Source organism: Taudactylus pleione, unplaced genomic scaffold (assembly GCF_031769625.1).
Source record: "Taudactylus pleione unplaced genomic scaffold, aTauple2 ptg000156l, whole genome shotgun sequence".
NCBI lineage: Eukaryota > Metazoa > Chordata > Amphibia > Anura > Myobatrachidae > Taudactylus > Taudactylus pleione.
In genome coordinates, this window is record NW_028284558.1 from 23,601,422 (window position 1) to 23,745,600 (window position 144,179).

Sequence of the window (144,179 nt, forward strand, 5' to 3'; positions counted from 1 at the left end):
AACAGACTAAGAACAAAAAATGAATCAACTTCATCTTTCATGGCTCGCATTAATGAGTATTGAATATGATATACTGCGTGACCTGGATTTCAGAGATGTCATTGAAATATTTGCCTTTCAGAAAGTTCGGAAGCAAGCTGTTTTAGTTTAAAAAAATCGAAAGTATATAAGATTATTTATGTTGGTGCATTTTGTGATCTGTTGAATGTTTAAATGTGTCTGTTGTATTTGGGCCTGATTCAGAGCCACTCGCTATTTGCGGTCGTTCGTTTTCTAAAAAGGGGTGGCTATTCAAATGAACCGGTCGCACTTTGCGGTCTGTTCACGCCTCTAAGTCTGAACGAGCGAGCAAAACATGCGAGCGTAAATTTGAAAAATACGCCCCCTGGCCGCTCGCACCATACGTCATGTCCGCTATTTATTAGATTAATCGAGTACATCGAACAGCGTCTGAACTGCTCGCTATTCTAGTGGTTGGTTTTTTCAACCACTATTTTGCGAGCAGTTCTAAGTTAAAAAAAAACAAGTGACGTGGTCAATGACGCTGCTGGATTAATTATGCACTCCCTTAAAACGCCCGTTTTGACCTTTAAGCACGCCTGCGATCGGATCTCCACTCCCCGTTTTCAAGCACCTTCCCCTGTTACCACCCACATACGCCTCATTCTGTCACTCAAAATAGCAGGCATTCGCTATTTTGCGAGCACATGAAATTCGGCCGCACTGACTGGTTCGCGCATGCGTATAACGATCCGTCCGCATGCGCAGTTGGGCAAACATCGCTCGGAGCGAACGAGCTGCCGCTTACGAGTGGCCCTGAATCAGGCCCTTAGTTCTTTGTATTATACAGCATAGAGTGCAAAAAACTTATATGACAAAAAACGGCATTACATCTCTCCATAGGAATTGAGAAAATAAAGGTAAGCCTAAAGAGACAGATTCATGAAAATAAAGGTAATGTTGGTTGACGTATGTTATTTTGAAATTACCTTTTAGTGGCAGTGTTGCCCACAAATGATTTGCACTGGGGTCCTCACAAATCTTAATCTATTTGTAAGCCCCTGGGTAGGTATGACTCAGGGCTGTGTAATATTGCTTGTCATTTAACTCACCAAATGGCATTGCAATGCCTCCACATGAATCTGTCTCTTTAGGCTTACTGCCTAAAGCAATGGCATTTAGACTTCATGGTGGTGATTTGTGCTAGCCATCAAGAAGGCGATCAATGCCAGGAATGTCACCATGCAGGCCAGCACAGTAAGCCCAGGATCGCAGACCAGGGCCCCTCAAACTCATTACAGCACAACAGTGGGTGCACGGTGAGCACATAAGCCATCTGGCTCCCATACCTTTTGCATACTGCATCCATCGGTGATATGCCACTGGCACTTCACATTTTAGGTCTATACCATGTATAACCCTAATTTTTCCAAAAATATAAGCTTCAAATGTGGAAAAATGGGGACTAGCCAATGTGTTTTTTTTTTTTCAACATAATGGGCCCGATGAAGTTAATAACTAGTAAATAAGGTGCACATTGATCAAAAAATATATATATTCTCCCTTATGGAGAGTTTCAAGATCTAGATGCATCTATGGCACGTATTCAGTTACAGGCGAAAATTCGGCAAAGTTTCACCTGGCTGACTTTCCGCCTCATTCGCCTGTTTCAGAGGCACGTCCCCGCTTTTCACCTATTTTAATTCCAAAACATTCGAAAACGGAAGGCGGCGAATGCGGACCAGGTGGAAGGTAATGGAAGTGGAATGGTAGTGGAAATTAGTCTGTACCCCCAAAGAAATCAATATAGATGTGTACTAATAGCCCTAATATAACTATTTTGGGTACTTAAGTTGTGTAAATAGCTTGCTATTAACGTCTTTGTAAAAGTGGTGAAGAATAGCATAAAGCTGTATTTTTGGTGAAAATAAGTAGTCAGGTCAAATTTGGGGTACTTGGAAATGGGTGCTAGCATATTTTAATGTCTCTAAAGTGAACTTTTAAAAAACTTGAAAAATCTAACTGCTACTTTTTTTCACCTCCTATTCATTGGAGATACTTTTCCGCCTATTACAATGCATTCAGTTTCCGCTTAGGCGAAATTGTCCTGAAATTGAATATGGAGATACTTTGAAAACAGGCGAAAAGTCCAAATCGGCAAAAACTTTTCTCCAGACTGCACTTTTCGCATCTAATTAAATCCGGCCCAATGTCTGTAGCGTCTGTTGCCACTAGGGGTGAGCGGGTTCGGATTTCTGAAATCCGAACCCCCCCGAGCCCCCCCGATCCGAGTCCGATCCGAATCAGGCTCGACTTTTCCCGCCTGACTCGGATCTGAAATCGAGGCAAAACGTCATCATCCCGCCTTCCGAGTCTCGCGGGTTTTGGATCCTATATAAGGTACCCACGTCGGCGCCATTTTCTCACTCGGCTGTGGACAGTGAAGAGGGAGGGTGGGAGTTAGGGCTGTGTAGTGTAGTGTAGTGTAGTGCTGCTGTTGTCCACTACTTCAAAGTCCATAGGGGCTGGCTGTGTTGTGCTGTGCTGCTGTTGTTAATAGGGGCTGTGTCCACTACTTCAAAGTCCATAGGGGCTGGCTGGACTGTGTTGTGCAGTCAGTTCTCCATAGGGGCTGTGTCCACTCCAAAGTCCTGTGCAGTGTCCCAGTCCTAAAGGAGTGCTGCAGTGTTGTCCAGGGGGTGCTCTGTCCATCAGGGGTGCTCCCCCCAAGTGCTAAAAAAATAATATATTTTCTGTGTTTGTGAATTGTGTGCGCAGTAGCCGCACGTGCATCAACAAAGTAGTGCCAAGCGTGCGCCTGTGTCATAAGTAAAGGGCCGGCTGGCTTGACCGTTAAGGGTGCTGTAACCCCCGAAAGTACACTCCAGTCCAAACCAAAAAAAAAATTATTTTCTGTGTTTGTGAATTGTGTGCGCAGTAGCCGCACGTGCATCAACAAAGTAGTGCCAAGCGTGCGCCTGTGTCATAAGTAAAGGGCCGGCTGGCTTGACCGTTAAGGGTGCTGTAACCCCCGAAAGTACACTCCAGTCCAAACCAAAAAAAAAATTATTTTCTGTGTTTGTGAATTGTGTGCGCAGTAGCCGCACGTGCATCAACAAAGTAGTGCCAAGCGTGCGCCTGTGTCATAAGTAAAGGGCCGGCTGGCTTGACCGTTAAGGGTGCTGTAACCCCCGAAAGTACACTCCAGTCCAAACCAAAAAAAAAATTATTTTCTGTGTTTGTGAATTGTGTGCGCAGTAGCCGCACGTGCATCAACAAAGTAGTGCCAAGCGTGCGCCTGTGTCATAAGTAAAGGGCCGGCTGGCTTGACCGTTAAGGGTGCTGTAACCCCCGAAAGTACACTCCAGTCCAAACCAAAAAAAAAATTATTTTCTGTGTTTGTGAATTGTGTGCGCAGTAGCCGCACGTGCATCAACAAAGTAGTGCCAAGCGTGCGCCTGTGTCATAAGTAAAGGGCTGGCTGGCTTGACCGTTAAGGGTGCTGTAACCCCCGAAAGTACACTCCAGTCCAAACCAAAAAAAAAAATATTTTCTGTGTTTGTGAATTGTGTGCGCAGTAGCCGCACGTGCATCAACAAAGTAGTGCCAAGCGTGCGCCTGTGTCATAAGTAAAGGGCCGGCTGGCTTGACCGTTAAGGGTGCTGTAACCCCCGAAAGTACACTCCAGTCCAAACCAAAAAAAAAATTATTTTCTGTGTTTGTGAATTGTGTGCGCAGTAGCCGCACGTGCATCAACAAAGTAGTGCCAAGCGTGCGCCTGTGTCATAAGTAAAGGGCCGGCTGGCTTGACCGTTAAGGGTGCTGTAACCCCCGAAAGTACACTCCAGTCCAAACCAAAAAAAAAATTATTTTCTGTGTTTGTGAATTGTGTGCGCAGTAGCCGCACGTGCATCAACAAAGTAGTGCCAAGCGTGCGCCTGTGTCATAAGTAAAGGGCCGGCTGGCTTGACCGTTAAAGGGTGCTGTAACCCCCAAAGTACACTCCAGTCCAAACCAAAAAAAAAATTATTTTCTGTGTTTAGCCGCACGTATATATCAAATCGATATAACATAAATGGAGGACCAAACTTTCTCCGATAAAAATAAAATAGAGAAAGATCAAGAACCACTTCCTCCTAGTGCTGAAGCTGCTGCCATTGGTCATGACATAGACGATAACATGCCATCAACGTCGTCTGCCAAGGCCGATGCCCAATGTCATAGTAGAGGGCACATACAATCCCAAATGGCAAAGTTCAGGAAAATGACCTTGAAAAAGACATTTAAATCAGCTGAAGAGAAACGTAAACTTGCCAATATGCCATTTACGACACGGAGTGGCAAGGAACGGCTAAGGTCGATCCCTAGTATGTTCATGACTAGTGGTTCAGCTTCACATGACGATGGAAGCCCTCCTCCCACTAAAAAAATCAAAAGAGTTAAGCTGGCAAAAGCACAGCGAAGAACTGTGCTTTCTAAGAAGATATCACAAATCCCCAAGGAGAGTCCAAGTGTGGTGGTGGTTGCGATGCCTGACCTTCCCAGCACTGGACGGGAAGAGGTGGCTCTTTCCACCATTTGCACGCCCCCTGCAAGTGCTGAAAGGAGCACCCACAGTCCACTTGCTGATATGCAAATTGAAGATGTCACTGTTGAAGTACAACAGGATGAGGATACTGGTGTAGCTGGCGCTGAGGAGGAAGTTGGCGAGGAGGATTCTGATGGTGATGTGGTTTGTTTAAATCAGGCTCCGGGGGAGACAGTTGTTGTCCGTGGGATGAAAAAGCCCATCACGGTCATGCCTGGGCAGAAGACCAAACATTCCACCTCTTTGGTCTGGCAATATTTCTATCCAAATCCGGACAACAACTGTCTTGCCATATGTACCATATGTAAAGGTGAAATAAGTAGGGGTAGGGACGTCAACCACCTAGGAACATCCTCCCTTATATGGCACCTGTAGCGCATTCATAAAAAGTTACTGTCAAGTTCAGAAACTTTGGCTAAGACCGTAAGCAGTCCAGGGACACCTAAATCCCGTTGTCCTGTTGTATCCAAGCGCCTGCAAACCACACCGTCAACTCCCTCCTCGTCAATTTCCTCCTTAGTCAGGATCGGAAGTAGTCCTGCAGGCCATGTCACTGGCATGACTGACTCTCCTATCCGGGATTCCTCTGGAGGATCCTGCATTGCTATGCCTACTGCTGCCGCTGCTGCTGTTGCTGCTGCTGGGAGTCGTTCATCATCCCAGAGAGGAAGTAGGAACACCACTACTTTTACTAAACAATTGACCCTCCAACAGTCCTTAGCGAGGAGGATGAAGTACGACAGCAGTCATCCTGAAGCAAAACGTATAACTGAGGCCTTGACTGCTATGTTGGTGTTAGACGTGCGTCCGGTATCCGCCATTAGTGCAGTGGGATTTAGACAATTGATGGAGGTAGTGTGTCCCCGGTTCCAAATCCCGTCTAGATTCCACTTCACTAGGCAGGCGATACCGAGACTGTACAGAAACGTCAGAAAAAGTGTCCTCAGTGTCCTGAAAAATGCCGTTGTACACAATGTCCACTTAACCACGGACATGTGGACAAGTGGAACAGGGCAGACTAAGGACTATAAGACTGTGACAGCCCACTGGGTAGATGTATCACCTTACGCAGCAACAGCAGCAGCGTCACCAGTAGCAGCATCTCAGAAACGCCAGCTCGTTACAAGGCAGGCTACGCTGTGTATCACCGGTTTCAGTAAGAGGCACACCGCCGACAACCTCTTAGAGAAACTGAGGGAAATCATCGCCCAGTGGCTTACCCCACTTAGACTCTCCTGGGGATTTGTGATATCTGACAACGCCACCAATATTGTGCGGGCATTACATCTGGGCAAATTCCAGCACGTCCCATGTTTTGCTCACACAATAAACTTGGTGGTGCAGAATTTTCTGAAAAGTGACAGGGGCGTGCAGGAGACGCTTTGGGTGGCCCGAAAAATTTCTGGCCACTTTCGCCATTCAGCGACTGCGTGCCGAAGACTGGAGCGCCAGCAAACACTCTTGAACCTGCCCCGCCATCACCTGAAGCAAGAGGTTGTGACGCGGTGGAACTCAACCCTCTATATGCTTCAGAGGATGGAGGAGCAGCAAAAGGCCATACAAGCCTATACATCCACCTATGACATAGGCAAAGGAGGGGGTATGCACCTGACTCAAGCACAGTGGAGAATGATTTCCGTGTTGTGCAAGGTTCTCCAGCCCTTCGAACTTGCCACACGTGAAGTCAGTTCAGACACAGCCAGCTTGAGTCAGGTCATTCCCCTCATCAGGCTTTTGCAGAAGCAGCTGGAGAAAGTGAAGGAGGAGCTAAGACGGAGCGATTCCGCTCGGCATGTGGGACTTGTGGATGAAGCCCTTCATTCGCTTTGCCAGGATTCCAGGGTGGTCAATCTGTTGAAATCAGACCACTACATTTTGGCCACCGTGCTTGATCCTAGGTTTAAAGCCTATGTGGTGTCTCTCTTTCCGGCCGACACAAGCCTGCAGAGGTGCAAAGACCTGCTGGTGAACACACTGTCAGCTGAAGCGGAACGTGACACGTCAACGGCTCCTTCTTCATTTTCTCCCGCAACTGGGGCTGCCAGGAAAAAACTTAGGTATCCTAAGCAACCCGCTGGCGGTGATGCAGGGCAGGCAGGACCAAGTTTGGACATCTGGTCCGGACTGAAGGACCTGGCAACAATTTCTGACATGTCTACTGTCACTGCATATGATACTGTCACCATTGACAGAATGGTGGAGGATTACATCGGTGACAGCATCCAAGTAGGCATGTCAGACAGTCCATACCTGTACTGGCAGGAAAAAGAGGCAATTTGGAGGCCCCTGTACAAGCTGGCTCTATTTTACCTGAGTTGCCCCCCCTCCAGTGTGTACTCCGAAAGAGTGTTTAGTGCAGCCGGGAACCTTGTCAGCGAAAGGCGTAGGAGGTTGCTTCCACAGAATGTGGAGAAGATGATGTTCATCAAAATGAATTATCAGCTCTTCCAGGGAGACCAGCCTCCAGAAGGTACAGAGGGACCTGTGGTGGTGGATTCAAGTGGGGACGAGTTAATACTTTGTGAGGATGAGGATGTACACACTGAAGAGGGTGAGGAATCGGTGGATGAGGAGGATGAGGATGACATCTTGCCTCCGTAGAGCCAGTTTGTGCAGGGACACATTAATTGCCAGCTTGTTTTGTGGGGGCCCAAACGAACCAATCATTTCAGCCACAGTTGTGTGGCAGACCCTGGCGCTGAAATGATTGATTTGTTAAAGTGTGCATGTCCTGTTTATACAACATAAGGGTGGGTGGGAGGGCCCAAGGACAATTCCATCTTGCACTTCTTTTTTTTCTTTGCATTATGTACAGTTTGGGGCCTAGTTTTTCTAACTGCCATCCTGTCTGCCACTGCAGTGTCACTCCTAGATGGGTCACGTGTTTGTGCCGCCCACTCGTGTCGCTTAGCATAGTCATCCAGCTACCTCGGTGCAACCTTTTGGACATGAAAACACTATTGTGAGGTGTGAGGTGTTCAGAATAGACTGGAAATGAGTGGAAATTAAGGTTATTGAGGTTAATAATAGCATAGGAGCAGAGAAACCAACAAATTCTGTGATTTTAGCTGTTTTTATGCTTTTTAAAAAAAAAATACAGATCCAAAACACAAAACCCAGAACCCAAAACACGGAAGGGTGGTTTTGGCAAAACCAATCCAGATCCAAAACACGAAGAAAGATCCAGATCCAAAACCAAAACACAAAACACGAAAAGTGGCCGGTGCACACCCCTAGTTGCCACCCTATACTATATGCAAAAGATACCCCTCCAAAAATGTATTTTCCCTTATATCCAGATCTGCATACCTGCAGAGATGTGGGCAATCCCACACAAACACCCCGTCAGTCCCCAGTTCCACTTCTTCAACAGGAAGTGCAGATGTGATCGAAACTCTGCACTTCCCATACTTGCATGCTGTATGTGGAATATATATATATATATATATATATATATTAGGGGTGAGCGGGTTCGGATTTCTGAAATCAGAACCCCCCGATCCGAGGCCGATCCGAGTCAGGCTCGACTTTTCCCGCCTGACTCGGATCTGAAATCGAGGCAAAACGTCATCATCCCGCCTTCCGGGTCTCGTGGGTTTTGGATTCTATATAAGGTACCCGCGTCGGCGCCATTTTCTCACTCGGCTGTGGACAGTGAAGAGGGAGGGTGGGAGTTAGGGCTGGCTTGGCTGTGTAGTGTAGTGTAGTGCAGTGTAGTGTTGTGCTGCGCTGTGCTGCTGTTGTCCATAGGGGCTGTGTCCACTCCTCCAAAGTCCATAGGGGCTGGCTGCGTTGTGCTGAGCTGCTGTTGTCCATAGGGGCTGTGTCCACTCCTCCAAAGTCCATAGGGGCTGGCTGTGTTGTGCTGTGCTGCTGTTGTCCATAGGGGCTGTGTCCACTCCTACTAAGTCCATAGGGGCTGGCAGTGTTGTGCTGTGCTGCTGTTGTCCATAGGGGCTGTGTCCACTCCTCCAAAGTCCATAGGGGCTGGCTGTACTGTGTTGTGCAGTCAGTTGTCCATAGGGGCTGTGTCCACTCCAAAGTCCTGTGCAGTGTCCCAGTCCTAAAGGGGTGCTGTAGTGTTGTCCAGGGGTGCTCTGTCCATCAGGGGTGCTCCCCCCAAGTGCAAAAAAAAATAAATATTTTTTCAGTGTTTGTGAATTGTGTGCGCAGTAGCCGCACGTGCATCAACAAAGTAGCGCCAAGCGTGCGCCTGTGTCATAAGTAAAGGGCCGGCTGTCTTGACCGTTAAAGGGTGCTGTAACCCCCAAAGTGTACTCCAAACCAAATAAAAAAATATTTTCTGTGTTTGTGAATTGTGTGCACTGTGGCTGCACGTGCATCAACAAAGGAGCAGCGCCAAGCGTGCGCCTGTGTCCCATAAGTAAAGGGCCGGCTGGCTTGTCCGTTAAAGGGTGCTGTAACCCCCAAAGTGCACTCCAAAAAAAACAAAAAATTTTTTTTTGTGTGTTTGTGAATTGTGTGCGCAGTAGCCGCACGTGCATCAACAAAGTAGCGCCAAGCGTGCGCCTGTGTCATAGGTAAAGGATCGGCTGGCTTGACCATTAAAAGGTGCTGTAACCCCCAAAGTGCACTCCAAACCAAATACATTTTTTTTTCTGTGTTTGTGAATTGTGTGCACTGGCTGCACGTGCATCAACAAAGGAGCAGTGCCAAGCATGCGCCTGTGTCCCATAAGTAAAGGGCCGGCTGGCTTGTCCGTTAAAGGGTGGTGTAACCATCAAAGTGCGCTCCACAAAAAATAAAAAAAAAATCTCCTTTTTTTTCTGTCTTTGTGAATTGTGTGGGCTGTAGCTGCACCTGCATCCTCAAAGCAGCAGCGACAAGCATGCGTCTGTCTGTTAAAGGGTGGTGTAACTCCCAAAGTGCACTCCAACAAAAATAAAACATTTTCTTCTGTGTTTGTGAATTGTCTGCACTGTACGTGCATCCTCAGAGCAGCAGCGCCAAGCGTGCGTCTGTCTGTTCAAGGGTGGTGTAACCCCCAAAGTGCACGCCAACAAAAATAAAACATTTTCTTCTGTGTTTGTGAATTGTCTGCACTGTACGTGCATCCTCAAAGCAGCAGCGCCAAGCGTGCGTCTGTCTGTTAAAGGGTGGTGTAACCCCCAAAGTGCACTCCAACAAAAATAAAACATTTTCTTCTGTGTTTGTGAATTGTGTGCACTGTACATGCATCCTCAAAGCAGCCGAGCCAAGCGTGCGTCTGTCTGTTAAAGGGTGGTGTAACCCTCAAAGTGCGCTCCACAAAGAAAAAAAAAATATTTTTTTCTGTCTTTGTGAATTTTGTGGGCTATAGCCGCACCTGCATCCTCAAAGCAGCAACGCTGTTAAAGGATGGTGTAACCCTCAAAGTGCGCTCCACAAAGAATAAAAAATTCTTCTCTTTTTTTCTGTCTTTGTGAATTGTGTGCACTGTAGCTGCACATGCATCAACAAAGGAGCCGCGCCAAGCGTGCGCCTGTGTCCCATAAGTAAAGAGCCGGCTGGCTCATTTCTTAAAGGGTGGTGTAACCCACAAAGTGCACTAGTCTCCAACAAAAATAAAAAATTATTTTCTGTGTTTGTGTGCGCCTTAGCCGCACGTATATATCAATATAACATAAATGGAGGACCAAACTTTCTCCGATAAAAATAAAATGGGGAAAGATCAAGAACCACTTTCTCCTAGTGCTGAAGCTGCTGCCACTAGTCATGACATAGACGATAACATGCCATCAACGTCGTCTGCCAGGGCCGATGCCCAATGTCATAGTAGAGGGCACATACAATCCCAAATGACAAAGTTCAGGTAAATGACCTTAAAAAAAACATTTAAATCATCTGAGGAGAAATGTAAACTTGCCAATATGCCATTTATGACAAGGAGTGGCAAGGAACGGGTAAGGTCTTTCCCTATGTTCATGACTAGTGGTTCAGCTTCACATGACGATGAAAGCCCTCCTCCCGCTAAAAAAATCAAATCAGTTAAGCTGGCAAAAGCACAGCGAAGAACTGTGCGTTCTAAGAAGATATTACAAATCCCCAAGGAGAGTCCAAGTGTGGTGGCGGTTGCCTGACCTTCCTTGCACTAGACGGGAAGAGGTGGCTCTTTCCACCATTTGCACGCCCCCTGCAAGTGCTGAAAGGAGCACCTACAGTCCACTTGCTGATATGTAATTGAAGATGTCACTGTTGAAGTACAACAGGATGAGGATACTGGTGTAGCTGGCGCTGAGGAGGAAGTTGGCGAGGGGGATTCTGATAGTGATGTAGTTTGTTTAAATCAGGCTCCGGGGGAGACAGTTGTTGTCCGTGGGATGAAAAAGCCCATTACGGTCATGCCTGGGCAGAAGACCAAACATTCCACCTCTTTGGTCTGGCAACATTTCTATCCAAGTCCGGACAACAACTGTCTTGCCATATGTACCATATGTAAATGTGAAATAAGTAGGGGTAGGGACGTTAACCACCTAGGAACATCTTCCCTTACACGGCACCTGCAGCGCGTTCATAAAAAGTTACTGTCAAGTTCAGAAACTTTGGCTAAGACCGTTAGCAGTCCAGGGACACCTAAATCCCATTGTCCTGTTGTATCCAAGCGCCTGCAAACCACACCGTCAACTCCCTCCTCGTCAATTTCCTCCTTAGTCAGGATCAGAAGTAGTCCTGCAGGCCATGTCACTGGCATGACTGACTCTCCTATGCGGGATTCCTTCAGAGGATCCTGCATTGCTACGCCTACTGCTGCTGTTGCTGCTGCTGGGAGTCGTTCATCATCCCAGAGAGGAAGTAGGAACACCACTACTTTTACTAAACAATTGACCCTCCAACAGTCCTTAGCGAGGAGGATGAAGTACGACAGCAGTCATCCTGAAGCAAAACGTATAACTGAGGCCTTGACTGCTATGTTGGTGTTAGACGTGCGTCCAGTATCCGCCATTAGTGCAGTGGGATTTAGACAATTGATGGAGGTAGTGTGTCCCCGGTTCCAAATCCCGTCTAGATTCCACTTCACTAGGCAGGCGATACCGAGACTGTACAGAAACGTCAGAAAAAGTGTCCTCAGTGTCCTGAAAAATGCGGTTGTACCCAATGTCCACTTAACCACGGACATGTGGACAAGTGGAACAGGGCAGACTAAGGACTATATGACTGTGACAGCCCACTGGGTAGATGTATCACCTTATGCAGTAACAACAGCAGCGTCACCAGTAGCAGCATCTCAGAAACGCCAGCTCGTTCCAAGGCAGGCTACGCTGTGTATCACCGGTTTCAGTAAGAGGTACACCACCGACAACCTCTTAGAGAAACTGAGGGAAATCATCACCCAGTGGCTTACCCCACTTAGACTCTCCTGGGGATTTGTGATATCTGACAACGCCACCAATATTGTGCGGGTATTACATCTGGGCAAATTCCAGCATGTCCCATGTTTTGCTCACACAATAAACTTGGTGGTGCAGAATTTTCTGAAAAGCGATAGGGGCGTGCAGAAGATGCTTTGGGTGGCCCGAAAAATTTCTGGCCACTTTCGCCATTCAGCGAATTCGTGCCGAAGACTGGAGCGCCAGCAAACACTCTTGAACCTGCCCCGCCCCCACCTGGCGCTGAAATGATTGGTTTGCTAAAGTGTGCATGTCCTGTTTATACAACATAAGGGTGGGTGGGAGGGCCCAAGGACAATTCCATCTTGCACCTCTTTTTTTTCTTTGCATTATGTACTGTTTGGGGCCTAGTTTTTCAAACTGCCATCCTGTCTGCCACTGCAGTGTCACTCCTAGATGGGCCACGTGTTTGTGCTGCCCACTCGCATAGTCATCCAGCTACCTCGGTGCAACCTTTTGGACATAAAAACACTAGTGTGAGGTGTTCAGAATAGACTGGAACTGAGTGGAAATTAAGGTTATTGAGGTTAATAATAGCATAGGGGCAGAAAAACCCACACATTTTGTGATTTTAGCTGTTTTTATACTTTTTTTCAAAAAAATACAGATCCAAAACACAAAACCCAGAACCCAAAACACGGAAGGGTGGTTTTGGCAAAACCAATCCAGATCCAAAACACGAAGAAAGATCCAGGTCCAAAACCAAAACACGAAAAGTGGCCGGTGCACATCCCTAATATATATATATATATATATATGATAAGAGAAGAGTGCGCCATGGTGCAAAATAAATGTTGGATTTAATATAACATGATAATGTTAAAAACATGCATATGAGCAGTACCGCTCGTACCTTGTTGGTAACAGTGTGGGCTGGTTGCCACGTGGTGTAATAATATACTCCACCGGACATGAACTCCGACTGCCGTCCCGGGTTCTCACACCCTGCCGCTCAACACTGACTACAGGTGTCGGCTGGTCAGACCGCGTCCGTCCCCAGTAGGAAGCAGGAGATACCGGGAGTCAGTGTAGTTCACGTCAAGAAGCCCCGCCAAAACACATTTCCTCACAGACTTCGTCAGAGGGTTGGGCTTCATGACGTGACGTACTCTATACAAAGGTTGAACAATCCAATCACAGTGGAGGTGTGACTCCACACCCGTATATCCACTGATGTAGAGCTCATTATAATTTGCATATGCAAGTCTGATTCATACAGACTTTGTGCTTTTGCAGCACTGACATTAAAACAATTTATTAAGTGCCGATTTCTAGGCATCAAATGCTTATATAATGCAGATGAAATGTATGTCGGATTATACATAGACAAAACATGAATAATTCATACAATACACACATCAGAATAACAATATTATTAAAATGAAAAATATTTAAATAATTAAAATGACTGATCATAAAATATATCATGTTCCTATTATCCATTGCACTATTCCTATAATAGTTTTTGGAATGAGATGGATATGAAATTAATTTGGGTTTAATTGATTCCCTATTTGTGCAATATATCAGTATATAGAGGATTGACATTACAAATAATTGTACAACTTAGTCTCTCAAAAAAGGGGTAATTTTCACCCCCTCATTGAGACCATTTGATATTAAAGTAGTAAGCGCAAAAATCCAGTATGTTTCTCTCTTCAAGAGGTCCCTATCATGGTCTCCACCTTGATTTTTGACAATCATTTTTTCAAATCCTTTAAATTTCAAAACTTGAGGATTACTATTATGGTGTTCTTGAAAATGTCTTGGGAGGCTGCGATTTGTAATTTTATTTTTAATATTTTGCATGTGTTCGAGGATTCCACAGGGGCAGGTGACCATATATATTACAAACATGGAGTTGCAATTTATGAAACTTCTAATCATATGGTTTGTAGTAGAATTTTGTCCACAAAAAGTTTTAGCTCCTCGTTCCGCTAACTTACAGACCTTACAACTGCCACATGTATAAAAGCCTTTATATCTCCAAACGCATTTTTTATTCCGCCACTTGTTGGATAAATTGGATCTAGTTTACTCTTCGATACATATGACTTTATATTTTTTGCTCTTTTATACACCATGCTTGGCCCTTTAGGGAGATGTTCAGCAAGCACTGGATCCAATTTCAATATATGCCAGTTTTTTTTAAGAACTTTCTGAATGGCATTTGCCCCACTATTATAATTAGTCACAAAAGGGCAAAATAATTCTCCGTCTGATTTGTAAGCGGTCTTATCTTGATTTTTGTAAGTTAACAGATCTTTCTGATCTTTATCCCTAGCTGAATTAATGACATCTATTGGATACCCTCGTTCCAAAAATCTCTGGTTGTATATTTCGGATTGTTGGTCAAATTTCTGGAGAGAGCTACAATTTCTTCGTTTACGTGAAAATTGGGAAAACGGTATATTTTTTTCCACTTTTCAAAATGGCAACTAGAAAATTCCATATAACTCAGTCAACATTTTTAAAAAATATATAGGTTTCAATTTCTTTTGTTGTATCGAACTCCGTGGTATCAAATACTAAATCTAAAAATTCTATCTTCTTTTCACTATATGTATAAGTGAAAGTTAGATTGAAGGTGTTCACATTAATCTCTTTCATGAATGTATCGAACCCGGCTTTATCGCCGCTCCAAATAATTAATATATCGTCTATAAATCTTTTGAATAAAATAATAGAATCAACTCCCATTTTGTCAGTGATGGTTCTTTCCCACGCACCCATGTATAAATTTGCTAGGCTTGGTGCACAAATCGTGCCCATTGTCTTTATCATTCTTTAGTGTGTCAGAAACTGTTTAAAGAATGATAAAGACATCCCAGTAGAGCTGGTAGATTTTATTTGTGAATGTTTCGATTTTGTGTTAAAACACAATTATTTTACCTTTTTGGATGAATGGTTCTTGCAAACGTGCGGGACAGCAATGGGCTCGATTTGTGCACCAAGCCTAGCAAATTTATACATGGGTGCATGGGAAAGAACCATCACTGACAAAACGGAAGTATATTAACAGATTTCCAAAGACCCGGACTCCGGTCATTTAAAAGGAAGAGCTGCGGTCCCTTTTATAAAGACTCAGGACCTGGTGTCCAACAATACATGACTTTAGCAACTGGATTTATTTCAGGTGTGCTGTAGCCGGACTCAAGTGAGATTGAATATCTTTTCAACAGTGGGAGGCACATATAGAAACCTTTGTAATTCCTACTCTGTTCACCTGATTTGGATGTAATTACCCTCAAATTAAATCTGAAAGTCTGCAGCTAAAGCACATCTTGTTTGTTTCATTTCAAAGCCATTGTGGTGGTGATTAGAGGCCAAAATATGAAAATTCTGTCAATGTCCCAATATTTATGCACCTGACTGTATAATAAGGTAGCTTTCTAGTGACCAGTATACAATGTAGGGACAATAGTAGTGAGCAATATAGAATGTAGGGACCATTCTAGGCACTGATATGCAATATAGGGGACAGTCTAGTGACTGGTATAAAATGCAGAGACCATTTAAGGCGATGGAATGGTAAATAACTATTTATTAAAAACCTAATATGAGAATTTATAGGCCACAGTCAAGCAAGAGTTCAGCCCAACTAACAATGGCAGCAGCAGTGAAAGTATGAAATCCATGTTTTTACTCATTCACTGACTAGTTAGCTCCCTATGATCCTGGAATTGGGTCTGGCTCTTTAACAGAGTTATGTGCTTTGTCTTGTCGCACTGTCACACACGTAGCTGTACCTAGACATTTTTGTACCCTCGGAACCCTGTCCTTGAGAATTCTTCTTTAATTGCACCTAAAATATTTATTTTTCTAGCAAAAGGCAGGGGAAACTTTAGATGATTCAAACAGTGGCCAGTAACTGATATATAATATATAGAGAGCGTTGCAGTGACCTCTATTGTAATGCAGAGAAAATTACGGCAGCCGCCATATAAAGCAAGGAACATCATACTGACAGACATATAATGTAGAGAAATGTACGGTGACCACCATATAATGCAGAGAACATAACAGTGACAGCCATATAATGCAGATAATATTATGGTGACCACCATATAATGCGGAGATCATAACAATAGCCACAAGATAATGCAGAGAGCATTAAGTAACCGCCATATACTGCAGAGAGCATTACAGTGACCGCCATATAATGCAGAGAGCGTCGCAGTGATCGCCATATAATATGGAAAGCATTCCAGTGACCGCCATATAATACAGAGATATTGCAGTGACTATCATATAATACAAAAAGCATCACAGTGGGTGCCATATAATACGAAGAGCATTTCAGTGATCAACATATAATACAGTGAACACCGCAGTGACCACCATATTATGCAGAGAGCATTACAGTGACCGCCATATAATGCAGACAGCATTACAGTGACCGCCATATAATGCATAACCGCCGGATAATGTAGAGAGGTTTGCAGTTACTGCCAAATAATGCAGAGAGGTTCGCAGTGATCGCCAGATCAGATAGCATCGCAGTGACTGCCGTATAATGCAGAGGTTAACAGTGACCAACATAAAATGAATAGAACATTGCTATGACTGCTGAATAATGCAGAGAGGTTCACAGTGACCGCCAGATCAGGGAGCATCGCAGTGACTACAATATAATGCAGAGGGGTTCTCAGTGACAGCCAGATCAGGGAGCAGTGCAGTGATACGCCATATAATGCAGAGAGGTTTGCAGTGAAGGCCAGATCAGGGAGCATCACAGTGATGTGCCGTATAATGCAGAGGTTCGCAGTGACCACCAAATCATGGAGCGTTGCAGTGATGTGCCATATAATGCAGAGAGGTTTGCAGTGAAGGCCAGATCAGGGAGCATCACAGTGATGTGCCGTATAATGCAGAGGTTCGCAGTGACCACCAAATCATGGAGCATCGCAGTGATGTGCCATATAATTCAGAGAGGTTTGCAGTGAAGGCCAGATCAGGGAGCATCACAGTGATGTGCCGTATAATGCAGAGGTTCGCAGTGACCACCAATCATGGAGCGTCGCAGTGATGTGCCATATAATGCAGAGAGATTTGCAGTGATTGTCAGATCAGGGAGCATCACAGTGACGTGCCGTATAATGCAATCACCAGATAACGCAGAAATCGCTAGATAATGCAGAGACCAACAGCGACCCATGTAAAACACAGATATTATGAATATCCCCTAACACTCAATAATAATACACCCTATAAACACTCATTATTACACTACTCCTAGCACAGACTGTATTAAAACACCTCCCACCCCTACAGAAAACAAGAAAAAAAGCAAAAACACCTCTCTCCATTGCATAAGTATTCCATCCTTCCCCCCCCCCAAATATAATTTAAACATTTCACATCTCCATTGACACTCTGCCAGATAATGCAGAGAGGTTCGCAGTGACCGTCAGATCAGGGAGCATCACAGTGATGTGCCATATAATGCAGAGAGGTTCGCAGTGACCACCAGGTCAGGGAGCATCGCAGTGATGTGCCGTATAATGCAGAGAGGTTAACAGTGACCGCCAGGTCAGGGAGCATCGCAGTGGTGTGCCATATAATGCAGAGAGGTTCGCAGTGACCGCCAGATCAAGTAGCATCAGAGTGATGTGCCGTATAATGCAGGGAGGTTCGCAGTGACCGCCAGATGAAGGAGCATCGCAGTGATATGCCATATAATGCAGAGAGGTTCGCAGTGACCGCCAGATCAGGGAGCATCAGAGTGATGTGCTGTATAATGCAGAGAGGTTCACAGTGACCACCAGGTCAGGGAGCATCTCAGTACCAGCCACATAATGCAGAGAGGCTCGCAGTGACCACCAGGTCAGGGAGCATCGCAGTACCTGCCACATAATGCAGAGGGGTACGCAGTGACCGTCAGATCAGGGAGCATTGCAGTACCTGCCACATAATGCAGAGAGGCTCACAGTGACTACCAGATCAGGGAGCTTTGCAGTACCTGCCACATAATGCAGAGAGGCTCGCAGTGACTGCCAGATCAGGGAGCATTGCAGTACCTGCCACATAATGCAGAGAGGCTCACAGTGACCACCAGATCAGGGAGCATTGCAGTACCTGACACATAATGCAGAGAGGCTCGCAGTGACTGCCAGATCAGGAAGTGTGCAGGGATGTGCCACATAATGAAGAGAGGTTTGCAGTGATCAGGGAGCATCGCAGTACCTGCCACATAATGCAGAGGGGTACGCAGTGACCGTCAGATCAGGGAGCATTGCAGTACCTGCCACATAATGCAGAGAGGCTTGCAGTGACTGCCAGATCAGGGAGCATTGCAGTACCTGCCACATAATGCAGAGAGGCTCGCAGTGACTGCCAGATCAGGGAGCATTGCAGTACCTGCCACATAATGCAGAGAGGCTCGCAGTGACCACCAGATCAGGGAGCATCGCAGTACCTGCCACATAATGCAGAAAGGCTCGCAGTGACTGCCAGATCAGGAAGTGTGCAGGGATGTGCCACATAATGTGATCAGTGATCAGGGAGCATCGCAGTACCTGCCACATAATGCAGAGAGGCTTGTAGTGACTGCTAGATAAAGGAGCATCGCAGTACCTTCCACATAATGCAGAGAGGTTTGCAGTGACTGCTAGATCAGGGAGCATCGTAGAGGCTGCCAGATTATGCAAAGCATCGCAATAATCGCCAGATAATGCAGAGACCCATGTGGGCCTGATTCAGACCCGGTAGCAAGTGCTGAGCCTCGCAACCGGGTCGATGGTGGCCCACAGCACATGCGCATGATGGAGCCGGCTCCGTCGTGCGCATGTGCGAGACCCGGCTAGCGACGGGCAATCCGTCGCCCCGGGTCTCGCTCCAAAGGGGGCGAGCTGTCGATGTGGAGTGACAGCTCGCCCCCTTTGGTGGGCGGGCCGGGGGGGTGGTTGCCCAAACGGAGGCATTCCCATAAGAACGCCTGCCGTTTGGGGGTGGCCCCACTGACATCACTCTGTTAGAGCCGAAATCTCTCTGGGGCTTGCGGCCACAAGACCCTACTACAAGGGTCTCGTCGCAAGCCCGATGGTCGCGATGGTCTTGACCATCGCGACCATCATCATGGCCACTCGCTATAGCTGTGGGTGGTCACCCACAGCTATGCGAGCGGCTGGGAGGCCGCACAAACAAAAACAAAAAAAAGCCTTGATTCAGAGCGAGAGCTCTTTCAGAGCGTCCGGCTCTGAATCAGGGCCTGTGGACCTCATTCAGAGTCGGTCGTAAGCGGTCGCTCGGTCGTACCCAGCGATGTTCGCAAAACAGGGCATGCGTAAGTTTCGCAATGCGCGTGTGCAAACTAGCTGTTGCGATCGGAAATTTCTCTCTCCTTCACCTTAGCCAGGTCGTTAGTTTGAGTGACAGGATGAGGCGTTTGTGGGTGGTAACAGGGGAAGGTGCTTGTGAACGGTGGAGTGGAGATCCGAATGCAGGCATGCCTGACTATGCAAACGGCGTTTTATGGTAGTGCATAATTAACTAAGTAGTGTCATGGCATATGTGACATGGGAGGTTTTACACTGACTTGATCGTAGTGCTTAAGAGAGGGTATGGTCAACCTTAAGCTCTACGGCCAGCTCCGATGGTTCCCGATGGTCTCGATTAATCCTTATATGCCCGGAGATGACGTGTATTGCGAACGAGAAGGGGGCGTATATTTAATCTTACGGCCGCATCCTCCCCTCGCTCGTCCAGCTAACGATCCCATCTTAACGACGCAACTTGCAAGCGCTTCATTTGCATATCCAGCCCCTTTTACCTTACGACCGAGCGGCCGCAACGACCGACTCTGAATGAGTTCCAGTGTCCCTTACAACTTACAAGACCAACCTCAGTATTATATCTAACCAAACCTTGATCACCCAAGCATTTATCTTAACTTGTAGAAACATGTAATTTAATTTCCTTTTACCCAAGTTAATGCACTCTAAGTAGACCACCACCAAAGCAGGCCTCCCACAAAAGTATATACGCTGCAAAAATCAGACACAGGAAACCATACCTGCGCAGTTCCAGCCCCTAACCATTATATGGACAGACCACCCAGGAAGGTGAAGTGGTGACACTCAGCTCCCCGCGGGACACTTTGTTGGACACCTCCACCGCTGCAGCTGTGCCGGCCCCGGAGAAGAGGAATGGATGCCACGCACATGCACGCAGCATCCATACAGTGCAGGAAGAGAGCTGGGAGCAGCCCAGCTACTGACATAGTGCTGGGCTCGTCCCCAGCCTGACGTTAATGTGAGGCATGCCATACGGCCACGCCCTCAAATAACATCATTTATGGGGCGTGGTCTATGGTAATTAGGTCACACCCAAGGTAAGGGGCGCATGAGTCCCATCCTGTACAGGGTGCAGCTCCCCCCTGGAGCCGGCCCTGGCAGTAGTGGTGCCCCTTATGCAGTCCGCACAGTTGTAGTGTCCCATATGCAGAGCCCATGGTAGTGGTGCCCCTTATGCAGTGCCCCCAGGAGTTATGCCCCTTATGCAGTAGTGCCCTCAGTGGTAATGCCCCCATTATTTGTGAGCCCCATTAGTAGTACCCCAGTAGTAAAGCCCCCTATAGTAGTGCCCTCAGTAGTAGTGTTCCTGTAGTAGTGCCACCAGTAGTAATGCCCCCTGCAGTAGTGCCACCAGTAGTAATTTTCCCTGTAGTAGTGCCCTCAGTAATAGTGCCCCCAGTAGTAGTGCCCCCAGTAGTAATGCCCCCTAGTGCCCCCAGTAATAATGCCCCCTGTAGTATTGCCCCCTGTAGTAAAGCCCACAGTAGTAGTGTCCCCAGTAATAATGGCCCTAGCCAATGCCCCCTAGTGCCCCCAGTAGTAATGCCCCTAGTAGTAGTGCCCCCAGTAGTAATGCCCCCTGTAGTAATGCCCCAATAGTAGTGCCCCTTACACACAAAAAAACAGTAACACACAATACCAGTAACCAGTAACACACAATACTTACTGTAAGTCCACACCCATCCGACTGGCAGCTACATGGAACTATGAGGGAGAGACATCATGACAAAATCTCAGCGGGCGCCCGGGAAACTCCCTGCGGTGCAGTGCTGACAGGCTGGGTTAGGTGGGCTGGAGGAGGCGGAACTGGTTCCGTCTCCAACTAGAACTGATGAAACGCAGTTCCACCACGTTACGGCCCACTTTAATCTCTGTTTAAAACTAATTCCTGTACATTTAAAGGCACAGCCCATCTTTTCTAGTACACTTTGAGTAGTGTTTTAATGCGTCTGGGATGTGAATAAGATGCAAAATGTAAAGAAAAACAATGCACTATACCTCTCAGAGCGGCTCAATTGCATTGTGCGTCTCACATCAAATGGCGTATTGTTGCGCGGTGTATGAGGATACATCTGTACCTCCCATACATTGCCCAGGAACGCCCTGATACCGTGCCTCTGGATCTATACTGTGACTCTGTATGAACAAAATGAAGGCGCATGCGTCCTAAGATGCAGCATTGGATTTTCTGCGCTACAATGGCCCATATAAATGACCCTTACTCAAATTGTCCCTCGTAGCTCCGTGGCCAAGACCAGAATGTCTACATCGGAAGGTGCAGACCCTGGCCCACAAAACAGGGGCGGTATACCTCAGTTTTTTAGGTCCCGGTTGCCACCCCCTCTCCATTCCCCAAATGCAGCAGCCTGTCAATCATGCTGCAGCTTGGGGGAACTGCCAACGCTCTTGCAGAGGGAAACCTGCACATGCGCAGATCTCTCACTATCAGAGTAGAACCATTGGGTGTGCGTACTACTCTGAATTAGCACTTTGCCAATAATAATTTGAATAGTCTATCAACTCCTACCTCAGTGATGTTTATACATACAGTAGGGCTGGATTTACTAAGATGAAAAATGCAGTAAAACCGCATTTCCCATACGTACTAAGCCCGGGAATGCTTCATCCCGGTGGATAACTCCATCTTCAATTGGATCTCTCCCAGCTCCCCTGCGGCACATGCGCAGAAGGACTCCAGAGGGACTGCTGGGTGTTAAACCCGAAATCCCTCTAACTGAGGCTATAGCAAAGGACAGCTCTTATCAGGAAAGCTATCCTTTGCAATTTAAATCGCATTTCTAATACTACTTTTATACCGAAATTCCGGGTGTGACCCGGAGGTTGGAACATGGTTCCAATCAAGATCAGACCCGGAATTTCCTCGGCGCCGACCCAGGATATTCCTGAGTTGGCACAACTCACACTGGAACCGGGTCTGCAGAGACCTGGCTTTTCCGGCATTGAAGTGGACGCTTGGAGATGACATAATCTCCAAGCACCACTGAAGCCGGCTAATCGGCAGGCATGCGGCACAATCCAGATCACAGTGACCCTGATCGCGCCATTTACACTGCAGGGTTTCACGGGTTATTCCCGTGTTAAACCCTGCATATTACCTTTTCCCTTTCACACCAAGGAGCTACCCGGGTAAACCCTGCAATAACCCAGGTTTTAGCTCTGGTGTAAAAGGGGTATGAGTATATTATGGGGTAATTAACCCCGGTTTGTACCCAATAAGAGACGGGATGTACCGAATCACGGATTCGATGCTTAGGACATCCTGCCCACAGTTGTTTGATGCATTCTCGTGAATGTTGGATCAGCCCATAAAATGGCCTCCTCCCCTGAGCATAGCTCCAAGATCAATGTGCAAAAATGTTTTTGCACAAGTACATAGTGAAAGTAACGAGTTTCATGCGCTAAAAAAAAGCAACAACAGCTTTGTAAAAGTATCTGGTAAACGTTCTCTGCGGTCTTTTGAAAAAGTGAAATTTGATCCTGTTTTAATAGTGTGTGTTTTTCATACATTTTCCTGCTCTCACAGCTGTTGGTAAAACAAAACAGATTTAAAGGAATATAAAAGAGTATAAAAAAAGGGGAATAAAATGATTTTATTTTGTTTCACAATGCATTATAATACTTTACTGAGATCACACACACAATACACGCCAGCTTTATAGGCTGTTGTGTGCTACATGAAACCAGAAGTATCACATGATCTCTCTTAATTGCGCACTGTAGCAGAGTCATAGATCTGGGAGTATAGGCAGCGAGGGATCATTGTGTTATGTTATATACCTCATCTATTCATTCTCTGCAATTAAAGACATAGCTGGGTTTCCTGGAGGTTTAACAAAGTTTCTCAGTGACAATTAGAGAATAAGTAGATAATTGTATCTTGCCACTTGACTCTCATACAGGAGATTATTGTCCTGAACTAATGTGGGACCCTCATTTGTCCTCCATCTGCCCTTGGTGATGTCATTCATTACTTCTTAATTTGTTTCAATTACATCTTTAGTTCCTCACTCTTTTTCCCCCCAAGAAGATCAGATACAGATGACACGATGGCAACATACAATCTGACTATTTGAAGTTTAATTGCTTAAAGCATTTTGGAGATTTGCGCACATTACAGATGCAACGACTCATTTCCTAAAATCATCATATAAAATTCAGAATACGAAAACACTTTCAGAACACATAGGAAGAAAGGAATATACAGTATGTGGGCTAGATTCATAGTCTTCTAGATTATGCAACTCTCACACCAAATCTATGCCTAATTCATATGCCTGTCATCCATCCAACACAGTGTATTGGGGCATATTTATAAAGTATTGTGAATGGGTCCCGATAATTATAATTTTTATCATCACTAATCGTGGCAATAAGAAATTAAAGATCGCCAACATTAAGATTAATTGCATCCTGGGACAGGTTCTCCAACAGGAGCTTCTCCCTGCGATGTGTAAGAAGTAAAGTGACCGCTAATTTCATTACTTTACTTCCAGGTTTGGACGATAGCCATGCTACTATGCGATCCCTCTCCTGGAACGATTAGCATTATGTAGCGTAGCCCATAAGCTGCAATGGCTAACTCCATCTGGATATGGCATTAGCCACTGAGGCCAAGATACGGATTGTTTTGTATTCCAGAGCTTGGTAAATTTGACCATTTAGAAGCCCCCATAAAAACCAATGGGGCCTGCTTTTGTGATTAAAAACAGAGGACCACAGCAGATAAATTCAATATATGCTACGGTCCTATGTACATGCATCCTGGGTATGCTTAATATTTGCAGGTAGCCCCTAACAAATCAGAGTTTTCTTTTTGGAGGGGGGTTATCTTGCAGGTTTTTATAAATATGTCCCTCTGAGTTTTAATCAAGACAAGATGAACAATTGTCCACCCCACGGTATTTTGCGTTATTCCCTCTCTTCATTCTTTATTGCCAAGAGTATCCATGATCATTTTACACTAGTAATTACAAATAATTGCTTTTCTTTTTATAGTGGCAAGAATACAAATACCGTACATACAGTGGTTACCTAGTTGCACAGTTATACTGTACAGAGAGAGGCAGAATGACACCCCAGGTGTGACAGTTGTGGCTTCATTCACAATGGGGGAGATAAATCCTTACTGACCTCAGAAATGCCAATCAATTAAATTCCCTGGTTTAATCCCCCCAATAATGTCCTTATTTCAGTAACTAATTTTAGGTACATTTACTATTTCTATCAAGAAAGGAATCCAATTATTTATTATTTTTAATTACTATAGTAAATTTGCCCTCTTCTCCTCGCGTCATAAGGAATTTCGCACCTTACCTACCCTCACAGTAGAGATCCCACATTCTACGTTCATCCGTTCGATAATCAACAGGGCTGTGGTCATGAGGTCGACACTCACTATGTGCCTGATTCAGAGTTGTACGCAAACCAGATGGTTTGTATACAACTGAGATGTTTAATGACCAGCACAGGCGCAGGATCCTGTGCATGTGCTGATCACTGACTGCAATGACGGTCACATTCCCCGCTGAACCACATCATGATTGACATGCTGCGGCCATTTGGGGGCGGGGACAGGGGAGCGCTGCTTGTGTTCCCAGAAAATGAAAAGCGACAAGAACATATAAATAAGTGGGTTTATTCCACCAAGGGGCGCCAAATCTTTTTTAGATTACCAAAAAAAGTAAGCTCCAGCTGGCCCTGGATATAGGTGACATTGTCAAGTGCCAATCAAAGCTGGCCAGTTCACTGGAAGGAGCAGAGAAGAGCTCTCAAAGATGGAAGAAGAAAGCTGCCCGCCAGAATTAGTTACCAATTATATAGTGCACACATATTCCGCAGTGCTTTTAAAGAGAATATTTTGCCATTCTCAGTCCCTGCCCAGTGGAGCTTACAATCTATATTCCCTACCACATTTACAGTACACACACATACACACTAGGTTTCATTTTTTGGGGGGGAGTCAATTTACCTACCAGCATATTTTTGGAGCATGGGAGAAAACCATAGTACCTAGAGGAAACCGGGTACTCTGGTTTCCTTCCGTGCTCCAAAAATATATTGGTAGGTTATATATAAAAATAAAATTAATGTATTTATATTAATCATCATTATGTATGTTAATTGTTTTTAGGTTTAGCAAGTCTGATTTTTCCTAAAATCGTTAACTTTAGGAAAAATCAACAAGACTTGCTCTGGTACCCCGGCGGCACCCCCCTGAGGACTAATTAAGCAATTGGAAGTTTCCAATTAGCTTAATTAGTCCTTAATTACTCACCTTCCGCAGCACTGTCGTCTTCCTCCAGCACCAGGACCTGGTCTCCTGCAGCAGCTGTGAGTAATGTCAGTGTGTGTGTGTATGAGTGTTGTGTGTGTGTGAGTGACCCCAGGTTTGTGTGTCCCCCTCTCTGTAATGGGCGCGGGGAGAACTACAAGTCCCAGCAACCCTTGCTCCTCCCACCAGTTCCCAGAGACACCCAGCAGCCCCCTCCCCAGTGACAAGATGGAGGGGAGGCCACCAGGAGCCGTGGAGACCACCAGAGACCCCCAGGCAGGTAAGTGTATTTTTTATTACTTTATGCGGCATGGGAGCTGAAAACCCTGCACCGCTTTTTTTATTGGATACTTCTGGGTATCTGGAGCATGCAAAATTGGCGCAAGGTTTTTTACCTCGCTAAACTTCATGCCCAATCGGATATGCCCTTATGACTTGAAACATGTCGATTTAGGAGCATGTTTAAAGTTATAATGCCTGCAATTTTCCTAAGTCAGGATCCCGGCGCCGACTTTCTTGTGTCGACATAGTGACTACAGACATCCAGACTGCATCCCATATATTTAATAACATATAGGGATCAAATACGCTTATATTATTATTATTATTATTATTATTATTATTATTATTATTAATATATGTTGTAATCTATATGTGAGAATTGTAATTAAAATATTGTTTACAGAAGGGCGTCTGGCCACCAGTGGCTTCAACATATTATTCCCATTATCAGTTTATTCATTTTGTTTGCGTACCAGCTAATGACAGTTATGCTTTGCTTCTTTCTGTAAGGCAGATGTTTATACTCTAGTCTGATTGTATTGCTATTTCTTAATTATGATGATGTATTTTTTTATCTGTGATTATTCTGGTATTGACATCATTTCTATCTCTTTGAAATGAAAATAAATAAAATGATTATAAGGACTATTATGTAAATATGTTTTAAAGTTTAAATTGTAGTATGTGATGTCATTTTAGTTTATCGCACATTTATTTTTTTGCTCTCTCTAGACCCCCAAACCTTGTGCATTTTTGAAAAGCATCAAGAATAAAACAATACCTTATAACAATACATGCATTTATTTATTTCATAAAATACACAAAAATAATAAATATAGACAATATTATAAAACAATAACAGATGATGAAATGAATTGGAAGCAGAACAGATACGATGAAATTACTTTAATCTCATGTAAATTGTGGATGGGAAAGTGTCTAAACACATTCATAGATTTGTTGTGCTTCTTGAGGTGTTGGCGAACACAATGCATGATCAGGTTGTAATGCTTATCACCAGTGTCACACTCACCCACCTGCTAAGAGGTGCAAGGCTTTCATGAAATTGTTTGATTATAACGCATTGTTGCTTAGTTACAGTCTTCCTGTTTCTATGGCTGTGATGTCGAACGACTTCTGTTATCAAATAATGATTAGCAACGTTCTAACCTCAAGGTGCTCAGTGCAATGGAGGGTGGAGCATGTCACAAATTAGTAAACTGTTTGCCTGAGCAGGTTCCTGCAGAGGAATCGTGTGCTCTGTGATTTATTCATCAATTTTACATATACGTGTGACGGAAAACATGAGCAATTGCCATGCATGTTTTGTTCTTCAACAGATTACCTTTGAATCCATCCCTTTGTCTGTACCATCTACTTTAAAATCTTCAGGTGCATTCGGGTTAAGATAAAAAGTTATGTGGTTTAAGAAAACATGGGCTGTCAAAGCTGTTTATTTGGTATGGTTTTTATTTTTGAAATCCCTTAGTGGCTAACTCTGTTGTACGCCTCACTGACCAGACCAGTGTTTACAATTTTGTCAAGCATCATGATGTAAACTTGAAAAAAAAAAAAAAACATTTTATATAATTTTAAATGTGATATTTGAATGTGATAAAGAGGGCTTATATTATTCTAACAATGGATTTGATATCAAACAAATATTTTAATTTAATATATAAATTAAAATGACTTGTTTAGTATCGGGAGCATGCAAAATTGGCTCAAGGTTTTTTACCTCGCTAAACTTCGTGCCCAATCGGATATGCCCTTAGGACTTGAAACATGTCGATTTAGGAGCATGTTTAAAGTTATAATGCCTGCAATTTTCCTAAGTCAGGATCCCGGCGCCGACTTTCTTGTGTCGACATAGTGACTACAGACATCCAGACTGCATCCCATATATTTAATAACATATAGGAATCAAATACGCTTATATTATTATTATTATTATTATTATTATTATTATTATTATTATTATTATTATTATTATTATTAATATATGTTGTAATCTATATGTGAGAATTGTAATTAAAATATTCTTTATAGAAGGGCGTCTGGCCACATATTGACATTGCATTATTAACATTATTGATTTTAAATGAAGATAGTTTTAAATACAGGCTTGTTTTGGAGCATTATGTCATCTTTAAGATCATTTTAACAGTTACATTATGTTAGATTTTCTTTTATGAATCCAGCCTTGTTTGCTGTTTTGTAACTAGAGATGTTTTATTTACTATATCATGTTAGTCAATTCTGCCAAAGGCTGTGTAGGATTAGGAGCCAGAAGCAAGTAAACTTTTAGAGACCAAATCTAGGATTCTGCTTGTTATTCAACCACACACTATGGCTTGTTTGTTTGTTTGTTTAATGAATATTTGGGCCTATCTAAAACCTAGGGATTTCATCAACTGAATGTTAATCTTCATTTCACTGTGATTCATTTCACTGGACACAACAAAAAAAAGTAATAAATAAGTAAATATTTTATCATTCGGGAAATTTGGGCATTATTTCAGTATGGAAATTAGTGTTTCCTGCTTAATTTCAGCATGCAGATTAGGCTTTGGTCCAAGATTCAGTATTCGGCGTAATCCCACAATATAAATTCAGTGCATCACTCTCAAAGATGCCGCTCACCTCATGGATAGTACAGTATGAACTCACAAGTCTGAGAGGACCCACTGAATATCCCCAACACAGAGAAGATAGAGGATGGTGTCTCCAGATCAGGGAGGAAATTGAGCAGATATACAGATCCATTCACAAACATTCCATAGCTAGCATTTTGCATCATTGTTGTGATATTAAATGTGGGGGATAAAGTCAGATAAGACAGTGTGGGCCAATGTAATCCAATGGGTGTGGTATGATTTGTTGACAGTTATCATGATGACATTCATCAGGTGAGAATGTCGACATGGTCGAACTGTCATCATGCAGCACGTCAACACGTTCGAACTGTCAACAGTGACCATGTCATGGATTAAAGCCAATCGTTTATGTAAAAATTTTTGTGGTCACACTTTCTCTTGCACCCCACAGGCATTTCAGATGGTACCGTGGATTAAAGGCAGCACATTACATCTCCTCCTCTGTGCAGTGTAGGAGCTGTGAAGTCTTTTGCTATAAAGCACAGCCCCTGTGGATACTGCGCCTTTCAAATGTATATAAAACAGAAACCGAACCGGCACTCTTAGGTCTAAATCCCTCACTGTACCCTGGTGCCTTCCTGGAGATCAATACACATACACATAAGCCATTCCTAGAACAGACTTGAGGCGGCACTCGGGGATTTTCATAGAAATACTTAGTTCAGTGGTTCCCAAACTTTCTTGAATCACGGCGCCCTAGTGTATCAGCATTGTTTTCATGGCACCCCTAAGTTTAACTTTGTTATTGATAAATTCAGAAACAAGTGAAGTAAAGTAGTAAAGTGAAGTAAATTGTGCTTAAATGTCATCCTTAGATTCAGTTATATTGTGGGGGACAGGTTTGAGCTTTTGTTTGCCCACATATTGACATTGCATTGACCATAAACAAGTTGATTTGGTGCTGGACCACCAACCTGTGGCACCCCTGCAAGTGTCCCGAGGCACCCCAGGGTACCACGGCACACAGTTTTGGAACCACTGACTTAGTTTATAATCACCGACGTTTCAGGTACTTTGACAAAAGAACCGGTGGGCACTGAAACGTCGGTGATTATAAATTAAGTATTTCTATGAAAATCCCAGGGTGCCGCCTCAAGTCTGTTCTAGGACCGGCTTCTGTGTGTATTTATAAAATAGTAAGGAAAGAAAATGGCGGCACTCAGCATCTAAATGCAAATTCAGTAAATTTCAATCCAATGAATTTGCATATAGACGCCGAGTGCCGCCATCTTCTTTACTATTACACATGACCACAGGGTCTATGGAACCTTGTACCTTCTTTTTCTTCACGTGAGTGCCGAAACTATTGTGGCTTTTTATACATCATCATCCAGAGTGCCAAGCAACAAAATTTGTATATATACATACATATAATATACAGTATATTTATTTATTATCAACCTGTTTGCGAGTCTCTGATATGCTTCACAAACAGATATATATTCAACTCTGCATTAGCCCCTGTATGTCAACTTTTGTGCAGCAAGAAAAGTGTAATACAGATGTGCCCAGCTATAACGTGGCTTCACAGCATTATCTCATGCCACGCATGGCGCGCCACACACCACGCCATGAGTCGCGCCACAAAGAAAGTTTAGTAATGAAAAAAGTCATTACGTGTAATACAACTTTTTGTCCACCAGATGTCACTTTTCCTAAACTACATAGCGCATGCGTGTGATTTCCAATGTACCGTACGGTATGTTCTGTATCACCGCCCGATGATTGGTTGACAGAAGCGGTGATTCGGTACACTATACAGCATTACAGCGTTTTCCACATGGAATCAGGAATGTACGGTATAATAAAGCGGTAGAAGAATGTCTAATAAAGTTTGAAATAATTAAGCTCTGTATTACCCACTGATTGTGCGGTTGAAATCATACTGTACTTGCGGGAATGTAAATACTGTCGGCACTGTCCCAGACTTAGACATTGTAGAGGTTTCATTACTTTACAAACTACAGAACTCTAGTAATGGGTGAAGCGTGTGGCTTAAAAATCTAATGCCTAATCTCACTGCTTCTACCCTCTTCTTGTTCCGTGGGTTCGAGACCTTGAAAATATGTTTTTTTTAATTATTTTTAAAATCTTCACTTAAAATATTCAGTATTCAATACAGTAAATGTGGAGCGCATGCCCAGTGCTTCGGGAGTCAAACAGCGAAAATTGGATTTTTATTACTGTACATATAGTACTGTATCTTAGAACGCAAACTTGCGTCAATGCCGGCGCTGACCCAGACGTGGACATTATAGTGATTTTTTATGACCATCAAGTGGTAATGGGCTCTGTTAAAGAGAGTGGTCTCTGTATTACAAACTGACTGTGCGTTTAAACTGCAAACTTGCGTCAATGTCAGCGCATGCCCAGTGGACGGGTTGCAATGACAATGGAATGTGTGCTGCATGTCCAGTGGAGCCAAGCCATAAACCAAGTAGCGCTATGCCATGGCGCATGCCCAGTTGTCTGTATTGCTACAGTACTGTTGAATTTTCACACTTGAGACATTCTGCACTGTCCAAGACTTACAGTATACACAATAGTAATTTCATGACTTCAGAAAGTGCTACAGTAGTGGGCTTTGTTTGGAGGGAAGTCTCTGTATTACAAACGGACTGTGCTCTAGAGCGCAAACTTGCGTCAATGTTAATGCTGTCCCAGACTTGGAAACTTTAGTGATTTAATGAGTTCAGTAACTGATAGTTGACTCTGTTTGAGAGAGAGGTCCCTGCATTACAAACTGACTCTGCGTCAAAATTGCATCAATGTCTGCACAGTTGGCGCTGTGGTGACTTATAGCCAGTTCTGAGGGGTTACGGTACAAATAGGATCTCTGGCGCGTGCCCAGTGGCGGGGTTGCAATGCATTACCAGTGGTGCTGCGCCATAGCCATACCCTTGTAGCGCTATGCCATGGCGTACAGTATGGAAGATCATACAGTAGCGGGTCATGATTCACACACAGTGAAAGTGGGATCTCCGTATTACACACTGACTGTATAATAATAATATTAAAAATAAAAAGTGTAACCTTGACTGTCTAATAATAATAAAAAATTTTTTTTAAAAAGTTTAACCTTACAGGTTTCGAATCCGGAACCGGGTTGTACAGACGTCTGCAATATAGAAGTTCGATTTCTTACCTCTACGCTACAGAAGCCTGAGTACTTCATTGTATGGTACTGTAGATGTCACATAAAGTACTGTAGAGGACAGATGCAATTCTTACTAGGAGAGACTTGTGAGCAAAGGGTTAGGTGATCCGTCTTGCTTACACTTCTCTCCTTCTGTTCGAGACCTTGATAATTTTTTTTTTTTTTAAATGTTCACTATAGTACTGTAGTTCAGTATTGTTATCCAACCCTTACAAAACTCAATATATTATACTGTATGTACTGTAGATGTGCCCAGCTACAGTACTGTAGTTTGTTGCTCCATACGGTATGCCATACTGTATACCGCATTGCTAGTTGCGCGCTACACTGTGGCGTATTGAGTCTCATAGCACTGCGCATGCCCAGTTGTCTGTATTATAGTAAGTACAATACTGTCTGCACTATCCCGGACTTACGGTAGACATTGTAGTGATTCCATGACTCTAGGAACTACAGTACAGTAGATGCAGTAGTCTAGGGGGCTAATGCCTAGCCCTACTGCATCTACCATTTTCTTGTCCCGCTGGTTCGAGACCTTTAAAATATATTCTGTATACGCTAATTTTATTTTGTTTTAAATCTTCACTAATACATTATCCAGAAATTCTGGTATTTCTATGCCACAGTACTTTATGACAAAAAAGTGTAACCTTGACTGTGTAATAATAATAAAAAATAAAAAGTGTAACCTTTCAAGTTTCGAACCCGCAAAAGGGTTGTACAAGCGACGTAATATATTGGTTTGATTATTTACCATTACTCTACAGCCGCCTGCAATACCAAGGTTGCACCTGGCTTGAGTGTGTCCTACAATACTGTACGTCATCGTATCTCAGGCGCATGCCCAGATCCATACCCATGTAGCGCTTTTTTTTTTTTATTCTTTGCTACTTTTGTTCAGTATTGTTATCCAACCCTTACTAAACTCAGTACATTTTATATATTAGGGTTTAAATCAACTAAGATGGGAGTTATATTAAGAAGTGATGTTGCCCATAGCAACCAATCAGATTCCAGGTATTATCTTCTAGAAGGTGCTACTGTAGATAAATGAGAAGTAGAATCTGATTGGTTGCTATGGGCAACATACAGTAACGTAACTTGTACCCCTACATGTTTAACTTTTTCCCCCCAATTTTTTTTCTTCCGCCCCATGTGCTGTAATAAATAATATGTTGTTGCATCATGTGACATGTATTATTTCTATAATTAACAGTATTGCTGCCATTGAAAATCAGACAGCTGAATGAGAATCAGCTGATACACTATATGTTGATCCTGTGGCTCAGGCAGGGCCATAGAGAGTGCAGCCGGGCACGGGTATTGTAGGGGGAGTGGCCTAATTGTGGAGGCATGGCCACGATCCTTTTTAAAATAATAAGAAAAAATAGAATAAGTGGCACCTCTGCATAGCCAGGGGCAGCTCCGGGGGTATGCAGTCAGGAAGCCGGCGGACGTAATCCCGACGGCCGGCTTCCCGGCTGCTTTATCCCGGCGAGGGTTAAATGACAGGCATCTAAATCTAGACGCCTGTCATTTTATCGACGCCGGGAGATCGGCGCCCGGCATCCCGATAAGGGGGGGAGCTGACCCGAGCCTCTGTCGGGCCTCTCCAACAAGCCTGGGTAATTAGTAACTGATCCACCATATCAGCGTCGCTGGGCTCAGGGTGAATGAAAGAAACAGATTCACTTTTCAATATGTCCACACACTTGGATAACATTTGCTATTGCAGGGCTTGTGCTAAGTTACTGTGTTATTTTCTAGGACACATGGGAAAAAGTTAGAACTAAATACATTAATCTACAAGCCATATTTTCCATAATTATTATTAATAACTTTATTGTTTTGAATCTTCATTTCTATAGCACCACTATGAGCATTTTACAGTCGGATGAGCCAATCAGTTTGTTATTGGAATGTTACTGTAGTTAATTTAAGAAAACTATGGTTTAGAAATGGTGGGATTGGCTGATCTTTATGCCATGCTATTAATGCTGTCCACAAGGATAGTACATGGCATAATCAGTAATGTGATATATAAAAAAAACTATAAAGTGCATCTTAATTTTACTAAAGTAAAAGATGCAATAGGAAAGATCTTCCTGCAAGGGTGACATCTTATCACATATAAGCACCAGAGGTGATGCCACTAGTCACACTCTCTCAAGAATTTTGCTCCACTTTTATAATAATGTGCAGTTTGAGGTCTTTCTCTGAATATGCTATGACTCATGGTAGGGAGGATGAGTACAGATTACCCAGGACTGTTGGCTATATCCCTGGAGCATTGACTCAGTATGTAAGATGGGTCCCGGTATTCGTTATGAGTGGTCATGCCCCTATACAGTTGGCCAAGGCCCTAGTACCGGAGCTGATAAACTATTGGCAGCCCTGGTTCCTGGAAATGTCGTGTTCCATTTGTGGCTCCAAATGTTCTACCAGCTGGGATGCTTGTGGTTTAGCAAAAAAACACACTCCAGGTGGATTTGTCCATTACTTAAATTAGAAGGCTTTCTGATGCTGGGACAAGTACATATACATGTAACAATTATATGCAGCTTATCTCTAGTAGGACATAGTGGGACATGAGGATTAGTACATGTACAAATCACATTTTTACACTGACAGGATGACCTCCCAGTTGTATTTTTGTGTGTTTAAGGTAAATGACTTCCAGTTTGCTGGTTCCAGTCACTTTCAGAACTATTTAACCTCTCTCTCAACTCTTGGCAATACATCATAGTGTTTGGAAATCCATGCGCCCTTGAAACCGTTTTCCTTTGCTGACCTTGTACCCAGTCAGATTTCTACAATATATGAATATCAGTCCTAGATAGTTGCCTTACACTCATTTCAGAGACTTGTTAACATTTAGGACATAAATTAAATATATTGTGTTCATTCTTAACCTAGACTGTGATTAATTTACATGTTATTGACCACCCAAGGGGTTACTTTTTATAACTGTGCGGGATTTGTAATAGCAAAACATATAGAAAGTTTGAAATGAAAGAACCAAAATGCACATCTAATGAAATAATTTTTGCAATCAACTTTGCAATTTCAGATGCATTGAAATATTCATTTTATTTAAATATTGAATTTGTCCTCAGATTCATCTAAAACCAAAATCTAGAAATACTTAGTAAGTTCCAGTTAAAAATGACATACTTTGTATTCGTCATTGCTGTAGAAAAATTAATTACTGTAGATGACTGATGCCTCCTCTGTGTATCATTCAACCATGGGCCAGATTCAGATCCGCACGCAAATGGCAATGTTTACGCAGATTGAGTTATTGTTAGCTATTGCGCACGCATGAAAGCCAAACTGCGCATGTGCAGCGATTGTATTGTGATTACGCTCGGCCAGAGAATTCACTCACAAAATGAGTGACAGGTAGTCAGCATTTGGGAGAGGTAACGCGGGGTGGCTAGGCAAACCCAGGCATGTCGGGACTGTTTAAACTGCGTATCATGGGCGTGCATAAATTAGCCATTGCGATTTCCTTCGCAGCAGAATAGCTCTTGGCGTATTAGGAAGCAGCAATGTTTGAGACAGGTCAGACTTACTCAGAAGATGCGTGGCTCCTCATATGCATTGATACAGAGCCGTAACTAGACTTTTTGGTGCCCTGTGCCAGAGAGAACATTGGCGCCCCCCCCCTTCATTTTTTAAATAGGGACATAACATAGTACACCTGAAAAAGGGCCATGGCTTTATGGGGAAGGGCCAGGGAAGAGATAGGGGTACTTCTGGGACAGCCAAGAGATGCTGGGGATAAAAGAAGAGGAAGCTACAAGTAAGAATAATAATAAACAGGAAAATTGACAGGCCCAAGTGGGTATCCCTATGCTCCAGTAAGCTTTGTAGACATAGTTTCGCTATAGCGATCCGTGAGAGATCGCAGCTGCAATGGCATTTTATTGTGGATCTGATAAGGCCCCATGTTCTGTGAGGGGGCTATCTGCATGCCTTGTTTTCATGTGCGAGCAGAGAGTGCCAAGGAGGGTTCCTTTGAATCCCTCTCATGCTAAACTCTGTAGCTCATAGCATGGTGTTAGCTATCAGAGTCAAGCTGGGCAAATTTAGCAATTATAAGGCTGCGATCAAAAATGGGGGATCCAAATATATTCCACAGCACTAACACATATATACTTTACATACATATGGGACCTATTTATCAAAGAATACTTGCGAGTTATCACTCATTTTTGGTGGAATACCCACAAATGTTAATTGTTAATTGTTGATTGTATATACGAGGGACAGCAGCAGATATGAGTTACAATCTAGGAATCTTTAATATTTCTGGGTAATTTCCCCTATGTATGTAAGGTACATATGTGTTAATGCTGTGGAATATTTTAGATCTTTGTAAATAAGGATATCTAAAATATTGGTGAATAAATAGATTGGATCTTTATATGCTGGTTTGAGCAACATTGTAATATATTAGAAAAAAACCAATCACATTATATGGGACTTGAAAATATCAGATGAAAAAACTGATAATATACTATACATACTTATGTATTGTATAATAGAACACATGTAATGTAAGCTAAAATATTTTTGTCTTTATCAGCAACGACTGCTACTGGTATATTTACTAAAGTGCAGGTTTTTAGAAGTGAAGATGTTGCCCATAGCTACCAATCAGAATCTAGCTATTGTCTTTTAGAAGGTGCTAGATAAATGTTAAGTAGGATCTGATTGGTTGCTACGGGCAACATCTCCACTTCTAATAACCTGCACTTTAGTAAATATACCCCTAGATTTATAACTACAAAAAGTCCTTGTCTGATTAACATGACCATTTCCTTTTAAGGAAACACATTTAGTAACCGACGCTATTTAAACAGAAATTGATTTGATATTTTTTCATGTATCCAGTTTTTTATTTCTTTTTAAGGTGAAATACGTTGTCAGTTCTGAGCGAGCTGCAATGCACTGAAATCTATTTTATCACATGGTCTGACCTGATGTAACCTGTGCTAATGTAACACACATGTCTCGTAAAATCTTCCCTCAAACTTCATGACAGTTGAAAAACATGAGAGATGAAATGCGCTGAGACCTCTAGTAATACTCTTTTATTTTGTTTGTTTTAGTCACAACTTTTATATTGTTAAGGAAGTGGATTTAGCTCAAGGAAAACAAACATTGCTATGTGAATTACGGTAACAATATTTTAGCATTTTATTTTTGGATTGTCCACACTCATAATGATTTATTGTGACTGAAGTCGTGCAGTTTCCATCCAGAATATCTGGATTATGTAATGAAAAGCTCTCTGGGATCAGTAAAGTACTAATGCTTCTTAAAGCAGGGGCCGCAATCCAGTTACTGTGGGACTACACATTCCAGGATGCCCTGCCAAAATTTTCCCATCAGGGCATGCTGGTATGTGTAGTTCAACAGCAGCTGGAGGGCCGCTCATTTGCCCACCCCTGTAAGCATACCAGTTACATAAATACAGTGGAAGCTGCAATTTTGTAGCCCACCGGCCTGATTCAGAGATTTATGCAATACCGATACTTTCACATATCGAGTGATAGTTTGCAAAAGCGCATGTGTGAAAGCCACACCATAATAAGAATGCACCCTATTGGCTTTCTGCCTCAGGCTGCAGTGATGTCACAAGCTCCTAGTCAGGGGCGTTTCTAAAGAGGAGGGGGCCCGTGTGCAGTCTCTGTCACAGTCTATAGCGCATGTGTAGGTCACCGAGAAAATGGCCACGGTGGCCATTTTCCAGCCATTTTTGCAGCACAGACACCGGCACCGGCGTGGGACTCCGGAGACATAAATATAATGTGGGTCCTGCATGTGTGCCGTGAGGGCCCCCCCTGGACCCAGGGGCCCGTGTGCCCCGCACACCCTTTACCCATATAATACGCCCCTGCTCCTAATGAATTGATAGGGCACATTTAGTTCAGTCTAAAATAATGCTTCCCCAGGTCTAATTCGACCTCATTTAACATTTTTTATTAAAATAACTGGTTTTTGCAACACTGGTACACTGATCTCACTGGTACCCTGAGCAACTGTGTACAATATACTGCCACAATAGGCGGGTAAGTCAGACTTGCTATGAAAACAGCGCTTTCAGTTTTATGCTTCCACCTGATTTTGTCACTAAAACACAGTAGATTGCAGGAACACGTCATTTAAGTTTGGGTCCAGACATTTTATAACATTGGAATTGCTTGAAAGTGAGGTTAATATGACCTTGAGTTTTTCATCTACTGTGATCTGTTCAAAGGTAAAATGCAGATGTTTGATTTAGACATATTATGAATAAGTCCGATACCCATTTGGGAGATGTTGAGTGCATTCAGATGGTCAGTTAGTAAGCCAGAAAAGTAATTACAGAAGAAACCCATGTTTTAAACGACGCTCAGTAAGTTAGATTTTAAATATTAAGTGTGATTAAGGTGCCCTAACCAGGACTTTAGATGGGCTTAGCCATTATGCAGGGCTAAACCTGGTCTAATAGGGTGCGATGACCGTGATAATTAATGGGCACCCAGAACAATTGAATTGCAACACTTGGTGCCCATTAATTTATTGATGCCCACAAAACAATTGAATTGCCCCATAGGCTTTTATGCACTGCACCATCCCTTCCATCCAAGTCTACTCCATGCTCAGCATTATACATAACATCTTTCGGCAAAGGAACAGAACAGACTTGCTTAACATTTTTAGTTACCCAGGGGCAGAACTATGGGAGACAATGGAGGCACCTGCCGCCGGACTCCAGCTCTGCAGGGTCACCTCCTCCATTGTCCACAACATATTCACCCCACTTAGGGTTATAATTTTGTACATGGAGTGTACTGTCATGGCCGCCCAATACATGGCATACCTTCCCGGCACCTGAGACGCCACTATACACTAGCGGAGAGCTCCATGTCAGACCATCAGCTGCTGCCTTTGTCAATCTATAGCCTGTGCATGCGAATTGCTACATTACAGTGTCAGCGACTGTGACGGGAGGCACCAAATTATAACTTGCCTCTGTGCGTCTCGGATGAACTTACGCCATTGTAGTTACCTATATACACATTATATTGATACTAAAGTGTGGGTCCCTTGAGTTGGTAAATCTGTGGTTTGTTACATATTTCATCTTCATATATGTACATTTGGGCTCTTTTTCTGTGTGCTTTGGTTAATAAAAAAAAACAAAAAACTTTAATTCCCACTTATTCTACTATTTAAAAAGGGATTTTAATGACATTCTGGCCTGTTCCAAATAGTTCCATCTTTTAGCCAAAGGCTGTAACTAGGCGGTGATGCCATCCAGGACTCAAGACCAAGGGTGCAATACCATTGCTGCCCCAAAGGCAACTGTAGTTGAATTGTTGTCTTCATGACCTCATGACATAACATGTGCGGGAGGAAGGGGGGGGGGCTTGAGTGAGTATTACTGCCCTGTTATTCCACAATGCCACTGAACACCCCAAAATGTAACTACAACAGAACTTGGTAAGCAGTTATTATTAAATAGCATTGTATGTACAGAAACAATCTGGAATAGATTGATAGTTTCAGGTAGGACTGAAGCTGTAGATTAATACTTAACTGTATATTGTGTTTACCGAGTCGTAGAGGGCTTGTAAGCTGCACCCAGCTTCCAAAAGTCTGTACACACTTTCCATGTCATCAAAACTTTCATGTCTGATTGAAAATGTACTTTTTCCATAATTACGTTACTGAGCGCTGTTTTAAAAAACCACTTATATCCACAGGAATTTTTCTTTGCTCCTTAAGACTTCGGAAGCTTAGACATAAAATACGCTATATATCTAGCTGTACTCAGAACAGACACATTTTATGTTATCTGATGGAATTTACTGAGACAAGAAGCATAACTTTGAGATCTACGGGAAAACTTAGCCAGGGTAATCATTTAATGTTTCCAGAAAGTGTCATATTAAAACGACCGACAAAATGTGACAAATTAATGCAATTTGCTACATTGAGTAGCATATTTGCCATATAAATGTCTTATTTTTTGTTCACATAAGATGTAGAATAGAGAGTATATTTATCAGGTGACTGAATTTAAGTTGATACTTCATTTAAATATATTTTCTCCCCAGTAAAAGAGACATTGAAAAGAATCGGGCATGCATCAGCTTCTTATACAACTAGTAATAAAATTTGGTGGTCCTTGGAGTTACAGATTTTGCCACAGTCTCAGCACTCATCACCAGGTTTATGATGATCCTATGTCTATAATAATATATTGTGCTCGCTCGTCAAAGTTCACTCATAAGAGATTTATCATGTCACAGACATTTCTCTATAGTCAGTGCAAGCTTTATTTGTCCCTGTGCCAACCAAAGAAATAGGAAATATTAAAAGAGAAATATCATTACTTGTAAGGGATATTCCAGCTTAACATATATTTTATTGTTATAAACATGATCTGTAAATTGTCTAGCAGTGGTTTTTGGGGCACACAAGAGGCTGGTTAGTAATACTTCATAATTCACTGAGTACAGTAGATGGCACTTGCATTTCTCATTGTTTTCTTGGGCTCCCAACTTATTAATGGAAGTCAGAACTGGGTGTGTGAGACTATGATCTACATTTTGCCATGTTGCATTCGAGGTGGTGATTCACCTGATCCAGATGACCTGAGCTGTGAAGAGAACCAAACCTTCACATGTCTCCCAATGACGTCTTGAACCGCACACCTAATAGATAAAACAGGGGGGTGGGCTTGCACACACTCCCTGCTTGGGAGTGTATGGCTAGAATAACAGGAATGTAGCAGCACAGCACACATCAATGTTCTTGTGCTGATTTGTTTCTATCTCACAGCAGCTAACTGGAATCTCTGTAGCAGTGAAGAGTTCCCCCATGCACACCTATCTCACACAAGTGCGTGGGCAGTTCACAGCAGCCATTACAACACCTAGGTAAATCTCAGGGGCACAGCCAGGGGCGACAAGAGGGGGGTTGGAGTGGGTACTAATTACCCGGACTTGTTGAAGGGCCCCTGCGGGGAGTCGGGTCCACCGCCACCCCCCTCCCTCTTACCTGGGCTGCAGTGGGAGTCCAAGGAGACTGCTTACTGCTGCTGAGCAGCAGTCTCCTCTCCTTTGCCTGTGGGGGGGAGCAATCAGTTTGATCACACACACCCCTTCAATTTGCACTGGGCTGAGGGGGTAACAGCACCCCCCCTCCCCAGCATGCAATGCTGGTTTGTGACAAATAGGTTTTTTTTTCTAAGGGGTTGTGGCCATGCCTCCCACAATTAGGCCATGATTAGGCCCATTAGCAATGGGGCCGGTGCTGGCTCTTCACGGCCCTGGGCACAGCCAGACACTTCTTACCATAGCCACTTTAATATCATAACAATTTTAATTGTTTATATTAGAGTTCAGCTAAATAATTCAGCAGAGTTGGACATCCTACATATTTCACTGATCCAGAACCAGTGAAATACTGTATGTAGAACACCTGTGTACACAAAGATGAAATGTGTTGGGTTTGTGAGGACTTATTGATGGTAGCACTATGAGACTTGGACTACAGACCTTGTGAACCTGTTCTGCTCCCAGATGTGAAACAAGCTGCATTCCATGGGTGGCCATGTCATCTTGGCTTAATATCTTATGCAAATGCAAGAAATTGTTCGACTAATGCAGGGGTTCGTGCATGTGCCAACGGAAACCCATGTCGTCCATTGCAACCATCATCATGAGTATCTGCTCTTACACCAGCTCCAGGCTAGGTTCAAGAGATATGTCAGAAACAGGCCTTCCTACTCCATACACACGCCACAGAGCTTTTGATACACTCCCATGAATCCCCCATGGCACTCACACAAGTCAGGGTGGTTATGCATGATCACATTGTCAACACCCAGCTCCCGACCACAAAAATGCCCTATTTCACGGAGACAGATCCAGCCAAGAATAGGCTGGACATAGCCAAAAATTTGCAAATTAGCCTCTGCATATGCACTGTACGCAAAAACTCGCCATTTGCGTTGGTGCTAAGAGATCCATCTGAATAATTCCCCTTTGTCTTTTACTGTGCAATAAACATACAAGTCTTGATATTTTACGCTATGTATGTTAAATCTTAGTGATGTCTGGAGCTTAATCAATTAGACCATCTGTCTTCTAATCTGTGATTGTCAACATTTATGGATAAATCCATTATGTGGCTCAGATAAGCCATATTAGTGTGGGGCTAACACTTATATTTTTTAATTTTGACAATGGGTGTGATTACAATATTATTGCACTAGAAAGCGCCACTCTTTTTTGTTTTTTTCTAGATTAACCTTGTTACGGGAAGGCATTTTGAGTTGGGACTACTACTCCTACAGTTTGGAGAAGGGTGCACTTGTAAGAGGGGAAGTGGCATCAGTGAGGTGTAATCCCTCTGTCATGCAAGTGTAGCCTTGTGGCCTACCCGATGTTCGCCCTCTCACCTTCAGGCTGTGTGTAGTGGACAGTCCTGGTAGCAGGCTGGACTTGGACATGAAGGAGGAGGTTGATGAAGAATGACAATGAGTGAATACCATTCCATGCAAACCCAACTGACACACCTACCAAACCGAAACCAAGAATAGGGAAATCGGGTTTATGTGGAAATAATCACTGACACTTTTGGCTATAGGTCCTGAGCTTCGCCTCCAGGAAAACTCAGAAAAAGGGAAGACAGAAAAGAGAGACAGACAGACACAGAGGTTCTCACAGGTGGCACTCTTGAACATTGTCCCGCTCAATCCCTCACAGGCTGCCTTGTAGGGCCCTATCCTATTCTATGGTGTCAGAATACTACACACTTATCTACATCAACAACGGCCCCCAACTTACTGGCCTAACTAACTAACTAACAAACTATGGAGCTCATTCAGACCCGCTCGCAAGATGCGATCGCTCGCTGGCAAAAAGGGGCCGGATATTTAAATTAAGCGCTCGCACTGCGTTGCGTAAGGACGCCCACTATGTTCTAGCGAGCTACGGCAAAGAAATGTCTGAAGACGCCCCCTTGCCACTCGCAACACACGTCATCTCCGGGAAATGTAGGATTAATCAGGACCATCTCGAGCCATCGGAGCTGCTCGCAGTCCTTGGGATTGCCTTAGCCTGCCGCAAGCACAGCGATCAGCGCTGGCTGAAATACATGCAGGTGATGTGTACAATGACGCTACATTGCTAATTATGCACGCCCTTTAAATGGCGTTTTGGCGGCCAGACACGCCTGCGTCAGCACATCCACTCCCCCGTTCACAAGCACCTTCCCCTGTTACCACCCACAAACGGCACTATCTGTCACTCAAAGCAGCGACCTGATAGTGGCTTACGAGCTACAAAAATCAGTTTGCAACGAATGCGTTCACTGCAAATTAAATGCATGTGGAGATGGGCGAAAATCGCTCAGAGCGAACGATCGCGCCTTAGCGAGCGGTTCTGAATCAGGTCCTATGTGTGTAGTGCAACTGAACCTACGGTATACAATCTGTTATTACAACTATACCCTGCACAGTTACAATAATCACAGCAATGACACTTACACAGTTCAAAAGCAAACACAGATAACAAACCTACTGCATGTACTGTTACTTCAAATCCTGCTATCCAGAGTGGCCAGCTTCTCTTCTAACTGGAGGGAAAACAGGCTTTTACAGTGGGGGCCAGACAGCCCTCCACTTCCAATGAAACATAGCCTGGGCGTAATACCCAGGCTCACCAGTAAGGTACTATGCAAATAACTTGGCCTGATGCCCAGATCTACTAATGAGGGCACTATTTTTTTTTTATATCCTGGGCTTAATGCCCAGGCTATTACCAGTGGCCACCTAACTTATACAAACAGTGCCTGCCTAGCGTATACAAATGGTGACCTTGGCCTAATGCCCAAGGTCACTCACTATGGCTCAGGCCTTGAGCCTGTCTCATTAATAAAGAGTGACCTGGGCCTAATACCCAGGGTCACTGACAGGGGTTTAGGCTGTTGGCCTGCCTACTTATAGTAGCAGTGTTGTGGGCCCAATGCACAGGGACACTCTCAGTTGGCTCAGACCTAGCACCTGCCTACTCAGTGGCACAGATCTGAGGCCTAACTACTCCCCACGGGCTTAGTGCCCGACCCTGGTCTAGTATCAGCTTTACTTTCAGCTCTGGGATTAAACATGATCACAATAGACCATTTGCTCCCAAATACAAGAAAAAAGGCAAGAATGGTTGATGGACAATCAAATGGATTTCACCAATTCTGCAGGATTTTAAGACCCACCAATCACAGTGCCCCTATTTGAAAAAGGCACAGTGAGGGCTCACCATGGTGTCAATCCAAGATAGGTGCGGTTAGCCAATTGCAACTAGCTGCGCCATCGTCCTGCCCAATGGATTATTATTAGCCAGTGTGAGTCGGTGGCTGGCAGTTCGAAATGCTACTGATTAAAGAGGAAGCCAGAAGTGGCAAGGAAGGCAGTGGAAGTCTTTAACTAACAGAGGCCATTAAGCGCTATAAACAGGCCGCTACCAAGGTGATGATCAAAGAGCCAACGTCCGTCAGAAGTGACGTCGGTGAAGACACCGGAAGTCCTGTCGCAACAGTGGCCAGTGCAAAAGAGCTAATTGTTGCTACTGCTCATCAGGTAAAGACTACAGGAAGCCAGGAGGTGGCAGGAGTTGTCCTATCTCCAGCGAAAGTGAAGCAGTAGGCGTGGCTGAACCAGGTTTAGTATCAAACACTAGGCCTGTGTTACTGGAGGTGGGCATTAGGTCCAGGAGGCTTAATGGGCATTAGGCCCTATAGGATTGCATAAGTCCCATGGTTACTCAGACAATAGGCTCAAGCCACAGAAGGCATTAGGTCCTGTAGAATATTGTTATGATCCCCACTGGCTAGGCAGGCACAAGGCTGAGGCAGCAAAAGGGCACTAGCCCTGCTGTGTTATTGTTCCAAGCCTCATTGGTTAGGATGCAGTAGGCTAAGGTGGTCTGGGCATTCGGCCCTAAAGATTATTATTGTTGGCCCAGTGGTTAGATAGGCATTGCTGGGAAGGTTCCTATTATTAGGTAACTAAGTCATTGCATCTCCCAAAGTCAGGTCTCCATGATTGTTTTTCCCCGGGTCAGCTTTAGCTAGGGCCCTGATGTGTGAATGAGTAGTCAGGCTGTTGTGGGTGACACACACTAGGAAAGAGTTAAGCCTATGACATAGATCACCAAGATCAGAGTCACCCGTCCATCGAAGTGGCAAGAGTACATCTGGTAAGTGTAATCTGTGTATTGTGTGTTATTCCCACTACCCTTCCCCTTCAGGCATTTTCGTTCAAGTTGCACTCCATTTCTTGCCACTGAGGTGTAACTTTGCATATGATGACCACCTAGTGATCCTAATCGAGGTCATCCAGGTTTAGCTTGTGTTTCTTTTGCAGGGTCTGTAAGCTGGGTTATCATCTTCACAATCTGCATCTAACCTGCACTCCACAACCATCGGCCTGAAGATAAGAGTGAGTGGCGGAGGTAAGTGCCTGACTACACCTGCACCGCAGCAGGCTTTCTCTACATACAGCCACCCCTCACATTTGAATTACTGTTGTCGTCCAAATTTCCAGTGTTTGGAAGCGAATTGTCGATTATCATTTGCCCCCATACATTACCAGTGTTTCATTCCAACCAGCTAACTAGTTGGATGGTTGGAAAGATAATATTTAGGTCTATGGTCGGTTTCAGGGGCCTGGATCACTCTAATCTGTTTTATGTGTATGGTTTTGCTTACAAATGGACTGGGCAGGGGGACCCAACCAAGTATCTTACCTAGTGCCCCTTGGGGTATTCATCAGTCAGTTATCCGGATATGAAGTCTGATAAATTCTTGCACGTATTCCACGATTACCCCTTGTAATACCCTTTATTTTTATTATTTTTATTATTATAAACTCAGTACTTCAGTTGCAGTAGAGTAGTATGGGCCTGATTCAGGTTGGATTGCAATGCTGCATTCGTACAAAGCAGGCCGATGTTTGCAATCTGCGCATGTGTATAAGACGAAGTGTGCGTGTGCGAACCAGGTGCTGCAATCGGGAATGCGATCGCAGGCAGTACGCAGATCCACCACTCAGTGATGGACAGGAAGTGCCGTTTGTGGGTGGTGACTGGGGGATGGTTGTGGGAACGCAGGCGTGTCAGTGCATTGGAATGCCATTGCAGGGGCGTGCATAAATTATTCACAGGGAACCCATACGCAGCCTGAGTACTCACTGCGTGCAGGAAGTTTAGCAACTTCTGCGGCAGGGTCATGTCAACCACAAGTGTGCGTGCAGCTCCGATGTTACTCAATGTTACCGATGATTTCGCATACTTGCACATTAGTACGGATGTGAGAAGAGGGTAAGGGGACGGCATTATGCATTCATTAGCATATTTTCGCAGTGGCCGGCTGCATGCGTACTCAGCATTGCGATCCAACCTGAATCAGGCCCTGTGTTCTTTCTGCACAGACTCTATTACAGAGCGTATCCCAGTGATGTAAACTAAAGGTTGTGAAGCAGTGTCTGGTGGGACAATTTCAATTTAATTTAATATTTTAGTGTCATATATCATAACCACAAATGCAAATGAAAGTCAGTGAAATGACATCAATTAATGTGTTCATAGCTCAGCATGAAGCAAAACACCTTTCAAAGCTTTGAACACAGACCAGCTTGTGCTATTTTCTAAATAAGCGTCAGTTGTTTGTTGTTAAGATTTCTTTAGTTGACTGCCAAATTGATTTATCCTTGGCTGCTATAAACCCATGTGGTGGTCGCAGAAAAAAAAATTAAACCAGAAAGTCTTTGTAGATGTAGACAAGTTGATTCTTCCCTGTAACCGACATTCCCTTTGCATATAGTGTATGCTATTATAAATATAATACACATGAGAAAGATTTAAAACGACTACAAGAAAACCTGATTGGCCTGAGACATCAAAATATACTTGTGGTCAAGGGTGTGTCTATATTCTACGGCTTAGTGACATTTTAAAACTCTTTTTCTGCCGAATGTGTGTTTTTTTTTTTGTTTTTTTTTATAGAATATCTCTAAACAAACTGTTTTATACGATCTTTACTAAAACAGCTGGTCACCAGCTACAAAATGCACATATAACCATGATATCGAAGGAATGACTGAACCAAGCCAAGTTGTTTGGCTCAGTTTTTACAATTATACCTGATGAAGAAATTAAACAACAGCACCCAAGATAGCCACTAAATGCCCTCATTTTCCGTCATCTGCGGCAAAGTAAAGTAAATTGAGGATGGTTGAACATTAGAAGTTATTTAGTAGTTGTGTAATTTGTGGAGCTCTCAAAGTGTAATGATCGAGCCATAAGTACACAACGCTCTAAAGCGGCATTCCGGAACTTATATTAATTGTACAATTTAATTGTAAAATGGGAGTAAAAGTGAGTTTTTTGTTGCAGCTAGCGTACAATAAAATAGATAAGGAGACACGTAAAATATAGACTCTTTCAGAGCTCAGTGGTAAGGTTGGTTCAGGCTGTCTGTGCAGAACTTTGCGTATTTTCTCCCCTCTACTATTCTAAACACAATCCTAATTTGCACCAGATTCAGTATACTTTCTGGTGGCTGTTTCCTCCACTGTCACCAGCCACTTTGCAGTAGAAGATGGTGTACTTTCATTTACATTATATGGGGGTTTGTCTATGTGTTTGGAGTTTTCACATGTACTAGTTGTGCTGCTACCTCAGTCCCTTAATTATTTGTATATACTTGTACATAAATTCATTGAATATTTGGTCATTGATAAAATGTTCTAATGATCATATAATGTTTAAAAATTGTGTGACAATTATTTATTGTGAATTTATTGTAATTATTATATAATATATTATATTTTTTGTAAATATTATATAATTATTTATTGGAGGGGCAATAGCCTGAGTCTCTTCCTAGGGAGCAGAGAAACCTTGCACTGGCCCTGACTAACATTTCCTTGTAGTGTTATATCATTAAGACGACAACAATTTTAGGCACGGTTTCAAAATTTCCTAGGACAAACATGCAAATAATCCTCTGTAATTCTTCCTTGAAAGTCAATATTTGCATGATACTGACCAGTGTAAGATCACTGTTGGACTAGGCGGGTATGAAAGGCCCAACAGGGAATGTAATGGTAGCAGCCCGTTTCAGCAGCCTCCCAGGGTAGGAGTGTGTCTAGCCACCAATGGCCGTATCATTAGCTACAAGAGAAGCATGGCCAGTCACTAGAGGATCAGCCCACTGAGGACTTGGCTTATACAGTAGTGTAGCTTAATAACAAAAAATGTACCTTGTTTCCAGGTACAAATAGGATTTTTGTGCTTTGATAATCTGTCTTAGTGCTGTAGATATGAATCTCTGTTAGTTTCTTAAAACTCCTTTAACTAATGTGCTAATGGGGTTTAAGCTTGATGAATGGGAACCCTACTATATCAAAAATGTACTATTCACTTGCTCAACAAAAATATAAAAATCAGAAGGTTTTGTGCTGCAAGTTGGAAAAGGTTGAGAATCACTACTTTAGACGCTCCTGGCAGGCACCCTGCAGTATGTCAGGTGATCTGGAGCATCCTCATTACGCTCCAATCAGCTCTGCAGTAACTTGTGCTGCCGCCCCCGCACCCTCCATGTGACGTAATGACATCAATAGCCCTGTTGGTTAAGTAAAATAAAGGTGTGATTTAGTGTGTTAAGGGCAAAGCTATTACTGGACTGGGTTCATCGCCCAAAGCGCCATAGCCTGAATGGCGAAGCACTGCACCCTGCCTGAACACTACTTTAGAGGCGCACACGACCAGGGCCGGATCGAGACACACGTTTTGTCAGTACCGTCGCCCAAGGTCATCCGAACCACAACCCATCTGGCTCTGGAAAAACCCGCCGTACACTCACTCGCTGGCATTATTGGTATACACTCAGGGGGAGGGGGAGGGAAGGGGTGATAGGGCGGAACAGGACGGTGCTGAGAAACCTAGCTCTAGCCCTGACTGGGTTGTGGCTTATTTTATCAGAATTATTTATTTTTAAAAGTTGGAAAATATATATGTCCACTACAAGTTCTTAAAAAAGTGTTTTTCTTTATTATTTTTATCATTATTTTTATGCTTTATTTATGTCGCCACAAAGCATCCATTGCAGAGTACAGTGAAATTACATAAACAAACCAAAATAATAAAATAAGTCCAAACAGATAGTACGGGATGGGGGGGAGGAGGGGATCAAACAGTAACATTTCTATGTAACGGACTTACAAATACTAACAATAGCCGGCATACAGACAGGATCAGAGCTACTGAATGATTGAGGGGGGGGAGGGGTATAATGGTGCAAGAGTGTAGGGTGAGACACAAGTGGGTGAGGGGTCCATGAGAGCTTACAGTCTAGGATTCATTCTATCAGTACCATATTATGTCTACTGGCATAGTAAAAATACATGAGGTTTCACATCATGAAGCATAATGGGGCATATTTAATAATGATATACTGTGACCCATAGCAATCAATGCGATTTTTCCTGCCCCTGACCTAGTGGCCCCCGATCCTCTTGGATCTTTTCCAATATGTCTTGCCCTGCACCCCCTCTCTAATGGTATCCCTCTAAGCCCCCCCCCCAATATGTCTGCGACAGTCTTCCCTCTGTGCCCTGGAACTCCCACTCAAGACACCCTCTAACTTGGAACCCACTATTCCGTCTCCTGACACCCTCCTCCTTCACTTTTAAAAAAGCCAAAATAACCTCCAATTTATACTTCAATTTTTAATGTTTCTATAGTACATACCGTAGGAGTGGAGTGTGCTCCTGCGCTGTCTCCTTTCCTTTTCTGCAGCATTCACACTGGGCACTAGGACCCTGAATCAGCAGGGAAGTGCGACCTCTGACCTGAGACTGTACTGAGCATGTGCAGCTGCATCCATCTTCACTGTGTAGAGGTGAAAAAATGTGCTGCACACGGGTGCAGTGCTTAGCTCTCAGGGGTGAGACCTGTGTTGCCTGCTTTTGACCCCTGCTGTCCTGGCTGTGTGTATGCTGTGCATCACTGTTGCCACTGTGTTGACTCCTGCATCATCCGCTGTTGCTCTGTTGCCTGTTGTTTGCCAGTGAGCCCAGCATCCTGGTTGAAGATTCTCTGTGTTGCCTGTGCAGCCCTGTAGTTATCATCCCAGGGTGCCACACATAGGTTATATTAATATTATTTAATTAAAAATACCAATATGAAAAAAACATACAAAATGGAAATAACAAATATTGAATTCCCCCCCAAATAAACACAGAAAACAGGAAACCCTAATGATGAATATAATGCAGAACACATGTGCAGGTTGTTGTAAGTACTTGCCCGGTTCTCAGGAAACTGAGCACACCCAAACTTCAGGGATCAGAGGGGATCCTTGACACAGCTTGGATCTCCCAGCATCCCTTTTCGAGGCAAAACCTCGACATCCTGCAGTCAGATCTCGAGGTTTTGCCTCGAGCGGCCATTTTTCATAGTCCCATTGCAGTCTATGGGCTTGCCGCTGATTGGCTGAGAGAGCTGTCTGCCACAGCTCTTAGCCAAGAAGCACTTGCCCAAAGACTTCAATGGGCACAGGAAGAGGCGGAAAGATGCCACCCATCCCTCTGCACTGACACCGCTGCCCCTCGCTGCCAACACCGCCTGCACCCTCGCTGCTGACACTGCCTGCAGCCTGCACTGAGGACATTGCCAGCACCCTGCACTGCTGACCCCATACTGAGGACACCATCAACACCCTCACACAGCTGGTACCCACACACTGCCAAAACCCAGCACTGCCGACACTGCCAGCACCCTTGCTATGAGGACACCGCCGGCACCCACGCACTGAGGACACCGCAGGCACCCCTACACTTCCAGCACCCCCGCACTGAGGTCACTGCTGGCACTACTGCTCTGCCAACACCGCTGGCACCCTGCACTGAGTACACTTCCGTCCCTGTTACTGAGGACACCGTTAGCACCCCCACACTGCTGACACTGCTGGCACCACCGCACTGCCACCACCGCCAGCACCCCCACATTGAGGACACTGCTGGCACCCCTGCACTGCCAACACTGCTGGCACCCACGCACTGAGGACACCGTTGGCACCCCCGCTCTGCCGACATCGCTGGCATCCTGCACTGAGGACACTGCCCCTCACGTACTGAGGACACTGGGTCTGATTCAGACCCGCTCGCGAGCGCTGAGCACTCGCAAGTGGGTCGATGGTGGCCCAGTGCGCATGCGCACGACGGAGCTGGCTCCGTCGTGCGCATGCGCGAGACCCGGATAGCGACGGGCAAGCCGTCGCTCCGGGTCTCGTACCAAAGGGGGCGTGCTGTCGATGTTGAGTGACAGCACTCCCTCTTTGGTTGGCGGGCCGGGGGCGTGGCTGTCCAGACATAGGCGCCCCTATGGGAACGCCTACCGTCTGGGGCCGGCCCCACTGACATCGCAAGTGATGTCAGTGGGAGTGCTTTTGGCTCTGGTAGAGCCGAAAGCACTCTAGGGCTTGCGGCAAAGAGACCCTACCACAAGGGTCTCGTCAGAAGCCCGATGGTCGCGATGGTCTTGACCATCGCGACCATCTTCCTGGCCGCTCGCTATAGCTGTGGGTGGTCACCCACAGCTATGCGAGCGGCCGGGAGGCCGCTCTAAAAAAACAGAAGGCCAGCCCTGATTCAGAGCTAGCGCTCTGTCTGAGCGTCCGGCTCTGAATCAGGCCCACTGTCAGCACCCCACACTGCCGACACTGCCGGCACCCCCGCACTGAGGACACCGCTGGCACCCCCGCACTCTGAACACAGCCAGCACCCCCTCACTGAGGACACTACTGGCACTCCCGCACTGAAGATACTGCTGGCACCCCCACTCTGCTGACACTGCCGACACTCCCACACTGGGGAAACCACAGACACCCCCACACTGCCGACACCACCAGCCCCCGTGCACTGAGAAAGCCAATAGCCTGAGTCTCTTCCTAGGAAGCAGAGAAACCTTGCACTGGCCCTGACTAACATTTCCCTTGTAGTGTTATATCATTAAGACGACAACAATTTTAGGCATGGTTTCAAAATTTCCTAGGACAAACATGCAAATAATCCTCTGTAATTCTTCCTTGAAAGTCAATATTTGCATGATACTGACCAGTGTAAGATCACTGTTGGACTAGGCGGGTATGAAAGGCCCAACAGGGAATGTAATGGTAGCAGCCCGTTTCAGCAGCCTCCCAGGGTAGGAGTGTGTCTAGCCACCAATGGCCGTATCATTAGCTGCAAGAGAAGCATGGCCAGTCACTAGAGGATCAGCCCACTGAGGACTTGGCTTATACAGTAGTGTAGCTTAATAACAAAAAATGTACCTTGTTTCCAGGTACAAATAGGATTTTTGTGCTTTGATAATCTGTCTTAGTGCTGTAGATATGAATCTCTGTTAGTTTCTTAAAACTCCTTTAACTAATGTGCTAATGGGGTTTAAGCTTGATGAATGGGAACCCTACTATATCAAAAATGTACTATTCACTTGCTCAACAAAAATATTAAAATCAGAAGGTTTTGTGCTGCAAGTTGGAAAAGGTTGAGAATCACTACTTTAGACGCTCCTGGCAGGCACCCTGCAGTATGTCAGGTGATCTGGAGCATCCTCATTACGCTCCAATCAGCTCTGCAGTAACTTGTGCTGCCGCCCCCGCACCCTCCATGTGACGTAATGACATCAATAGCCCTGTTGGTTAAGTAAAATAAAGGTGTGATTTAGTGTGTTAAGGGCAAAGCTATTACTGGACTGGGTTCATCGCCCAAAGCGCCATAGCCTGAATGGCGAAGCACTGCACCCTGCCTGAACACTACTTTAGAGGCGCACACGACCAGGGCCGGATCGAGACACACGTTTTGTCAGTACCGTCGCCCAAGGTCATCCGAACCAGAACCCATCTGGCTCTGGAAAAACCCGCCGTACACTCACTCGCTGGCATTATTGGTATACACTCAGGGGGAGGGGGAGGGGGAGGGAAGGGGTGATAGGGCGGAACAGGACGGTGCTGAGAAACCTAGCTCTAGCCCTGACTGGGTTGTGGCTTATTTTATCAGAATTATTTATTTTTAAAAGTTGGAAAATATATATGTCCACTACAAGTTCTTAAAAAAGTGTTTTTCTTTATTATTTTTATCATTATTTTTATGCTTTATTTATGTCGCCACAAAGCATCCATTGCAGAGTACAGTGAAATTACATAAACAAACCAAAATAATAAAATAAGTCCAAACAGATAGTACGGGATGGGGGGGAGGAGGGGATCAAACAGTAACATTTCTATGTAACGGACTTACAAATACTAACAATAGCCGGCATACAGACAGGATCAGAGCTACTGAATGATTGAGGGGGGGGGAGGGGTATAATGGTGCAAGAGTGTAGGGTGAGACACAAGTGGGTGAGGGGTCCATGAGAGCTTACAGTCTAGGATTCATTCTATCAGTACCATATTATGTCTACTGGCATAGTAAAAATACATGAGGTTTCACATCATGAAGCATAATGGGGCATATTTAATAATGATATACTGTGACCCATAGCAATCAATGCGATTTTTCCTGCCCCTGACCTAGTGGCCCCCGATCCTCTTGGATCTTTTCCAATATGTCTTGCCCTGCACCCCCTCTCTAATGGTATCCCTCTAAGCCCCCCCCCAATATGTCTGCGACAGTCTTCCCTCTGTGCCCTGGAACTCCCACTCAAGACACCCTCTAACTTGGAACCCACTATTCCGTCTCCTGACACCCTCCTCCTTCACTTTTAAAAAAGCCAAAATAACCTCCAATTTATACTTCAATTTTTAATGTTTCTATAGTACATACCATAGGAGTGGAGTGTGCTCCTGCGCTGTCTCCTTTCCTTTTCTGCAGCATTCACACTGGGCACTAGGACCCTGAATCAGCAGGGAAGTGCGACCTCTGACCTGAGACTGTACTGAGCATGTGCAGCTGCATCCATCTTCACTGTGTAGAGGTGAAAAAATGTGCTGCACACGGGTGCAGTGCTTAGCTCTCAGGGGTGAGACCTGTGTTGCCTGCTTTTGACCCCTGCTGTCCTGGCTGTGTGTATGCTGTGCATCACTGTTGCCACTGTGTTGACTCCTGCATCATCCGCTGTTGCTCTGTTGCCTGTTGTTTGCCAGTGAGCCCAGCATCCTGGTTGAAGATTCTCTGTGTTGCCTGTGCAGCCCTGTAGTTATCATCCCAGGGTGCCACACATAGGTTATATTAATATTATTTAATTAAAAATACCAATATGAAAAAAACATACAAAATGGAAATAATAAATATTGAATTCCCCCCCAAATAAACACAGAAAACAGGAAACCCTAATGATGAATATAATGCAGAACACATGTGCAGGTTGTAAGTACTTGCCCGGTTCTCAGGAAACCGAGCACACCCAAACGTCAGGGATCAGAGGGGATCATTGACACAGCTTGGATCTCCCAGCATCCCTTTTCGAGGCAAAACCTCGACATCCTGCAGTCAGATCTCGAGGTTTTGCCTCGAGCGGCCATTTTTCATAGTCCCATTGCAGTCTATGGGCTTGCCGCTGATTGGCTGAGAGAGCTGTCTGCCACAGCTCTTAGCCAAGAAGCACTTGCCCAAAGACTTCAATGGGCACAGGAAGAGGCGGAAAGATGCCACCCATCCCTCTGCACTGACACCGCTGCCCCTCGCTGCCAACACCGCCTGCACCCTCGCTGCTGACACTGCCTGCAGCCTGCACTGAGGACATTGCCAGCACCCTGCACTGCTGACCCCATACTGAGGACACCATCAACACCCTCACACAGCTGGTACCCACACACTGCCAAAACCCAGCACTGCCGACACTGCCAGCACCCTTGCTATGAGGACACCGCCGGCACCCACGCACTGAGGACACCGCAGGCACCCCTACACTTCCAGCACCCCCGCACTGAGGACACTGCTGGCACTACCGCTCTGCCAACACCGCTGGCACCCTGCACTGAGTACACTTCCGTCCCTGTTACTGAGGACACCGTTAGCACCCCCACACTGCTGACACTGCTGGCACCACCGCACTGCCACCACCGCCAGCACCCCCACATTGAGGACACTGCTGGCACCCCTGCACTGCCAACACTGCTGGCACCCACGCACTGAGGACACCGTTGGCACCCCCGCTCTGCCGACATCGCTGGCATCCTGCACTGAGGACACTGCCCCTCACGTACTGAGGACACTGGGTCTGATTCAGACCCGCTCGCGAGCGCTGAGCACTCGCAAGTGGGTCGATGGTGGCCCAGTGCGCATGCGCACGACGGAGCTGGCTCCGTCGTGCGCATGCGCGAGACCCGGATAGCGACGGGCAAGCCGTCGCTCCGGGTCTCGTACCAAAGGGGGCGTGCTGTCGATGTTGAGTGACAGCACTCCCCCTTTGGTTGGCGGGCCGGGGGCGTGGCTGTCCAGACATAGGCGCCCCTATGGGAACGCCTACCGTCTGGGGCCGGCCCCACTGACATCGCAAGTGATGTCAGTGGGAGTGCTTTTGGCTCTGGTAGAGCCGAAAGCACTCTAGGGCTTGCGGCAAAGAGACCCTACCACAAGGGTCTCGTCAGAAGCCCGATGGTCGCGATGGTCTTGACCATCGCGACCATCTTCCTGGCCGCTCGCTATAGCTGTGGGTGGTCACCCACAGCTATGCGAGCGGCCGGGAGGCCGCTCTAAAAAAACAGAAGGCCAGCCCTGATTCAGAGCTAGCGCTCTGTCTGAGCGTCCGGCTCTGAATCAGGCCCACTGTCAGCACCCCACACTGCCGACACTGCCGGCACCCCCGCACTGAGGACACCGCTGGCACCCCCGCACTCTGAACACAACCAGCACCCCCTCACTGAGGACACTACTGGCACTCCCGCACTGAAGATACTGCTGGCATCCCCACTCTGCTGACACTGCCGACACTCCCACACTGGGGAAACCACAGACACCCCCACACTGCCGACACCACCAGCCCCCGTGCACTGAGAAAGCCACTGGCAGACACTGCCGGCATCCCCACACTGCCGACAACGCTGTCACAGTAAGTGCACTATTGGTTTATCCAACCCACACGGTATCCGCCCTGCACTGTATCAGGCCTGCACTGTGTCCGACCTGCAATGTATCCAACCCACACTGTATGCGACCTGCACTGTATCCAACCCACAGTGTATACCGCACTGTATCCAACCCACACTGTATCCTGCACTCTATCCAACCCGCACTGTATCCAACACTATATCCGACTGATGAATACTGTCCCCATACTAGTGTATTGGGACAGCGGGCCATTCCGCGAGAGGAATCTGTGATATCTCCTGCTTTACCTTCTTGATGAATGGCCCGATAACTTAATTTTTACAACTACAGGTGAAAATTTGTTTTTTCACCTGCTTTTGTGAAAATTAAGTGATGTTGAATAGGCCCCTGTATCCCGCACTGTATCTGGCCTGCACTGTATCCAACCCACACTGTATGCCGCACTGCATCCCACACTGTATCCGGCCTGCACTGTATCCAATCCAAACAGTATACCGCACTGTGGGCCTGATTCAGAGCCGGTCGCTCTGACAGAGCGCTCGCTCTGAATCAGGGCCGGTCTTTTTTTTTTTTAGAACGTCCTCCTGGCCACTCGCATAGCTGTGGGTGACCACCCGCAGCTATAGCGAGCGGCCAGGAAGATGGTCGCGATGGTCAAGACCATCGCGACCATCGGGCTTGTGACGAGACCCTTGTGGTTGGGTCTCGTTGCCGCAAGCACCAGAGAGATTTCGGCTCAAACAGAGCCGAAATCTCTCCCACTGACATCACTCGTGATGTCAGTGGGACCGGCCCCAAACGGAGGCGTTCACATGTTAACGCCACCGTTTGGGCAGCCACTCCCCCGGCCCGCCCACCAATGGTGGCGTGCTGTCACTCAACATCGACAGCATGCCCCCTTTGGTACGAGACCCGGAGCGACGGATTGCCCGTCGCTATCCGGGTCTCACGCATGCGCACGACGGAGCTGCCTCCGTTGTGCGCATGCGCTCTGGGCCACCATCGACCCGGCTGCGAGCGCTCAGCGCTTGCGACCGGGTATGAATCAGGCCCTGTATCCAGCCTGCACTGTATCCAACCCACACTGTATCCCGCACTGTATCCCACACTGTATCCGGCCTGCACTGTATCCAACCCAAACAGTATACCGCACTGTATCCAGCCTGGACTGTATCCAACCCACACTGTATCCCGCACTGTATCCGGCCTGCACTGTATCCGGCCTGCACTGTATCCCGCACTGTATCCGACCTGCACTGTATCCAACCCACACTGTATATCGCACTGTATCCAGCCTGCACTGTATCCCGTACTGTATCCAACTGACACTGTATACCGCATTATTGTATCCCGCACTATATCAAACCCGCACTGTATCCAACCAACACTGTATCCTGCACTGTTTCTGACCCGCAGGTACGGAACGCTGTTTTTATGGTTGGGGAGATTTGGGGAACTGCTCAACAAAAAGGCTGATTGAACGGGGCTTTACATGGGCACAGAGTGCCAGTCATCAGTGGCCCAGCATCCCCAGGAGGGAAATACAGATTGGGCACTGAGAATAGGCATGTGCTGGGGGCATGTGCACTTGTGTAGGGGGCATTCATGTCTACTGTTGCTATTTACACATGATTTAGGACTTTTTTTGCTTGCTGTTTGTTAACTACGACTACTTGTTTTAAGCAAGGACATTCCACCCACGATTTTTAGTAAATTTCGGTGTTTTATTGTTTTCTATTGATCGTACTTGCGAGTTAGTTTGATTGGTTATTGCTAAAACATTACTAATTTGTAAAACATATGTAAACAGAAATAACTGCCGTGTGTTTTGTGCTGCTGCTCTGTTGGTTGCTTAGTTTTGGCCTATGTTGGTGAACAATATTGTGAGCTGTGAAGTGGTCATTGAGGTTAATAATACTGTAGGAAGAAAAAAAGGCCCAAATTATGTGATCTTTGCTATTTTTAGCAATTTTTTAAGAAAATAAAGATCCAAAACCAAAAGGGCTGTTTTGCAAAACCAAATCCAGATCCAAAACCTCGAAGGAGATATAGACACCAAAACATGTGGGTCGGTGCACATCCCTAGTTGTAAGTATAGGTCCGTGTTTTACAGTAAATGCAGTCTAATAATGTCTAAATAATGAAATTCACCTACAGTAACGAAGGGTAATGAGTCATCAAAATTGTTGATGGTTTAAAAAAAAACACAATTGTGCAACTCTTCCCCCCATGTACGATGGGGTGGAATTTTCAGACAGGCAGCAGTTTGGGTGCATCACTGTGGTTCACGATTACACACACCTGTTCAGCTTACAGATTTTGCAAGAGAGAAAAGGGAAGCTGCAGATTATTTCTCTCCTGTACGCAAAGCAAAAAACCACATTTGTTTTAACAGCTAACAGCTATCTATAACCTTTCCCTATTACATAATTTAATGCAACGTTTTTGAAGAACGTGGGTAGAACTGACCTTCTGTCATTAAACTGTAGGTAAGACCAAATTTACATACTGTGTGCTGCTATACAGTATGGATGGTCATGAACTACATTTGTGTAATTAGTACTACTCCAAGCATTGTGTAAGATAATTAGTAATTAGGAAGTCTGGCAGAGAACTGCAGTGCAATAATATATATATATATATTTTTATATCTTACAAGATCTGAAACGAATAATTAAACCATGTTTACCTATTGTGTAGGTTATTCTACACACTGTAAAAAAAATAAATCTCGATTGAAGTTCTCCAAATTCTTTATAATGAACACAAAATTTGTCAAAAGGTGTTGTTTGCATTATGTGTCAGGAGACTTTATTACAGCGTTTTCATTTTAGGTATAATGAGGCACTTGTGCTTTAGTGTCATAGTCCGTGAGTCATGCAGCTATTAAAAATAAAGGGTGAATTTGTGGAATAGAAAAAACACATTTTTGATAAAATCATGCATGTAGTTGTGTGGCTTATGCTGTGAAAGTGGATGGTTTCTATCTGTATTAGGCTCCATCCATGCCGTGTTTTTTGATATTGTAAGGTTGAGCTGCTATAAGTTGTTTGTAGAGAAGATCTAATATCAATTAAAAGTAGCTCCCCGAATGTCTGTGGGTCGTTATAGCACCAGGCATAGGGTCTGCCACTAGAAATATTGAGTACAGGGAAAAAGAGGGTGTGTGACCACAATGCCTGCACTAGGCCACACCACATTAGTAAATTCTGGTCCACATCCATAGTGTTGTATCATTGAAAGGGGCATGGTTACACCTTGTTGGGAGCATGGTGGTGCCTCTATAGCAGGTATGGTGAATCTGCAATGCAAAGTTTGAATGTGCAATTACAACATGTTTGCCTACTTTTTTTTTCTCCTCTCTGGGAGAAGCCCGGGGAGGAGAAACAGGTGGGTTGAGACGGGGCGGGGCCTGACGGTTTCCATCATTAAGCCACGACCCCTTAATTTGCGCAAATTTACATACGGGCGGGGATAAATGACTCAATTCACGAAGAATCGTGTCATTAAGCTACGCCCCCTACATGGGGACCTGCGATCACCGCGGAAATTCTAGGAAGTGGGCAGAATGCAGAAGAAATGCCTACTCTACCAGGGGTGCGGGGGGTAACCTGAAAAATCGGGAGCCTCCAGCGACTTCCGGGGGAGTAGGCATGTATGAATTACAGTAGTTCAAAATAAGACATTAAACCAGTGGTTCCCAAACTTTTTGAATCATGGCACCCTAGAGTATCAGTATTTTTCCAAGGCACCCCTGGGGCAAAAGTTTCTTATTGAGAAATTCAGCAAAAATTAAATTAAATTAATTGTGCTTATATCTCACCCTTAGGGTCAGTTATGTGGTGGTTGACAGGGTTGCACTTCGTTTTGTCCACATATTTTTTAATTGGCAGCCATTAGCATTGGTTTTGCCTATTACACTGACTAAAACTCATCACCAACCTGTGGCATCCCTGCAAGTGCCCTGAGGCACCCCAGTGTGCCATGGCGCCCAGTTTGGGAACCACTGCATTAAACTATAAAATCTTGTTGTTTGAGTTTAAAGGGTCTATTCATCATCACTTAAATTTCTGCAAAAGCAAGTTAAAATTAACAAGAAAAAGAATGAAATGAATAGAACTGCATCACCAAATTACACTTCAGTGTTTTACAGAGATAAATAAATGGATATAAATGAATTAATGAATTAATGAAACACACTTAGGGGTATATTTACTAAAGTGCGGGTTTTTAGAAGTGGGGATGTTGCCCATAGCAACCAGATTCTACGTAACATTTAGCTGGCACCTTATAGAAGATAATAGATAGACATCTCCGCTTCTAAAATCCTGCACTTTACTAAATATACTTCTTAAAATCTTGGGACGATTTGAAGTTAACCTTAGATTCTAGAAAGATATATACCGTATCTCTCTCATGCTGTTCAAATTCAGGAGATCATCTGAAATCCTTTGAAACTAGAAAATGTATAGAAAGGAACAGCTCAAAACATATACAGTATGTGGGGAAAAAATATATACAGTTCCATAGGGTATTTTAAAAGGTCATGACATTTATTGACATGAAATATAAAATATAAAAATAGATATTGTATAATGCAAATGCATATCAATAAAATAAACTCATGGATATAACCAGTGAATGTACGGACCCGGCCTACAGAAATGGTAAATGTCCCAGGGGCCTATTCATCATCGATAAATGGCCCGGTAACCATGCGGGAACACTAGTTTCCGCATATTTTATTTATCAGGCCATTCATCATCAGGGGTCCCAAATGGACCACCTAATATTCAGCAAACTTCGAAAACTGGAGTTTGCTTGCGACAACAAGCGCCATCTTCAGAATACTGTGTTTTTGGAATCGAACCCGCAGTCAATCCGCAGCTGGTTTTGGCGGGTTCTAAATGAACACAAACCGGCACTTAGTAAATTTAGGCTATTTAGCCCTGCATGTGAATGCTCTGTTACCATTTAGTTATGCAGTTTCAGCCACATCAGATGTGATTGTGTTGCTTACAGCTCTGCATTTCCCATAGATGAGTACGCTTGGCTCCAGAGATTGCGCAGTTAAAAGATCCATCTGCAAAACTGAATTGAACTCAACTCTGCGTTAGTCTCAATATATCTGGGAGAAAAATACATTTCATCCTTCAGGACTTTGGGGTCTAAAAGGTTTTTTAAGGGAAAAATATCTAGGTCACAAAATATTGTGTTAGAGATAGTGCTGTATTAATAGTAAGGTCATCTCTCCCTCTTTCCTAAATTAAATGGAACAGATTGTTGATAAGAATAGACGAGGACTTAGGTTAATTACCAGCTCTTCCATATTTCTCAGCATTTCCTGATTTAGAGCCTCCCACGTACCTCTTTAAATCCCTGGAATCTGACAGATCCTTCCCAACCCTCTGGATGTCTGGAAATATTCAGAAGGCTATTGAATCCGGATGGATTCAAAGGTATCAACTAGTTTATTTTTATAATATGGAGAGAGTGCTACGTGCCAGCATATCATTATATAGCTATAGCTGACTAGGAAAATGCTTGAAATGCAGGAGACAAAGGTGGACTCGTTTATATTTAGTGTGTTTTATTAAAGGAATGACTGTATCAGTCAGTTTTGTATTATGTCAGTTGCACAGATTATGATTGGTCACTTTCTAATGATTACGGGGCCTATTTATTAACATTATTTTTACTAAAATAAAGTGAAAAGGTTTTTTTTCACAACCATTTCAAATTATTTTTGTATCACATAAATTTACTAATGGTCAATTGGAGTAGAATTCGTAAAATTCTACTCCAAACTAGAGATGTGCGCCGACCCCCGTGTTTTGGTTTTGGATCTGGATCTCCCCTGGTTTTGGATCTGACTTTTTGGGCTTTGTAAAAAAATTGCCAGCAGTGTGGGGGTGCTGACCAGAGCCGTAACTAGACTTTTTGATGCCCTGTGCCGGAAAGAGCATTGGCGTCCCCCTCATTTTTCAAAGGGACATAATGCACCCAAAAAATGGCCATGGCTTCATAGGGAAAGGCCAGGGAAGAGATAGGTGAGGCCAGGAGATGCTGGGGATGAAATAAGAGGAAGCTGCAAGCAAGAATGATAATAAACAGAAATTTGACAGGCCCAAACAGCGCCCCCTGACCTGTGGTGCCCTGTGCGAAGGCACCGGCCGCACTACCCTAGCTACGGCCCTGGTGCTGACGGTGTCCTTGGTACAAGGGGCGGCATTGTCCTCAGTGGTGTCGGCAGAGCGGGGGTGCCAGCAGTGTCCTCAGTGCATGGGTGCCGGCAGTGTGAAGGTGCCGGCAGTGTCCTCAGTGCGGAGGTGCTGGCGGTTTCGGCAGTGCATGGGTGTCAGCGGTGTCCTCAGTGTGGGGGTGCCGGCAGTGGGGGGGTGCCAGCGGTGTACTCAGTGCATGGGTGCCGGCAGTGTTGGCAGTGCGAGGGTGCTGGCGGTATCCTCAGAGAGAACGATTTCGTGCTGGCAGTGTCGGCAGCGGGGGGCAGCAGAGTCAGTGCAGGGGATGGGTGGTATCTATCTTCCATTTTGCCCATTGAAGTCTATTGGCAAGCGCTTATTGGCGAGAGCCATGATAGTTGGCTCTCTCAGCTAATAAGCATTAAACCCATTGAATTCAATGGGACTTTGTAAAATGGGTGCTCGAGATAAAACCTCGAGATCCGACAGCGAGATCTCGAGGTATTGCCTCAAATAAGGATCCGAGGTAGGACCGGAGATCCAAGCTGTGCCTCGGATCCCCGAAGTTCGGGTGGGCTCAGTTCCCTGAGAACTGGGCCCGCTCATCTCTATATAGAAGTGTGTCTTCACAGAACAAAAGTGCCTGATTTTCCCTGTATAGTTTTTGTAAATAAAAAACATATTTACTCAAATAGGGTACAAAGAGTGAGTACTATGGGACCTATTCTGAGCAGTGATGTGCGCCAGTGACCAGTGCAGTAAGGTAAATGGCTGGGGAGGCACTGGCTAGTATCAGAGCCAGACTTACAGATACATATACTGTATGAACCCGAGGGTACATGTGGGCATTATACAAAGGTGCAGCAGTATATAGTGCTGGAAATTTGGTGAGTTTTGATCAGGGATGTGTGGAAAAGATAGATAGGGGAGGCAGTGCCTCATCTGCCATACACTTTTTGCTCCAGAGTTTAGACCAGTGGCAGATCTTGTCTAGGGGCTACGAGGCTGCAGCCCCCCCCCCCAGTAAAATCCTTTACTGTTCAGTGGGCCAGTGCAGTCCATGACTGCACTGGCTTCACTATGATTAGAGGTGTCTTCCTATTGGAAGTGCCACCTGCCAGTCACGCTGAAGACAGGCATCCAGGGGGAGGTGTCTCCTCCCCCTGCGACTGCCAGTCCAGGCAGCGATCAGCAGAGAGCGGATTCCAGTGGCAGCCGCTGCTCTGCCTTTCGGGCAGCATTACAGGACTTCTCGGGGCTGCAAACAATGCAGTCCCAAGAAGCTGGTGTTAGGCTAATGCGCATGTGCAGGTCCCGACGCCTGCCAGACTCATTGAGCAGGCGCCGGGACCCAGGCCAGCAGCAGCAGCGGTACCCCCCTCAGGTAAGAGGGCAGGAGCCGCTGCTGGTTTTGACTAGAAAAATGAATAGAATAATACAAAGAAGATATTTATAATATTTTCTGTACATTTTTCTTTTAATTTTTATAGTCAAAACTGGAGTATACCTAAGTATGACAGGAAAGGCTCTGCCTCACCTGCCTCACCTGCCCCACCTCACCGCACATCACTGATGTGCGCCGACCCCCGTGTTTTGGTTTTGGATCTGGATTCATCTTCGTGTTCTGGTTCTGGATTTGCGAATTCACCCTCACGTGTTTTGGTTTTGTTTTGGTTTGGATATGTATTTAAAAAAAAAAAAAAAAAAAAAAACCCAGCTAAAATGATGTAATTTTGACCTGTTAGCATGCAATCCAAATCTGAGTCCGGTATTTAAATCCGAGTTATGAACTGCAGGAAGATCCGAACCAGGACTCGGTTCGACTAGGTACCCCAAAGTGATTCTTAAATTCGGTTGTTGTTTGTTCTCTGAGAACTGGACTCTAACATCTCTAATTCTGTGTCACATGCAATGATTTTTTGCAACTGCGCATGCTCAAAAATTTCTGAAAACTCCTTCAGTGTCTGCACAAAGGTGCTGTAGCGATCGGGTCAGAAAGTATCAAAAATGTGGAAGAAAAGTTATGGTTGTTCCTGAGCAGTGACTGGGAGGTGGCTAGAAGTGCACAGAAGAATGGTCCATTCAGTGGGAGTGTTATGGGAGTGTCGTAGGTGTGTCAATGCCAGCCGCAGACATAGGAGGCCATGGTTAGACTAAGAAACTGCACCTGCCATAGGGCTGGTGCAAGTTTCGGTGAAACGACCTATGGTGACATATAAGGATGCACCAATCATTGCACAGGTGCTAAAAGTGGGCGTCTTAGTCCTTGGACACAAGTGATGGAGTCTGTAGCGGCATTTACATAAACTCGCAGACGGGCAACCATAAATAGATGCCGCTGTGTGCACTTTTGCGTGTCACTCAGAACCAGGTCCTATGGGATCTATTTACTAAACCTTGGATGGATATAAAGTGAACAGAGTTAAAGTACCAACCAACCAGCTCCTATCATTTTTCTAACACAGCATGTGACATGGCAGTTAGGAGCTGATTGCTGGTATTTTATCTCTGTTCACTTCATCTCCATCCAAGGCTTAGCAAAATGACCCCTCTGTGTCCTGATGCAGAGTTGAACGCAGAGTTGAACGCAAGTCAGCCATAATTGCTAAGTTCTGCAGTAGGTGCATGGAACTAGATGCTGACATTCAATGGCAAGCAAGTGTTGTATGCATCTTTGCAACAAGGCCGCTCTTCTCCAGGACATGGGCTCCGAAATGTGCTGGTTCTGGCATTTTGGAGCCAGCTGGGCTACAATCCATGTGTGGCTACCCAGCTGCGTATGCGCAACCCGAAAACAAAGCGATGGACATCTGGATCTCCTCTAGCCCAATGAAAATGGATTGTGAGTTCCCTCTTCAGTAGGACTGCTCCAATGAAGGTAATCGGTTAGAGTCACCTGAAGATGGCATTAGCCAACACAGACAAGATCCAAAAAGCTATCCCAGATCTTGTTAAACCCCATTCCCATAGAAAACTATGGTGGCGTCTGTTCGGGGTGCTGACAGCCAGAAAGCAGGGTATAGTTCTGATTTCTTCTGCTTTCTAGCATGTTGCATTCAAGTGACACTAAATTCTGCCCTTAAACATGCGGCAAGAGCAGTTTCTGTATATTTTAAGTGCAGAATTTCTTGAAAAATAAACCCTACAATCTCTTTATTATTCCGAATAATTTTTATAATTTCTTAGTGCTTTCCTGGTAATAATCCTCGCATAATGCAGTAGTCTGGTACTATTATGTAGTGACAAGGAGGACTTGATTCCTAATTGAGGGCAAGAATAATGTAGGCCAGTAGGTGTCCGACGACACAATAAATTTATACATACAGTAGCATGCGCAAAGATATAATTACACTCATCCATAATATCCAAGAGAGTTATGGAACAATGAATCACATAATGGACTCCAAGAGAGTCTGGCGATTTCATTAAGTCAGAGCCAGTCAGAAAATCAGTGGATGGAACCCAACATGATGACCTGATTTGTTTCCATATGATCTTTCTTCTGAGCCATCTTTGCAACATCACTCTGCAACGGATGGGGCATTATGCTGCAAGTCATGTTTACCCCTAACTTCACAGAACTATTGCATATAGCCCAGAGGGATGGTATGAAGAGTCGGCAACTATGCATAAAACTATGTTTAGCCTATATATTCAACAGCCTATATATTCAACAGTGTCAGTCACAAATGAGCAGATCTAGTCTGTGAAATTGCCATACTTTTAATGATGTCATCAAAGAGAACTAAAGAGCTTCACCAATATGACCTTAGAAAACACTGATGTTTCTGTCACATGACTGCAGGAAGATTATGTCATCACTGTAGAACAAGAAGGTCTGTCAATGTGACTCAGGTATAGTGTTATCATAGGTGTGCTCTAAAGGCTGGTTATCCACTGACTTTAAATGACCACCATTGATACTGAAAGTGAAACATACAGTCAGCACTTACACCTGCATCAGGGAAGTCGGTGGAGGACCCTTTATTATATTGTCCATAGGTTCAGTAAATTCCATTAAACGGTGTAGGTGACTAGCCACAAGCAGATGTGGGTACGTTCCCCTCCCAAAGCTTGGTTTTGTTTTATGTGTTATAACGATACTGGATTTGAACCTCTATACAATCCTGCCTATACCTTCTAATAACCTGCCTATACCTTCTAATATCCTGCCTATAAACCTCTAAGGTTGACGCTATTTGCGTTCGCAGTCATACATTAAATAAAGACTATAGACCTTGAACCTGTGTTTCCAAAGCACAAAGTATTATTCAAGTAAAAGTACAGTCAGTTACATGCTATGATCTAAGTACAATTTAGTGCAAAGAAATTATACAGACCCAAGTACAGTTATACATACGCATGCGCTCTGGACCAGATACTGGCATCAGCAGAAAACCTCCGTCATTCAGCATTCAGCAAGAAGACTTCCGACTGGGGTCACAACACACACATTTATACCCTCACAGAAACAGACAACATAAAAGAGAGGCTTGTTGCTGATGCCATTGGTTCCCAAGGGGGATGCATCTGTTACAGAGCATTTAACAGGTTGATTCAAATAGACACAGTCCAGCCTCCGACAGCTGGTTGCCTTGCCTCATGCAAATCTAAACAGTTGGTCATATAATGTACATTTCGGTGCTTTAAGTCTCTGCGGTCCATAAGTTGCGAATGCATGTTGAGATCTTCACACCGATGATACCGGGAAGCTGTTGAGAGGGTGCAGATCAGTATAATACCAAGCACGGCATACTTATCATGTATTAAACCTGAGCTACTAAATAACCTTTATTTCACAGCAATTATAATAAATGAACAAACTTGAATCTTATACTTTAAAGCTTATGGAACCTTGTATGTAAATATGTAATGTGTAAGTATGTGGGGTTTGATAGAAAGACGCTAGTTAACTTGGGGCAGATGCATGCGCATGAGGCTCATAAACAGCGTTTTCATACAGGATCTTATGCATTCACTAAAGTGCGACTAGTTTATGTGTGTATGAGGAATGGTGAAAGATGTAATCACATGATGCTAATAGTAACATCGCCATATGTAATTAAGTGTGAGTTTAGCTAAAATGGCACTGGGCGGCCATTCTCAAAATGGCGTCTTGCATTGTCATTTTGAAGATGGCGTTTTGCGGCCAGTCGCAAGATGGCGCCATTACGATCTAATTTTAAGCTGATCTTGTCTCAGCCAGTTATCCAGCTTCGACAGTCCACCCTTTGATAGCGAACAACATGCTATCACAATCTGATTTTAAAAATTAATTTAGGCTTACATTTATATATTACTTAATGTTATTATGGGATTACACAAGGTGGTTCTTAATCCATCAATAATGTATCTCTGATTGGGGACATAAAACTACTATTATACGCACACCACAGATCTTGGAAGATCATGGGGGTGATGTGGGGATGCATCAATCCTATAAAGGCAGTCTTGAAGTGAAATTGAGACTTTACATTATCTGAGGGGTTTCTAAAGTAACATTTCAATAATACATTCTATGCACGTCTAAATATAATACATTAGATGATGATATTTCCTAGTTCAGGGTTGTAATGCAGTTCTATATTTACCTCAGTATTCATATTGTCATTACTGGCCACCATCATAATTTTGTTCTTTCGTTTTACTCTATTTTTACATTTTCCACACTTCAACACAATAGGAACACACCGGACACATAGGCCAGTTATTATGATGACAATCAGTATAAGGATCAAGAATTTGCCTATGCTGGCGATCACTTACTGGACCCATTCCCCTAGGCTGAGAACCGTTTCACTGGGTTCAACCATGAGACCCATCCTTCTATCTTCTCCCCTACTTCAGCCACTGAAGCATTATGGTTCTTACGAAACTCCCATTTTAGCTGCAAAATTTCGTCCATCTTCCAGTCTATCATCTCTTTGGGGTCGCTGGTATCATTGGTGACATAGGTGCAACACTTTACTCCAAATTGGGTGGCCAAAGTTATGCAATACCCTCCAGTAACAGCAGTTAAATAATTTAACACTAGTCTGTGTTGCACCAGTTCTTTCTTGTACGCTTGCAATTCTCTACCTGTATACCTGAATGTGTCAAAATACATCTCGGTGATATTATCTCAGTTTAGCAAGTTCCAGAATATATCTAAAATTTAATGTACCCCGAGTGATTCTGGTGGGATCCAGTGCGACTAAAACTTGGAAGCCAGTTGTCTCACTAATTAATTGAGTGGCTTTATGCACGTCACCAGGTATCATATTTCATTTGATCTGTGTTCATACTGCGTGTGAAGATATGGTGATGGTGTGTTTTTATGGATACCAAGCATTTCAACATGCGTGAGGGTCATAACTTCTGGGACTACTCTTCCCAGGTAACACAAACCTTCGGAACTCGAGGAGAGCCACTTATACGCCTTTCTTCCACATATAAAATACACATTATAGGGGAGAACATAAGGAATAGTATGCATCATTATCATTAAACACATCTCCCTTGCAAACAATCCTATCTCAGGGTCTTCCATCTGGTACATGCAAGTCTCTGGTTGTATTATTTTAGCACAATAACCATCTGGTACCTTACCAATAATTTCTTTGGTGGAACTCAATGTATACTGGTACCTAAAATGTCTCCCACTAGATTTAATTGAGCGTAACAGATCATGGTTTATGGACTCATTATCAGCTTTCTGTGAGAAGGTCATCGTCTGATTATTCCCCATCACTTCCCAACTCCCGGCTTTATTGGGTTGGTTATGTTTAAACACAAAAGTGATCTATCTACTTGGAATTGATAGAGTTTGAAATGAGGTGGTTTGGATGAGAGGAATTTTCCATCCAATGTTTTCCCTTTTTGCAATTCTAAAATTTCTGTGATATTCAGCGGAAATGGCACCAACCCTACGTTATGCTGTCCCTGTGGCACATGTGAACACACCCAGCAATCAGTTTGATTTAATCCTTTGCCTACCATGCTATGATAATCCTCTAAAGGATACCCACCCCAGTACGGGTTATATTTAGGCTGGCACCGTTGAATACAGTTCTCATCAACTAGGGACCCACAAAGCTCACAAATACAGGAATCTTCAGATAAGCCTCCACACCGTCCCCGAATATCCGGAATTACAGCTCTCTTAACAATAACAGTACTAAGATTGGTCAGACACTCCCCTGATTGGCATTGTACTCCTCCTGACTCCACTCCATCAGCACTGCCATCAGCTCCCATCTCCTCAATTGGCCCCCCGTCACAGAAACTGGATATCCCAGAACCAACCAGAATGGTGAAAACTCTGGAAAAGAATCTGAAAATTAACACAGCAGGCCAGTCCATTGTCATAACAAAGACCTGCAAATTTCTTTTAGTTCAGGTATCTCACTACAACCTTTTCAATCCTCCCGGAAAGCTCGCGATAGACAGGTCCACGTTATCAGCCTTGTCTCCGACTTGTTTCTCCACTGGTTGATTGACCTTTTTGCAGTGAGTGGAATAGACCCAGGTATATCTCTCAGCCACCTTCAAAGATGTAGTTCTTGTCAGCAGCACCTGGTACAGACCTTCCCACCGATCTGTCAAGCAACCTTAACGCAAGAAATTTCTGATCATAACGTATTCTCCAGGTTCAACATCATGACAGTTAGTTTCAGGCATATCATTGGACAACAAATTCAGTTTCTGCTGCTGTTGTTTTAACTGCTTACTCATTGATATAAGATACTTTACAGTTACCTCGTTGTTACCCTTCAAGTCTTCCTGTGGACTTATAATCAAATGAGGTTGTCTGCCAAACAGTATTTCAAAGGGGGACAGATTTAGAGAGGATCTAGGAGTGGTCCTTATACTATGCAGAACCAATGGTAACGCTTCTGGCCATCCTAGTCCAGTCTCTGCCATGATTTTACTTAACTTATTTTTAATAGTCCCGTTCATCCTCTCTACCTTGGCACTGGCTTGCGGTCGGTAGGGGGTGTGAAGTCGGCTATTAATACCCATCAGCTTACACATATTTTGAAAAACATCACCTGTGAAATGAGTACTCCTGTCACTCTCGATGATTTTAGGGATACCTTATCTGCATACAAATTCCTGAACTATTTTCTTGGCAGTAAACGCAGCAGTATTAGTGGCTGCTGGGTAGGCCTCAACCCAGTTGGAAAATACATCAGTGCACACCAATACATACTTAAGATTCCTGCAGGGTGGTAATTGGATGAAATTAATTTGTATTACCTGGAAAGGTCCATCAGTCAGTGGAATGTGGGATGGTTTGGTAGGGATCGCTTTCCCTATGTTCTTCCTCAAGCAGGTCAGACAGGAAATTGCTCTCTTTTCTGCTTGGGAAGAAAAACCTGGTGCACACCAGTATGCCCTCACCAATTTACACATACCTTGCTTTCCCAGATGACTCAGACCATGCGCTGCCTCAGCCAGGCTGGGGTAATATGCTTTGGGGGCTACTGGCTTACCTTGTCCGTCCCTCCAGAGCCCGGAGGACTCTTGCCCACATCCCTTGGACTTCCAGATGGATTTTTCCTGGATTGAACACAAATTTTGCATCTCAATTAATTTCAGCATATCAATTGTTTGAAAAGACATAGGGGGTCATTCAGACCCACTCGCAAGTGGCAGTACGCTCGCAAGTGGGTCAATGTTCCCCACTGCGCATGCGCACGACAGAGGGAGCTCCATCGTGCGCATGTGTGAGACCCGGACTGCGACAGCCAAGCTGTCGTTCCGGGTCTCGCACCAAAGGGGGCGTGCTGCCCATGGGAACGCCTACCGTCTGAAGCCGGCCCCACTGACATCACTCGTGATGTCAGTGGGAGTGATTTTGGCTCTGATAGAGCCAAAATCACTCCACGGCTTGTGGCTGGGAAACCCTACCGCAGGGTTTCCCTCGCAAGTCCGATGGTCGCGATGGTTAAGACCATCGCGACCATCTTTTTGGATGCTCGTATATGCTGTGGGTGGTCACCCACAGCTATTAGAGCGTCCAGGAGGACGCTCCATTTTAATGGAGGAGGGCCCTGATTCAGAGTGAGCGCTCTGGTCAGAGCATCCGGTTCTGAATCAGGGCCATAATTTGTTCAGATGGAGAAAACATTTTTAACCCTGCTGCCCATTTTGCAGCTTCATCGGCTCTGTTGTTGCCCTGTGACACCTGATCATCATCACATGTATGGGCTTTACATTTAATTACTGCCACTGTTTTGGGCAGTACAATTGCTTTTAATAATTGTTTTATGTGTCTGGAGTGTGCAACTGGTGTGCCTGCTACTGTCATAAAATTTCTCAGACCCACAGAGCCCAAAATCGTGCACCACCCCGAACGCATACCTAGAGTCAGTGTAAATGTTAGCAGACTTGCCTGCTGCCAGTTCACACACTCTTGTTAGTGCTACTAACTCTGCCACCTGGGCTGAGTGAGGAGGACCAAGAGGTTCAGCTTCTATGATGTCTGTGTCATTTACGACAGCATAACCTGTACATAATTCACCTGTGTCTGTTTGTCTATGAGAACTCCCATCCGTGTAAAAAGTCGCATCTACATTCTCTAAAGGTGTGTCACGTATGTCAGGTCTAGCAGTAAAGGTCTGATTCAGATATTCCATGCAATCGTGTGCATCATTATGTCCGCTGAACTCACCTCCCACCAGCAACTCGTCTCCCTCCACCTTTTGTACATCATGTTGTACATATGGTAAATACGTTGCTGGATTCAGCGTGCTGCAACGTTTAACAGTGATGTATGCAGGTGCAATTAGAGCTAGTTCCCATTTGGTAAACCTAGCTGAAGAAACATGTCTGGTTTGGGCAGAGTTCAGCAGAGCAGATACAGCGTGGGGAGTGTAGACAATCATATAATGGCCCAATACTACGTCCTCACTTTTACTCACAAATAGAGCAGTACCTGCTACACTTCTCAAACAGGTGGGGAGTGATCTTGCCACAGTGTCCAGATGGGCACTGTAGTATGCTACGGGCCTACTGGCATCACCATGTTTTTGTGTGAGGACACCTGCAGCACAACCATCAGCTTCCGTACAATACAAATCAAAAGGTTTTTCATAATCAGGTATTCCCAATGCAGGTGCTTTTGTCTGACTATCCTTAAGATTAAGGAAAGCCTGCTCTGATTCTTCTGTGTGTATGACACGATCAGGCTTTGAGGAAGAGACTAAGTCTTGTAAAGGCAAGGCCAAAATAGAAAAACCTGGAATCCACATTCTACAGTATCCACACATTCCCAAGAAGGTACGAATTTGCTGCTGGTTCTGCGGCAGTGTCATGTTCTGTATGGCCTCAATTCTGTCATTTGTGAGATGTCGTGTCCCAAATATTTTACTCTGGATTGGCACGGCTGTAGTTTGTCCTTAGCAACCTTGTGTCCTGTTGGCGAGAGTTGAAGCAACAAAAGTTTAGTATCATTCAAACATGACATAATTGAATCAGAACATAGCAATAAATCATCCACATATTGAATTAGAACAGATCCATTGGCAGGTTGAAAAGATTTTAAACAGTCGTGCAATGCCTGGGAGAAGATACTGGGGCTGTCTATGAAACCTTGGGGCAACTGTGTCCATGTATATTGTACATCTCTGTATGTGAATAAATACTGACAGTCAGGGTGGAGAGGCACAGAGAAGAAAGCAGAACAGAGGTCAATCACAGTGAAATGGGTTGCATTTGGTGGGATCTGCATTAGAATGACAGCTGGATTTGGCACTACGGGGAATTGGCTCTGTACTACCTTATTAACACCTCTAAGGTCTTGTACTAGCCTATAACCCCTCCCACCACTCTTCTTCACCGGAAAGATGGGACTGTTGGCTACACTAGCTGTACGAACTAAAATTCCCTGTTGCAATAATCGCTCAATTATTGGAAAAATCCCTAATTCTACCTCCTGTTTTAGTGGGTACTGGGGAATTTTTGGAGCTTGCCTACCGCCTTTTAAATTTACCATTATGGGGCTTACGTTTGCCATTAATCCAGTGTCCTGTCCATCCTTAGTCCAAAGGGAATCTGGAATTTGGGACAACATTTGATCTACCTGAGATGGATTTTCATTTAAACTGGTAGAGTGATACATTATCCTTTGGGGAGTGTCCAACATATCCCGCACCTCATTCGTAACTCTCTCTGGGATATCTAGAAATACACCATCAGGGGTGCAATATATGACACATCCCATCTTACATAACAGATCTCTACCCAGCAGGTTAGTAGGAGCCGCTGCAGCCAGAAGGAAAGAATGCCTGGTATGCAATGGCCCGATAGTAACCTCTCTGGACTTTGTTAAAGGATAATGTTGCACTTTACCTGTTACATCCATTGTTGTTGGTACTGTCTCGTTGGTCACCTGTAAATTAACGGGAGATTTTATCACTGACCTGATCGCCCCTGTGTCTACAAGAAAAGGATATTTTAGTACCAGCTACATCAACCATCATGACCGGTTCTTCCCTAGTACTTCCCGTTAACCTGACTACAGGTATGACCTGACCCCTAGCGTTGGCTACCATTCTCCAATAAAGCATTAACGGCCACAATTGGAGCTAGTGCCAGTTGGACATTTGCTGGTCTCTGTGCATATCGTTTATGGGGATAGCCAGGTTCTCTGGTTTGGGGGTCCTACCCTTTTTGCCGGACAGTTTCTATTTAAATGTCCTGTTTGTTTACAATTAAAACATGCTCGTGGATCAGATGAAGACACAGGTTGTTGTGAGATTTGAGCAGGGGCAAAAGGTGGTGGATATGGGTAGGGATATGGAGGATATGGGTATTGTGGGGGGCATGAAGTTTGTTTGTATGGGACCTGTGGTTGTGTAGGGTATGTGGGATAGAGCTGTGTTTGCTGTTGTGTGGGATTAGTGAGGGCGTATAACTGTTCAGGTGTAAGTGTGTGTGTGGGTGCAAGTGTGTCTGCTGGCTGTGATGTTACCGTCATTCCTTCCAGAGCTTGGATACTGACAGCCATTAGTTTTTCGCTCTGGGTCTCTCTCTTCTTTGAGATGTTTTTATCATGTTCTATGGCAGATTCTATGAGGGTATCTATTGTGACTCCCCTCCAGCCAGGCTGTGAGGTCTGAACCTGGGTCTTTAGGTTCTCTTTAAGACCATCCATGAGTATGGTGACTATTATTCCCCTGTGGTGAGTGCTATCTTTAATATCCTCTAACCCAGTGTACTGGGTGATAGCCTGCAGAGTCTGGTCGCAATAATCTTCTACAGATTCACTCTCCTGCTTTATGGTGAAAATTTTGTTCCAGTTAACAACTACTGGAAAATATATACCCAATTGAGTTACAATGCGGGAAAAGTTACCTTGGTTTACTTGGTCTGTTAAGGGAACGTCACCATCCAATACACAATCCGTGATAAATTTTGTCACATCGATATTGCGTGGTAGACAGGACCTTAACACCACTCGCCAATCTTTATTAGTTGGCTCATGAGAACTACCCAAATTCCTCAAAAACCTTTGACATTTGGCTAGTTCCTTTTTGGGATCGGGGAAATCATTTATGATGGAATTTAGTTCTGCTCTTGTAAAAGGACAATGCATTACCACTTCCCTCGTGGGCACTACACCATTCGCATCTGCATTTCCATTCTGAACAGTTATTGTCCGAATGGGATGCAGACCGGCAGCGTTGCTACCTTTGACCTTGTTACCTGGCTGGGGGTTTAATCTGTTGCTGCTACGTATGGTATTAACAACTTCCTCTACGGGTGCAGAGGGTGTTAGCACTTCCCTTGCTGTTACCGATGGAGATGGCGGCACCACTCATGATTGTTGTGGTGCAGCATCTATCATTTGTACAGCATGGGAAATGGCAGACATTACAATAGGCTCATCATCCACATCATGAACATTTTCTTTATGGTTGCTTATTTTGCGGCTCGCACGCATTGCAATCCAGCTCTGCGGGTGTATTTTCTGGCAATGCGTTTGCGACGCTAGTTTGTGTCACTTGCACATTTTTAATCCACGCATCCCCTTCATGCTGCCACAATTTTAAACATTCATAATATTTTACCTTTTTACCTCGAGACCGTATCAGACTTATGTGGTCCCGGACATTATTCAATACATCTTTATCAAAACTACCAATTCTGGGAAATGGTCTAGCACTCTTCATCGTTATCTTAAACCATACATCACAATACCTTATTGCATAAGTACCGTACTTTGTATGCATAATACAACGGGCCGATCCAAGCGGCGCTTCCATTAGCAGCACATCATTGTCTAACATCTCTATTGTTTGCGTGGCTCCCATCTTGAGACAACTCCTACGTTTTTCAATAAAGATTTAAACTGGTGAAAGACAGTCAAGATACTTTCACTTACCTGCGGACGCCTTTGAAAAAGGGTGTGTCCACCAAACCTTCAGAAGGACCTCTAGATGCCTTCAGTCATCTATGGGAGGAAGATGCTCGCATACAATAAAACCCTTTTTGACTACGTTTCAATTGCTAGGGGGCAGCAAAGTACCCTTTTTGTTCCAGTTGATTTCGTCCACCCTCTCACCAGCTTACAATCACAATCTAACCAAGATTATGCGGTTCAATTATAATGTTCAAATAAGCCTAACAGATCACACACATTGATTACTGAACACTATAATCACGCTGGGAGCCGAACCCTAACAAAAATAACAAACCATACACCTGCTCTGTGTAAAAGTAAATGGTATGGTGCTACCGAGTCACTAGGCCACCTTCCTGCTCCTAGCACTTAAGGATAATACGATACCCTTAACATTTAGGTACCGAGTTACGCCCTAAACAAACACTCACAGTTACACACATTTTTCCTGCACAGAAAAATACACGTTAACCCAGTTATTGGCAACAATTGAAAAATGTAAACCTCAACGGCTTTGTTTAAACACGTGGCAGCACAACCGGAAATACGTATACGCTATTGTGCGACTAGTTGCATACACAATAATGCGACTACTACACAACCGTATGACTTACCCTTAGCTGCATCTTTACCGTGCGCGCAAAACTGCGACTCAGCCATGTGCGCAATACTGTGGTGCCCCCTTTTTAACGTAAAATACTATCAACAAAGGAAAACAAACTTTTTCCTCTCTTGTCCCTGGATTCTAGTCAGCGTACCTTGATTCACACGATAACGGATAGCGATCTCTCAGCACCGAGTGGTTGCAGGGAAAACTGCGTGTGGCCACTATCCACCGTTTGGTGAGATATCGATAACCGTATTTTATCGTGTGAGCAGGTAAGTGACCTCACACTACGAGCCCAGAACTAACAATACTGGATTTGAACCTCTATACACTCCTGCATATACCTTCTAATAACCTGCCTATACCTTCTAATATCTTGCCTATAAACCTCTAAGGTTGACGCTATTTGCGTACGCAGTCATACATTAAATAAAGACTATAGACCTTGAACCTGTGTTTCCAAAGCACAAAGTATTATTCAAGTAAAAGTACAGTCAGTTACATGCTATGATCTAAGTACAATTTAGCGCAAAGAAATTATATAGACCCAAGTACAGTTATACATACGCATACGCTCTGGACCAGATACTGGCATCAGCAAGAAACCTCCGTCAATCAGCATTCAGCAAGAAGACTTCCGACTGGGGTCACAACACACACATTTATACCCTCACAGAAACAGACAACATAAAAGAGAGGCTTGTCGCTGATGCCATTGGTTCCCAAGGGGGATGCATCTGTTACAGAGCATTTAACAGGTTGATTCAAATAGACACAGTCCAGCCTCCGACAGCTGGTTGCCTCTGTTTCCCGCCTCATGCAAATCTAAACAGTTGGTCATATAATGTACATTTCGGTGCTTTAAGTCTCTGCGGTCCATAAGTTGCGAATGCATGTTGAGATCTTCACACCGATGATACCGGGAAGCTGTTGAGAGGGTGCAGATCAGTATAATACCAAGCACGGCATACTTATCATGTATTAAACCTGAGCTACTAAATAACCTTTATTTCACAGCAATTATAATAAATGAACAAACTTGAATCTTATACTTTAAGCTTATGGAACCTTGTATGTAAATGTGTAATGTGTAAGTATGTGGGGTTTGATAGAACAATGCTAGTTAACTTGGGGCAGATGCGTGCGCATGAGGCTCATAAACAGCGTTTTCATACAGGATCTTATGCATTCGCTAATGTGCGACTAGTTTATGTGTGTATGAGGAATGGTGAAAGATGTAATCGCAGGATGCTAATAGTAACATCGCCATATGTACTTAAGTGTGAGTTTAGCTAAAATGGCGCTGGGCGGCCATTCTCAAAATGGCGTCTTGCGATCTCATTTTGAAGATGGCGTTTTGCAGCCAGTCGCAAGATGGCGTCATTACGATCTAATTTTAAGCTGATCTTGTCTCAGCCAATTATCCAGCTTCGACAGTTATAACGCCAGTGGGTAACCATCTGAAAAAGTTAAATGGTGGAACCCTGAGCAAATTGTATTCACTTTTTAACTCTTCAGTGAGCTCCATTCTCAGTATTTACTGTATGTATTTGTAATATGATCAATAATTAATAATGTACTATTTGTCAGTGAGAAAACTTTCTTTTCTTCATTAGTGTTAAAATATGGACGCTCCGCATATGGTTTAATTTGATATTATTACACGTTTTGCATGTAATTTAGACAAATGGCATGCAAAAAAGAATGTCTCAGATCTTATTGACAGAGGATTATAATTAATGATAAATGCTAATGGTGGTACTGGACTGGAGGTATCATTAATCCAGCTCACTGGAGCCAGCCTCTGTCCAGGACTTGCTATAACTGTCACTGACTTTGCTTTAATTACTTAACTGCTTTAAGGCTCACCCCCAGTTCAACTCACTAGTAGCTATTTTCCAGTAATGCAAATTACATCACTATATATATATATATATATATATATATATATATATTAGAGAGAGAGATGATATGCATACATATGTATATACAGGGTGGTCCATAAGTGTGGAGACACCCTTATAAAAAGTAAATGAGTAAAGAAATATTAATCCAGTGTCTACATATATTATATGGGAGTGGGGGAAAACTTTTTAGGGTATATCACTAGTATGGCGGCCATCTTGAAGTTGGCCATCCTGGGTGCAACTCTGATTTTTTAAATTGGAAAGTAGTCATGTGACATATGAAACATATGCAGAATTTCATTAGAAAAGCAATGGTTTCCTTCGTTTTAACGTACGTAACTTTATTCATTCTCAAGTTTTAACGTAAAGTTTATAGGATATGTTCGAAGTGCTGTCCACCATGTTGCAGTGTTAAGGCTATTCCCTTTTCCCATACCTGATGAACCTTGACCAACATATCTGGCTGAATCTGAGAACAAGCATCAACAATTTGTTGTTGCAGATGATAATGATCTTGCATCTTCACAGTATAAAAACGTTCTTTCAGCTAACCCAACAGAAAGAAATCCAACAGAGTTAAATATGGGGATCTCGGTGGCCACTGGACTGGATCTCTATAGCCAATCCATCTTTGGGGAAACTGCACATTCTATTCTATAGATACAATTCTTCCTCTTCTTCAAACTCACTATTGTGTTTTAAATCATTTTGAGGAATATTTAAAATTCAGAAACATTACATTGTCATCAATTTTAGCTACCATAACATGATACGGATTATAAGGCCTGATTCAGCATGAATCGTAATTGCAACCACGTACGCAGATCGGTTGATGGTGCATACTGTGCATGCGTATGCACCGCATGTGCACGTGCGCAGGTTAGCATTGTGATCGCACTGTGATCACGCACCCAGACAGAAAGCCATTGCAGATGGTGGGACGGGACGTCAGCGTTTGGGGGTGGTGACGGGGGAGTGGTCGGAAAAACGCAGCTGTGTCTGTCCATTTGAACGCCGTTACATGGATGTGCATACATTAACCACTGCATGCGCGAACTAGCCATTGCGATTGGGGCAGTGATCGCAGAGACTATGCAGACCCATCGCAGAGTGAGATGAGACTGGCAATTTCTGATACAGGTCAGACCTACTGTAGTTCTGCATGAGGGACCGATGTTACTCGAAGATACCGATCAGAGCCGTAACTAGACTTTTTGGTGCCCTGTGCCACAAAGAGCATTGGCGCCCCTCATTTTTCAAAGGGACATAATGCACCCAAAAAAGGGTCATTGCCTCATGGGGAAGGGCCAGGGAAGAGATAGGGGAGGCAAGGAGATGCTGGGGATGAAATAAGAGGAATCTACAAGCAAGAATGAAAATAAACAGAAATCTGACAGCCCAAACAGCGCCCCCTGACCTGTGGTGCCCTGCACGATGGCACCGGCCGCACTACCCTAGCTACGACCCTTATACCGATGTATAAGCAGGACTGTGAGGTATTACGGATATGAGAAAGAGGTACAGTAGTGGGCATCTCTATGCTGGCCTAGCGGTTGTAAATATTAGCATATTTTCATAGCAGAACTGCGTGTGTAATCACAGCTGCGATCACAATAGCGATCCGTAGTGAATCAGGTCCGTAGTGCACTAAAGTCCACCTAAAACGATGCAACATATGTTATACTTAGATGTGCCTGATGTACCTGATCAGTCACCAGTGGTATTTTAAAAATGGTGCCAACCAACTGTGTTATTTTATTATGTTTTTTTATTTATTTATGAAGAGCCAACATGTTTTAAGGGTTATACAATGTAAGCAGCTAGGTCTTAATCAAAGTATTGTACTTGTTACACAGTGGTTGAAGTGGAAATGTAGAAGTGACGGCACTGTATGTATTATACAGTTTGTAATGTAACTGAGGGCCTGATACAGACCCGCTCGTGAGCGCTGAGTGCTCACAAGCGGGTCAATGTTGGCCCAGTGCACATGCGCACTACGTAGGCTGCTCCGTCGTGCGCATGCGCGAGACCCAGATAGCGACGGGCAAGCCATCGCTCCGGGTCTTGCGATAAAGGGGGTGTGCTGTCGATGTTGAGTGACAGCACGCCTCCTTTGGTGGGCAGGCGGGGGGCGTAGCTGCCCAGACGGAGGCGTGCCCATGGGAACGCCTACCGTCTCGGGCCAGCCCCACTGACATCACAAGTGAAGAACAAGAAGTCCACTGGGACTTGCGGCAACGAGACCCTACCACAAGGGTCTCGTCGCAAGTCCGATGGTCGTTATGGTCTTGACCATCGCGACCATCATCCTGGCTGCTCACACTAGCTGTGTGTTGTCACCCACAACTATGCGAGCAGCCAGGAGGCTGCTCTAAAAATAGAATAGGCGGGCACTGATTCAGAGCGAGCGCTCTGAAAGAGCGTCCAGCTCTGAATCAGGCCCTGAATACCTAGCTCTGGAAGCTTTATGGATTTTATAGGTTAAATCATTTTTGCCTTTTAATATTATTTAATAAAACAAACAATATTTGAAGAGGTGAGTGGATGAAGGTAATATGTAACAAATTTCTGAAAAAATACTTTTTTTAATGGATGTGGTATGACCTAGGGATCATAGTAACATTAGGCCTGATTCAGCAAGGAATGCAGTTGCTAATACGCATGCAATCGGCCGATTGCTGCATACTGTGCATGCATCGCAGTGCGCGTGCGCGAACTGGCCATTGTGATTGGAGCTGTGATCGCAGCGACTATGCAGACCCATAACAGAGTGATTGACAGGAAGTGCCGTTTGTGGGTGGTAACAGGGGGGTGGACAGCCAACGCAGGCGTGCCAGTGCATTTGAACGCTGTTGCAGAGGCATGCATAAATTAACCACTGTGATGCCCTATGCAGCCTGAGGCCTGATAGCGTGTGCTGAAGTTAGCAATTTCTGAGTAAGGTCAAGGCTTGTGCAAGTGTGCGTCAGGATGCGATGGTACTCTATTGTACTGATGGCATTCGCATCTGCATTCCTTGCTGAATCAGTCCCTATGCTATTTAAAAATTTTGGTAGTCCATTTACTGATTTATTTTGTGGAGGATGTAGTTATCCGGACAGCGTAATCCCGGCAAGGGATTTAACATAGGTGTCGAAATATCGACGCCAATGTTAATCCCGATGCCGGAACACTGAGGACGCCACCCTAAGCGAAGGTAAGTCCAGGGCGCCCTTAGCGTTAGCCGTGGGGGGGGGAGGGTTAGGAATAGGGACTCTAGCAGGGTTAGGTTTGGGAGGGAGATTAGGTCTAGACACCCCTGAGGGGAGGGTTAGGGTTAGGCACTCCCAGGGAGATACTAGGGTTAGGCACTCCCCCAGGAGGGTTAGGTTTAGGGAGCGGTACAAGGGGGCTAGGGCAGGCACCCCCAGGGGGAGGTTAGGGTTAGGCACTAGGGGGGAGGTTAGGATTAAGCACCACTAAGGGAGGGTTAGGGTTAGGGGGGACAGGGGAGGGTTAGGGTACTTACCTGCCCCAGTCAGGATCTTCATCCATCGGGCTTCCGCTGTCGGGATTTGAACCCTTTGAAGTTTAGCTGCCGGTATTTCAAACCATTAAAGAGCTATGTCCAGTTCATGCCAAATGTCAAACTTTTCTTTAGCTGTAACGTAACATAAGACATTCATCATCTTGCCTCTTCATTTAATAAAACACAAAACTACAAATACAAAGTGATAGGACTATATGTGCTTTTGGATTTTACTAAATAGTGTTAAAAGTATCTAAAATTAAGGCAACCTGTCCTCCTATTGCCTAACCCTTCCCCCTAGTGCCTAACCCTAACCCTTCCCCTTATTGCCTAGCCCTAACCCCACCTAGTGCCTAACCCTAACCCCCCCAGTGTCTAACCCTAACCTTTCCCCCTATTGCCTAACCGTAACCCTCCCCCTAGTGCCTAACCCTCTCCCTAGTGCATAATTCTAACCCTTCCCCCTAGTGCCTAACCCTTCCCCTATTGCCTAACCCTTTCCCTTATTACATAACACTAACCCTCCACCTAGTGCCTAACACTAACCATTCCCCCTATTGACCAACCCTTCCCCTAGTGCCAAACCCTATCCCTTTTCCTGATTGCCTAACCCTCCCCCTAGTGCCTAACCCTCCCCCTAGTGCCTAACCCTTCCCCCTAGTGGCTAACCTTGACCCTACCACTAGTGCCTATTCCTAACCCTTTCCTTAACTTAAGTCACTTATGCTCAAGTATGGCTATCCCCAAAACCTGGACTGTTAGTGTGCCTTGAGGACCGTGGTTGGGAACCCCTGCCCTAGAGCCTAACCCTTCCCCCTATTGCCTAATCCTTTTCCCTATTGCCTAACCCTAACCCCCCCTAGTGCCTAACCCTAACCATTCCCCCTTTTGACCAACCCTTCCCCTTGTGCCAAACCCTATCCCTTTCCCCAATTGCCTAACCATCCCCCTAGTGCCTAACACTAACCCTTCCCACTAGTGGCTACCACTAACCCTCCCCTAGTGCCTATCCCTCTTTCCCCTAGTGGCTAACCGCAACCCTCCCCCTAGTGCCTAGCCCTCTTGCCCCTAGTGGCTAACCCTCCCCTTAGTGCATAACACTAGCCCTTCCCCCTAGTGGCTAACACTAACCCTCTCCCTAGTGCCTAACTCTAACCTTTCCCCCGATAGCCTAACCCTCCACTTAGTATTCCCTAACCCTTCCCCCTAGTGGCTAACCCTAACCCTCCCCATAGTGCCTATCCCTAACCCTTCCCATGAACACCATACCCTAACCATTCCCCGAGTGCCTAATTCTTCTCCCTAGTGGCTAACTCTAACCCTTTCCCCTAGTGGCTAACCCTAACCCTTCTCCCTAGTGGCTAACTTTAACCCTTACCCCTATTGCTTAACCCTAGTGCCTAACCCTTCCCCCTAGTGGCTATCCCTCCCCCCTAGTGGCTAACCTTTCCCCCTAGCGGCTAACCCTCCCCTCCACTTAGCCTAACTTTAACCCTCTGCTGATAGTATGTGCAGAATGTTGACATTTCACATGTTGACAATGAACATGTCAACATCCTGCAAATGGCGACATGTACAATGTCAACATCATAACAATCGACATTGGGGTGATTACCTTATGTATGTTGATATTGTAAATGGCTATATCCTTCTCTCCCATGTCACAAACACACAGGGCACAATCAGAAACATAGGTAGACAGGTACACATATGGGACACACAGACACATGTGACACATAGACAGGCACAGACACACACATGGGACAAACTGACACAAACAGAAACACATAGAAGAGAGACAGATTTGCAGCCAGTATTCAGAAACATGGCTCCATCAGTAAAGTATATGTATATGTATATGTAATTATGTACAGTATATGACTGCAGCATATTAGTAAAACACAACTTACACTGTTTCTCTATTACTAAGTTATAACATTTTCTTGAGATCAACATGCACTGACACCTATGTAAATAAATCAGCCACTGTGGTTTCAGTATTGAAGTCAGATTTGATTGGGCTCGATTTAATTCAACGCAAATTGAATAGCGCCGGGAGGGAGCTCCCTGAGCTTTTCAATTCAGCGCACTTATATGTCGGTGACTGCCCATTCTTGCGCCTTAAACATGGTGTTTAGTCTGAAGAACCGGCATTCTCCGACTTACGAGCCCAGTGCAATGCTGTTTCTGCCGTGCTAAGGCCAGAAAACGGCATTGGGCCAGCAGTTTTGTCGGATTTCTGCTTGCACCCCAGGCGGGGTGCAAGAAGAAATCCTTCAGTCAGGCTTAACAGCGCGCTGAATTGAATAGCTCCGGGATTTCCTTCCCCGCACAATTTCATTCACGTTTGAATTGAGCCCATAGTGACAATTGACCACTGAGTGGTGAGCTAGGGAGAGAGAGAGAGAGAAAGAGAAAGTAGCAAGTACTGTATATTATACCAGCTCTTTTCTCCTGAGATGACCTATATTACTATTCCATTGCTGAGATATACTAGCTCTCTTTGGCATATATTTACTTAAGTGAGAGTTTTTAGAAGTGGAGATGTTGCCCAAAGCAATCAATCAGATTCTAGTTATTATATTCTAGAAGGTGCTAGATAAATGTTATGTAGAATCTGATTGGTTGCTGTGGGCAACATCTCAATTTCTAAAAACTCTCACTTTAGTAAATATACCACACTGAGTGTAGGCATAAATGCTATTTTGTGAAGTCATGTACAGTACTTATTTTAACATGACATCTCCACTTCTAGGAGAACCACAAGATGATTCAAGATGGCAAATGAATCAATGAATGCAAAGTTTGCACTTTTTGATGGTCAGATCATGGCATTCTTTGCTTAATGCTGGCCAGGTGCACTCAAGCACCGTATTGCGAAGTCAAAGGTAAAAATGAGAGGGGTGTCTCTGTGTCATAGAGGAGGCACGGCTGAAAAGTGCTAAACTGTTCTTTATCCTTCTCTAATCCCCTTCCTATCTCTTTACTATGCCACATGGACCTGCTACTGGAGAGGTCATGGCAATGCCAATAAGGGTGCTTGGCACAACTTGGAGGATTGCCTATTACTGCATAGCACTAGGCAGACCCTTATCCCTATCCAGTGGGCTTCATACCACCTTTTAAATGTGGCAGGTGCAGCAGAGATTGGACATACATCTCAAACAGCCCACCAATTGGGACAATGCAATCTCAATAGTGACAGTGGGACAGAGTACTCAAGTAGGAACTGTCCAGCTGAAATTGTAATGGTTGGAAGGCGTATTAATGTGAGGCCGGGATGGACCGCAGATATGGGAGCTGGGTGATGCAATTTTAACATCAGCGCATACAACAAATACATGCTGCCCAGCCTTAGCACCAGTCATGGAAGTGATATCACTGTTCTGGGCAAGAAATAAGATAAGAAAGAAGTCCAGACCAAAAGAGAAGGATGCAGACCAGACAAGAAGGAGAGTCCACCAAAATAAAATGCAACAGGAGTAGCCCTCACAGGCAGAAGAGGCAGCCCTATCTGCAGAGTTAGTCTCAAGGGCAGATAGGAGGGCATCAAGGAGACTTATCTACCTTTCCAGGCATCCTCCGAATATTCTGGGAGAGTAGGCAAAGAAAGTCTAGCTTTTCAGGCACGGCTCATAAGATCAGAAATGGGACCTCTTATGAGTATGTGTAGGCATGGAGCTTGTGCAGTCAGCCCCACCCCTTGCAGTTTCATGGGGAAGCCTTCATCGGAGAGCTCCACTGTTGGCTACTTCCGGTGATAGTCAACGATATCCACTGCTGGTGATAGCTCTAAAAAAAATTAAATACTTCTAGGGCTCTTATTGCTAAATATGCTCCTAACATCATAACTCCCTACTGGCTCAATTTCAGTGATCCAGCACCGATTTAATGTTCTATCCCTCCTTACCAATCAGGACTGCATTGTCCAGATCAGTGAGGCAGTTGTGGAGGTAAGTCCCTTGCACCATTAATGTGCCGTGAACATGCATTCAAATGCGTCAAGGGATTGTCCAGTGCATCAAAATCACAGTGCACGATGCTCACGTAAAGTATACACTATTAACCTTTGCAATAATTGTGACATAGTTCAGTTTTTGTTTTTCAAACAATACACAGTTTCGACCAGTGCTACATTGTCACATTGAAACAATATGTTCTCAAGCAGCTACTCTGCAATGCTGCTTGACTCAATTCCAACTTGAAGTACTTATAAAATGTAAATCACTACAACAATGTTAAATCATTCTATATACTGCTCTTGGTGATTTGAAATAAGTGAAGCTGTTCAAGTTTTTTTTACGTGTCCTTGAATTTACAAATGGTCGTGGTCCTGAGCATGTGCAGAGATTAAAATTTATTCAAGCTCAACAAATATATCATTATTCATCTTTTGGCTGTAAAAGTGATGGCGGGTACATTGAATTTTGATATCTGACCTGATTTAAAATGTTAAAAATGTCCTATATTTTATAATTTCTTTAGATATCAGTGGATTTTAATTCTAAACTTCTTCAGAATAATCTATTGTTTGCTCTGTCTTTATATTTACATGAAAACTGATAAGTGCTATATTAAGTGATACTAAGGTGACAATTTTTTGCTATAGTGTCAAATAACAAATGTTCTATTCAAAGCAACACAACTGAGCCCAACATGCAAGGCCTGATTCAGAGGCAGGGCGTAACTAGGGGTGTGCGAGCGGAGCAACCAATGCCGCTCACCCACAGCTCCTGCATCTGGCTAGCAGGGTGTCTGTAACGGCACCCTGCAGCCAGAATCTCTGTAGCAGTGCCACATGGAGAGTCCTTAGGACGCGCCAGAGGGCCACAACGCTGCCCTTACAGCACCCCAGAGCATCCCCAGGATGCTCCGGGCATTGCTGTAATCACCTGCTCCCGGCGCCGGGTGCAGGCAATGCCCCCTCTGCGTGACGTCATACAATTGGGGCGTGGCCTGCAGCAGGCACTGGGAGCATCAACTACGGCACTGTTCAGAGGTGAACTTAAAGTGAAATCAATGCTGATGATGGTGAAGTTGAAAGATTAGTTTCTACCACACATGTGCAAGAAATAATGCAAAACCCTAATGGTGCCACACTATTATGTGCGGGATCACTAGCATTAGGAATGGTGAGGCAAAACGATGGGCGTTCCTGGGTGGTGACTGTGAGGTGGCCTGAAGTCGGCTACATTCTGCAGACACAGAGGTCATGTTTTTGTGGAGCTGAGACACTGCACCTGACATAGGCTGTTGCAAGGATTGATGGTGCTCTCGATGGTGCACTGATTGTGGATTGTTCAGAACCACCGGTGGAGTTGCACCACCTACAGCCATTGAAAGAGGGTGTCCCAGGACTTGCACTCTCCAGCACACGCTAGTACACAAGGGGGAGGCTGGTACTAGCATTTGCATATTACCGCCGCTGTGACTCTGCAAAAAGTTGCAGTTATGGCTGCAATAGTGTGCATCTCTGAATTAGGTCCATAGCGTATTTATTAGCAGTTTTCTTTTTTTCTAGATTTCAGGATCTATATATTAAAGCTTTCCCCCAACCCAACATTCATGTGGAAATTGCTGTATCTGCATGACTATTTCATATTTAAGTAGCTTAGCAATTTATCACAGGAGTTATTGAAGCTATCTCCTGCATTACAGCCATGTACCGATTAAATCTGCTGCCTCCATAGTCCTGTATGGGAATAGCGCTCTTCTCCAATTTAACAAAGGAAAGAGCTCTTGGAATGTGAAAAGGGATCTCATCGGATCCCTCTGTTCCCTCCGAATCTTTTGTTTTTGAGAACCCATAATTCACCAAACTTTCACCTACATAGTTAGATCAGGGCCAGATTAACAATGGAACGGATAGAGCTATGGTTCCAGGCCTCCAAATAAAAATAATGATGATAATCAGCTGCCCAGCTGGCCACACAGTCAGCCAAAAATCATGTTACAATTGTATTTCCAGTATTTATTTTTTGCAATTTTTATACTTTCATGCATTTAGGGAGACAATGGGGCTGATAGTATCGGGGGGGGGGGGGGAAACACACCCATACGGCTCTGGGCATACCAACACAGCACTGGTCAGAGCTCCCACCCTTCTCAGTATAGGCCCTTAAACATTTTCAGCCCCAGGTCCATATAGCCCTTAATCCAGCTCTGAGTTAGACACTTTATATTAAGCAACCCCTCTGACTCTTTTTGTATGCATAAGAACTACTATGACAGAACTCCCCAGTGTAAACTTTTCTTGCTGCAACCAAAAATGGAGCATTGTGTAAGTTTCACTGGACAAGTAGAAGATGCCTCAAATGTATTGTCCCGGTGCTTTGCATAATTTAATTGTATGTGAGCTTTAAGATCAATTAATTTCCTTACAAATTATAACAAAATACATTGTATATGGCTGCTGATCCGGACCAAAAACTGACATGAATATTCCAGATGGGCCAAGATGGGTTGTAGGGCTGGTGGCCTAAGTCTGCCAAGGAAGTGCAGACTTGTCCTCAAGGTGGAGTGGTTATGCAACGCCCCCTAAGTACAGAGAAAATGTCTCCCGACAGCCCTGACCAGATGTTGTTTAAAAATAATTAATTGCAATTTGCAGGTGAATGCATCAGATTGTACATGACCTGGCCAAACATACAGACTTTTTTGATTTGGCCACACATGTGTATGGCTAAATGTGACTGTAAGATATCTGCTGAAATGGCTGACAGGTGAGCTTCTAAATTGTTCTGCGCATAGGCATGTATGTTGACATGATAATAAAATTGCCACTTTCCCCTATACCAGGTTGTTTACTGCAAGAGGAAAGTTATTAAATTCATCGCTCAGACACATTGGACCTACTTTTTAAAGCATATTAGCTGTGTAAAGCAAACAACTATGGTATTCACTCCCATCTTCACCATCTTCATTCTGGTTTCTGGGCCTGATTCAGAGCAGAACGCTCTGACCAGAGCGCTCGCTCTGAATCAGGGCCCTCCTACCTAACAATGGAGCGGCCTCATGGACGCTCGCATAGCTGTGGGTTACCACCCACAGCTATAGCGAGCGTCCATGATGATGGTCGCGATGGTCTTGACCATCGCAACCATCGGGCTTGCGACGAAGACCCTGTGGTAGGGTCTCGCTGCTGCAAGCCCTGAAGTGATTTTGGCTCTATCAGAGCCAAAATCACTCCCACTGACATCACTAGTGATGTCAGTGGGGCCGGCTTGAGAAGGTAGGCGTTCCCATGGGAACGCCTCCATCTGGCAGGCACGCCCCCGGCACGCCCACCAAAGGGGGCGTGCTGTCAATCAACATCGACAGCACGCCCCCTTTGGTGCGAGACCCGGAGCGATGGAGAGCCCGTCGCTCGCCGGGTCTCGTGCATGCGCATGACGGAGCTCCCTCCGTCGTGCGCATGCGCAGTGGTGCAACATCGACCCGCTTGCGAGCGTATTGCCGCTCACGAGCAGGTCTGAATGACCCCCTCTGTCCCTTAAATTACAGAAAAACCCCTCAAGCTAAGGTAAGTAATGACCTTCTTTCCATCACCCCTTTCTCCTCCAATCTCTCCATTCCATCGGTCATTGTGAATCAGCCCTCCCATTGTTCACCTCTTCCCTCACTGACCCCTTCTTTTCTGTCACAACCTCTGAATCCATCTCCCCCTTCATCCTCTACCAGTCAGATTTCCTAAGGGATCTATCCTTGTGTCCCTCTTAATTTCCCACTATTAGGGGTATTCAATATGGGAGCGAAAACATTGCTTTTTGCGTTAATATCGCACTTTTGACGTCATTATCGCAGGTTTGACTTTTACACCGTATTCAATTTCAAAGACTTATCGCAGATTCGAAAAGTCTTTGATAAAAAACGGGGATAACTTTTCACCATTGAATAGGTGTCGAAAAAAAGTGCAGAATTGGGGTTTAGGGGTGCAGGCTTAAAAAAAATAGCCTGCACCCCTGGGAATGACATTTAAAAAAGAACTGTGTCAAAAAAAGTTTTAAAAAAAAATAGGGACACCCCAAAAAATTAATTTAAAACTTGGGGTGAAAAAAAAAAATGGGAAAAAATTGTTTAACAATAGGGAAATAGGTTCAGGGCTATTCTGCAAGTATGCGACAGGTGTTTTCTAGAATAGATTTATAGCGGCAGGTGCACAATTGCAGAATTTTTTAAAACTTACTTTAGGGACATAAAAATATGCTAGTCTAGTACCCATTTTCATGTACCCCAAATTTGATGGGACCACTTAAAATTTTTTTAAAAATAACCTAAGTGCTCTTCTGCATCACTTCTTCAATGTCGGGAAAAAACACCTGCTGCGGCTATTTAAATCCCCGACTTTCAATTACAGGCTAAAACGGGGGTACCCATAGTGATCCCCCATGTTTTTACAACTTTAGGGGGGTCCTACAATTTTTTTAAGGAAAAATTCGTAACTTTACGCAAATCCAACTTCGAAGTCTCCCGTTTTCGTTAATTTCATATTGAATACGGGGATAAGAGGGCGCGCGCACGATACTTTAACGCAGGTAAAAACTCCGATATGAAAACGTAAACTTCGACAGCGAAGTTTACATTTCATATTGAATACCCCTCTACATCTCTTATCTTGGATAGCTCATCATTTCTTTCTATCTGCAATAGCACCTATATGCTGATCACACACACATCTTCCTTTTCTTTCCTGACCTTTTCTCCTCTGTCCTCACTATTATCTCTTCCAGCCTCTCTGCCATCTCATCCTGTATGTAGAGGTTTTTCTGAAATTATACCAGTCCAAAGTTGAACTAATTGTCTTTCTCCCTATCAGAACCCCATCCTCTCCACCCCTCTCTCAATCTGTCGATAACATATCTCCCTCTTGGCTGTACCCCAAGTCTACTCCTTGTCCTTCGCCACACACATTCAAACTATATCTCACTCTTGCCATTTCTACCTGGAAAGATCTCTAAGCTCAGGCTCTTTCTCACCCATTAATGCCACCAAAACTCTTTTCCATGTGCTCATCATCTACTAGCTTGACTATTGAAACCCTCGGCCTCCCTCTAACTAGGGTTTTCCTCACTTCCTTCTATTATGAACCTTGCTGCCCATCTCATTTAACTTTAGATGCTCTGCCCTAACCTCCTTTCTATGGAACTTGCTTCATGGCTCCCAATACCCATCTAAATCCAGTTCAAACTCCTGACCCTCATTTACAAAGCACTTCATCTCTCTGCCCCCTCCTACATCTCTGACTTCATTTTTGTCTACCTTCCCTCCCACCCCTCCCGCTCTTCCTCTGATTGCCACCTCCACTCCACCCAGGTTATGTACTTTCACAGCATTCAAGATTTATCCCACTAATCTCCCTTCCTTTGGAATTCTTTCCCACGATAAAGGACTTTCTCACAATCTTACCAGCTGCAAAAACTTACTCAAAACACACCGTTCCTTTAGAGCCTACCATTTCTCCTCCTAAATCTCCACTCATCTCTCCTATCCATCATATGCTTGTCTCCAGTTCACCCTCCATATGTTCACCCTCCCCCCCCATCCCATCATGTAAGCTCTCAGGGGCAGGGACCACACTATGCTTGCTGCCAGTGCTCCTTGTCTCCTAGTCCCTTTCAGCAACTCTAACTGTCTGCTCATTCTTCACTTGGTTCAGTATCATTGAGTACTGAACTACCTTCACCTACTTGTGACTCACTTCCATTTACCTGTCAAGGTACAGTGATTTACCTAACCCCTGCCCATAGTCCTACCCAGTTTTTTTTATTTATTACTCTGTGTTGTTCTAAAGATATATCAACCCACATTTACTATAACTATGAGTTATCAAGTTTCGCTGTTATTTTGCATATTCCCTGTATGGCGCTGTGAAACCTATGTGGCACCTTAAAATGTAAAGATAATGATAATAATAATAATCATAATAATAATAGTTATATTTACACTGGCGTACCACTCTTTACAGTCTTTGAAAATGTCACTACAAATTAGCAGTGCACCTAGGCTAATGGTAAATCAATTTAGACTATTTTTGAAAATAAAATAATGTCAGTTTCTATGCAAGATATATTAATAATAGAATGTCTTAATAATATCTGAAATTGTAATATATGTATGATTGTACAGCATGTTTTATTGTAGTTCCATTTTGTTTTGTTTTTAACCTACATTGATTATTATGTACAATAATATATAAAACCAATTTCTAAGGATAAAATACATTCTAAGCAAACAAGTACTACTGCCCCCTGTTGGATCTGAAAATAACCTCAAATTCACTGTAGAGTTCACCAGCTGCAAGGTGTCTTGTTAGCAATCTGGGTTTCTATGGGTTAGCTTGCCACTGATAACATCCTTTCAAGAATAAAGAAAAAGTAAATTTAGCCTATCAGTTAATTTCTATACTATGAGATTACCTGTTCAGACACGTTCGTAATAATTAGATTTTCAAGGCCTGTGAAAAATCGTAGTATTGCTGTAAGTAAAAACTCATTGTAAAAATCTGCCATGTAGCATTGTATATATATATATATATATATATAAAAAAAAAAAAAATCTAAAGATTTTCAGTAGAAGCCAATGTGTTGGTTCACTTATTCTCTCTTTTTTTGTTTTCCATACAGTCAAGGTAATTTTTGCATGGATTCTAAAAATAGCTGCAACATACTGTATGTCGTACATTTGAAAATGTACTTGACAGATGAAGCACTTACATTAAATAATATATGCTAAATGCTCTGAAGATTTGAGAAACGACGCCTGGCCCTTTCCATGCATGTTATTTTACATCTCCTCATCCCTTTGATATTGATTTAAACTGTGATTAGTACACCTTGTGAAATTTATGACCAGTAGATATTTATTTTACGCAGGTAATAAAGAGACAGGCTGTATTGATTTGCAGCTGAAAAATGTTTCGGAGGCTTACTGGAGCTTGTCATTCTAACATTTGGATTAACTATTGGATTCACGTCACAAACATGCAAGAATATGTTTGCTCCAAAACAGTAAATATCCAATTCCTTCAAATTTATTTATTCATTTGGACATTTAATCTGCCTTTACAATTAAAAAACAAAAGGCTAAGTCATGCTATATATCCGCGCTATCAACTTACCAGGATTGATGTTCAGTCATGAATCTTTTCCCTTTTTATTGTGTTCAGTTTATGTTTTTATATTACATCATTATTTGTTATATGTTGGAGGGTTATTATTTTTGAAAACTTAAAATAGTCATATACATTTTCAACATGTAAGTTGCCTGAATTACAAGACCACTGAGCCTAATTGCCCCTCAGTCATACCCTTTCACTATCAAGTGGAGATGCAACTACGCTGCATATGACTGAATTACTCGCATATTGCTCAGCCATGGGGCACACGAAGTGACAGTGGTATCACTAGGAGGGTACAAGGGGTGCGAACTGCACTGGGTGTCACCCTCCAAGGGGATGACACCAAAATGCCAGCTCCTCCTCACTGACCTCGAGCTCCCATTAATTGAGAAGACGGCAGTGCAGGAGGAGTCTCTGGGAGCAGCTCGGCATATCCGTGAGAGCTGAGTACGCTCAGGGGCATGCCACAAGACCACACTCTTCCCCACATGGCCACGTCCCTTTTGGGGTGTGCGTACCATTGGTGCAAACAGAGGGACTGTTTGACTCATTGGGTGTTACCGACCCCAGTGACACCACTGTGCAGTGCTAAAACTCGCAAGATCCCTCTGCAAAACAGACTTGTATGTTAGTTTGTATTCTTGGTTTGATACTTGTCATCATCATCATCAAGATACACTTACACTAGCCTGTACTGGGTGCCAAAGATGCAACTGGAAGCATGCATATATACGCTTCTGGGAACTGTTCCTCTATAGATATATAATTTGATTGATACTCCCTCACTGAACATTGCCTGCATGAAAACACCAGCTACAGTCCATTTATGCTTCATTAGTCGCAAGTGGAGATGCCACTGAACATGAACAGTAAGAATGGGCATACGTTCAACATTGCATCAGCCCTTTAAATAAAGAAACCATAAACAACCATTAAAGAGCCACTACTTAAAACCAATATGTATCAAAGAGTGTGTATTACTGATATGATAATGTTTCACTATATATTAAACTGATTGGCCATTTATGACCCAGAATGCCATACCTGTGGGCCAGCAATCTAGTATGTAAATCAAACATGATCAGTATGGGAGAGCCTTATGGGTAATGTGCAGAGTCATACAGGAGAGCATTATGGGCAATGTGCAAAGACATGCAGGAGAGCATTATGGGAATGTGCAATGTGCAGAGACATACAGGAGAATATTATGGGCGATGTGCAGAGACATACAGGAGAGCATTATGGGCGATGTGCAGAGACATACAGGAGAGCCTTATGGGCGATGTGTAGAGACATAATGGTCAATGTGCAGAGACATATAGGAGAGCATTATGGGCAATGTGCAGAGAAATGCAGGAGAGACAGGAGGGCATTATGGGAAGTGTGCAGAGAAATACAGGAGAGCATTATGAGAAATGTGAGAGAAATACAGGAGAGCATTATGGGAAGTGTGAGAGAAATACAGGAGAGCATTATGGGAAGTGTGCAGAGAAATGCAGGAGAGACAGGAGGGCATTATGGAAAGTGTGCAGAGTAATGCAGGAGAGCATTATGGGAAGTGTGCAGAGAAATACAGGAGAGCATTATGGGAAATGTGCAGAGAAATACAGGAGAGCATTATGGGAAGTGTGCAGAGAAATGCAGGAGAGACAGAAGGGTATTATGGAAAGTGTGCAGGGAAATGCAGGAGAGCATTATGGGAAGTGTGCAGAGAAATGCAGGAGAGACAGGAGGGCATTATGGAAAGTGTGCAGGGAAATGCAGGAGAGCATTATGGAAAGTGTGCAGGGAAATGCAGGAGAGCATTATAGGAAGTGTGCAGGGAAATGCAGGAGAGCATTATAGGAAGTGTGCAGGGAAATGCAGGAGAGCATTATAGGAAGTGTGTAGAGAAATGCAGGAGAGCATTATAGGAAGTGTGCAGGGAAATGCAGGAGAGCATTATGGAAAGTGTGCAGGGAAATGCAGGAGAGCATTATAGGAAGTGTGCAGGGAAATGCAGGAGAGAATTATAGGAAGTGTGCAGGGAAATGCAGGAGAGCATTATAGGAAGTGTGCAGGGAAATGCAGGAGAGCATTATAGGAAGTGTGTAGAGAAATGCAGGAGAGCATTATAGGAAGTGTGCAGGGAAATGCAGGAGAGCATTATAGGAAGTGTGCAGGGAAATGCAGGAGAGCATTATAGGAAGTGTGCAGGGAAATGCAGTAGCGACAGTAGGGGATTATGGGAAAGATGGAAAGAAAGGTAGGAGAGCCTACTCTCTCGGAAAGGTAATGGAAACTCTTGATTTTTTTGGGTAGTCTCCCAGACTCCAGGAAGAGTGAGTGGATCTCTTGCATCCTTTCCTCTTCCTAGTGGTAAGGATGGGAAGATAATACCGGGAATTGCGGGTCTGTAGGGAGGGGGCAGAGCCAATATGACATGATTCTAGAAGAATTGCATCATATTAGCCTCACTCCCTCCCCACAGACCCTCAATTTATGGCATTTTGTTGTGACATGAGAAGGGCCTTATCATGTGAAGAGCCTGGCACATCCCCCTGGAGTAGTCATTTGCATCTTCTCTCTGGGCATCTCCTGGTGGGGAGAAATGAAAAATAAGCAAGTATGAGGAGAGGATTATGTGCAATGTGCAGAGACATACAGGAGAGATGGAAAATGCAAAGGAGACAGGAAAGCATTTTGGGAAATGTGCAAATAAATGCAAGAGGTACAGGAGAGCAGTAAGGGAAATGTGCAGACATACAGTATGCAGGAGAGACAAGAGACCATTATGGGAAAGATGAAGAGAAATGCAGGAAAGACAGGAGAGCATTATGGCAAATGCAGGTGGGCATTGTGGGAAATATGCAAAGAAATGCAGGAGAGCATGTTGGGAAATGTGCAGTGAATTGCAGGACAGACAGGAGAACATTATGGGAAACGTGTAAAGAAATGCATGAGAAACAGGAGACCATTGTGTGAAATGTGCAGAGTAATGCAGGAGAGACAAGGGAGCATTATGGGAATTGTTGGTCTGTAGGGAGGGGACAGGGCCAATATGACACGATTCTAGAAGAATCACATAGTTTTAGCCTCACTTCTTCCTTGCAGACCCTTGATTTGTGGCATATTGTTGAGACATGGGTGGGGCATAAATAACCCAGCCCATTCCCCAGAGTGGTCTTTTGCATCTTCTCTCCAGGCTTTCTCCAGGTGGGGAGAAATGAAGAGTCAGGATGTTTTGGAGATCATTATGGGGAATGTGCAGAGAAATGCAGGAGAGCATTATGGGCAATGTGCAGAGACATACAGGAAAGCATCATGGAAAATATGCAGAAAAGAGAGCCAGGAAATGTGCATAGAAAATCATGAGAGGCAGGAGAGCATTATGGGAAATATGCAGATACAGAGGAGCACATTGTGGGAAATGTGCAATTAAATGCAGGGGAGCACTATGGGAAATGCACAGAGACACATACAGTAGGAGAGACAGGATGTGCACACACACAGAAGACCATTATAAGACATGCAGGGGAGCAGTGCGTTAAATGTGCACAGACATTCAGGAGAGCAGCAGAGGAGCAGAGTGCACATTTCAGAGACAGGAGAACTGTGTTACAAGAAGCAAATGAAACAGGAGTAGTAGCAGTGAAGATAGCAGTGACAGACAGGAGATGGGTCAGAGGGAAGATGATTGCAGTAGGGATATCCAACAGTCCAATGGAAATGACAGGTGTAAGGGTCTTAGTGCTATTCAGGTGTCAGATGGAGATGACTGGACATAGGGATATTCAGGAGTCAGAGAAAAATGGCTAGGCAACAACACTCAATAGTCATGTTCTTAGTTGCTCTTTTCTACTATTGGGTAGGATTTCCCTATTCACCCAGAACAATCTTAGTTCATTGTGGCATGGATTCAACAAGGTGCTGAAAACATTCCTTAGAGCAGTGCTTTCCAACCCGTAGCTCGTGAGCTAATGGTAGCTATCGGTCTTAATTTTGGTAGCTCACCTAGCCGCAGTACTGCCGAGTAAACTAGGAGGCAGTGACCTCTGATGCATGCCCCCCCGTGGTGTTGACGCCATGGGTTTTCAACAAGGTGCTGAAAACATTCCTTAGAGCAGTGCTCTCCAACCCGTAGCTCGTGAGCTAATGGTAGCTATCGGTCTTAATTTTGGTAGGTCACCTAGCCGCAGTACTGCCGAGTAAACTAGGAGGAAGTGACCTCTGATGCATGCCCCCCCGTGGTGTCGACGCCATGGGTGGAGCCACAGGGAAGCTCATCAGCTGATTGCCACAGCCTCTGTAGCAATCACCTGACGTTCTTCCCCGTGATTCCACGAGTAACTCCAGCCCTGCCGGAAAATCACACAGCAGCCCTGCCTATACAGTATCTTTTGCTCCTCTACTGCACGGACCTCCTTGGAGCCGATAATTAACAGTGAAATGTGCCTGTGCTTACATTTTATTTACAAACTACAACAATATCACTGTAATATTAAATGCATTATTGTTTTCTATGAAACATTTTTTTTTTTCAATTTTCATTTAATGACCTTCAATTGTTCGGTTATTAGAAAGATTTTTATTGTACAATTCTAGTAGCTCTTCAGGAGGTTTCATTTTACTAAAGTAGCTCACACCTCAATTAAGGTTGGCGACCACTGCACTAGAGGTTGTGGTCCATGCTGTCATGATAGCATCACACAGTTGATGCAGATTTGTTGGCTGTACATTCATGCTTTGAAACTCCCATTCCAGCCACGTCCCAAAGGAGCTGTATTGGATTTATATTTGGTTACTGTGGAGGCCACTGAAGTACACAGAACTTTATCTTGCAGCAGAAATTAAAATTCACCAGGGAATGTTTCTCAAACATTCAACTATCCACTTTTGGCTATCCTGTGCCCACGGTTTCCTCTTGATAGCTGACAGGAGTGGACCCCGATGTGCTGCTGTAACCTATGTTCAAGGTTCGATGTGCTGTGCATTCAGAGATACTCTTCTTCATACCACAGCTATTTCAGTTAGTCACCTTCCTGTCAGCTTGAACCAGTCTGGAAATTCTCTGACCTCTCTCATTAATAAGCTGTATTCACCCACATAACTAATATTCACTGGATGTTTTTAGTTTTACTCACCATTCTCTGTAAACTCTAGAAACTGTTGTGCGTACAAATCACAGGAGATCAGTAGTTCCAGAGACTTTCAAACCACCCCTGGTACCGACAATCACAGGTGGCAATCGCTCCCTGCAGTTAATTCAGGAGATGCAGCTTATGGTGCCCAATATCATAAACGGCATTCTCCATCTTAAGTGCCGGGCGTGATGCTGTTATTGCGGTCACAGCTCTGTAATCGCATGCAGGTCTGCTGCGAAAATTTGCTAATGAATCCTATCGCAATGCCAGCATAGAGACCCCCACTGGCTCCCACTACCGCTATCTCACATCCGTAATACCTTTCAGTCCTGCGTATACATCGGTAACATCGAGTACCATCGGCCCCTCGCGCAGAATTACAGCAGATCTTCCGAACCACTGGAAGGTTGGAACTGTTACTCGGATTTATCTGGTTCTCCTCAGGAGATTAGAACCGCAACTTAGATCTGTCTGGATTCATGAAATTTGGGTGCATTCGGATTTCTGGAGTACCAAGCCACACATCTCTAAATCTAAGTGACTTTGACTAGAGTATGGGATATTTCAATTAATATTGAATAGCACCGGGAATGAGTTCCCGAAGCTATTCAGTTGGCTGTGCTGCTAACTCGGAACTAGATTTCTGCTCACATCCTCCTGAGGTGTGAGCAGAAATCTGACTAACCTAGTGCCACGATGCTGGTTGCAGGCTTAGGGCCTGATTCATTAAGGATTGCAACAGTTGGCCGACTGTTGCGTTCTGCGCATGTGTATGCATCGCAGTGCGCGTGCGCGAACCCTCCACTGTGATCGGGACTGAGCTTGCAGTGACTACGAAGAGTGATTAACAGGAAGTACCGTTTGGGGGAGGTGACGGGGGGGTGGTCGGCGAAACACAGGCGTGCCAGTGCATTTCAACGCCTTTGCAGGGGCATGCATAAATTAGCCACTGCGATGCCATACGCAGCTTGGGCTTTCACTGAGCGTGATGATGTTAGCAATTCCTGAGTAAGGTCTGACCTTATGCCAGTGTGCGTGAGGCTCCGATTGTACTTGATGTTACCGATGGTTTCGCAGTCTTGCTAAGTATTACGGATGTGTGTAAGGCATTGGTTCCCAAACTGTGCGCCGTGGCACTCTGGGGTGCCTCGGGACACTTGCAGGGGTGCCTCAGGTTGGTGGTGCAGCACCAAAACAAATTCTTTATGGTCAATGTAATGTAAATATCTGGAGAAACTGAAGCGCAAAACTGTCCACCGCCACATAACTGTCCCTAAGGATGACAGGTAAGCACAATTTGTATCACTGTACTACTTCACTACATTTGTTTCTGAATTTCTCAATAAGAAATGTTTGGCTTAGGGGGGCCATGAAAACAATGCTAATACTCTAGGGCACCGTGATTCAAAAAAGTTTGGGAACCACTGGTGTAAGGTAAAGTGGGCGTCCTTATGTTAGGCTGCGTGTGGTATTGCGATCGCAGACATTAGCATATCCTCGCAGTGAGACTGCATGCGTAATCGCTGTTGCAATCGCAATAGCGATCCTTGCTGAATCAGGCCCAATGTTTAATAAATGTTTTACAGGCGTTTTTGCTTGTTTCACTGGGATTCCGTGTAGTTGGTCCATCCTCAATATTTCCCTATCTCATTGCTGAATGCTCCTGTGTTAAACAAGTGCTAATGACTGCTTTTCGCCTCTCACTGCAAGACTACCCTTGCCTTAAATGGCAGTTAGAAGCAATCAGCAATTTGTTGAAACTGCAGTAAAATCTGTTATTTGGTAAAATGACACTTAAGTCTTATTACTCTTTTATTGTGGAAAAACTAAGGTAAATGTCTTTATTCAGGTATTAAGGGGGGTATTTATCAGAGCCTGGAGAGAGAGAAAATTGTGAGAGATAAAGCACTAACCAATCAGCTTCTAACTTACATTTTACAAGCTGTGTTTGAAAAATGACAGGAGCTGATTGGTTAATACTTTTTCTCTCACAATTTTATCTCTCATCAAGCTTTAGTACAGCACAGACGGTGTAATGGTTAGCATTACTGCCTCACAGCACTGAGGTCATGGGTTAGATTCGCACCAAGGCCCTACCTGTGTGGATTTTGTGGTGTATTGGTGAAACCGGGCGCTCCTGTTGAGGGTAAGCGGGCCGTGAATGGTAATGGGTTTTCCCTAGTGAAAACCAAAGTCTGAATTATGTGTCTAAAGGTAGGTATTACCGTGTATTTAGGCGCTCCTCAACATAAATGCTGTGACGGAGTCGACCGTATAGATGACATAGGTCAGTGTAGACATAAAATAAAATTTATTCATGAATACAAGGTGATGCATGGAATATAAATGCATACAGTCAAGACGTGCAGTAGATTCAAAAGGGATGAGAATTCACAGAATCAGTTGATAAATACTGGGTGAGGCAGAAAAATGGTATCTGCCATGGACATTAGACATATGCAATAGGTGAATTATATATATTGTGGATGAATCAAGGCATGAAACATAAGACAAATGACAGGTCTGGTGAGTTCTGATTGCAGCAGGAAATGTGACTCCTGTTTTTAAAATAAGCACTATCGTGCAATGTACAAATAAATGGTAATAATTGTACACTTGGTTGTAGGCAAAAAAGTACAGGATATCATACCCGGTGGGTGATGGGGAGCCAGCGGGTGTTGAATTGCAGGGTGCCCGGGTTGCCCTGCAAGGCTCCTTACGCTTTACCCAAACGGAATCAGATCCTGTGGAAAAAGTCCAGAGTCCTTGGAAGTGATTACAGGTGTAGCTTGCCAACGCGTTTCGAGATACTGGGTCTCTTCTTCAAGGCTGTAGCATACCTGTATTGCTGGGGGTCTTTTATAGCAGTCTCTGGGAATGAGGTGCACTTGCTAAAGCTTCCTCCTTGCCCCACTTCCGGTTTTGGGTGGAAGTGATGTCATCAGTACTTTAGATCTTCTTTTTAAGGAATCCTGGCATCTTTCTGTGCGGCCCAGGATAGCAATGTGTTGATTACCAGAGTAGGTGTCTTTATTGAAGGCTGTTGATGATGGTTATCATATCAATGTGTGGTTATGTTCACCAAACCGAAAGTGCTCCAGCGGCCATCTTGGTAGTGCACAAAAAAAAAAAAAAAAAAGATTTTTTTATTTTTTTTCCCCCCGTTCTCTTCCTCTCTTTCTTCCTATGTCTCCTTTTTGAAAGCTGACAGTTTGTAGGAATAGAAGAATGTGTCCATATATGTTATTGTTAGCTTGATTGGTGTTCTGTATTCCACTTGTAGATGACTTTTCTTGGTATGTGATGCCTCGTGAAAGGAAAGAAGGTGAGATTAGTTAGAGGATGTATCAGGTGACATGAAGTGGGGATGGGATATAGGGGTATACAGGATGATCACAGAAACCATTTTATTTTGAAATCTGCATTTAAGCCTTTTGGTACAAGGGTTTGTAAATTGAATATACTTTTCATCTCTGTACGTGCCAGGTTTCTCTCAACATTTCTATCTCGCCAGGTGGGTTTTATCTGTTTGAGACCTGTGAAATATTTTATGTGATTGGCTGAACATCTAATTTTTAATTTAGAGCCATTCATCTCTATTTCTGTGTATTTGGTGGTTGTGTCTTTGATTTGTCTACAGGCTAATCAGGACAAAAGGCTTTCATCGCTGTGGCATGTGCATAGCCTGTAGACAAATCAAAGACACAACCACCAAATACACAGAAATAGAGATGAATGGCTCTAAATTAAAAATTAGAGACTTTATTACCTGTAACTCCATCAACGTAGTGTACCTGATTGTCTGTTCTTGCGAAAAAGGATATGTTGGAAGAACATCAAGACCTCTCAAAACTCGGTTAGGAGAACATCTCCGAAATATCAAGAAAGGGGTCATGACTCATAATCTGTCTGATCACTTTCGTACACACCATCAATGTTCAGCCAATCACATAAAATATTTCACAGGTCTCAAACAGATAAAACCCACCTGGCGAGATAGAGATGTTGAGTGAAACCTGTCACGTACAGAGATGAAAAGTATATTCAATTTACAAACCCTTGTACCAAAAGGCTTAAATGCAGATTTCAAAATAAAATGGTTTCTGTGATCATCCTGTATACCCCTATATCCCATCCCAACTTCATGTCACCTGATACATCCTCTAACTAATCTCACCTTCTTTCCTTTCACGAGGCATCACATACCAAGAAAAGTCATCTACAAGTGGAATACAGAACACCAATCAAGCTAACAATAACATATATGGACACATTCTTCTATTCCTACAAAATGTCAGCTTTCAAAAAGGAGACATAGAAAGAAAGAGAGGAAGAGAACGGGGAGAAAAAAAAAATAAAAAATCTTTTTTTTTTTTTTTTGTGCACTACCAAGATGGCCGCTGGAGCACTTCCGGTTTGGCGAACATAACCACACATTGATATGATAACCATCATCAACAGCCTTTAATAAAGACACCTACTCTGGTAATCAACACATTGCTATCCTGGGCTGCACAGAAAGATGCCAGGATTCCTTAAAAAGAAGATCTAAAGTACTGATGACATCACTTCCGCCCAAAACTGGAAGTGGGGCAAGGAGGAAGCTTTAGCAAGTGCACCACATACTCAGAGACTGCTATAAAAGACCCCCAGCAATACAGGTATGCTACAGCCTTGAAGAAGAGACCCAGTATCTCGAAACGCGTCGGCAAGCTACACCTGTAATCACTTCCAAGGACTCTGGACTTTTTCCACAGGATCTGATTCCGTTTGGGTAAAGCGTAAGGAGCCTTGCAGGGCAACCCGGGCACCCTGCAATTCAACACCCGCTGGCTCCCCATCACCCACCGGGTATGATATCCTGTACTTTTTTGCCTACTACCAAGAGTACAATTATTACCATTTATTTGTACATTGCACGATAGTGCTTATTTTAAAAACAGGAGTCACATTTCCTGCTGCAATCAGAGCTCACCAGACCTGTCATTTGTCTTATGTTTCATGCCTTGATTCATCCACAATATATATAATTCACCTATTGCATATGTCTAATGTCCATGGCAGATACCATTTTTCTGCCTCACCCAGTATTTATCAACTGATTCTGTGAATTCTCATCCCTTTTGAATCTACAGTTCGTCTTGACTGTATGCATTTATATTCCATGCATCACCTTGTATTCATGAATAAATTTTATTTTATGTCTACACTGACCTATGTCATCTATACGGTCGACTCCGTCACAGCATTTATGTTGAGGAGCGCCTAAATACATGGTAATACCTACCTTTAGACACCTACCTGTGTGGAGTTTGTATATTCTCCTTGTGCTTGCGTGGGTTTCCTCCGGGTACTCCGGTTTCCTCCCACACTCCAAAAATATACAGGTAGGTTAATTGGCTCCCAACACAAATGAATCCTAGTGTGTATGTGTGTGAGCATGTGGTAGGGAATATAGAGTGTAAGCTCCACGGGGGCAGGGACTGATGTGAATGGCCAAATATTCTCTGTAAAGCGCTGCGGAATATGTGTGCGCTATATAAATAACTGGTAATAAATAAATAAAATAGTACATAGACCCCTAAATGCTTACACAATGAATAGCCAAATGGTAACTGTCCTTACAACTGTGACACTGCAATGCAAGTCTATACACTTCACAGGGATTTCAGTGCAAAGTGAAAATTAAGAAGAAAACTAAATGTAAAACTGTTGAAGTCAGCTCACAGCAATCTGTACCTGAGACAAAACTGATGAGGTCAGATCATTTTAGGACTGTGGGGCCTATTCATCAACAGTAAAATAAAGTTTTTAAGGACATTTTCCTTAAATAACGTTATTTTGGTATTCATGAACAGACTTAACACAGGAGATATCACAGATATCTCCTTGCTAAGTTCCCCTGCGTTAATTTCCACACTCCCCATACATTAGTATGGGGATGTGGAAATTATGGTATTCATCAAATTCCGAAAATTATCAATTTTCGGAATTTGATGCAGTTACTATTCGCCACTGTGAGGTGGCGAATAGCAGAATCCACTTACCTGTATCAGCGTGTGCAGGTCCCCCGACGAGTCCCTCCAGCGCTATGCTCCATCCTCAGGCTCCGGAGGCTGGTCTGTCATGTGTGCTCCCCAGCAGAGCACAAGAAAGTTTAGAAAAAGAAAAAAAATTTTTTTTTTTTTCCAATCTGTCATGTGGTCTGCTGGGAAACCACATGACAGACCAGCAGGACGGAGCCGGAGGCTGCTGCGCGGACAGGTAAGTCGGGGGGGGGGAAGGTGAGCGGAGGGTGGGGGTGGGGTCGGGGGGGTACGAAACTTAACGCATCTGTAGGCAGTGCTGCGCATGCGCTGTTTTTACAGATGTAACAGCGCATGCGCAGCACTGTTTCCAGATGCGATAAGGTAGTGTAGGCAGGGAAGAGTATCTATTTCCCGAAAAGCTGTCATCGCAAAAATGACAGCTTTTCGGAATAGATACTTATGGAGAGGTGGTATGATGAATTCCACCTATAATTAGCTAGAACTCCATGAGAGTTCTAAAGCTAATTATCTCCATTGAATTTTTATGTTTAATGAATAGGCCCCTGATACTTTTACTGGTGTTTTCAAATGTGATGACAGCAATGAAAAAAGGTTTTCTTCTAGCAATAGTAGAAAATTAATACTTGTAGTGTTATGGGAACAGGGAAATAATCTGAGCTACAGTACACAAAGCAATCCATTCTTCAGACTTCCACTTTTGTTTTGCCATTCAGTAGAATGGCCATTTATTTGTAGGGTTTTTGTAAATCTGCATTTTGCAGAATTCGTCATCTAAATTCATCATCATTCATTATCTAAATTTGTCACCATTGTCATCTAGGACAATGGTGGTTAAGTTATTTTTCTGTGGAGTGATTGGAGTATAATAAGAGAGAGGGGAGGTGGAACATAAATAATAAGGGAATGCTGGGAAAACTGAGTTTCAAAATGCTTTATGGTATGGAAAGTCCAAATTTGAATTTGTATTTTGCTTTGATATTTATGATGCTCATTGAATTTTAAAAACAACCTTTTTGTTCATATTTTGAAAACTTGATTTGCTGTTTGCATGAGAAACTTTTTTCAACTCTTTACAATCCTGATTCAGGGTCAGACCAACCAACTGGGGTACTGGCAAGACCTCAGTGGACCCCACTGCCTGAGGTCCATGCCTCTACCTTGGGGGAGGTGGAGCCAAAAATATAGAGAGGTGCCTAACTGAAAGGAAAATAAGAAGAATAGGATCCCAAAAGTAATTACAGCAAGGATTTGGAGGAAGTGTTGGATTTGAAAAACACCAGAAAACCAGAGGGAGGGCCTTTTATGCCTGCACAATGGAGAGAATCATGGTGCACTTTGGATGACTTTGGTGAGAATAGAGGACCCATAATTAGAGATGTGCATGGACTCCTGTATTTTGGTTTTGGAAAAACTACTCTCATATGTTATTGTTTTGGTTTTGGAGAAACCACCCTCAAGTGTCTTGGTTTGGTTTCGCTTTTTGTTATTATTTTCTTTAAAATTGATAAAAACAGCTAAACTAATATAATTTGGACCTGTTTACATGCAATCGAAAACCCGAGATCTGGTTTTTAGATTCAAGATCTGAACTTCCGGGTAGACCTGTGCTGGGATTGAGTTCTACTCGGAACCCCAAAAAATGATTCGAGCCACAACTCGGTTCGATTTTGGAACCTCAAAGTTTGGGAGTGTTCAGTTTTCAGCAAACCCAAACAGCTCATCTCTACTCATAATGCGGAATATAAGCTTGTTGACCCCATGCAATTTTTGAGCAAGGCCACCAAGTGTGGAGTAACATGGCCTTTTTATCTACAGACCTCCATGAGGGAGTCAATATTTTTTTGTTCAAAACAACTTGATAATGTTATCATCTAGAAAGTAGCCTGTAATGTCTTTACTATTTTCGGGTAGTAAGGGAACATTGGTGAGACACTGTCATTATTTTACCTCATTATTAAGGTGGTGTCAAGTAGTGCCTTCCCCTTAGTTCTATAGTTTTACATTGAAAGAATGTAGGGAGGACTTTCTGGTCCCTCTCCAAGGATGGTCTTATTACAATTCAACAGGGTAGAAAATTCAGTATATCTCTTAAGTGGAATTTTTTTTCTCAACTTCTATGTACATACATGGCTCCTAAAACTATATAATATTTCTTCTGGGGTTCCCAGGGTTATAATATATAATAATCACTTTAGCACATACTGTACCACTAACATATAATGTGTGCAGCCATCTATTATGGACTCAAGAAAGTTGGTGCAGCTGTGGTCTAACGTGCTGTGGCCAGGAGCTGAAAGATAGGTGCAGCCGGGATAGGAAGTTTGAAAGATTGCAATCGACGGTGAATGTCCAGATGTAGAGATGGAAACCGGCAGTAAAGTAAAAACAAAATCACTTTCCTTTCATCAAAAGTGTTCATGTGCATATAGTAGGGTACCCCATCTTTTTTTTCCGCAACCTGTTTCTCTCTTTTAAAGGAGATCTTTTAAAGGAGGCTGATCTTTTCACAGCTTGATAACCTGATAAGACTGCCGTTGCCATAGAGGACTGTGGAGACAGTGGTACTCAATTATACAATATCTCCTGTGTTACATACTTATATTACTCTAATGCGAGATTTTCATGTGGTAACAGTTTAAATTTTTTTGGGAAAAGTCTAATAAATAGGTCACTATGGGGTCTATTTACTAAGCAGTGTTAGGAGAAGTGAAAAGTGAAGAGTGAAAAGTGATAAGGTGCCAGCCAATCAGCTCCTAACTGCCATCTCACAGGCTGTGTTTGAAAAATGACAGTTGGGAGTTGATTGGCTGGCACCTTATCACTTTTCACTCTTCACTTTTCACTTCTCCTAACACTGCTTAGTAAATAGACCCCTATATCTTTAGTCACAATTCTGTGTTTCCATCAAATTTCCATCATTGTTCCATGCCAGTCTGTGCCTCTGTCCCTAATATTAGTTTGTTTCCTTCAATTTATCTCAGTTCTTAAATTTAAATATAGATATGTGCTGACCCCCGTGTTTTGGTTTTGGATTAGGATTCATCTTTGTGTTTTGGTTATGGTTTTGCAAAACCAGCCTCAAGTGTTTTGGTTTTGGATCTGGAAAAAAATGATAAATAGTTTCTAAAAACAGCTAAAATCATGTACGTTTTGCAATCCAAAACCCCAGATTCTGATTTAGAATATGGATTCTGAACCGCTGGAAGATCAGAACCGTAACTCGGATCTGCGCGGATTTCCTCAGGAGATCAGAATCGAGACTCGGATCTATCTGAATTCATGAAATTCTCTAGTTCTTAAAGGGTTCCTCTAACATTGTGTGAAAAGGGATGCTGTCATAATGTCGACACCACAATGTGCACAGTTATGATGTCGGCATTGTTGAAATGTTGACATGCAACACGTCCACACCTGCAGAATTTAAAATGTCGTCATTCTGCATGGGTTAGAGATAGACTACAGGGGAGGGTTAGTGTGTGATAGGTACTAGAGGGAGATTTAGGCTGCGGGAGGGGAGGTTAGCATTAGGTGTTACGGGTAGAATTAAGCCACAGGAGGGTGGTTCGGGTTAGGCACTAGGGAGAGGTTTAGGGATACGGAAGTGCCGCTGGATCAGCTGGAAGCCATCATCAACTGACTGCCGGTCCGGTGACATAACAATGTAGCCACCAGAGCTGCCGAACCAAGTAAGTCACCACTAGACCACTACTAATCATGTCGACATTTCATTAGTGTCGATCTGATGAATGAAGGTCGATGTGGTGAATGACGACATGCTGCATGTTGACATGACCGTGGCAACATTTTCATGTTGACATGATGAATGTCAACAAACTGTACTGAACCCATATGAAATGGTGCAGTTTAAGTAATAAAACCCAAAGATAAGGGGTATATGTACTAAACTGTTTTTATCATCAGGATTTAAACCAACAATAGAAATAAATGCAAAACAAGTCTGATTTAGCAAATATTACTGGTGATGTGCGCGGACCTCCTTGCTTTGGTTTTGGAGCAGACCGTGAAACTGAGCTGGGACTCAGCTCGACTAGGAGCCCCAAAGTGATTCCGAGTTCGGACTGGGTTCGACACGGAACCTCTAAATTCAATTGTTGTTGGCTCTCTGGGAACCGGACCCGCACATCTCTAATTATTTATTATTGCTGTTTTAAATGTTGTGGTCATAGCCACCGATAATTGGTGGCTTTGAACACCCGCTGTTCAGCATTAGGGAATACACGCCTTAGGATAAATAGTGAGAACTGCATCGGGCTTATAGGAAAAGTATTATTGTACTGTGCAGTGCAATTGATCAATATTGAAAATAGAGCCACATCTGAAAGCAGATCTTTAAAATCTCTGACCCACCCTGGAATATTGTGGTTAAGCTGTCATGCATATTTGTATGTAGGGAACTGAGCTGCATGGAAATATCCTAATTGTGTTTTACACTTATTTAATTACAGAGTCCAACTAAGAAAATGTGTTTTATTAAAACTAATTTAATGAAGCCCATTTCATACTATTTACACCTTATTAGTCAAAACATTGATGCAGCCATATTGTGTACTGAACTGAATTTATTAGGAACTAGTGAAATCATCGAGGCATGAGGCACAAAGTTCCCAGTAAATTATTAGGCTGCATTTTCATGCATACTGATTCAGTGCATAGAAACCGCTGACAGTGTGTAAGTAACAGGTGCACTATAACGCATCATAATGTCCGTTTGAGCTGAATGACACTATATGCAGCTATGCTCAATCTAATGGATCACTGGTAATATTCCTTTCATTCTCCGCTCTTCAGAATAAGTCAAAGGCAATATTCAACGCCCCCAAAACAAATATATCTGCGGTATTTATGACTAGATATGCAGATACAGAGTTTGTTGAACTGGCCTGCACATTTATTCAGCTCGGCAATGAATAACACATGCAGATTTATTTTTATATAAAAAATGTCACAAGAGCAACACTTTGGCAAAATTTGTCACAGCTGTCTCTTTAACTCTTCTGAAGTTATTTTACTGCCAGAGAACCCCTGAGCTGCGTGCGCAAATGCAATTTGCTAAAAATATGGCCGAGATTTAATTAAGCAGCTTTGGAAGCACAGAAATATTGCAATGATTTTATGTATCTCTTGTGTTAGGTAGAGTCCCTTGTGCAATTTATTAATGTCTAACAAGTTTTGTTTGCAAGGTATTGTCTAAGTGACTCTTAGCTGCTAGAGGAAAGGCTGTCAGCTATTTATTGGGCCAATAGCTGCTACTGGTCACCAAGATCTTTGCACATTTTTTGACAAAGTCAAGATGAGATGCAATTGCAGTGCGCTTGCGTGAAATAGCCATTGCGATCGGGACTGCGATCGCAGTGACTATGCAGACCCATCGCAGAGTGATTGACAGGAAGTGCCGTTTGTCGGTGGTGACAGGGGGGTGGTCGGCTAAACACAGGCGTGCCAGTGCGTTTGAACGCTGCTGCAGGGGTGTGCATAAATTATCCACTGCGATGTCCTATACAGCCTGAAGTCTTATAGCGCACGTGGAAGTTAGCAATTTCTGAGTAAGGTAAGGCTTGTGCAAGTGTGCATGATGCTGCGATGGTACTCAATTGTACCGATGGTTTCTCAGTCCTGCTAAACATTACGGATGTGTGTAAGGTAAAGTGGGCATCCTTATGTTGTGCTGAGATTACATTGCGATCGCAATGAATTAGAATACTTTCACAGTGAGACTGCGTGCGTAATTGCTATTGAATTCGCAGTTGCGTTCCTTTCTGAATCAGGCCATAAGTAGTCTATATACCAATAAGTGACGAAGGATATTTTTTTATTTCCCTGGCAGAAATAAGTTATTGCAGCAATTTAACAATTGGAGTAGGTGAGGGATACTCAGCTCCACAGTGAAAATGGTTGGCAGTGGAAAGTACACTCTTACCGCTTTGAAACCAAAGGCTGTTCCTCTCTGCGCATGCGGGAACTGAAACACCTGCGTAGTGCACATTCCTGGGCTCCCAGTTTCACTTTCAATAAAATTAACAGATTCTAACAAATAGCAGGGCCGCCACTAAGGAGGGGCTGGTGGTGCATGTGCACCGAGTGCGCCGCTATACCCGCCGCCAGTGTCCTCCAGTCCGGCGCCACAGTGGGCTTCAAGCCGGACGCCCGTTGAGATTTTATTACCAGTGGGCACCCGGCTCCTTCCCTCCTTACCGCGGTAGCCAGAAGCAGGAGTACTCTCCTGAACTCCCTGTATCAGACTCAAAAACTCTCACGATTTAAACTCTCATCCAGATGTTTTCCCATTTTAAAAGTACAACTCAACCAAATGTAATAGTGTGAGAGTTTACTGCTAACTACTCACATTTTCTAAATTCTCACCCTATTACATTTAGCCCTATATGTGCATATGCCCCGTGAATAGCCCGGCAAAGTGCAAACTTAACCCGGGGTAACGCACAACTCCTTTGGCAATCTTCTGTTGACAAATGACAGCCAGGGCCGCCATCAGCAGGAACTGCCAGGACTATAGTCCCAGGTGAGGACACTTGGCAGAAAGAAGGGGGCCCGTCCGCTCCTATTGCCTGCTTCTACCCCCTTAAGCGAAAGGGTGGCTCGCTCCTACTGGCGCACCACACGGACTACCTGCGCAACACCTGATTGATTTATAGGGGATAAGGAGTTGCTTTTTTGAGTCGGCACGTGTGACTTTGCGCCGCGCCACTGGAGGAGAGAGGAGACGTGCCAGCCAGCCAGCTCGGGAGTATAAGGAGCCTCCTTCTAAGAGGAGGTAAGTCATGAGACTTGCAGGCTTGTAGTAATAGCCAGAATATGAAGCGGATATGGGGAGTCGGGGCAGCCTTGCTAGGGCTGGAGAGGAACAGTGTAGAGGAAAAAAAGAGAAGGCCAGAGTGAGCTGGGCCATTAGTTATATATACACAGCCAAGCACACAGTGAGAGAAAGTGGGTACATAGTAGAGAAAGGGAGAGAAAGTGGGAGGGAAGCTTGGGGGTCCCTGCCTATTTTGTTAGTCCCGGAACCCAAAATTTCTGATTGCAGCCCTGATGGCAGCACACTTTCTATCACTGCAATAAGCAGCCTTTGTTCTATAAATAGACTCAGGGCCGGATTACCAATAGGCAGAATAGGCACTGGCCTAGGGCTCTGCGCCTTTTAGGGGCCCCGTGACAATGGATCAAAATAATATTGATTTGACCTTGAAAGAAAATTTAAATCAAGCTTTCTTAAATTGTTTCCAAAAGATAGAAAAAATGAATGAACTTAAAGAAACGAAAACTTGAGATTAAAGACTCTATAGAGAAAATACTGCATTAAAGTAATGTACCCATTAACAACTTAAATTACAAAAATCATAGACATCAGATCCACATTGCAGTTTGTCTCTTAATATCTTAGATTCTGTCAGCTGTCAGTTTGTAAAAACTTTTGGTGCCACCTACGTACGGTTTATTAAATTTGTTGGTTGGTAAAATTAAAAACTAATTAGGAGTTCATTTGGAAGGGGGGCCCCACAGGGTTAAATCGGCACTGAGTAGACTGCAGAAATATTGCATAGTGAACAATATAATATGATCCGGTCCAGTGACTTAACGTTCAGGTTACTTCATAAAGAAACAAAAAAAAAATGTCTGTTTCTGTTTCTTAGAAAAGTACAGTCAGAAAACAACTGAGATACCTAAATGAGGGGTAAAAGAAGAAAAAGTTTTCAAAAAGTGAATTATCACTGTTAACGTTCACCTCCCATGGAGTCCTGAGATAACGGTTCCTGTCAGACAACTCTCCTGGTATCGGAGGTGCCTCATGTAAGATAGCAATGTCTCCAGTCTTCCAGGTCTTATTCTAGATAAGAAACACAGGACATAGATAAAATATAAAGGCAATGAAAGAGGTGAGCCCTCAAATATTCATCCCGAGGTCTTTTGTGAGTCATTGTACTTAAGTTCACGCCAAGCATCTGCTGGGACAGAAAATAAATGTGAAGTAGAACATTACAGTAATTGCATTGGGGCTAAATTGGTAAACCACAGAAAAATATTTATTGTTTAGTTTTCATATTGCAGACTCCTACTTTCCTGTCTGTCTTTTACTCCACTAACACAAAGGTATTAATTTGTAAATTATATTCACTGTTTACTGGAAAGGGAGACATTCTTTGGTGGCCGTGTCTTTGGCATTCACTGAACGATGCTAGGTATTACTGTTACCCAGCAGCAGTGCTGTTCCAGGAATCCTCCGGTAAAATATCAAGTAAAAATGTGTTTTACAGGAACATTTCTTATGGGGTCAGAAAAAAAGATACATATTTATGTATTTAAGATTTAGTTTGACTTTTGTCATCGTTATTTAAAAGACGTGTTAGAACAACATAAATATAGATCAGTGATGGACTGGGGATGCTTAGCAGCCCTGGCAGTCCCTCTGCATATGAGTGCGCCCGCAAAAGGGGCATGGCCTCACCTCATGTAGCGAGTCACGGGGCCTGGCCTTGCAGCACACTCCCATCTTTCAGTATCCCCGGCCGAGCAGAGCGCCGGGAGGTGGAGCTGCTCGGCTGGGGCTTGACGCCGGACCAGCCCATCTGGCCATCGGCCCTTCTGGCATTTGCCAGAAGTGCCAGATGGGCAGTCTGGTCCTGATATAGGGGTATATATAGCTACAGGAAATTAATATTTCAAACTGATTCACCCTTGGGGGGTTGTCCTAACAATCATCAAGATCAACAGCAAAATAATTTTTATGTTTGAAGGGTGGGCAGGCGATGATTATTTATTTACCGCTGTGGAGGCAACCATTCTTCTCAGCATGCCCAGGAGGAGCTCTGTTTTAGATTTCAGTTCACTATGATAATTATTTTATTTTTTCAAATTATTCCAGTTAGAGATGAGTGGTCCGGTTCTGCTGAAAACCAACAAATCTGAACTTTGGGGGTTTTGAGTCAAAACGAACCCCTACTCGGATCATTTTTGGGGTTCTGAGTAGAACCGAGTCCCAGCTAGGGTCTTCCCATAAGTTGGATCTCGGATCTAAAAACTAGGGGTGGGCGGGTTCGGATTTCTGAAATCCGAACCCCCCCGAGCCCCCCCGATCCGAGGCCGATCCGAGTCAGGCTCGACTTTTCCCGCCTGACTCGGATCTGAAATCGAGGCAAAACGTCATCATCCCGCCTTCCGGGTCTCGCGGGTTTTGGATCCTATATAAGGTACCCGCGTCGGCGCCATTTTCTCACTCGGCTGTGGACAGTGAAGAGGGAGGGTGGGAGTTAGGGCTGGCTGGGCTGTGTAGTGTAGTGTAGTGCAGAGTAGTGTTGTGCTGTGCTGTGCTGCGCTGTGCTGCTGTTGTTCATAGGGGCTGTGTCCACTACTTCAAAGTCCATAGGGGCTGGCTGTGTTGTGCTGTGCTGCTGTTGTTAATAGGGGCTGTGTCCACTACTTCAAAGTCCATAGGGGCTGGCTGGACTGTGTTGTGCAGTCAGTTGTCCATAGGGGCTGTGTCCACTCCAAAGTCCTGTGCAGTGTCCCAGTCCTAAAGGGGTGCTGTAGTGTTGTCCAGGGGGTGCTCTGTCTGTCAGGGGTGCTCCCCCCAAGTGCTAAAAAAAAATAAAAAAATTCTGTGTTTGTGAATTGTGTGCGCAGTAGCCGCACGTGCATCAACAAAGTAGTGCCAAGCGTGCGCCTGTGTCATAAGTAAAGGGCCGGCTTGCTTGACCGTTAAAGGGTGCTGTAACCCCCAAAGTACACTACAAACCAAATAAAAAAATATTTTCTGTGTTTGTGAATTGTGTGCGCAGTTGCCGCACGTGCATCAACAAAGTAGTGCCAAGCGTGCGCCTGTGTCATAAGTAAAGGGCCGGCTGGATTGACCGTTAAAGGGTGCTGTAACCCCCAAAGTACACTCCAGTCCAATCCAAATAAAAAAATATTTTCTGTGTTTGTGAATTGTGTGCGCAGTAGCCGCACGTGCATCAACAAAGTAGTGCCAAGCGTGCACCTGTGTCATAAGTAAAGGGTCGGCTGGCTTGACCGTTAAAGGGTGCTGTAACCCCCAAAGTACACTCCAGTCCAAACCAAATAAAAAAATATTTTCTGTGTTTGTGAATTGTGTGTGCAGTAGCCGCACGTGCATCAACAAAGTAGTGCCAAGCGTGCGCCTGTGTCATAAGTAAAGGGCCGGCTGGCTTGACCGTTAAAGGCTGCTGTAACCCCCAAAGTACACTCCAGTCCAAACCAAATAAAAAAATATTTTCTGTGTTTGTGAATTGTGTGCGCAGTAGCCGCACGTGCATCAACAAAGTAGTGCCAAGCGTGCGCCTGTGTCATAAGTAAAGGGCCAGCTGGCTTGACCGTTAAAGGGTGCTGTAACCCCCAAAGTACACTCCAAACTAAATTAAAAAATATTTTCTGTGTTTGTGAATTGTGTGCGCAGTAGCCGCACGTGCATCAACAAAGTAGTGCCAAGCGTACGCCTGTGTCATAAGTAAAGGGCTGGCTGGATTGACCATTAAAGGGTGCTGTAACCCCCAAAGTACACTCCAGTCCAAACCAAATAAAAAAATATATTCTGTGTTTGTGAATTGTGTGCACTGTGGCTGCACGTGCATCAACAAAGGAGCAGCGCCAAGCGTGCGCCTGTGTCCCATAAGTAAAGAACCGGCTGGCTCATTTCTTAAAGGGTGGTGTAACCCACAAAGTGCACTACTCTCCAGCAAAAATAAAAAAATATTTTCTGTGTTTCTGGGCGCCTTAGCCGCACGTATATATCAATATAACATAAATGGAGGACCAAACTTTCTCCGATAAAAACAAAATAGGGAAAGATCAAGAACCACTTCCTCCTAGTGCTGCTGCTGCTGGGAGTTGTTCATCATCCCAGAGAGGAAGTAGGAACACCACTACTTTTACTAAACAATTGACCCTCCAACAGTCCCTAGCGATGAGGATGAAGTACGACAGCAGTCATCCTGAAGCAAAACGTATAACTGAGGCCTTGACTGCTATGTTGGTGTTAGACGTGCGTCCGGTATCCGCCATTAGTGCAGTGGGATTTAGACAATTGATGGAGGTAGTGTGTCCCCGGTTCCAAATCCCGTCTAGATTCCACCTGCATCCTCAAAGCAGCAGCGACAAGCGAGTGTCTGTCTGTTAAAGGGTGGTGTAACCCTCAAAGTGCGCTCCACAAACAATAAAAAAATTCTTCTTTTTTCTCTTTGTGAAATGTGTGGGCTGTAGCCGCACCTGCATCCTTAAAGCAGCAGCGACAAGCGTGCATCTGTCTGTTAAAGGGTGGTGTAACCCTCAAAGTGCTCCAAAAAATAAAAAACTATTTTTTTTATGTGTTTGTGACTTGTGTGCGATGTAGCCGCACGTGCATCAACACAGTAGCAGCGCCAAGCGTGCGCCTATGTCATAAGTCAAGGGCCGGTTTGGACATCTGGTCTGGACTGAAGGACGTGCCAACAATTTCTGACAAGTCTACTGTCACTGCATATGATACTGTCCTCAAAGCAGCAGCGACAAGCATGCATCTGTCTGTTAAAGGGTGGTGTAACCCTCAAAGTGCGCTCCACAAACAATAAAAATATTCTTCTTTTTTTTCTGTCTTTGTGAAATGTGTGGGCTGCAGCCGCACCTGCATCCTTAAAGCAGCAGCGACAAGGGTGCGTCTGTCTGTTAAAGGGTGGTGTAACCCACAAAGTGCACTCCACAAACAATAAAAAAAAATTTTTTTTCTGTCTTTGTGAATTGTGTGGGCTGTAGCCGCACTTGCATCCTCAAAGCAGCAGCGACAAGCGTGCATCTGTCTGTTAAAGGGTGGTGTAACCCTCAAAGTGCGCTCCACAAACAATAAAAAAATTCTTAGTTATTTTTCTGTCTTTGTGAAATGTGTGGGCTGTAGCCGCACCTGCATCCTTAAAGCAGCAGCGACAAACGTGCGTCTGTCTGTTAAAGGATTACATCGGCGACAGCATCCAAGTAGGCATGTCAGACAGTCCGTACCTGTACTGGCAAGAAAAAGAGGAAATTTGGAGGCCCCTGTACAAACTGGCTCTATTTTACCTGAGTTGCCCCCCCTCCAGTGTGTACTCCGAAAGAGTGTTTAGTGCAGCCGGGAACCTTGTCAGCGAAAGGCGTAGGAGGTTGGTTCCACAAAATGTGGAGAAGATGATGTTCATAAAAATGAATTATCAACTCTTCCAGGGAGACCAGCCTCCAGAACGTACAGAGGGACCTGCGGTTGTGGATTGCAGCGGGGACGAATTAATACTCTGTGAGGATGAGGATGTACACAACACTGAAGAGGGTGAGGAATCGGTGGATGAGGAGGATGAGGACGACATCTTGCCTCCGTAGAGCCAGTTTGTGCAGGGACAGATTAATTGCCAGCTTGTTTTGTGGGGGCCCAAACGAACCAATCATTTCAGCCACAGTCGTGTGGCAGACCCTGGCGCTGAAATGTTTGGTTTGTTAAAGTGTGCATGTCCTGTTTATACAACATAAGGGTGGGTGGGAGGGCCCAAGGGCAATTCCATATTGCACCTCTTTTTTTTCTTTGAATTATGTACTGTTTGGGGCCTAGTTTTTCAAACTGCCATCCTATCTGCCACTGCAGTGTCACTCCTAGATGGACCACGTGTTTGTGCCGCCCACTCGTATCTCTTAGCATAGTCATCCAGCTACCTCGGTGCAACCTTTTGGATATAAAAACACTATTGTGAGGTGTGAGGTGTTCAGAATAGACTGGAAATGAGTGGAAATTAAGGTTATTGAGGTTAATAATAGCATAGGAGCAGAAAAACCCACAAATTCTGTGATTTTAGCTGTTTTTATGCTTTTTAAAAAAAAAATACAGATCCAAAACCCAGAACCCAAAACACGGAAGGGTGGTTTTGGCAAAATCAATCCAGATCCAAAACACGAAGAAAGATCCAGATCCAAAACCAAAACACAAAACACGAAAAGTGGCCGGTGCACACCCCTACTAAAAACAGGATCTTGCGTGTTTTTAATTGCATGTAAGTCCCTCCCATGTGATTTCAGGTGCCAAAATTGGTCACAATTGACTGGAAATTAATGTTATTGATGTTAATAATACTATAGGAACAAAAACAGGTCCAAGTTACATGATTTTAGCTGTATCAATTCTTTAAAAAAATCCAAAACACTTGAGAATAGTTTTGTCAAAACCAAAACAATAACATTTGTTGTGGATTTGCGAAAACCAAAATACAGGGATCAGCGCACCTCTCTAATTCCAGTGGTATTGAGTGCCCAAGAGGCTGATTCTGATTTGGGAGCAAAGCAAAAAAGGCAAGTGCCTGTGTACCTTGGTAAAACCATGTTGCACTACAGGTGGCACAGATGTAAAATGTGCGGAGAGATGTGACAGAGGTGTGTCCAAACTCAAATCTAAATTTTAGAATAAAAATAAAGCTGTTGTGGGCTACATTCCAAAGCAGACACTGCTTTACCCTGCATGCAAATTATTATTATTGTTATTTTTATAGTGCCACAAGGGTCAGATTCAGGAGAGAGGAGATCAGTGAGATCGCTCCCCCCCCCACATATCACGCAGGGGGCGGGATATACTAATTATCATTTTTGTAGCATGATATTGTCGGTATATTTTCGATTAGTTTTTGTGCAGTATTTTCATCGGTATGAACTAAAATTAGTTTACAGAAGCAGTGAATGCGGACACTGGGCCTGATTCAGACCCTGTCGCAAGCGCTGAGCGCTCGCAACCGTGTCAATGGTGGGCCAGTGCACATGTGCACGATGGAGCCGGCTCCGTCATGCGCATGCGCTAGACCCGGATAGCGACGGGCAATCCGTCGCTCTGGGTCTTGTACCAAAGGGGGCATGCTGTCGATGTTGAGTGACAGCACGCCCCCCTTTGGTGGGCGGGCTGGGGGAGTGGCTGCCCAAACAGAGGTGTTCCCATGTGAACGCCTCCGTTTGGGGGCGGCCCCACTGACATCATGAGTGATGTCAGTGGGAGAGATTTCGGCTCTGTTAGAGCCGAAATCTCTCTGGGGCTTGCGGCAACGAGACCCTACCACAAGAGTCTCCTCATAAGCCCGATGGTCGTGATGGTCTTGACAATCGCGACCATCTTCCTGGCCACTCGCTATAGGTGTGGGTGGTCACCCACAGCTATGCGAGCGGCCAGGAGGCCACTCTAAAAAGAAAAAAGACCAGCCCTGATTCAGAGCGAGCGCTCTGTCAGAGCGACTGGCTCTGAATCAGGGCCACTGCTTGTCAGTGCGGACAGTTTCCACTCCCATATTCTGTACTCAGCACATACGCCGAGTTGTTTATGACATGAGCAGTAGGCAGATGTATTGGCAGATGCCAGCAGGACTTATAATAACATGTCTGTCCTCTTATTTGATGCACTTAAATTTATAAATGTATATATATATACATATATATATATATATATATATATATATATATTATAAGGGCATGGTCATGTCCTTTTATTAAGGATGACTCGAAAAAAACGGAATTCTCTACAGAGATTTCTGGAGGGGGGAATGGTGTGTAAGGGGCTAAACCTAAAAAGCTATAGGAGGTACCGAGCTGAAATAAGGCATGGACAGGTAGAACTGTTGCTTGGTGCTGCATGCAAAAATTAGATTTTGGGAGTCATTTAAAGTTCCAACTGTCAATTTTCTCTGACACTCTCAGTTAGGACCACTTTTCTGCTGTAGTCTATGGTGGATTTTTGGGAAGGCAAAAGTCAGGGTAGGAGGCGAATTTAGACTTGGGGTTTGTTTTATTAGGTAGCTCTTGTTACAGGGTAGGGCATTTTGGGGGTTCAGGTAATTGAGAAAGTTACTGTTTTTAAACTATTACCTCACAATTGCGTCATTATACCGATTGGAAGCTTCAACTTGTTGCGCAGCCTCAGTAGGTGCCTCCAGCAGGGGGGTGTACTCATAGTGGTTTCACTTGCGTGCACCAAAATGGCTGTCCTTTCTGAGTAGTAGCGGCGGTGGGACTCGGAGGAAGGAAGCAGGCACTAGCTGTGGCCAGGACTCGGGAAAGTAGCGGACATTAGCGGTGGTAGTGCGGGCTGTGGCGGTGCGGGCTGCAGGACCTGGGGGAGATAGCGGGTGTTAGCGGCAGACAGATGCAGGCTCAGATCAGGAAGATCCACGATGCCTGCATCTGTGTATGAATAAAACACAGAAGTACGGACAGGATCAGTGAGATCCGTCTGTGCTTCTATGTTTAAAAGAAATGAAAATCTGTGTAAAAAAAATGCATGCCCCCCCCCACAAAGGAACAACCAGCCCTGGGCTTTGGAGCCCCAGTACTGGCTGTGATAAATACAGGGGACAAATGATGTAGGGGTCCCCCGTATGAATCACAACCAACATCGGGCTTTTCAGAACCAGTCCTGGTTGCCAAAATACAGGGGACAAATGACATAGGGGTCCCCTGTATAAAGCGCAACCAGCACTGGGCTCTGAGTCGGTCCTGGTTCTGGAAATACAGGGGGAGAAATGTGTAGGGTCCCCCTGTATTATCTGGAACCAGCACAAGACTTTTTCTAGCAGGGAATTCCTGCAGCGCTAGACTAAAACAAATAACTGGATGTTCTTCTTATCCAAATGTTCTACACCCTATTCTTTACCCAGAACACTCCAAAAAAAGGGGAAAGAAAACACAATAGTGTAGTAATTTCTAAATTAGAGGTACAAATAAGACTTGAATCATGGATCTCCTACCAGAACTAATGGTCTACACTTGGATGTAGACACTTAAGCATGTGGGGTGGTGGCTTACGTTGTGTAGCTCTTTCTCATCTGCCCAAATCGTCATACGCCCAGTGAACATGAAAATAAATATAAAGTATCCGATAGTATAATACTGTATTTATTCACATCAAACATCAACAAATTTACAATAACAGACAGGTAGATAGAAGGTGGACTCTCACCAGATGGTGTTGTCTACCTGATGGAAAAGTAGACAAAATATGCAAGTTTTACCAAGCACCAGGTGTCCCCAAGCAATAAAACTTGTTCCACCACTGGGTCCCAAACTTCCTTTCTCCTGTGTCCTCCTTTCCTGTCAACGCATTTCGATATGTGGATGTATATCTTCCTCAATCCCTTTTAACACAGATGCATGGAGGGATCTCACTGATCCATCCATGCATCTGTGTCTTATTGATTTTTTTTTCAGATGCAAGCCCCACGAATCGCACTGATCCATGCGTGCATCTCTGAATCATTTGTTTTACACAGATGCCTGCATCACCAATCTCACTAATCCGTGTATGCAGTCAGCTATCTTTAGATCTTGCACGGTAGTTTTTAAGTCAAAATGTGCTGTTTAAGCACCATATCATGTCCTGGAGTGCAGGGGAGTGTTCAAGGGAAATCGTTCACAATATCACTTCCCAGTGTTTTGCACATGCATGGTTGGAAAATCGCAATTTCCTACTGCGCAGTAGACTCTGGGCACAGACTAGTGCAGAAACAGATTTTTTTTTTTCAAAATGAATATTATTAGTACATACCTGGAAGGGCAGAAGAATGTGGTAAGCGCCCGTTCCCGCAAAAATAAACAATAGTACATCCCACCCAGAGAGAGGAGACTGCTGCTGCTCCGTGGCAGCAGCCTCCCTGGATCCGCTGCAGCACAGCACACTGCATCATACTCTAGGCTGGGGAGAGAGACTGCTGCCACTGAGCAGCAGCTGTTTCCTCTTTCTCCCTGCACAATGTGCGACTGACCCAAGCCCCTCAGCCCACACCCGGGTAAGTAGCATGCTTCATATTTGTACCCTCTTTGTACATCTATAATCTTACATGCTTAGGTTTTTGTATCTACTTTGTAAAGGTCTCTAGGTCAGGGGTCAGGGAACTTTTTTACCTTTTACCCCAAAATATATTTAGATACGCCGACGTTACCCCCTTGATTTGAAAGGAAGGAAATCATATAGTAGTGCCCCCATATAATGCCCCTGTAGTAGTGCCCCCATAGTTATGCCCTTGTAGTAGTGCCCCCATATAATGCCCCTGTAGTACTGCTCCCATTTAATGCCCCTGTAGTGCCGCTTGTACAAAAAAAAAACCAAAAAACACCTTAATCCTCGCTCCTGCATGCGTCGCCATCCTGTCCACCCGGCTGCTCCTCAGAACTATGGGAGAGACGTCATGATGTCTCTGACATAGTGCGCATGGAGAGAGGCGGAAGCTGGAGTTCAGAAGAGTACTCCAGCCTCCGGCTAACGCGGCGCTGCAGGGAAGGAGCCGGGCGCCCGCTGGTAAAATCATATCAGCGGGCATCCGACTTAGAGCCTCCCTGCGGCACAGCTGGGCATGATATGATTAATTCTATATTATAGAATGATTCGTATGCATGCCCGGCTGTCCGTCCATTACCCCCAGGAATTTCATTTTTACCCCATGTGGGGTCATTTACCCTTGTTCCCTGACCACTGCTCTAGGTAAATACATGTGACTGGTGTATTGTTGTACACCAGTGGATTTTCATACTTTCAATTATACTGAAACATTTCAAAGATTAGTGAAAGCAGATTTCCACAGAGAAAAGTCAATCTTGCATCACCTCTGTTGCACTTGTAAGTCCTGCTTTAAAGCATGGAAATGAACACGTTAGTTTAACACCCCACCTATAGGAAACACATGGCATCAGCGTCAGGAAATAAAAGAACAGGATATATTACAAATATATTACTTGCCAGGTCTGCTTGCTGCTGATACCACCACATATGACCACTACAGGGACACAGAGCATATTTCACAAAAGTTGTCAGATTGTTCTGTTCATTACGTTACAATGATTCTTTAACTGTCACTATTCTTAGCAGTGGCTAAAGTTTTACTTTCTCATTCTGAAAAGTCAGTGTGCTAATACCTGTATGCTTTTCCTATTACACATGCACTTTACATTATTGGGTAATAATTTTACTTAGGCTTTAGAGCCTGTTTGAGAATAGAACATTCATAATTGCTCCCGCAGTGCATGCATAGAACAACATGCGTAAATTCACCTGTATGTATAGTTGTATGCATCTTTGTGAGCAGGCCACCCATCTCTACCCCTGACCACCCCTCTCTTGCAGGCATATTTATCAATATTATTTTTACTAAAATAATCTGAAAACTGGTACTTTCACACCCTTTTTACGTTAATTTAGTATCATTTAAATGTATTAAAGGGCATTTGGAGCAGTTTTGAAAAAAACTACTCCAAGCCCTTAAATTCACATTTTTTTTAGTAAGCAGATTGCATTTCCTATTTTTGTTATGGGAAATGTGATCTGACTCAGGTTTACTAAAATAAAATTGTAAAAAAATAACAGGGAGATGCCCTGCGATAATAACTAATACTGGAGATGGCATAATTAAGGCTTTCCCCTGCAGGGCCGCCATCATGGGGGGATTGCCGGGGCTGAAGTACAGGGCCCGGACAGAGAGGGGGCCCGTCCGCAAAGGCAGTCCCCCCCTCCCCCCCTCCGCCTGCCAATCCATTGCCGCTGCTAAACTAGTGTTTTTTTTCTGTGTGACGGAGATTCTTGTCTCTGTCTCACTGGAGTTCCGTACAGGCTGCCTGTCAGTGAAGGGAGCTACCACGCATGCGCGGCAGCTCCTCGTAGCCACAGAGATGATATCGCAAGAGTGTGGGGAGCTGATGCAGCTGCACATAGCTCCTCCTTCTAGGTTTGGTTTCATCGGTGGTTACTGTACTTTTTCCAGCTGCAGGTAGGGCACCTGCTACACCTTCCATTGGGAGATTGGGCTGTGTGTTGTCACATGTTGGGGGGAATTTTCGGATACAATAACTGGACAGCATGTGTGTGTATATATGTATATATATATGTATATATATATATATATATACATGTACACATACTATAGTGTGTATATATCAGGCATAGGGTAACATGCACTACCAGATATATTGTTTACTTGCTTACCTGTCCCTGTTGTCTTGCCTATGTGGGCAAGACCGATAGAACATTACGTGATCGAATGGCGGTCCATTGGTCATCCATTCGTGCGGCTATTTCTGCAGGCAATAGCGATTAACAGGTGGGACGGCATTTTGCCCTTGCTGAGCATATTGTGGCCACTATGAAATATATTATTATTGACCAGATTCCAAAATCACCATGAGGTGGTGATAGGTCTTTAAATTATTAAGATGTGAAACAAAATGGATCTATCCATTGGGCACTAAGGCTCCAAGGGGCTTAAATGAAAGTTTGGGACTGCATTGTATTCTATGACTTTAAGATGCAATTTTGGTCAACACAGCCGGTTAACCATTATTGACACATGTTGCCTTGTATCTTGTTCTTATATCTATCATTATAAAAATTTGGATTTTCTCTTTCTATTATTAAGTTCATAATATATATACTAGCAGTTTATTTCTGAGAGTATATAGGACCTCATTCAGAGCCGCTCGTAAGCGGCTGCTCGTTCGCTCCGAGCGATGTTCGCACATCTGCGCATGCGTATGGGTCGTAATGCGCATGCGCCAACCAGTCAGTGCGGTCGGAAATCGTGTGATCGCAAAATAGCGAGTGCCTGCTAACTTGAGTGACAGGATGAGGCGTTTGTGGGTGGTAACAGGGGAAGGTGCTTGAAAACGGGGAGTGGAGATCCGAACGCAGGCGTGCCAAATGGTCAAAACGGGCGTTTTAAGGGTGTACATAATTAACAAAGCAGCGTCATCGGCCACGTCACTTGGTTGTCTTTTAGCCTGAACTGTTCGCATGATTGCGGTAGGAAAATCCAACCACAAGCACTGTGAGCAGTTCAGACGCCTTTTGATGTACTCAATTAATCTAATAAATAGTGGAGATGACGTATGATGCGAGCGGCCACGGGGCGTCTTTACAAAATAGCGAGCGCATGTTTCGTTCGCTCTCTCGCTCAGACATATAGGCGTCAACAGAGCGAGAGCTCAATTTAAATAGCCAGCCCCTTTTTCTGAATGAGCGAGCGCAAATAGTGTCCGGCTCTAAATCAGGCCCAGTGTTCTGATAGTCCATCTACATCTAATAAATAGTGGAGATGACGTATGATGTGAACGGCCAGGGGGCGTCTTTACAAAATAGCGAGCGCATATTTCGTTCGCTCGCTCAGACATAGAGGCGTCAACAGACCGCAAAGAGTGAGCGCTCTGTTTTAAATATCCGGCCCCTTTTTCGGAACAAGCGAGCGCAAATAGCGTCCGGCTCTGAATCAGGCTCTGAGTGCCGCCGTGCATGCTGTATATATTTGGGGCTTTTGCTTAAGTCCTGATACGGAGGGCACCAGTGACGTTGTGTATTACTTGACGGAGTGCCTCCCTATTTGGACTATATAAAATTATATCTGTTCCTCAGGGCCTGGGACGGGGGCACCCTTAGTACCCCCCTGACGCCTGGCCTGCAGGTATATAGATCTCTGCATCTCTCCTGCTGGCCTGGAACTGTGTCTTCTTATTGCAGCTAGAGAATGTGTTATTTGCAGAACTGCAAGTTTCAGTGTTGTTAATATTGTGATGCCCTTATTTGTATTAGGGATTTTTCGGGTTCAATTCTCAGAGAACCGAACCCACCCGAATTTCGGGGATCCGGGGCGATCCGAGCAAAGCTCGGATCTCCCTGCCTGCCCCGGATCCCTCACCTGAGGCAAAACCTCGTGATCCCGCTGTCGGGTCACGAGGATTTGTATTGAGCGGGCTTAACGCTGATTGGCTGAGAGACCTGTCTGTCACGGCTCTCAGCCAATCAGCGTTAAGCCTATTATGCACACAGTCAGGAAGCAAAAGAAGATGGTGCCCGCCATACCCCGCTGCCTGACACCACCAGCACCCCCTGCTGCCGACACCGCTGGCACTCCCACTGGCAGCATCCCCTGCTGCTGACACCACCGCTGCCGACACTGCCGGCACCCCTGCACTGCTGCCCCACATGCTAAGGACACCGTCAGTGACCCCCAAACTGCCGACACTGCCGGCACTCCCAAACTGAGGACACCACAAAGCACTGCCGATAATGTCAGCACACATGCATTGAGGACACCGCTGGCACCCCCGCTCTGCCGACATTGCTGGCACCCTGCATTGAGAACACCCCACACTACCGATGCAGTCAGCAAACCTGCACTGAGTACATTGCTGGCACCCCCGCTCTGTTGACACCGCCGGCACCCTGCATTGAGAACACCCCTGCACTGCCGACACAGTAGCAAACCTGCACTAAAGACACCACTGGCACTGCCGACATCGCCGGTACCCTTCACTGAGGACACTGCCAGCACTGCAGCACTGCCATTCCATGTACTGAGGACACCGTCAGCAACCCCCGCACTGCCGACACAGCCTGAAAACCTGCACTAAAGACACCACTGGCACTGCCGACATCGCCAGTACCCTTCACTGAGGACACTGTCAGCACCACAGCACTGCCATTCCATGTACTGAGGATACCATCAGCAACCTCTGCACTGCCGACACAGCCAGCAAACCTGCACTAAAGACACCGCTGGCACCCCTGCACTAGCTGGATGCAACCTTTTAGCCTTAACTAGATGAAAAAAAATTATATTGTGAGGTGGTCAAAATTGATTGGAAATTACTGGAAATAAATGTTATTGAGGTTATTAATACTGTAGGAACAAAAAAAGGCCCATTTTATGGGATTTTAGCTGGGGTTTTTTTTAAGAAAAAATCCAGATCCAAAACCAAAACCCAAAAACAAAACACGGAGGTGAGGTTTTGGCAAAACCAATCCAGATCCAAAACCAGGGGAGATCCAGATCCAAAACCAAAACCAAAACACGGGAGTCGGCGCACATCCCTAATTTGTATACTAAAAGTGAGAACAGTATGCAATAAGTATTGTATTGTACAGTGGGCCTGATTCAGAGCCGCTCGTAAGCGGCCGCTCGTTCGCTCGAGCGATGTTCGCACATCTGCGCATGCGTATGGGTCATAATACGCATGCGCCAAACAGTCAGTGCGGTCGGAAAATGTGTGTTCGCAAAATAGCGAGTTCCTGCTAATTTGAGTGACAGGATGAGGCGTTTGTTGGTGGTAACAGGGGAAGGTGCTTGAAAACGGGGAGTGGTCAAAACGGGCGTTTTAAGGGTGTGCATAATTAACAAAGCAGCGTCATCGACCACTTCACTTGGTTGTTTCTTAGCCTGAACTGTTCGCATGATTGCGGTAGGAAAAACCAACCACAAGCACTGCGAGCAGTTCAGACGCCTTTCGATGTACTCGATTAATCTAATAAATAGTGGAGATGACGTATGATGCGAGCGGCCACGGGGCGTCTTTACAAAATAACGAGCGCATGTTTCGTTCGCTCTCTCGCTCAGACATAGAGGCGTCAACAGAGCAAGAGCTCAATTTAAATAGCCAGCCCCTTTTTCTGAACGAGCGAGCGCAAATAGCGTCCGGCTCTAAATTAGGCCCAGTGTTCTGATAGTCCATCTACAGGAAAATGGTTTATCAAAAATACATTTTGACATTTGCCAGTGTATATGAGCCTAGAGGGGGACAGGGGGGTGTTTGTGAGCAGTTGAGTGGAGGGTGTTTGGGTGAGTAGGGGCGGTATTGTATAGCTTTGCCTAGGGCACCTAGAAACCTTGCACCGTCCCTGGTGGTATAGGTACACTGAATAATGCATGGCTGTGGCTCAAAGTCCTCTAATAAAGGCTAATGGGTGACATAGGTATTAGCGGAGACAGATCAAAATATTTACACATTTCAATCATGAAATGCATACAGCCATGGCCAAAAGTTTTGAGAATGACAGAAGTATTGGTTTTCACAAAGTTTGCTGCTTCAGTGTTTTAGATCTTTTTGTCAGATGTTACTATGGTATTGAGAAGTAAAATTACAAGCATTTCATAAGTATCAAAGGCTTTTATTGACAATCACATTAAGTTTAGGCAAAGTGTCAATATTTGCAGTGTTAACCCTTCTTTTTCAAGACCTCTGCAATTCGCCCTGGCATGCTGTCAATCAACTTCTGGGCCACATACTGACTGATGGCCGTACATTCTTGCCTAGTCAATGCTTGGAGTTTGGCAGAATTTGTGGGTTTTTGTTTGTCCACAAGTCCTCAATGGGATTAAGGTCTGGGGAGTTTCCTGGCCATGGACCCAAAATTTCAATGTTTTGTTCCCCGAGCAACTTACTGTAGTTATCACTTTTGCCTTATGGCAAGGTGCTCCATCATGCATTGGTCATCACCACACTGTTCTTGGATGGTTGGGAGAAGTTGCTCTTGGAGGATGTTTTGGTACCATGGCTGTGTTCTTAGGCAAAATTGTGAGTTAGCCCACTCCGTTGGCTGAGAAGCAACCCCACACATGATTGGTCTCAGGATGCTTTACTCTTGGTATGACACAGGACTGATGGTAGCGCTCACCTTTCCTTCTCTGGACAAGTGTTTTTCCAGATGCCCCAAACAATGTGAAAGGGGATTCTTCATAGAAACTAACTCTTCCCCAGTCCTCAGCAGTGCAATCCATGTACCTTTTGCAGACTATCAGTCTGTCCCTGATGTTTTTACTGGAGAGAAGTGGCTTCTTTGCTGCCCTTCTTGACACCAGGCCATCCTCCAAAAGTCTTAGCCTCACTGTGCGTAAAGATGCACTCACACCTGCCTGCTGCCATTCCTGAGCAAGCTCTGCACTGGTGGTGCCCAATCCTGCAGCTGAATAAACTTTAGGAGACAGTCCTGGTGCTTGCTGGACATTTTTGGGCACCCTGAAGCCTTCTTCACAACTATTGAACCTCTCACCTTGAAGTTCTTGATGATGCCATAAATGCTTGATTTAGGTTGAAAGTTACTAGCAGCAGTATCCTTGTCTGTGAATCCCTTTTTGTACAAAGCAATGATGACTACATGTGTTTCCTTGCAGGTAACCATGGTTAACAGAGGAAGAACAAAGATTTCAAGCTCCACCCTCCTTTTAAAGCTGCCAGTCTGTTATTCTAACTCAATCAGCATGACAGAGTGATCTCCAGCCTTGTCTTCGTAAATACTCTCACATGTGATAATGAGAGAATCACTGACATGTCAGCTGGTCCTTTTGTGGCAGGGCTGAAATGCAGTGGAAATGTTGGTTTTGGGATTAAGGCCCTCATTCAGAGCCGTACGCTCTGAGCAGAGCGCACGCTCTGAATGAGGGCCGGGCTCCATTTTCATGGAGCGTCCTCCTGGACGCTCGTATAGCTGTGGGTCACCACCCACAGGCTATACGAGCGTGCATTTTGATGGCCGCGATGGTCGTGACCATCGCGACCATCGAAATTGTGAGCCGGAGCCTGCGGTTGAGGTTTTCAACCGCAAGCTCCGGAGTGATTTTGGCTCTATCAGAGCCAAAATCACTCCCACTGACATCACTAGTGATGTCAGTGGGCCGGCTTCTGACGGGAGGCGTTCCCGTGGGAACGCCCCCGTCAGGGAGGCACGCCCCCGGCACGCCCACCAAAGGGGGCGTGCTGTCAATCAACATTGACAGCACGCCCCCTTTGATCGGACACAACGAGCGAAGGAAAGTCCTTCGCTCGTCGTGTCTGGCGCATGCGCACGACGGAGCTCCCTCCGTCGTGCGCATGCTCAGTGCAGACCATCGACCCACTTGCGAGAGGACAGCCGCTCGCGAGTGGGTCTGAATCAGGCCCAAAGTTCATTGCCATGGCAAAGAGGGACTTTGCAATTAATTGCAATTCATCTGATCACTCTTCATGACATTCTGGAGTTTATGCAAATTGCCATCATAAAATCTGAAGCAGACTTTGTAAAAAACAATACTTGTGTCATTCTCAAAACTTTTGGCCATGGCTGTACTACACGTGACGCATAGCTATATATGCAGCCACCAGGGATTTAAATTTGACTACAACAATATATATGTTGTGATAAAGTTTTCTTCACGTTTGCATTTTATTTTAATGTGAAGTCTTTACTGTAAACTTCATAAACTTTACTACATACTTATTTTGGTACAGTGCTGACCTCTGCATGCCTAATTGGATAAAGTTATATTGTCTCTTTAATCCCCAAACAGTTATTTATTTGTTTCACCGTGCCGTCTCTGCGGCATTATTTATGTAAAGCATTTTTTCAGTTGGTTAGGTTCATACACAAATGATGAGATAAAGAGAAGCCGTTTTGTGCCTATAAATGCCATTATCTCCAACATTTACAAACATGCAGTGGTTTAATCCTGGCTAACAGTCCTGCATTGAACTTGTCATACTTAATAGCCTGTTACAATTTAACGATCTGTTGGGAACATAAAATTAGTAGAAGGAGGACATAGACATACACATAGACACAGAAGCGCGCACACAGGACCTTATTCAGAGTCAGTATTAGATGCAATTTTTTTCTGTCTCAACTTGCAATTTTTGCGTATCTGTGACTTTTCACTATCTGTGTCTCTTTTTTGCCCCGAGTCTGACTTGAGACTCACTGCAATGGCTGAATTTCACATGGACTCGCAGAAAGTTGATGCCTATGTGACTGCAGTCAGTGTATAGTTGCAACAAAAGTGCAGTAAGGTATTATTCTGGGTGAGTAGTCTCACATTATACAAATATGGTCACCGCAAAGTCGCCAACGCAGCCTCTTGTAGGGGTCTGAGCTGTGTCAGGGACTCAGGGTGCTGTGATTTTAGTATTTTCTGTCCTGTACATGAAGCTATGCCTTCAGTCGCAGGTCTGGCTCCAGGGGTTGGAGCACCCTGTGCCGGCCCTTAATGATGTGCCCTTACATCGCACAAAATTTGGGGGTGTGGCCTAAGTACCATGGGCCACGCCCCTATGTGACGTTATTTGGAGGTGTGCCTGCATGGCACGCCTCCAAATAACGTCAGGCTGGGGTTAAAGCCTAGCACTTAGTCACTGGCTGGGCTTCCCCCAGCCCTCTCATTCACACTCCGGGGGTCCGGCACCGCCGCACAGCTTTGGCGGTGGGGGTCCCCAACCTCCCAATTTGACCAGTACTGTCCCGCGGAAATAGGGATTCTGCAGAGGTGTGCCGCACTGGTCGAACACCCCTAGAGCCGGCCCTGTTCAGTTGTAATCCAGTCTCATGTCAGGCACGTATGAAAAGGGGAGATAAACGTAGTCTAGGGAAGGGAGTCACAGCACAAGTTTTGAAGATGCTTCCGACTGTGAATAAGTTACGATTAATTTCAGACTGATATAAACAAACATACACAAAGTTACACACAGACAAATACACATAAAAACAAGAACGCAATTGCACAAAGCAAATACAGACATTTCTCACTTAACGACCGAGTTCTGTTCCTACGACTAGGTCGTTAAACGAATTGGTCACTAAACGAGGAACCAGGAGGTAATCATTTTTATGTATTCTGAATAAAGAAAAGGTCTAAAGGAAACTCAAACTTGATACTGTAACTGTTTTACTTTGCATAACTCTTACATACTCTTACAACTGTACAGTACAATTAAAGTTATAAAAGAAAAAATATTCAGAATAACATTTTAGTCATTGTACTATGGGTTCCAGCTGGTCAGAGTGCTGGTCGTAAGCCCGAACGGTTGTTAAACGAGTAGGTTGTTAAGTAAGGAATGTTTGTACATACAGACTTATGTCTGACTTTTAATATAATTACATTTTTTTTTGTACTGTACCCCACTGTACTATATTATTTTTGTTTTACTATGATAGTCAGACCACAGTGTAATATTCATACTCGTATTGTGACACTGATGACCTTATTTTTTTTAAATTCGCCTTTCAGCACAATTGAACTAACAATTGTTAGGGCAACATTTGCATATAATTAAAATAATTAAAAAAAAAAACAAAATTCTGAAAAAATAAATTCTTAAAAAAAAAAAAGAGCTTGAGACATTGGTGACAAGAAATATGGGGACTGGACAACAGGTGAGGGAGGAGATATTCAGGGCTACTTTCGCCGTTTGGGCCGGCTCAGAGGAAGAGGTAAGCTACGGACAGCCGACTGGCATGTAACACGCCGACTGGCCTGGCCAGAGGTAGATGGGATTTCCTCTGGCCTAGGCATAGGGCTCTCCATACTTGCGGGGGTGGCTGTTGGGCTGCCAGAGGTGGTGGTCCTGGGAGGAAGGGAGTCTCGCTCAATCATGGCAGGTGGGTTTGCCTGCTCCTGGGTATTGGCCCAATGATCAAAGGCCCCAGCAATGGTCTCCAGGGCCACCGCCACCCTCACCAGAGTGGTCTCCATCCTCAGAAGAACACATCTGTTCTCCTGAGTTTGGGAGACCAACCTGGTGAGGAGAGGCACTGCTCGGTTCGATGGTTGCCCTGGAGTAGACTCCACAGGGTCCCCAGATGGAGTACTTGGATCCTCCCCTGCAGAGTCTCCATCTGTGCTGGACCCAGACCTGACCTCAGGAGCAGGCACTACCTCCTCTGAATCTGGAAAAAAAGAAAAAAAAACATTTGTATTTAAAAAAAAAAAAAAACGCATACACGTTTTAGCTTTATACTTTTTTGAGTCTTAAAAATATTTACATTCTTGCACATGTGGAGCGTTGAAGTCGACCATGTCAGTGTCCATAGTGGACACGCCGACTATCTCCTCTTCCATCACACATCCCGGAGCCAACGTCTCCAACCTCGTCAAGGCCAGCTCCTCAAGGATGGGACCACCACCTGTCCCGCAGCATGGTCCACCCTACTCCGTAGCTTCCTCTTCATTTGGTACTTGAAATCAGTCCAGCTGGCAATGTGATTTGGCATTTTTTAAAGGTTAGTTTTTTAAAGTAAGATGAAGCTTTTGACTTCAGTACACTCACAATATCATTTTCTTACCATTTTTTAACGACTTTCTGGGTTCTGTGGGTTGTCCCCACAGCATTAACAGCCCTGGATATCTCCTCCCAAATCCTGTCTTTGGCTCCAGCCCCCATATTTCTTGGGGAATGGACAAGATTATCCATTGTCATGGTCACCAATGTCTCAAGCTCAATCCGTGAAAACGGAGGGTTTCTTGGCCTTGGCCTGCTTGGGCCCGCCTCCTCCTCCTCTAGTGGTGGAATTGGATTCCCAGCACCTACAACATGTTTAAAATTAGATTAAATTAAAAAAGGATATTTTTGGAAATCTGAACTGTTCTTGTGTTTTTTAAAAAAATGTGATTCGCACTTACCTGCCATTGCAGTTGGCCTCTGCTCACCATGCTCCTCGCTTGACATTTTTCAAACATGTGAGAGAGCATGAAGAATACTGCTTGTGCAGATTTTTTTATAGATGTGAGCGCATCCCTGGATTGGTTACCCGTGCATCCCTATTTGCCTACGTACAATGCACACCTTTCCTGCATTCCGTAATCAGTGCGTGGGTTGGGCTAGATGTGAACGCATCCCTGGATTGGTTACCCGTGCATCCCTATTTGCCTACGTACAATGCACACCTTTTCTGCATTCCGTAATCACTGCGTGGGTTGGGCTAGATGTGAGCGCATCCCTGGATTGGTTACCCGTGCATCCCTATTTGCCTACGTACAATGCACACCTTGCCTGCATGAATCAATAATTGTGTTTTTTTCCCTTTTTTAAGGCAAAGCCAAATGTTCCCTTACTTGTGGGTTGTAGTTGGAGTGATTTGTGGTGCAGGAAGGGATTGATAGTGGTTACATTGTTTGGAGTTGTTTGAGTGGTGCTTGTGTGTTGTTTGAGTGGTGCTTGTGTGTGTTGTTTGAGTGGTGCTTTTGTGTATTGTTTGAGTGGTGCTTGTGTGTGTTGTTTGAGTGGTGCTTTTGTGTGTTGTTTGAGTGGTGCTTTTGTGTGTTGTTTGAGTGGTTTTTTTCTTCTTTTTTTTTGGGTGGTTGTTTTTCTTTCTTATTTTTTGGGTGTGTTTTTTTGTTTATTTTTTTGTTTGGGTGGTGGTTTTATATTTTTATTTTATTTTTGGTGGTGGTTTTTTTTTTCTCTTTTTTTGGGTGGTTGTTTTTTCTTTCTTATTTTTTGGGTGGTTTTTTTTATTTTTGGTTTTGGTGGTGGTTTTATATTTTTGATTTTATTTTGGGTGGTGGATTTTGTTTTTTTTGGGATTGGGTTGTTGGTTTTTTATTTCTAATTTTGTTTGGGGCATACATTTCCCAAACCCGGTTACTTGGTGTGTTTGGGTGGCCGTGCTTTTGGAGGATCAAAAATCCAATGTTATTTGAAGACTCCAGTAAGTGTGCCAGCCTACTGCAAGTTTTTTTTTATTTTATTTTTGTTATATAAACCCCAAAAAAGAACATTATTCTAAAACATTTATTCATGTTTATTTTTAAGGTGTTTAACAGTCCATTTTGTACTTGAATCAGGTAAGTGTCTATTTATACAAACCTAAAAGTTTGTTTATTGTAATTATGAAGTGTTTTTTGCAGTTTTTTTTAACATTTAATAATGCAGTGTTAAAATATTTTTTAAAAAACAATAATAAAGTTTTTAAAACTTAATATTAGCCATTTTAAAAGTTAAGGTTTGTTTTAACAATAATAGTAGTAATAGTGGTTTTTAAAAAATATAATATTGTTTTCTTTTTCTTCCCCAAAAAAATAAACCGTACACCAAATACACCTGTAGGGATTCCTGAAGAAGGCACTGCCCGACCCTGTAAGAATATGCATCATTATTACAAAGCAAAGTATTTTGGGGCAAATATTCAAAAATCATTCTCAAAAACTATTTTTTTTGTTTTTTAAAATTTACAGAGCGAAGTGGGCCAGCTAATAGTGGCCATGTTGCCCCCCACCAACCTTCCTCAGCCTCCTCCTGGGCGTAGGCATAGGAGGCGTGCAAGGGCCAAGATATATAGAACACGTGTCACCCTTTTTGAAATGCCTGATGATGTGGTTGTAACCACTTATCGCCTGCCTCCAAATATTATCCTAGACACTCTTTCAATAATAAAGAATGATCTAGAAAGTCAGATTCACATTCCAACAGCAATCTCACCACTTACACAGTTGTTGGCGGTGTTACATTTACAAACCACTGTGGGGCTGGTGGGTGGACTCTCCCAGCCCTCATTTTCACAGATCCTGAGGCATGTGCTAGATGCATTCTTTAATCATATAGCACATTTTATTAGTATGCCTTTGGATACGGAAGCCCTTGATGTGGTAAAGCAGAAGTTTTTTTAGATTGCAGGCTTTCCACATGTTATAGGGGTAGTGGATGGCACTCACATAGCACTTCAGCCCCCTGCATGCAGGGAACAAATATATAGGAACCGAAAACATTTCCATTCGCTAAATGTAATGGTGCTATGTTATGCCTCCCTCCAGATCCTCTCCCAGAATGCCAAATTTCCAGGCTGCAGCCATGATGCATACGTGATTCAGCATTCAGGGATTTGGCCAAAATTAAGCACACTGCAAGCTGGTGATGCGTGGCTTCTTGGTAAGTATAAATCAAGGATGTAGCTATAGTAATAGTGTCAACATGTTTTCATGGTCAATTTATGTATCTTTTGGTGTTCCATTTCCATCAGGTGATAGTGGATATCCTTGCACGCCCTGGCTGCTGACTCCTTATTTGAATCCCACACCAGGGCCCCAAACTCTATATAATGTCGTGTTTACTGCCACCAGGAAGGTGGTGGAGTGCTGTATCGACCTTTTAAAGGGCCGGTTCCGGTGTCTCCATCACTCTGGTGGTGCCCTCATGTACTCGCCGGATATGGTTTCTCGCATTGTGGTTCTGTGTGTGATTTTACACAACATTACAATAATGAGTTGAGTACCCATGCAGCCAGATGATGCCTTGCCTGAGGATGGCCCCCAGGAGGAAGGTGTTGTGATGCTGTCGGGGAGGGGCCAGACGCGAATCTGTTGTTTCTCGATTTTTTAGGTAAGAATTTTTAAATTTAGTTTGTTTTTTACACTTCGAGCAAATGTATTTTAAGGTGTACCTAATTTTTTGTTTTCTTTTTCTTCCACCAAAATCAAAACACTTTCCAAAACTGCAAAACTAATGGAACCCATTGGCAATACCCTGTACTGTTTTTGGACAACTAACAAATTTTGACCAGATATATCCCAACATGTTTAGTTAATTTGCCTTTTCTTTTATTATTTTGTATTTTTCCCTCAAAATTTTCTGTTTGTTTTTTACTATAGTTGTTTATGTCTGAGTAAGCCAGATATTTTATTTTGAAAAACCCTGTGGACATTTTTTATGTGTGACTCTGTGATAAAATGCTTTTTACGAGTAAAAGCATGTTAGCAACATGTTTGTTAGTTAATAAAAAATTTTCCTAAAAAAAAATGTTTCTTGTGCTTTTTTTTAGGAAAGCCATTTTGAGGTGGATAATGTAGGCCAATCCCAAACAAAACTTTTAAACAACATTACTGCAAATGTTCTTAAAGTTTCCAAAAACATTTTTGAATTTGTTACACTATGGAAAGGCACACAGCTTTGTTCACAAAGTGTTTGAAATGCTGAATTACACCCTTGAATTTTGAAAATACAAGAGGACAAATGTTTTTGCAACAAAAACTTTACTGTCATATAATACATTTTTAAATGTACAAAGATGAAAATAACAAACTATAAATGCTCCAAACTCCCCACAATACACTGGAGGCAGCAGTAGGCCTCCAATAAATGGCCACTTGTTCTTCTCAGCTCCTCCCTAATTTGCACCATGATGTGGATTAGATCTGTGGACAGAAACATGTATTTGTAGGTTAAAAACTTCTTAAAAATTACCTACATTTGAACATTAAACATTAATCAATGTCCCAAAAAGTGGGAAAACACAATGATGTTAGGGTGTGTTTGAAAGTTTCATCCACACAACATTATTAATATCTTGATACTTTTATGGTGTAAAAACAATTTGAAACCCTAACTATGTGGCATAAGCAAAAAACCCCTATGATGTTGTTAAAAAAAATGGGAGGTGTATTCTTAAGTAATGATGGCCATATCCTTAAAACACAATGTACATATTCACTTCTAGAATGTTCTTGATTATCCAAAAATACGTGTTTGTTTGCTATGGCAAACATAACTTTTCCTAATGAAATTACATCTTAGTACATTTTAAACACAGTTTACACAACATTAACAAGGGTAGTCTGGTTCCTATCACCTTCCCAAGTTCTGTGACATGTTTGATTTAAATATAAAATACTAATCCAAATGTCATCATTTTTTACACCAATAAAAAATCATTTTGTAAACCCCAAAAGGCATACATTTTTGGGCTCCCCCCAAAAAACAAAGGCCCAGGCACAAAACATAAGCACGAAATATTGAATAACAGCATTACTGCGCAATGATTTTGACACCCATACTGAAATTTTAAAAAAATAAAAAATGCCCAAAAATGTTTAAAAAAATATGGATAACAACAACACCAAAAAAACAAAACAAAACAAAAATATTACAAAACACATACCACCAGAGCGTTGTAGCAAAACCCCTGATGTAGATGGTGCAGGAGATGGTGCTGGAGATGGGGAGTAATTTGGAGTTGGGGGAATGGTGGGAGGGGAAATGGAGTGGCAAACATCAAAGGGAGGGGATATTTGGTATGTGGACTCGGGCACGGGTGTGGATATTTGGGATAAGTGGGCAGGGGAGGGAGGAATACTCGGGGAGGATTGGAAGAGGGAGGGAGGGTTACTGGGGAGTATGGTGGTGGGGAGGGAGGGCTGGGTTGAGCGGATGGGGAAGGCGAGGGTGAGGGCTGCAGGTTGGGACCTGCATTTCCTCCAAATCTTCGGGCCCTTCTCTGTCTCCGCTGTGTTTCTAAAATTTAAAGATATTAAAAAAAAAAGTTTAGTTTTCAATTTCGGCTACACAATACAAGTACACTTTATACATTCAGGACAATAGGGACAACATACAGAAGGGTTTTTTTACATTGGCTAAAAGAATTGGAAAAGGAACATACATTTTTAACAGTCCACTAATTATAACATTTATACAAACGCATACTTACGTCTGAGTAGTCGCGCCCGCAAATTCCACAAAAGGACAGGCGACCGGCGGTGCAGATCCGACCACCGCCTCTCTAGTTGCGCTATATTGCGCCTGTATCCCGCACTTCGAAGGGCTCGTCTCACCTCCTCATAGGCCGCCCGCTTTATGCGGTTTGAAATAGGAGGCTGGGCGGTCGTAATCCGCCTGTCCATGATCCGAACCAGGATCATCAATTCCCGACGGGTAAAGGCTGCGGCTCTCATGATGGCAATGGCCGATTTTACAGAAAACATGAAATATACATGAGGTAAAATAAATATGATTGGCTAAAATATTTACTCAGTTTCCTAAATAAAAAACACTATTGGCCAATCCTTTAAGCATGTGACCTGAAAAATAAGGCCAGATTTGATTGGATAAAACACGTGTGCAATTGCAAACATAAGAGTGCAAATGATCCTAGCGCAAAATGCACATGCATTTTTAAAGTTAACACAATTAGCAACAGTACATTCACAGATAATAAACATTACTTTGTTTTGGAAATTTAGAAAAAAAAAGAGAACGGAGAAAACACCCACGAAAAAAACAATAAAGTTTATTGACACATGAAAAAAACGGCAAAAAAGAACAGCAAGAGTTAAACAACCTTAATTAGATAATTGACAACAAGCTAATAACAAGCTGAACGATAGTCCAGGTAAACATGACATGTAACCATCAATACAACACATACGGCCGCAAACATCAGAACATAATTAGCATACAGCGACTGACAGCGCCTGACTACGATTGTCTCGGTCGTTCGATCAGATCAGTCGGCAGCTAGAGGAGGTGCAGTGCTAACGAATGGGCGTCACTTTGTTTACGATCGTCCTGCCGTACGATCGGATTTTGCTGTCGTAGCCCGTACGACCGTGCGGCTGCTACGACCGACTCTGAATGAGGTCCTGAGTGTGGTAGCGCAGTGTAATATTCATACACATATTGTGACACTGTAAGTGGTAGTGCAGTGTAATATTCAACATGTATTGTGACACCATACGTGGTAGCTAAGTGCAATATTCATGCAAGTATTGTGACACTTTAAGTGAAAGCGCAGTGTAATTTTCATACACGTATTGTGACACTGTAAGTGGAAATGCAGTGTAATATTTATACACATATTGTGACACTGTAAGTGGAACTGCAGTGAATTATTCATACACGTATTGTGACACTTTAAGTGGAACCGCTGTGTAATATTCATAAAAAAAATATTCTGACAATAAGTTGAAACACAGTGTAATATTCATACATGTATTGTGGCACTGTAAGTGGTAGTGCAGTGTAATATTCATAAAAAATATTGTGACACTGTAAGTGGTAATGTAGTGTAATATATATTCATGTATTGTGACACTGTAAATGTCTGCGCAACACAGATGGTGTAATGGGTAGCATTACTGCCTCACAGCCCTACCTGTGAGGAGTTTGTATATTCTCCCTGTGCTTGCGTGGGTTTCCTCCGTGTACTCCGGTTTCCTCCCACACTCCAAAAATATACTGGTAGGTTATTTGGCTCCCAACAAAAATTAACCCTAGTGTGTATGTGTGTGTGTGCATGTGATAGGGAATATAGAGTGTAAGCTCCACTGGGGCAGGCAACTGTAAAGCGCTGTGGAATATGTGTGTGCTATATAAATAACTGATAATAAATAAATAATAAATAAGTGGAACTGCAGTGTAATCATAAAAAATATTGTGGTCATTGATACCACAATGTAATATTTAAAATTGGCACAAATTGACGTGTGTGCTGTACCCTACTTTCGTGTTTGTTGATATGGAGAACGATCATTTGAGAAGAGAACAGGAACCACATACTAGTGCTGGAGCTGCTTACCAGTGCCACCAGTAAGGAAAATACTAGTCCATCTACGTAATCTACTAAAGCTGATGCCCAAGGGCATACAGGGCTTAAGTCAGGGCATCAAAAATCAAAGAAGCAATCTTTTACATTGGTAAAGAAAAATATATCAAAGTGAAAGTTAGCTGCAGAAAGACATAAAATTGGCAACATGCCTTTCACCGCATGAAATGACATGAAAAGGCTACGGCCTTGGCCTTTATTTATGACTGGTGGTTCTGCCACTTATGATGATGTAAGCCCTTCTCCCTGTAGACATATAAAAAAATTTGAATTATTAAGGCACAGGAACCAACTGTGTGCTCAGAAATGCCACAAATCCCTGAGGAGAGTCTAAGTGCATCGGCGGCTGCCATGTGTGAGCCTGACCTTTCCAATACTGTACTTGAAGAGGAGCCTCATTCCACCACTTGTGCATCCTCTGGAAATGTGGGGATGAGCAGCACAAGTCAACATGCTGACATAGAAATCGAGGATGCTTCTGTGGAAGTGCAACAGGATGGAGAGGATATTTGTGTAGCTGATGCTAATAAGGATGTTGATGATGAGGATGTTGATGATGATGTGTTGTTGAAGAAATGTTGTTTGTGTAAATCAGGCACCAATGGAAACAGTTATTGCCCATGATAAGGAAAAGCCCATTGTCATGCCTCAGCATAAGACAAAATAATCCACTTCTTATGTGTGGAATCATTTCTACCCAAATCTGCACAACAATTGTCCAGCCATCTGTACCCATTGTAAAGCCATAGTAAATGGAGGTAGGGAACTTAACCATCTAGGAACCTCCTCCCTGTTATGTCATTTGTAACAGGCTCAAGGAACATTTTTGGGAAAATCAGAAACTGGTGTTAAAAAAATAACAGCAGCAGTCCAACATCATTTAGCTCCCTTCCTTCAGCTAGATCCCAGCACCTGCAATCTCCACCACCAACGCTTTCATCATCAATATCCTCACTAATGATCAGAGGTAGTTCTGCATCCAGTATAAGGCTAGGTAACTCCTCCCTTATAAAGTATTAATCAGAAGAATCCTTGAGTGCTAGGCCTGCTGCTGCTGCTGGGAGTGGATCTTCATTCCAGAAAGGGACCAAGAAGACTACTAGTAGTAGTAGTTTAAAAAAACAATTGACTGTTAAACAATCCTTTGATAGAGAAAGTAAGTATAACAGTTGCACAGCGGATCACTGATGCCATGATGGCTGTGCTAGTATTAGATGGTGAAATAATAGAACTTGAGTTTGGAGGAAGTGCAAAAGAAGGATGGGAGGGATATTTGTGTCCTATCTGGCGCTAATGAGGATGTTGATGAGGATGTTGTTTGTGTAAATCAGCCACCAGTGGCAAAAGTTCTTGCTCAGTATAAAATTAAAGATATTGCCATGCCTGGGCATAACACCAGAAAATCCACATCTTGGGTGTGGAATTATTTTAACCCAAATCCTGACAACAGTTGTGAAGGCATCTGCACCATTTGTGAAGCCAAAGTTAGTAGAGGTAGGGATGTTAACCATCTAGGCACGTCATTTGCAGTGAGTTTATGCAATTTATTTAACAAGATTATAATAATTTGTAAATTAATAAGGAGTCCAGTATCAGCTACCAGCAGTTTGGACCAGCACATGCAATCTCCACCGCCAACACCCTCATCATCAACCTCCTCCTTAATAATTGCAAGCAGTCATTCCAAAAAATTGTTTTGTGGGGGCCCAAACAAACCAAGAAACAAACCAAAGGCTTCAGCCAGAAAAGTGTCAATCCTCGTCGCTAAAGTGCTTGGTCTGTTAAACTGTGTCCTTTTTAGCATTCCACATAAGAGTGTATGGGAGGGCCCAAGGACAATTCTATCCTGCACCTCTTTTCTTTCAATTTTGGGCATTGCCGACTGACATTATTATAGTTTATTAAACTGCCATCCTATCTGCTACTGCTATGTGGCAATGTTTCATAGATGTCATATATTATTTTTAACGTTTGTGCTGCTGCTCTGTCGCTTTACTTTAACCAGCCAGCTTGCTGCAGCCTTTGGCCTATATTGGTGAAAAAAGTAGTCAAAACAATATTGTAAGCTGTGAGGTGGTTAATAATGATGGAAATACCTGAAAATTATTGGTATTAAGGTTAATAGTACTGTAGGAACAAAAAACAGGCCCAAATTGTGTGATTTTTAGCTGTTTTTATCATTTTTTTAAATAAAAAATACAGGTCCAAAACCAAAGCAAGCAAGGGCAGTTTTACAAAACCAAATCCAGATACAAAACCTTGAAGGAGATACAGATCCAAAACCAAAACACGCACATCCCTATTACAAACACAGACATATCCATACAGTTGCACACTGACATACAGTATACACTAGAGATATGTGCCGACCCCCGTGTTTTGGTTTTGGATCCGGATTCATCTTCGTATTTTGGTTTTGCAAAACCACCCTCACGTGTTTTGGTTTTGGATCTGTATTTTTTAAAAATTAAAAGAAACAGCTAAAATTACATTATTTTGACCTGTTTAAATGCAATCCAAAACTTGTCCGGTTTTTAAATCTGAGTTCCGAACTGCGGGCAGATCCGAACCAGGACTCGATTCTACTCGGTACCCAAAAGTGATTCCGAACTCTGACTCTGTTCAACTCGGAACCCCAAAATTCAGTTGTCGGTTCTCTGAGAACTGGAACCGCACATCTCTAATACTCACATGTGGTTACTTCCATACAGACACACAGATGCATATACACACACACACACACACTTGCACACAGATATATACACTTGCACACAGACACACAAACATACACACACTCTATTAAACTAACTACAAATTTATGCTAAATACAAATTGATACTTTATTTTTACCTGGTGGTTTGTCTGTGTTACCTTTAGACAATCAGTATTTTGCATTGGGCTACTTTCTTTGTGACTTATGCACAGACAGAGAGGTTTAAAGGTCTCTTGTATTCATGCAATGTCATTTGTAACACAGAAATAGCCGCTTCATTATTAGCATGCCACTTTAACACGCAGGTTATTCTCTCCCTTTATTCCACTAAGGGCAGCTCTCGCATCAGAAGAATTCTTGGCAAATTAATGCGCTACCTCTTGGGCTAATTAAATTAGAAAGGATCCTAAATACAGAGCGTCTTTTGTGGTGGACACAATGTTTGGCTTCATTGCATCTTGCTCAGAGAGGAATTTCTGCCATTTAGAGCCCTCTTGCCTCTAGCTGAGGTCTGGCCTCCTCTAACACAGTCAAGTTTCTAATTTGCCTCAATGAGAAAGAATTATTAACTGATAAGAAGGCGAAGGAGCATTGAGGGCTCCAGGCTGGGCTGTGTGGGGAAGGGTGAGCAACACAGCACCTGAAGCGCATGCAATTTTTATTATTCCTGCCTAAAACAAGCCATTCAGGAGTAAAATTTGCTGTGCAAATGACAAAAACAATTATAGTTTATTTTTTTTTCTCCTGTTCAGAGATCTTTGTGCACTATTTTAAAGATAACTGCCTGAAAGAAGTCAAAGCTTCTTTTTAACATCTGTTCTATGTAATTTTTATATCTCCTTTAATGGTGGTTTTTAAGACACAGTGGATGCTCCACATTGCAGGCAGTAGGTGCTATCACTAAAGTAATGAATATTTCACAACCCTTAAGAACAATGCTGCTTTGAGATTAGTATAATTTGTCAATGAGTTACTTGAATGTTTCAAAGCAATTCAGGAAGGGTCATTCGTGAAACACAAAAAAAAACCCAGAAGCACTGTGCAAAACGAGGCTCAATCCAACTTCCATGCAGATTATTTTCTTGACTCTATACATGATTGTTGCAAATGGCAAAATAAATATGTACTCCTAGGGGTACATTTACTAAGAATTGTGTCTGGCCGAAATTGCATTCCCGTGTGGGTTTCCTTAATTTTGCAACCCGTAGATTAACTAAAGACATACGCGAGTGTAAAACATGATCCTGCACAGAAACACAGCCAAACCCGCAAATAAAAGTCAATAGACCATCGGTCCAACTTGCCAGTACTTCATAGACATGAATACAACTCATGAATTTACTAAGAACCGTGTTTTAAAACAGGACACGGTGTGCAATAGAATAATTAAATAGAAGTGCCTGTGAGCAGCGTGTTCTGCCAAAGCACTGCACGGATCAGAGTAAACTGTGCAGTGCTTTTGTGTGTAGTGTAAACAAAGGCATAACCAGCCCCGGACCTTTCAGCCTGTTCTGGTATAGAATTTTTTTTGGGGGGAGAACGGCTTGGGGCTCCCCCATATTTCCAATAACCAGCACCAGGCTCAAACAGCCAGGGGGTAATGCCATAGGAGGGAGACACATCATGGGGTATCCCTGTCAAAGCACTATCCAGCCCCTAACTGGTCACCCTACGAGGATATTCCAGGACTGGGGTGTAGCCACGAGCTATTCCTTGCACTCCTGGTGGCAGTGGGTGTATGGGTGATAAATAGTCATTAATATTCTTCTTTACAGTGGGACTACAGGTCCCAGCAAGCTGGCCCCGGCATGGTGGCACTTGGAGAACCACAAGAGCAACCATGCCTGGACACTAAGTGGCCGTTTGCACCTATACTACCGCTGTGAAGAAAATATATATAAAAAAGACAAGACACACACACCGAATGATTTATCCCTTTATTACATATTCACACGTGCTCACACTTACACTACATACTTACCTTCTCCCTGCAAGTGGTCGGTCCCTTTCTCCAGGTAGAAATCCAAAGTATTCTGAAGACAAAAATACATAATTTGCCATCTCACAGACACAGAAGCACTGTAAGTACATACTGTACCCTAGACTGACAGGACCCACGAGGATTCCTGCACTGTAGTCATGATTTGGTAAGAGTCAGACATACAAAGGTGCATGAAGTGGCTCTGGGCTGGCATATAAATGTACATGAGGAAGCTCTTTGTTAGAGTGGTAAGAAAATAGCTTAAAATGTGACAACCAAAATGACTGTAATCCTATTTCAGTTTTGGACACTCCCCTGGTGAGAACCCATTGAAAGCAAAGGTCAATGCTAGATCTCCAACACCTTAGTGGATATGTAAAATGTGTGGGTTTGTGGGTATATTATGGCACTGCAGCCACACTTTAAATTGGGAACACCACTGTGAGTGCATATTCCCCAGTCCTCCAAGCTCATTTAATCATTATGCTCCAATGTGAAATAAAATGTTTTATATTTGGTCACAGTTCAAAGTGCCTGCATTCAGCAACAAATGTACAATCACCCTGTCAAAGAGGTCTATTCATCGTCCCTTAATTTCTACAAATGTAAGTGAAAATTAACATTTTCACCTACTTTTGTAGAAATTAAGTTTCAGGGATATTCATTCTCTGTGTAACGCAGGAGATATCATTCATATCTCCTGGTTACAATTCTCTCCCAAAAGTTTCCACAGTGCACATACTTTAGTTTTTAGCAGACAGGTCGTTAGTGTTAGCTACCAGTACACAAGTCAGAGTGGCTTCAGGGATACAGCAGGCAGAGCCGTAACTAGACTTTTTGGTGCCCTGTGCCAGAAAGAGCATTGGCGCCCCACTATTTTTTAAATAGGAAGATAAAATACCTGTAAAATGGCCATGGCCTCATGTGGAAGGGG